A 144,179-nucleotide genomic window follows, 5' to 3' on the forward strand; every position below is an offset into this window, starting at 1 on the left:
TTTTTAACCCCACATAGTGTGATGGGATGGTCGGAGATGGTGTGTAGAGGTTGGGGGTAGGACTCACTGTTTCTGTTCTGTTTATTTGCTAACTGTATCTGTGTCTGTAAAGGACTTTAGTTCGAGTTTGAAGCTGAATCTGACCGTGTATGTGATATCTGTTTGTAATGCATGTTTATTTCTGTTGGGTTACACACTGAGTTTTCAAAAAACTCACGTTTGTTTGTCTGTTTTGTTCAGGTAATCCACAGACTTAAGCAGATCGGTGCGACGGAGTTTCACGATGACCACGAGATCATAAACTGACCTTAAGTATTGGTTTTAATTAAATTAAAGATTGTTTCTGAGAGTTTTATATTTATTACACTCTTTGGACTGTTGGTTTTTAATTAGGTTTTGGATGCATTTATAATCTTTTATTGCAATGTCTGACTAAAATCTCGGTTTTATGAAAACAAATATTTTTCTGAAAATACGAGTTGGACTTCCAAAATATAATGATTTTAAGACTACAGCTGTAAATTATGATTTGGCAAGTAAATTAATTAAATAACGTTTTCAGTAAAAGTTATAATAATGATAATGGGTTACAAAGCTTCAATGAATTTGCACAGTTCTTTTTTAATCCCTTTATTGTATCATTGCCAGATTCGACCATAACGTCTAAGTCGGATTTGAGATATTATAGACTAAGTGGTGCCGCTTATCACTTTGGCACCACTACTAAAATATTATTATTATTATTATTATTATTTTAACTGAATTTTGTCAAGAATCCTATGATGGTGCCACCTATGCACCACCCTTCATCTTCTTAAATGTACCATTTTGGTACATAATTTTTAAAACATGCCATTTTAATATTTTTTTTTAATTTTATATTATATAAGTAGAAAACCCGAGAAACCTCATATCTTTACGTCGTTTGCATCCAAATGGACCAAATGTAAAAGACATTGAAAGTTCAAAGAAATTGGAAAATAATTAGTAGAATTATCTTCCCACAAATCTATAGTTACATATAATGAGCTCGTTTATATATATACGTTTTTTTTCTGTGCGATGTAGGAATTTATTATGTGTATTATTTTATTTAAATAAATAGTAATATTTTAAAGTTTTCTGCTAATGTTGTTATAAAAACTTAAAAATATATTTTATGTGATCATATTTAATTATAAAATCGAAATTTAGAACATAACAATAATAAATTTATTTTTCTTTGATAATTATAAAAAGAAGATAGTGTCTAATTTTGATAATTTATATGTTGTTCAAAAGGTGATTTTTCAAAACAAATAAAAATTGATAAGGTCTAATTTTGTAATTTTAATAAAGAAAATTCTTAATTTTTGAAATGTTGGAAACACACAATGTGGACTTAAATTGTGATAATCAGCGCCTTTAAATAATTTAACAAAACATGGATGTGTTTAAAATTATAATGTATTATAATTTTAAAATAACAAACAAATGGATGTAATCAACACAATTGCCTCATATCAATAAATTAAACCTCAATGTAACATGAGATCTAAGACTTTGTAATATATAATACTAGTTTTTTTATCAAATGATGCATGAATTTGTTTGTACCTATCAATTAAAATATATTTAAATTATTTTATAATTTTGCATAAGTTTAATTTTATTATTGAGATTATAAATAAATTTAAATAATTTTATGATTTCATTTATATATTTTGTAATTCTATATTCTATTTGATAAAAGTAATGTATTAAATTATTACATGTCTATGATGTATATAATTTCCTAGATTAAAGTTTAAACATAGATGAAAAATTATTTATGGAATCAATTAATTTCTTATTTATGAAATCTATTTATAATAAATGTCTTAAATATTTCTAATTTTTAGAAACTCATTCCAATTATAATAAAATTCAATTAGCATAAAATTTTTAACATAATAATAAAGAGACTAAATTCTAAATATCGACAAGTATATAAATTTGAAGCTTATTTTAATATTGTTTTAAATATATATACTATTATCAAAGTTGATGGTTTTTTTTGATAAAAACCTCAAGGTTTTAAATTATATTTATATTATTTTTAAATTTTAAATAACTTTTTATTAGATTGAAATTGTATTATATTAACAAAATTTTTAAATTCTTAGTTTTTATGTTTTTCTTAAAAAATTGTTTTAATATGTTTTAAGTCTTTAAAATTATTTCAATACATTTTTTGGGTTCCATTTTATAGTAAGTTAAGTTAGTGATTTTTGAAGGAAATTTAATATTCATTAAAGCAATAAGTGGTTATATGAGGTTAAAATATGTTCTAAGTTTTTGTATTTTTATAAAATTGGAATTTAATCCCTACATTATTTAAATTTTAAATTTCAGATTTAATTGTTAACACTACCTCAAATTTATTTTATAAATTTCACTAGTGTGACATTTTAAAATTAAAAAAAAACACTCACTTGGTAGGCATATAACAAAAAATAAAGTATTAATGAATTTGAATTTAATAAAAAAATTAATAGTGTTAATAATTGAACTTTTATTTTAAATCTAATGTATATGGATTAAATTCATTGAAATAAAAGTAGGAAGAAACCTACTCATTAATTTTATATATTTATGAGGTTTCTATAACAATTTTAATTTATTTTAAACATTTCAAATAATATTTTTTATTTTTGAAAATTTACTTTCTTTTTAAATAAACTCACAAAACATTTTTGAGTTGCACCAAATAAATAAAATATAGATAAAAAAGAGACTTATATATTGAAAAAGCCCTTAAGAAAATGCAAAATTAAAATAAATTAAGTCCTCAGATTAAAGTTAGACCCAATTGAGCCCTTGTCATTAATTAAAATAATCAACTAAGCCCTTCCCTTCCGTTAAAGGTTTTCAACATTGACCACGTTGAGCGTTCAAATAAATTGATAAACCAATCGATGGTGACACGTGATAGCTTCTAGTTTAATATAATATTTTCTCCATACAAATATTTAAAAAAAATATAAAAATATGGAAAAAAGGTTACAAAAATAAGAAATATTAAATATTACAAAAATTGATACAAAATTATTTAAATTAGAAAATTTATAAAATCTTATAAATATTATAAAAATTCTAATAAATTATAAAAATATAAAATTAATAAAACTTATTTAAATTATTTAAAATTAGGAAAAACATTTTGGAATTATTAAAATAATAAAAATATTTAAAATATTAAAATTCATATAAACTTACAAAATTTTAAAAAATCATAAAAATTTGAATTGAACCGATTAGCCTAAAATCAGAAAGGGTACTGGTTCTACTAAAACCATTAGACCAGTTGACCAAGGAACTGGTTGATCGAATCAATTTTTTATTTTTTAATATTGTTATCAAACCAAAATTTCTTTATCCAATTATTAGCATATGTCAGAATCAAATATTCTAAACAAGATTTTCAAAACTATCAAATATTCTAAACAAGATTTTCAAAACCAGATTAAAATTTTTAATTTTATTTAAGATTGAAATAGAAAATGAAAATTTAAGAATTTTCTATTTATAATTGTTCCCGAAGTCAAAAACGTTCCGTTTGTTACTAAATAGTGTCTTCTAAAAGGGTTTTTGCTTCCTCAGTGAATATCTTGGTAGAAGATATGATTTCTTAGAACTGAGGTTTATTCATTTTTAAGTAAGTACGTAACTCAATGAGAAGTTTCCTTACTTGTCCAATTTCTACTAAATCAAGATAACCATTCGTTTCAGTATAAAATAGTACTTATTTGTTCTTCGACCATGAGAGGAGCTGATTGGGATTGTTTAAGCAACTCACATAATCGTTTACTTCATGCCAATTGATTTTGAGTAGCTTTATTGAGATCAGAAGCAAATTGCGCAAAGGCTTCTAATTCGGCGAATTGGGCCAATTCTAATTTTGATTTAATAGCGACTTGTTTCATAGCTTTAATTTGACCCACGGATCCTACTTTAGAGATGGAAATCCCCACATGTCACATCCCAAAAATAGGCTTAGAAGAAATAGAAAAAAAATGTAGACTTTTATTTATTTTCTAAAGCAAAGGGTAAGTTAGAATATCTTAAAAATTATTTGTGTTAAAAGTTTGAGCTTGCTGGTTCATTAGTAAGGCCTTAACCTACCCATAGGTTCCAAATTTGAACCCTTTAAGTGCCAAATTTTCAAAATAGCCTAGCCAAAAATCATTTTTTTCAATTTAGTCCTTATTTTCAAATAATCCTAATTCTACATGAATTCTTAAAATCTATTTCAATTAGGGAAAAAGATATTTTAAAATAGCCAAATTTTGATCAAACTCGAGAATTTTATCTAAAGGATTTTTCAAGAGAAACACCCTCAATTTCTTCCCTTCTCAAATCAATTTTCAAGAAAAAGAATCCAAGGTTTCAAAATCGTTCTTCTCCCCTTAAGTAGATCGTTAATCTCCTTATCCAATTAAGGTTTTTATGTTTTCAAAATCAAGCGTGGTATCTAAACTTAAAACATTATGTATGATTAATTATAGTGTTAGGAAATAGGAAGGCTATTATGTGAACCCCCAGGTTATGCGACCCCTCATATAATGCGAGCGCCTTGCATGCAAAACCCCTTACATATGTGAACCCTAGGTAATATGCGAACCCTGTATTATGTGTCAACCCATGTGTGAACCACCTGTATGTGCAAGCCCGTGTACAAACCTTCTATATGTGCGAGCCTATGCACAAACACCCTTGTAGGTGAGCTCTTAGTGTGAGCCCCTATGTGCGAACACCTTAGTGCGAATGCTAGGTACTATGTGAGCTATGTTTATCATGCGAGCCTTAAGTAAACGTGCGAACCCTTATATGTGTTATCATGTGAGCTCTAGTGAATATATACAAACCCCACATGATGTTACATGCTAACCTAATTTTTTATGGCCTGCGAACCCTAGGTGCAAACCCTATTTTGCGAACCCTATTTGTATGTAGGTGTTAGCCTTACTAGCATTATAAATCACATGAAGATATTGTAAAAATGAAATTGTTTTAGCTCACTTAAATTAAATACTTATGTGAAATTGATATGAGTAAATGCATGAATACATGCCATTAAAATTTAGTATGAGATATTGAATGTGCTTAACAAGTATAGCATCGATTGATGATAAAAAGCATAATTTGCTAAGCATATGTGCATAATTACATGAAATCAGGTGTAGAGGATGGAGGAGTTCTACAACAGCCTGATTTAGGGCCTAGTCGGAGTAGTGGTCTCGGGACCACAAATCTGGAGTCAAATAAATTATTCCATTATTATTTTGATGTTATAGCATATTTATATTAGTATATGAAAATTTTGGTGAGTTAATTTTGATGTTAGTGAGCCTAATTGCGAAAGCGGACTAAATCTCATAAAATGCAAAAGTCCTAAATTGATAGCTAAGAGAGTCAAATAGCTAGAGAACCTAAATTAGGGGTCTTTAAAGGGCAATTAGACCCTTTAGAGAGGCATTGCTGGCCATAGGAGACAAAGGTGGTCAAATTTTCAAAATTTGGTAGGTTAGGTGGCTTATTTTGACTAAAATGGGAGTAATTAAAGGGAAGATGATATCATCCCTTTTTCATCTTCTTTCTTCACCAAAAATCAGCCATTGAAGAGGGTTTGAAAGCTTAAAAATTTCAGCTACTTAGTTGACTCAAAAGTAAGTGATTTTCCTACCCTTTGTTGATATTTTTGTACTTTTGAGACCTTCGAAGCATGAGATTTCAAATGAGAGTACTATTTTGAAAAATGATCAAGAGTGTAGGGTTTTTTCATGAAAGGGTTTGTAATTTTTTCTGACTTTTTATGGAAGAAAATAAGTCTTGGGGGGTGTTATGAACAACTTTTGTGAAAGGTGTTAACCTGAAAACACCTAAAAGGACTATATTGTATAAGTTGTGAAATAGATGTTAAGTATGTTAAATAGTGGATATTTGGAGTTGCTATAAGAGTAAAAAGGGTTCAACTAGGCTTAAGATATGAAGAAATTCAATAAAAATTGATTTTCGGGCCTAAGGGTAAAATGGTCATTTTGTCAAAGTCTAGGGGAAAAATGGTCATTTTACCAAAGATATGAATTTTCAATTTCTTAATTTTATTTAGTGACTAAATAAGTGCATTTTATGATTATAAATCAAGAATCACCAAATCCGAATTTAAACCGGAAGAAAGCCAAGCAAATCGACTAAATCGACTAGTCGCCACATTTTTGTAATCTGAGGTAAATTGTATGTAAATAGTACAACTACAATGTTAATGTATATGTTGAATTGTACTTGAATTTAATATAGCATGAATTGCTTAATTGTGGAATTGAGAAAGTAAGATGATAATAGAGATAGTAGAGTTCCCGTTTGAACCTAGGAAATAAATCAAATATTCATGCCATAACATATGAGCTACTGTGAGTTAGTGTAAGACATGTCTGGGACATGCATCGGCCACATTATGAGCACCAGTGTAAGACCACGTCTGGGACATGGCATCAACATTGAGACGAGTGCTAGTGTAAGACATGTCTAGGACATGCATCGGCCTCGAGACGTAAGTCACTATAAGACATGTCCGCTACATGCATCGACTATGAGATGTGTCAGTGTAAGATCATGTCTAGGACATGGCAACGACACAGATATGCTAGAGCTTGTGTAAGACCATGTCTGGGACATGGCATCGACATCTTACCCCATGTTTGAGGCTTAATAAATATTTGATAGTGTTCTAAATGGTTCAAGGGTAAAAATGACGATTTCAAGTTAACGAAGAAAGTATAATTGTGTTATTAGTGGTACAGGTATCCTGTTTGGTATATGTAGAATATGAGCTCAAATTTTATGATATACGATGGGTACTAAATATTGATGAGTAAGTTTTGCTTATGCCCAATTGTATGTTTTGAGCTTGTTGATGAATGGTAAAGTTATGTTGTATATTTATTTATCTGTAACTTACTAAGCTTTATGATTACTCCCTCTCCCTTTCCATTTTCTTATAGTGCTGCCTATCTGGTTCAGGGATCAACGGAAGTTAGAGATATCGATCACATTATCAATCGAAGCATTCGGTATAGTTTGATTTATATTTTTGAATATGGCAGGTATAGGTAACTAGACTTGTGTTTTGTGTCATTATCAATTTGGCCAAATGAGTTGGTCTAGGATAAATCTCTCATTTGTATTAAGCCTTGAATGATGGCTAATATTCATTTTGATTTATATACAAAGACGTTATCTTCATAGATGAGTAAATGCACTCATGGAATGTTGTTTATTATGGCTGATGTGGTTGCATGAGATAACCTTGTATTGACTTTAGTTGATTAATGTGTAGATTGTGTAAGTAAGGGTGGCAAAGAGGCTTGGTAAATAGCCTTGTATTGTCCACATGAATAGACATACGGGCATGTGTCTAGGCCGTGTGTGACACACGGTCTACCCTATGGGCTTGTGGTCCTACCATGTGTACCTAAAAGTAAAAATTTCAAGTTAGTATGCATGGTAGTAAACACACGGGTAGAGACATAGCCGTGTGTCTCAACTGTATAAGGGACACGGTCTAGCACACGGGCGTGTGCCTTGGCCGTGTGACATTATGGAGATGTTGACGTCAGAAACAAAATATCCATATTTTTGCACACAGGTTAGGACACGGGCGTGTCATGGCCGTGTGAAGGACACGAGCCAGGCACATGGGCGTGTGCTAGGTAGAGTGAAAACCACTGTAGGTGTGCATTTAAAATTATTTCCATATGAGAGGAGGACATGGGCGTGTCCCTGTATTGTTTAGGCCGTGTGAGCCATACAGGCCATCACATGACCATGTCAAAATGGCCACACGGGCGTGTTGCCCTTCCACACGGGCGTGTGCCTTGTTTCAAAATCAAATTTTCTATAGATGGTTTAAGGACCCAGGTTGATCCTGAACAGTTTTTAGTGGTCGATTTGAGGCTTGTAGACTCATAACATGAAGTTTAAAGTAGAAATTGGAAAAAGTTTTAAATTGGACCGAGTATTGGTGACTTGTGATCATTTGGGTGCATGAGATCGAGTTAGGTAATGCCTCGCATTCCACTCGGCGTGGGCTACGGGTATGGGGTGTTACATTTAGTGGTATTAGAGCTATGATTTAGTTGGTTTTAGGACTAACCTAGCGAAAGTATGGGTCTAGCTATACATGCCATAACTGTATATTGATAGTGTGACAACTTTTAACGATTATAAGCTGTATTTTTATATAGTAAATGGATCCTGATAAAGCCACGGTGGATGACGTGGAAAGTAACGCGCCGGCTCCCGCTGAAGGGACTGCGCTTGTGATGTCCCTAATTTGACCCTAGTCGGGAAGTGGTGTCGGGACCGTTAAACCGAGTCTTATAAGTAATTAGAAGTTATATTCTATGTTTATGATGTTAGCAAATGCATGTGTGAAAGTTGCATGCATTAATTTGATCATTTCCATGTGAATTTATTTAGATGGACTTATATGAAACATTGTTGAAAGGTGATAGGCCAATCTTCAAAGGTCTAATAGTACATGCATGCAAAAGAATGGTTTTGCATGTCAATTTACCCAAAGAGAGGAAGTGGCGGCCATGGTGATGAATATATAAAAAGAAAACATGTCTTAAACATGTTTTGCTAGTGGTGGATGTTAGAAATAATAAAATAAGAGTATGGAAAAAAAAATTAATGTTAGTAGGATGAGAAACAAAAAAAAAAAAAGTGTTCATCTTTCTCCATAGCCCTTGGCCGAATATCCTAAAGAAAGAAAAGAAAAAATTTGTTCATCTATTTTCACTTCTTGGCTGAAAATACTAAGGAAAAAGGGGAGGATTTTGCTTCATGCTTGGGTTGGAAGAGATCTAGAAGGAGATTTGGCTAAGTTTGCATCAAGATTAAGGTATGTATGAGGTTGTGTTAGGAGTTTCATGCATGTTTTGGTTGCTAACTTGATGTGCATGTTAGCCATGGCTCAAATCTTTGTTATGCCATGGAAATGGTATTTGGCCAAAGTTGTTATGGTGATAAAGCCATTGCATGCTAAATGTAAAGCTTGATGATGATGCATGCAATGATGGATTGTCTACTCTTGAGTAAGATTTTGAGTTTTCTTTTGTTTAATCATGATTGAAGTTGAAAAGGAGCATGATTGTCATATTCGCCATGATGCATTCATAAGCATGGTTCATGCTTCTTGCATGTTAGTTAAAATTTGTGTTTTGGATGGCTATGGACACCTTGAAATTCGGCCATGCTCATATATGTATATATATGTTTGCACATGATGTTTGGTTATGAACTAAGTGATGAATATGTTTGTTTAAAGAAGAAGATGTTGAAGAATGAATGTGAAATTGCAAGCACATTCGGCCTAGCATACATATGAGTGCTTGATGCTATATTATAAGTTTTGAGCAATAGTATGCAAAGCATTAACTAGTAAAATGCATGCTGTTTTTGTGAGGTATTAAGTGCATAATTGGCCTCAACATGTACATGAATATTCGGCCTTGGGTAGCCTATTGAAGGCCTTAGCTTTTCCTTGATGCTCGAATAAATTGTATTGAATTGCTTGATGTAGTATAAAATGTGCATGACCATTGTGTATTCAAGCTAAAGAGTGGCCATATGACCATTTAAACTCCTTGTCATATTCGCCATAAGCTAGCACAATGAGGTTTTAATAGATTGAATTTGTTTGAATTAGCTCAAGAGCTAAGAGGGCCACAATTGGACAAGGGAAGGAAAAAGTGATCGAATAGCCGTAAAAGCCGTTCGACAACATCCGAGGTAAGTCCTCAAGAAGTGACCTTAATTGAATTATGTGGAATGAAATATGGATGTATTGATTATTGATTTATGTGTGTATGAGTATTCGAATTCTACCCGGCTAAGTCCCAAGGCGATTATGCTAATGATTATAATTGTGTTTGAGCCTTAGTAACGAAAATGAAATATGTATGTCCAATGATTATTGATGTATGTGTGCATGAGAAATTGAATGATATCCGGCTAAGCCCCAAGACAATTATGCTGAAATTATATCCGGTTAAGACCAAGGCAATTGTGCTAGTGGCTATATCCGGCTAAGACCAAGGCATTCGTATGAAGTCATTCTATCCGGCTAAGACCAAGGCATTTGTGCACATGCTTATATCCGGTTATATTCAAGAATCTTGGGCTGGAGGTGAGTGTTGGTTGCTGTAATAAATTCAATTAGTACACTCGAGAAGCCCAAAGAATAAGGTACGTTTATATGTGCATTGAAAGTCGACATGATTGAGCAACATTCGCTCAATCGACTAATGAATTTCAGTTATTGAATTGATTTATACTTTGTGAAAGTATATAATGATTAAGTGTGAAGTAAGAATGTGTATTAATGAAATGATGCATTTGGCTATGTGAATGTATTGCTGTAATTAGAGTTGATTATATTCCTTGAGACTTACTAAGCATAAAAATGCTTACCCTGTTACTTTGGCTCTCTGTTTTATAGATTTCGCCGATAGCAATCGGATTCGGGATCAATAAAGTCAAGTCATCCACACTATCAACGCCTCTATTTTGGTATAAATTTTGTTTGAACTTTGAAATGGCATGTATAGGACTACCCTTGTTGGTTTAAAAATGTGGTGATGTATATGTATACGGCCATGCGAAAATGGCTCGTAAAAGGAAGCACGAACTTGGACTATTTTTGGTTTGTATGTATATATATGGTGTCATGATGTGATTATGGATTGGAAATGGAAGTGTTGGTCACATGATCAGCCATTGGTATGGTTAAAATGATCATATATGAACCTATGTATGGCAAGACTAGTTGGTTCATGGAGACTACAAAATAGGTAAGACCTACCTTAAAAACAGATGCTGCCAGCTGCAGTGACGTGAATGTGAAAAATCACCAAAATTTGTAGGAATGGTATTAAATAGTGAATAAGCTATGTAAATGAACCTTGATGAGTCTATTTTCATATGGAAGAAACGAAATGGTCATAGGAGTTACATGTTAAGAGATATTAAAGCTATTGTGAGACAGGGCCAGAACGGTTTCTGGGTCCCCTGTCGCAACTTTAAAAATTTACTATAAATTATCCAGAAATAATTAGGAGTCATGCCTTATATGTACAGATTCCATTTTGAGTCTAGTTTCATTAGAAACAAACGGCACCAGTATTAAATCCCTGTACAGATAGATATTCAAGTTATAACGCGCGAAGGTCAGAGCAGTCTATCCCTGTAACATGGGTGACTTTAACTAATAAACTGTACCAATTGGCCCGACCAAATATTCTAGAAATAAATCCATGGATGGATATATGAGTCTAAATTCAGGGAAAATTTACGAAACCAGTTTCCGAGTTTTGAAACTCGAGATATGATTTTTAAGGTGTCCAGCCTGACTGGAAATGTCAAATTGGTGGGCAAAACATGTGAACTTGGCTTGTTAACCCCTCGTGTCCGACACCGGCGATAGTCTCGGGTTCGGGGTGTTACAATTTTATTGGTATCAGAGCCAGGTTTAGTCGATTCTAGGGCTACAGTGATGTGTTTGGGGTCTAGCTATACATGCCATTAAATGATGACTCGATAGTGTGGTGATTTCTGACAATTTGACTTTGTGTTTGTTTATAGCAATGGATCCCGATCCCAACCGAGCAATAGCTGATGATGTGAAGAGTGTGGCACCTGCTCCTGCGCAAGGGACAACGCCGGCGGACTCTCAACCTATGGCCAGCAATCCGAATGACGAGGCTAGGCAAGCCTTTTATAGTGTGATGAACGAATGGTTTAATCAATACATTCGAACTAACACTACTGTTCCACAACATCCATTCCCGACAAATGCAACCCCGACCTACAATACCTCCGTGATGACCAAATAAGGTCAAGTAAGCCCCAATCGATAGGATTCGAAAACATGGGGCCATTGAATTTAAGGCTACGGATGATGATGATGCCAAGCGAGCTGAATTTTGGTTGGATAACACTATCCGGTGCTCGATGAGCTATCCTGTACACCGATGAGTGCTTAAAGTGTACCATCTCCTTGCTACGTGAGTCCGCCTACTATTGGTGGAGTACTCGACTGTGGTACCTAGAGAGCGAGTGACTTGGGAATTCTTTCAAACCGAAGTTCAAAAAGTATATCATCGAGATTCATCGACCAAAAGCGAAGGAATTCCTTGACCTTAAGCAAGGTTCTATGTCGCCATCGACTACGAACGAAAATTTGTGAGGCTTAGCCAGACGCGAGAATGCATTTCGTCCAAGCCATTATGTAAAACGCCGAGGATGGGCTGAATGATGATATAAGGATGTTCGTTGGCATTCTCGAGATACGAGAGTTCGTAGTACTTGTTGAGCGAGCTTGTAAAGCCAAAGAGCTTAGAAAGGAGAAACAAAAAGCTGATGTGGGAACTGGAGAATTCCGAAAGAGGTCCTCGGGAAAGTCTCTTTAACAATCATCGAAGAGATTTCGAGATGATGCGAGCCGGTCTAGAGGCGTTTCGGGCTTTTCTAGACGAGGACGCGATCGACCCCCTGTGACCACACAAGTCACTTCGATCGCCAGTGGTGGAAATGATCGCCGAGAGAGGGCGGAGTGTCCACATTGTGGCAAATGGCATTCGGGGAGCTGTTGGTTTCGTGATCGCTATAAGTGTGGGTCGGCCGACCACTTTATGAAGGATTGCCCGAGGATGCATGAATGAATGTAAGTCGAGTGGAAACCCGGGTGCTACCATCGCCGAGGTAGGCCACCTAGAAATATGGGCAATGTCGATGGCGGTCGAGAGGATCTAGAGATGCTACCATCGATCCGAGGCTCGTGCTCTGCAAGGACTTATGCCATACGCCGCACGTGAGGATGCCGCCTCTCCGGATGTCATTACCGGTACTTTCACTCTTTTCAATACAAATGTGATTGCTTTGATTGACCTGGTTCTACTCATTCATATATATGTGAAACCTTAGCATCCAAGAAGACTTTGCCTATTGAGTCTCATCGAGTTTGTAATTCGGTGTCAAACCCTTGGGTCATTACGTGCTTGTCAACAAAGTGTGCAAGAAAAGTCCCCTAGTGTTCCGAGGTTCTTGTTTTCCGGCGGACTTGATGCTTTTGCCGCTCGATGAGTTCGACGTTATTCTTGGTTTGGATTGGTTGACCATGCACGATGCGGTTGTAAATTGCAAGAGCAAGACTATCGATTTGAGGTGCGCGAATAATGAAATAATTCGGGTTGAGTCTACGGACTTAAAGGGTTGCCACCGTAATATCGCCGATGTTGGCCCGTAAATATGTAAGAAAAGGGCGCGGCGTACCTTGCGACGTGCTCGATGACAAGGAATCGAAAAGAAACCCGAATCTGCGCCGTGGTTTGTGAATACCCGGATGTTTTCCCAAGAATTGCCGGTTTACCACTGCTCGAGAAATAGAATTTGGCATCGAATTGGTACCGGTACCACTCCAATTTTGATAGCTCCGTATCGTATGGCACCAACGGAATTAAAGGAGTTGAAAGCTCAGTTGCAAGAATTGGTGGATAGAGGTTTTGCTCGCCCGAGTTTTTCGCCTTGGGGTGCGCCAGTGTTGTTCGTGAAGAAGAAGGATGGAACCATGCGGTGCGCATCGACTATCGTCGCCAATAAAGTGATGATAAAGAACAAGTATCCGTTGCCACGTATTGATGACTTGTTCGATCAACTGAAGGGAGCCTCGGTGTTCTCAAAAATAGATTTGAGATCGGGCTATTATCAATTGCGAATCCGAGATTCGGACGTACCCAAGACTGCCTTCAGAACGAGATATGGTCACTATGAGTTCCTAGTGATGCCGTTTGGGCTCACTAATGCCCTCAGCGGTATTTATGGATTTAATGAATCGGATCTTCGACCATATTTGGATCGATTCGTAGTCATGTTCATTGATGACATCTTGGTCTATTCAAGAAATGAGACCGAACATCTTGAACACTGCGGTTAGTGTTTGTAAATCTTACGGGATAAGCAATTATATGCTAAGTTCAAGCAAGTGTGAGTTCGTTAAGAGAGGTTAGCTTCTTGGGTCATGTGGTATCAGATCGGGTATTCGAGTCGAATTCAATAAAATTTCAGCCATACGTAATTGGAAGCCTCAGAAATATTACCGAGGTTCGAGCTTTTTGGGCTTGCTTGCTATTACCGACGATTTGTAAAGGCTTCTCAACGATAGCCACGCCGATGACGGCTACTCCAAACGGATGTTAAGTTCGAATGGACGGAGAAATGCCAAAAAATTTTCGATCAACTGAAAACTTATTTGACTGAAGCCCCAATTCTAGTGCAACCCGAGTCCGGCAAAGAGTTTGTCATCTATAGCGACGCCTCCCTACTTGGGTTAGGTTGTGTATTGATGCAAGAAGGTCGAGTTGTGGCCTATGCGTCGAGGCAATTAAAGCCACACGAGAAAAATTATCCGACCTATGGTCTCGAATTGGCCGCCATCGTATTCGCTTTAAAGATTTGGCGGCATTACTTATTTGGTGAAAGGTACCATGTGTACTCGGATCACAAAAGTCTCAAATATTTGATGACCCAAAGAGACTTAAATCTGCGACAAAGACGTTGGCTCGAGCTGTTAAAGGATTATGAGCTGGTCATTGACTATCACCCGGGAAAGGCGAATGTGGTTGCAGATGCCTTGAGTCGTAAATCATTATTCGCTTTACGAGTGATGAACGTGCACTTGTCTGTTCGATCCGATAGTGTGTTAGTAGCTGAATTGAAAGCCAAACCACTATTGATACATCAAATTCGAGAAGCTCGTAAAGTCGACGACGAGTTGGTCGCAAAACGGGCCGAGTGTGTTCAACAAGGACTCGAATTTCAAATCGACGATGACGATTGTTTGAGGTTCAAAAGTCATCTGTGTTCCAAAGAATTGAACTCATTTCGATAATTCAATGAAGCCCATTGTAGCCGAATGGCAATCCACCCGGGAGTACGAAGATGTACAATGATTTGAAACGCCGGTTTTGGTGGCATGGTATGAAGCGAGACATCTCCGACTTTGTTTCGAGATGTTTAATATGTCAACAAGTGAAAGCGGAACATCGGTGCCTTCGTGGATTACTTCACCAATCACGATACCCGAGTGGAAATGGGATCGAGTCACAATGGACTTTGTATCCGGACCGCCATTGTCGAAGTAAGAAGGATGCGGTTTGGGTCGTGGTAGATAGATTGACTAAGTCGGCCCACTTTGTCCCCGTCGTCACGGATTTTTCAATGGACAAATTAGCCGAATTGTACGCTTCTCGATTGTGAGATTACACGGGTGCCTATTTCCATCGTGTCGGATAGAGATCCGAGATTTACCTCGCGATTTTGGAAAAAGTTGCAAGAAGCTTTGGGTACCAAGTTGCATTTCAAAGACCGCCTTTCACCCCCAAACCGATGGTCAATCCGAGCGGATAATTCGGATACTTGAGGATATGTTAAGATGTTGCGTCCTCGAGTTTAGTGGTTCATGGGAACGGTATTTGCCGTTGATTGAATTCGCTACAACAACAACTTTCAATCAAGTATTAAGATGGCACCCTACGAGGCCTTGTACGGTCGTAAATGCCGTACACCATTGTTTTGACCGAGCTCGGTGAAAGCAAGATTTTCGGTGGATTTGATTAGAGATGCTGAATGTAAAGTGAAAGTAATCCATGAAAGTCTCAAGATAGCCTCCGATCGTCGAAGTCGACGCGGATCCGGCGTAAGGATATCGAGTATCGTGGGTGATAAAGTGTTTCTCAAGGTATCGCTTGGAAAAAGATACTCGATTCTACCGTAAGGGCAAGCCGAGCCCGAGGTTCATTGGGCCATATGAGATATCCGAAGCGAGTCGGTCCAAAGGGCATATCGCTTGATTTTGCCCCGAACTCAAAAAGGTTCACGATGTCTTTCATGTTTCGATGCTTCGACGCTATAGATCCGATCCATCGCACGTGATTAGTCCATCAGAAATTGAAATTCAAGCTAATATGAGTTATGAGGAAGAACCGATCCGTATCCTATCACGGGAAGTGAAAAAATTGCGAAACAAATGGGTTTCGCTAGTGAAAGTGTTATGGCTCAAGCACGGGATAGAAGAAGCTACTTGGGAGACCGAGAACTCTATGAAAGAGCGATATCCAAACCTATTTACCGGTAAGATTTTCGGGGACGAAAATTTCTTAAGTGGGGGAGAGTTGTGATGTCCCTAATTTGACCCTAGTCGGGAAGTGGTGTCGGGACCGTTAAACCGAGTCTTATAAGTAATTAGAAGTTATATTCTATGTTTATGATGTTAGCAAATGCATGTGTGAAAGTTGCATGCATTAATTTGATCATTTCCATGTGAATTTATTTAGATGGACTTATATGAAACATTGTTGAAAGGTGATAGGCCAATCTTCAAAGGTCTAATAGTACATGCATGCAAAAGAATGGTTTTGCATGTCAATTTACCCAAAGAGAGGGAAGTGGCGGCCATGGTGATGAATATATAAAAGAAAACATGTCTTAAACATGTTTTGCTAGTGGTGGATGTTAGAAATAATAAAATAAGAGTATGGAAAAAAAATTAATGTTAGTAGGATGAGAAACAAAAAAAAAAAAGTGTTCATCTTTCTCCATAGCCCTTGGCCGAATATCCTAAAGAAAGAAAAGAAAAAAAATTTGTTCATCTATTTTCACTTCTTGGCCGAAAATACTAAGGAAAAAGGGGGAGGATTTTTGCTTCATGCTTGGGTTGGAAGAGATCTAGAAGGAGATTTGGCTAAGTTTGCATCAAGATTAAGGTATGTATGAGGTTGTGTTAGGAGTTTCATGCATGTTTTGGTTGCTAACTTGATGTGCATGTTAGCCATGGCTCAAATCTTTGTTATGCCATGGAAATGGTATTTGGCCAAAGTTGTTATGGTGATAAAGCCATTGCATGCTAAGTGTAAAGCTTGATGATGATGCATGCAATGATGGATTGTCTACTCTTGAGTAAGATTTTGAGTTTTCTTTTGTTTAATCATGATTGAAGTTGAAAAGGAGCATGATTGTCATATTCGCCATGATGCATTCATAAGCATGGTTCATGCTTCTTGCATGTTAGTTAAAATTTGTGTTTTGGATGGCTATGGACACCTTGAAATTCGCCATGCTCATATATGTATATATATGTTTGCACATGATGTTTGGTTATGAACTAAGTGATGAATATGTTTGTTTAAAGAAGAAGATGTTGAAGAATGAATGTGAAATTGCAAGCACATTCTGCCTAGCACACATATGAGTGCTTGATGCTATATTATAAGTTTTGAGCAACAATATGCAAAGCATTAACTAGTAAAATGCATGTTGTTTTTGTGAGGTATTAAGTGCATAATTGGCCTCAACATGTACATGAATATTCGCCTTGGGTAGCCTATTGAAGGCCTTAGCTTTTCCTTGATGCTCGAATAAATTGTATTGAATTGCTTGATGTAGTATAAAATGTGCATGACCATTGTGTATTCAAGCTAAAGAGTGGCCATATGACCATTTAAACTCCTTGTCATATTCGCCATAAGCTAGCACAATGAGGTTTTAATAGATTGAATTTGTTTGAATTAGCTCAAGAGCTAAGAGGGCCACAATTGGACAAGGGAAGGAAAAAGTGATCGAATAGCCGTAAAAGCCGTTCGACAACATCCGAGGTAAGTCCTCAAGAAGTGACCTTAATTGAATTATGTGGAATGAAATATGGATGTATTGATTATTGATTTATGTGTGTATGAGTATTCAATTCTACCCGGCTAAGTCCCGGGCGATTATGCTAATGATTATAATTGTGTTTGAGCCTTAGTAACGAAAATGAAATATGTATGTCCAATGATTATTGATGTATGTGTGCATGAGAAATTGAATGATATCCGGCTAAGCCCGAAGACAATTATGCTGGAAATTATATCCGGTTAAGACCAAGGCAATTGTGCTAGTGGCTATATCCGGCTAAGACCAAGGCATTCGTATGAAGTCATTCTATCCGGCTAAGACCAAGGCATTTGTGCACATGCTTATATCCGGTTATATTCAAGAATCTTGGGCTGGAGGTGAGTGTTGGTTGCTGTAATAAATTCAATTAGTACACTCGAGAAGCCCAAAGAATAAGGTACGCTTATATGTGCATTGAAAGTCGACATGATTGAGCAACATTCGCTCAATCGACTAATGAATTTCAGTTATTGAATTGATTGATACTTTGTGAAAGTATATAATGATGAAGTGTGAAGTAAGAATGTGTATTAATGAAATGATGCATTTGGCTATGTGAATGTATTGCTGTAATTAGAGTTGATTATATTCCTTGAGACTTACTAAGCATAAAATGCTTACCCTGCTACTTTGGCTCTCTGTTTTATAGATTTCGCCGATAGCAATCGGATTCGGGATCAATAAAGTCAAGTCATCCACACTATCAACACCTCTATTTTGGTATAAATTTTGTTTGAACTTTGAAATGGCATGTATAGGACTACCCCTTGTTGGTTTAAAATGTGGTGATGTATATGTATACGGCCATGCGAAAATGGCTCGTAAAAGGAAGCATGAACTTGGACTATTTTTGGTTTGTATGTATATATATGGTGTCATGATGTGATTATGGATTGAAATGGGAGTGTTGGTCACATGATCAGCCATTGGTATGGTTAAAATGATCATATATGAACCTATGTATGGCAAGACTAGTTGGTTCATGGAGACTACAAAATAGGTAAGACCTACCCTAAAACAGATGCTGCCAGCTGCAGTGACGTGAATGTAAAAATCACCAAAATTTGTAGGAATGGTATTAAATAGTGAATAAACTATGTAAATGAACCTTGATGAGTCTATTTTCATATGGAAGAAACGAAATGGTCATAGGAGTTACATGTTAAGAGATATTAAAGCTATTGTGAGACAGGGCCAGAACGGTTTCTGGGTCCCCTGTCGCAACTTTAAAAATTTACTATAAATTATCCAGAAAGAATTAGGAGTCATGCCTTATATTTACAGATTCCATTTTGAGTCTAGTTTCATTAGAAACAAACGGCACCAGTATTAAAGCCCTGTACAGAGAGATATTCAAGTTATAACGCGCGAAGGTCAGAGCAGTCGATCCCTGTAACATGGGTGACTTTAACTAATAAACTGTACCAATTGGCCTGACCAAAAATTCTAGAAATAAATCCATGGATGGATATATGAGTCTAAATTCGGGGAAAATTTACGAAACCAGTTTCCGAGTTTTGAAACTCGAGATATGATTTTTAAGGCGACGGTGACGCAGTTTTCCAGCCTGACTGGAAATGTCAAATTGGTGGGCAAAACATGTGAACTTGGCTTGTTAACCCCTCGTGTCCGACACCGGCGATAGTCTCGGGTTCGGGGTGTTACAGCGCTAGTTGAGAGCGAGCCCGTGACTTAGGGCCAGGACGAAGGGGCTAGAGAAACATACCTCCAAATGTTGGATGCTTGGTACATGAAGTTTGTTCGTGGGAATCCGAACACTCCACCTCCCCCGCCTCCTCCGATCCCTCAGTATCCTCGGTAGCTCCGCAAGGTGCGGACATGATCAGGAGGGAGAAGCCTCCGGTAGACAAGATTAGGAAGTAAGGGGTTGAGGAATTCTAGGCTAACTTAGATGACGACCTGGAGAAAGTAGAGTTTTGGTTAGAGAATACCATCAGTGTAATTGATGAACTGTCGTGCATGCCTAAGGAGTGCGTGAAATGTGGCGTATCGCTCTTACGAGATTTGACCTACGAGTGGTGGAACACTCTTGTGTCTGTGGTACCGAGAGAGAGTAATTTGGGAATTCTTCCAAGAAGAGTTCCGAAAGAAGTATATTAGCCAGAGGTTTATAGAGCAAAAGAGGAAGGAATATCTAGAGTTAAAGCAAGGCAGTAGGAGAGTGATGGAGTATGAACGATAGTTTATGTAACTTAACAGATACGCGCGGGAGTGAGTGTCCTCAGAAGCCACTATGTGTAAAAGGTTCGAGGATGGTCTTAATGAAGATATCCGAGTATTTGTTGGCATCCTAGAACTAAGAGAATTTGTAGTGCTCATTGAGAGAGCATGCAAGGCAGATGAGCTGGTAAAAGAGAGGAGGAAAGTGGCTTTTGAGTCACGAGACTCAAAGAAGAGACAGATGGGGAAGTCACATCAGTCCTCATCTAAGAGATCGAAGGAATTCACTACTCGATCGAATGCTTCAGTGGGGTTTTCGAATAGAAATAAGAACTGGCAGAACACAATTTCTAGAGCCCAGACAACTTCTATCGTGAGCGTCGACAGTGCTCGGCCAAATAGGCCAGAATGTTCGCAATGTGGTAGGCGTCACTTCGGCGAGTGCCGGGGGAATGAAAGGGGCTGTTTTAAGTGTGGATCATTAGAACACTTCATCCAAGATTGTCCTGAAATGGAATAGAGAGAAAAAGTAAGAAGCGAAGGCAAGTAGTGTTCCATTGTGGGGTAGACCATAAAAGAACCCTAGAAGCGGGGCTTCTAGCAGAGGTGCGTCAAAAGATACTGCAGTAAAGTCTGAGGGTAGAGTGCCTGCAAGGACTTACGCTATTCATGCCCGTGAAGAGGCAGAATCTTTCGACATGATCACGGGTACCTTTTCTATTCATGAAATATCTGTTGTTGCTTTAATTGACTCGGGTCTACCCTCTCTTATATTTGTATGGAATTGATACCTCGTATGAACATGATAGTAGAGTCCACTGAGTTTGTGATAAAAGTGTCCAACCCTTTAGGCAGACATGTACTAGTGGACCAAGTGTGTAGAAATTGTCCTTTGACAATTAAGGGTCATTGTTTTTCGGCCAACCTGATGTTGTTACCGTTTAATGAATTTGATGTAATCCTCGAGATGGATTGGCTGACTTTTCATAGTGTTGTAGTAGACTGTGGGAGAAAAGTTATTGAGTTGAAATGTGGAGACGGAAATGTAATTCAAGTTGGGCTAGATAAATCGGATAATTTGCCTGTTATAGTATTATCTTTCACTGCTGAGAAATATTTGAGAAAAGGATATGAGGCTTACCTAGCTTTTGTGCTGAATGCTCAAGTGTCTGAGTTGAAGATTGAATCGGCACAAGTGATTTGTGAGTTTATAGATGTATTTCTAGAGGAATTACCCGGATTACCTCCAGTGAGAGAAGTTGAGTTTGGAATCGAGTTGGTCCCCGGTACGGCACCCATCTCTATTGCTCCGTATAGGATGGCTCCTACAGAGTTAAAGGAGTTGAAAGTTCAACAACAAGAGTTAACTGATAAGGGCTTTGTGAGACCGAGCTTTTTCCCATGGGGTGCTCCGGTGTTCTTTGTGAAAAAGAAAGATGGGTCAATGAGGTTATGTATCAACTATAGACAGCTCAATAAAGTAATAGTGAATTACAAGTATCCTTTGCCAAGAATAGATAACCTGTTTGATCAGTTAAAGGGAGCCACTATATTTTCTAAGATTGACTTGAGGTCAGGATACTACCAGCTAAGGATGAAAGACCAAGATGTACCGAAGACCGTGTTTCGGACAAGATATGGGTATTATGAGTTCCTCGTCATGCCCTTTGGCTTGACTAATGCCCTGGTGGTGTTTATGGATTTGATAACCCGCATTTTTTGACCGTATTTAGATAAGTTCGTGGTTGTCTTTATCGATGACATATCGATTTACTCGCGTGACGAGAGTGAGCACGCGAAGTATTTGAGGACTGTATTACAGACCCTGAGAGACAAACAATTGTGTGCCAAGTTTAGTAAGAGTAAATTCTAGCTTAAGGGGGTTGGATTTCTAGGACACATTGTGTCGGGTGACGGGATTAGAGTTGACCTAAGCAAAATCTCAGCTATTGTTGAATGGAAACCGCCGAAGAATGTGACTGAGGTCCGAAGTTTTTTGGGATTGGCCGGATATTATAGGCGGTTTATAAACGGATTATCTATTATAGCTACCCCGATGACAAGACTACTGTAACAAGATGTAAAGTTCGAATGGATAGAAAAGTGCCAACAGAGTTTCGAGCAATTAAAGGCTTTGTTGACCGAAGCCCAGTGTTAGTGCAATCGGAGTCGGGTAAAGAATTTGTGATATACAACGACATCTCTTGAATGGTTTAGGGTGCGTACTTAAGCCAGAAGGTAAGGTCATAGTGATGAACTATAATTTTTACATATTTTTATCCCATGCTTAGCGCATTTATAGATGGTTTCTCCTTAGAGTTGGTGAATACGATGCTCCTAATCCTTTAATTTCATGTTTTATACTTAGGTGAGCATAGGAGAGTAAAAAGGGCGAGAAACAGGCAAAAAACGGAGAAAATGGACCCACGTGGGAAATCAACACGGCCTGGACTTCTTCACACGGGCGTGTCACACGGCCGTGTCCTTTTGGTAAGATCAAAACACGACTTACACGGGTAGATCACATGCCCGTGCCCATTTAACAGCCTTGACCACGGCCTTAAGTAATCGCACATGGGCGTGTCCCTGCCAAGCCCAAGTTTAGTCCAATTCGGAAAAGGCCAATTTTGGAGGCTCTTAGGCATTCGAAAGCCTATTTAAACACCTGAGGAGGCACTTAGAAGGAGGACGCAGAGTAGGAAGCAAATAGTTACTCAAGGAAAGCCGATTGATCCATCTAAGAAGCCGAATTCATCATCAAGACTGAAGATCTCCCTTCAAGTTCCTTTAGGAGTTTTGGGTTTTCTTATATTTTGTTATCTTTATGCTTTTGAGATGTTTTCTTCCATAAGTATGAACTAAACCCCCTAAATACCTAAGGGGAATGAAACCTAAGACGGATCTTGTTATTATTGTCTGAATTGTATGATAAATATTTGACTTGCTCTTAATTATGTGTTCTTAATTCTTGTTTTGATATTCCAGGATATTGATTCAAGTTAAGCTCTTATTCAGAGGAGGAATAAACTCTGTCTAAGAGTAAATTTTTCATAATTAAGCAGAGTTTATTGCACTCCTAGAGATAGGGTGGTGAGATTTTTTCGGATTAGGGTGAAACCTAATAAGGGAATCCATAGATCAAGTTAATGCAAATCTAGGGTGTTAATTAGAAATAGATTTCAATTATTCAACCTAGGGTTAGACGTTATTAGTCTCGAGAGAGATAATAATATAACTTAGGGATTTCTATGGATCAAGTCAAATGAATAAATCGTCTGATTCAGAGTCAAATAACAAGTGAAGTCGAGGTGGATTTTTCCTTAGGTATTGTCTTAATCAATCGAATTTTCCCAAATTTTCTTTCTGTGCATTCTTAGTTAGTAATTAGTTTAGATAACCAAACCTCTTAATTTTTATGCTAGATAATAAAAAGGAAGTAAATACTAGTACTCATAGTTCCTTTGGGTTCGACAATCTGGTCTTGCTGAACTATACTACTGTTCAATAGGTACACTTGCCTTAATCGTGATAATAAGTTAGTCTCAAGAACGATCCTTTCATAAATCTTTAAAACCTGTCACGAATATCATGTATCACATAGCTTACGCTTTGAGGCAGCTAAAGCCATATGAGAAAAATTACACGACGCACGATCTAGAGTTGGCCACCATCGTGTTCACGCTGAAAATTTGGAGACATCATTTGTTTGGAGAGAAATGCCGAGTATTCACCGATCACAAGAGTCTTAAGTACTTTATGACTCAAAAGGAGTTAAATTTACGACAATGAAGGTGGCTAGAGCTAATAAAGGATTATGAGTTGATTATCGACTACCATCCGGGAAAGGCGAATGTAGTCGCTGATGCTTTGAGTCGAAAGTCATTGTTTGCCTTGAGAGCCATGAATACTTAGTTGTCTATGTCTAGCGATGGTTCGGTCCTAGCAGAGTTGAGAGTTAGACCGACATTTCTACGAGAGATCTGTGAAGCTCAGAAAAGTGATAAAGAGTTGCAAGCTAAGATTGCTCAGTGTGAGACAGAAAATAAATTCGAGTTTCGTGTTGGTGTCGATGGGTGTTTGATGTTTAAAGATAGAGTTTGTGTACCCAAGAACAACGAATTGATTCGAAAGATTTTAGATGAGGCACATAGCAGGTGTTTGTCCATCCACCCGGGTAGTGTAAAAATGTATAACGACCTGAAGAAAATGTATTGGTGGTTAAGGATGAAAAGAGACATTTTAGGATTCATTTCCAAGTGTCTTGTGTGTCAGCAAGTGAAGGCCGAACACCAAGTACCTTCGGGTTTACTTCAGCCTATCACGGTCCCCAAGTGGAAGTGGGATCGAATTACTATAGATTTTGTGACGGGTTTGCCGATAACCCTGAAGAAAAAGGATACTGTTTGGGTTATTGTTGATAGGCTAACAAAGTTGGCACATTTTATACCAGTGCGTACCGATTACTCTCTCGAGAAACTGGATGACTTGTACATTTCTGAGATTGTGAGGCTGCATAGAGTGCCCTTGTCAATTGTTTCAGATAGGGACTCGAGATTTACCTCGAGGTTTTGGAAAAGGTTACAAGAGGAATTAGGAACAAAGTTGAGTTTTAGCACGGCATTTTACCAGCAAACTGACTGCCGATCGGAAAGGGTGATTCAGATTTTAGAAGATATGTTGCGGTATTGTGTTCTCGAGTTTCAAGGTAATTAGAAAAGGTATTTTCCATTGGTTGAATTCACCTACAACAACAGTTATCAGACAAGTTTGAAAATGGCGCCTTATGAGGCTTTGTATGGGCGAAAGTGTCGAACGCCCTTATATTGGACTGAGCTCAGAGAGAGTCAGATTCACGGGGTCGATTTAATCAAAGAAACTGAAGAGAAAGTTAAAGTGATTCGTGACTGCTTGAAGGCTGCTTCGGATAGACAAAAATCCCACGCAGATTTGAAATGGAAGGAAATTGAGTTTCAAGTCGGCGATAAGGTATTTTTGAATGTATCCCCATGGAGGAAAGTCTTCAGATTTGGTAGAAGAGGCAAGTTGAGTCCTCGTTTCATAGGACCTTATGAGGTTATCAAAAGAGTAGGACCGGTTTCCTATCAATTGGCTTTACCACCAGAGTTGGAAAAGGTTCACGATGTGTTTCATGTATCCATGCTATGTTGATATAGATCAGACCCTTTGCACGTCATTGCGCCGACAGAGGTTGAGATTCATACTAACATGACTTATGGCGAATAGCCGGTTAAGATTTTATCTCGGGAATTCAAATAGTTGAGGAATAAGAGTATAGCACTCATGAAAGTTTTGTGGCATAGGCGTGGAGTTGAGGAAGCCACATGGGAACCCGAGAAGACTATGAGAGATCAGTACCCAAACTTATTCGCCAGTAAGATTTTCGAGGACGAAAATCCCTAAGGGGGAGAAATGTAATAGCCCAATTTAGGGCCTAGTCGGAGTAGTGGTCTCGGGACCACAAATCCAAATTCAAATAAATTATTCCATTATTATTTTGATGTTATAACATGTTTATATTAGTGTATGAAAAATTTGGTGAGTTAACTTTAATGTTAGTGAGCCCAATTGCGAAAGAGGACTAAATCGCATAAAATGAAAAAGTCCTAAATTGATAGTTAAAAGTGTCAAATAGCTAGAGAACCTAAATTGGGGGTCTTTAAAGGGTAATTAGACCTTTTAGGGAGGCATGGCTGGCCATAGGAGACAAAGGTGGTCAAATTTTCAAAATTTGGTAGGTTAGGTGGCTTATTTTGACTAAAATGGGAGTAATTAAAGGGAAGATAATATCATCCCTTTTTCATCTTCTTTCTCCATTGAAGATCAGCCATTGAAGGGGGTTTGAAAGCTTAAAAATTTCAGCTACTTAGTTGGCTCACAAGTAAGTGATTTTCCTGCCCTTTGTTGATATTTTTGTACTTTTGAGACCCTTGAAGCATTAGTTTTCAAATGAGGGTACTATTTTGCAAAATGATCAAGAGTGTAGGGTTTTGTCTTGAAAGGGTTTGTAATGTTTGCTGAGTTTTTATGGAAGAAATAAGTCTTGGGGGGTGTTATAAACAACTTTTGTGAAAGGTGTTAGCATGAAAACACCTAAAAGGACTATATTGTATAAGTTGTAAAATAGATGTTAAGTATGTGAAATAGTTGAATTACTATATGAAGAAATTCGATAAAAATTAATTTTTGGGCCTAGGGGTAAAATGGTCATTTTATCAAAGTTTAAGGGCAAAATGGTCATTTTACCAAAGATATGAATTTTTGATTTTTTAATTTTATTTAGTGACTAAATAAGTGCATTTTACGATTATAGATCAAGAATCACCAAATCCGAACTTAAATTGGGGGAAAACCAAGCAAATCGACTAAATCGACTAATCGCCACATTTTGTAATCCGAGGTAAGTTGTATGTAAATAGTACAACTACAATGTTAATGTATGTGTTGAATTGTACTTTAATTTAATATAGCATGAATTGCTTGATTGTGGAATTAAGAAAGCAAGATGATAATAGAGATAGTAGAGCTCCCGTTTGAACCTAGGAAATAAATCGGATATTCATGTCATAACATATGGGCTATTGTGAGCTACTGTAAGACATGTCTGAGACATGCATGGGCCACATTATGAGAGCCAGTGTAAGACCATGTTTGGGACATGGCATCGGCATTGAGACGACTGCTAGTGTAAGACATGTCTGGGACATGCATCGGCCTCGAGACGTAAGTCATTGTAAGACATGTCCAGAACATGCATCGACTACGAGATGTGTCAGTGTAAGACCATGTCTGAGACATGGCATCAGCACAGATATGCTAGAGCTTGTGTAAGACCATGTCTGGGGTATGGCATCCGCACTTTACCCCATGTTTGAGGCTTAATGAATATCTGATAGTGTTTCAAATGGTTCAACGGTGAAAGTGACGATTTCAAGTTAACGAAGAAAGTATAACTGTGTTGTGAGTGGTACAGGTATCCTGTCTAGTATATATAGAATATGAGCTCAAATTTTATGATATACGATGGGTACTGAATATTGATGAGTAAGTTTTGCTCATGCCCAATTGTATGTTTTGAGCTTGTTGATGAATGGTAAAATTATGTTGTATATTTATTTATGTGCAACTTACTAAGCTTTATGCTTACTCCCTCTCCCTTTCCATTTTCTTATAGTGATGCCTATCTAGCTCAAGGATCAACGTGTGACAGCCCTAAAGTGACCCTAGTCGAAAAGCGGTTTCGGGACCGCTAAACCGAGTCACCAAATTATTTGAATGTGATATTTATTGTCTAAAATATGTGATTATGAATGTGTGGAAGTTTTAGGCTTCGATTTAGTAAATTGCATGTGAATTTAGTCAAAAGGACTTATGGGTGACATTTTTGAAATGTGATAGGCTAATCTACAAGGACCTAATAGTGCATGTAATCAAAAGGGGGGACTTGCATGTCAATTTTCCCCCCCTAATATGTAGTGGCCGGCCAAGAGCATGGGTGGACAAGATGTTATGGCTAAAAACATGTCATAAACATGTTGGGGTAGTGCATTATGTAAGGATTAATAAAATAAAGAGCATGGCAATAAAATATTAGTGTTAGTAGGATGAGAAACAAAAAAAAAAAGGGAAAGGATGTGTGTGATTGTCCCCCCATTGCCGTGAGTTGAAGGGAAGAAAAACAAAAAAAAAAAAGTGTTCATCCTTTGGTTCATCCTTGGCCGAAAATTTTAAGGAGGAAGGAAGAAGAAAGGTTGAAGAGGTTCTACCATGCATGTAACTAGGCTAAGGTATGTTTGATGATGTTCCATGAGATGCATGCATGTTTTAGTTATTAGCTTGAGTTCTACCTAGCCCATGGTCTAAATCTTGCTATATGATGGAAATGACACTCGCCATGGATGCATCATTCTTGCTTGGTGTTGATGTTGTGTTGGTGAGATATCAAGTTATTTTTGTGACCAAGTTGAGATTTGAATTTTGGAATGAGTAAGGTTTTCGCTATGGTAAATATAAGGGTGATGGATGTTGTGTCATGCTAAATCTAGATGAACAATGTTTGTGCTTATATCTCGATATTCATGAGTTTTTTTCTTGGTTTTACCTCAAACCCATGAAGTATTTTAATTGGTGATGTTAGAGATTTCGGTCATGGGGTTATAAGCTTGTTAGTTTTGATGGTGAAATTTATGCCTTGCAAGGGTAAATGGTGTCTTGATGCATTCGGCCATGGTAGAAAGTAGATGTGAAATGGTAGTAAGATGAAATGCAAAAATGTTGTATTTGATTACTAGTGTATAAATGCGTATTAGCCGAGTTTTGAATTTGAAACGAAACGAGATATAATCAATACAAGTAACCATACTTGTAGGAAGTATTAAGCATATAATTGGCCTCAACATATACATGCATACTCGGCCACATAAGAAGATTAGTGTTGCATGCATTCGGTTAGAGGCAAGCATATTGATGCCTTTATCTTGGTTAGGACAATCGGCTAAAAGGGAGTGTGGGTTAATATGTTTCGTATGTGCACTACAGGAAAACAGACTTTTAGCGGCGTTTTTTTTACCTTTAGCGGCGTTTTTAAGCGCCGCTAATACTTTTAGCGTCGCTTTCCCAAGCGCCGCAAAAAACGTCGCTATATGCAACGCCGCAAAAATTAGTGGCGTTTTTTGAAAAGAACGCCGCTAAAGACCAGGACTTTTAGCGGCGTTTTTTCGCAAACGCCGCTAAAGACCATGACCTTTAGCGGCGCTTTTTTCGCAATCGCCGCTAAAGACCATGACCTTTAGCGTCGCTTTTTTCGCAAACGCCGCTAAAGACCATGACCTTTAGCGGCGCTTTTTTCGCAAACGCCGCTAAATATCATGACCTTTAGCGGCGCTTTTCTCACAAACGCCGCTAAAAATAATGATATTAAAAAATTTATTTTATTTTAATTAAATAATATTTATTTCTATGTTAAATATTATATTATGTTTAATTTTTGAAATTTGAACTTTAAACTATATACATTTAAGGATAAATAAAATATATTAATTAAACTAAATTTTCCATTAAAATTTAAACTTCAAAACTAAATATAAAAATTAATGAACTTAAATTTAATACATAAACATTGATTCAATATGTAATTTAATACATAATTCATCCCGTGAGAAAATAATGCCAAATCATCACCACATCTCATTAATCAAAGGAAAAAGATCGAAAAGAAGAAGAAACAATATACAACAGAGGGTCGGTTCAAGCTTTAGATGACGCCAAAGTATTGCAATGCTCGCATATATAACTTAGTGAAACTAACAACAAAAAACACAAAATAGACAAACAATCACGCAAAGAAAACGAGAGCAAATACAAGAATTTAAAAATAAAAAAAAGATGATAAATGGCAAAAAGCTAAAAACAAGTAGCAAAGTCAAACTACGCAGCGATAAGAAGAAAATAACTAAAATTTTAAAATTTAAAATAGTACAGGCCTAAAATTAACTAATTCAAAAGTATTGGTCAAATTAAAATATAAGAACTAAATGCATAACTTTCGCAAAGTATAGGAACTAATAATAGAATTAACTCGATATCTTTCTCGTTGATTTGAAGTTTCTATCGACCTTTACCAATTCTCCAAGCACATACAAGATGGAGATGTCTAGATTTAATTTAGTCTTTTACTCGCTTGGCTTTAAGATGGGAAAACAAAGGAGTTGGAACATGGGCATCCATTTATTTTAATGGGAGTTGAACCAATGGACGTAATTCATGCATACTTTGTAGTCTCAATTCTAATCCAAATTACTTGATTTGGAAAGACTCTACCAATGGGGATATAAACTATCGTTGATAGCATACTCAATTAAGGCACCTATGGTTTGCCGATGCAACTAGGGACAACAAGCAAAGTTTGCATTTCAATCACTCTTCAATGCTTAAATTAATAGTTTTTGTTTAAGAAAATGAATAAAGATAGAAGAAATTTATATTACAGAGACCCAAAGTAGCAAAAGATTACGAAAATAAAAAAGGGTAAAAGAGAAGCTTAACATACCGAAATAGAAGAAGAAAACTGTGAAAAATCGTTTTAGTGCTTATTGACTACCTGTTGAGTTTGAGACAGAAAGATTTTTAGAAGACCAAACTTTATACAAAAAGAAATTGTAAAAATTATATAAAAGCTAATAAAATTTTAGCTAAAATAAAAACTTCAAGATTTTAATATTTTAGATTTAAGTATATAGTTTCTTTTTCTAAATTTATTCAAAGTTGTGTTTTTTAATTTTTAAATTTAAAGGTAACATAAAAATATGAAAATAAAAATATCAATTACAAATTATATTTAATTTACATCACCGGAAGATCATATGAAGTTATAAATTGAAAAGATTTAACCAAAAATATATACATGTCACATATAAAGACTGTAGTTCTACGAGTTGCACAACGGCATTATCTAGTTATGCCAAGAAAGAGCTTTCCTTGTTTCACCTTTTGTATATTTCTTCTAGTTACTGAAACCAAATACCCCAAGAAGAGAGGTGGAAGCGTGAAAGGACAGATTTTCTAAACCGATTTGAGGACAACTAAAATAACTAAACCAAATGTTTAGTCTCATTAATTATATTATAGTAGCAAAAATAATCAATGTGTGACCGAAATATGATAGATGATATGATATTTTTTTATTTTATAGTTTTATTTATTTATTTATTTATTTTATTATTTGAAAATAATGAATTTCTTTTAATTTTGAGTTTAAAAAATATTTTTTTCTTATTTAATATTAATCCATTAAGCATAGCTCAATAGTATTTTTTTTAACATGAATTCCTCTAATATTAGCAATATTTTTGTAGCATAACAAAAAAAAATAGCCTTTGACAAAATGACCCCGTATAATGGCTAGCAGCTAGAAGGGACAACTATCCTAGATAAGAAATCGTGATGATTGGGGAAGAGTACCTCAAAGATTTGCATCAAGAAGGTCTTAATGGACTTGCTCTTGTCGATCACAGTCTCACTACCAACTTCAAGACGGCCGATTTGTTTGGGGTCAATCTTATATTTTGCTAGGAGTGAAGTAACAGCTGTTAAACTGCAGATCAAACATAACCACATTAGTAAAATCGAAGAAAGTGTTCATTTCAACCATCCATACAATGCAAATCTTAGTCATTATTATACATACTGTAAAACAGTATTACGTGATGCTAATAACATATAAGAAGAGTAGATATAAAATGTAGAATTTGTAACCTCATAGAGATAACATCTTCCACTTCTGTACAAAAGGCCATGCAATCTTGTTGTCCAAGTCCAATGGTGTATTTCCCCTTACTAGCACCATCATGAGCCTCCAATGCTTCCTGTTTTGTAGGAAAAAGAAATGAATATCATAAAATTAATCTCATATTACATTAATCTATGAATAAATAACATATCAAATAAAAAGCCATCATTCTACTATAAACTAAAACAAGTACTCATAACCATATGATCATGCAAAACTAGAATTTTTTTTTTCTAGGGAAAATTGTAATTAACACCCATTGATCCAGTAAGGAATCAAACATAACACTTTAACAGTAGTTAGACTTCACCAAATTATAAAGTTCAAATGAGATGAACTTTTCAGATATACAATTAAAAATTCAAACAAGAAAAAACCCCAAGAAAATTAAATTTGGAGGCAATCGGTTTATTCACCATAAATAACCAAAAAAATTCCACCTTTGACCCATTTTCTCCCTTGAATCAGCTACCCAACCAAAACCCGAACTCAAAAACTCAAGAAATTAACAGAAAAAAAAAGGAAGAGATGAAATCACCGTTGAACACAAGTAGGAGGGAAGTAGATTTCCATAGCAAGAATTCCACATTCTTATCCATTGCGAAATGGATATTAACAAAAATATCCTCAACTGCTGTAAAGCCCTAATTTCTATTAGCAAACTATGTTTATATGCAAATGCAAATGTCATAATTTAAAACCAAATTCCATTCGTAAGTAATAATTTAAAACTCCCCGATTTTGCTTCACTTTAAGATTACAAATTGCAAGTGAATTTGAAGTATGAAATCAAATGATTCAACAAAATAGCCTTAAAGGATAATGCCAAGTCACAAAGAAGTTTTTGAGCTATGAAAAGCAAGGGAGTGAAAAAGGTACCTCGGTTTCAACTTCGACAAAGAAGAAGACGGAGCATTTGAGAATTGCGAGTAGCGGAAGTTGGAGTGTCATCGTCTTCAAAGTCTTTGACTGACTTAACAATCGGTAGCTTTTTGTGTATGTCCAATGGGCGTGGCCTAAACGATAGCCTACTCCTTTTTTGTTCTTCCTTTTTCTTTCACCTCACAGCGCACTCTCAATCGATTCAGTTATTCCACATCGAAACCAACAAACTAATTAAAAAGATAACAAAGCGAAAATCCACTTAACAATTCAAATTCAAAAGAAGAAAAGGAGGAAATTTAGCACTTGCATTTTCATGCACTGGTTCATACTGAAAGCAAACGGAATGTAAGGCGAGCAATCATTGGTAACAACGGAATTGAGCAACAGGAGATTGAAAAATGGAGAGGCTTACATTGACAAGGGAGAGGTGAAACGGGAGATTCCTAGGGTTTCGTTGCTGCTGCTTCTGGGGTAGGGATTCTAACATCTCTTAGATTGCTGCCCCCAGAATGTCTTCTTTTCGCCCATTTAGTCTTCCCCCGGTTCTAGGAGCAGCGATTGACTATCTTGATGCGGAGGGATCGCTTCTTCATGAACCAAAAGTTATATCCTAAACCAATGATCCTCTTTCTCACAAAGATTTTTGGAGCGAGCTCGGTGCTTTCTTGAAAGCCTAGAATTAAAAGATAACCTAATGATCGAGAGTAGGGACTAACGAGCGGGTAATAAAAATTTGGGGATTTTAATTCTTCAGGGAATGAATCTAATTCTTCAGGGAATGTTAAGAGACAACGAACCAACATCAGTACTGTTCTTCAACACAGGTCTCTTTAACTTATTACAAAAGGGCCTTGGTCGACTACTTCATTTTTGTGTGCGTGTGTGTTTTAGTTTATGTGTTTCTACAAGTAGAACAAAATAGATGATGATGAAGATGATAATCCATGGTCATCGTTTGTGTGCTTAAAAGAATGGGTTCAATTAAAGAAGAAATAAATCCGTAAACCGGTTGGCTCTTGGTTTGGTGTGGTGATGCTAAGTGATGAGAAAGGGAAGGGAGAGAGCGACGCTTGAAATAAACCCTAATGTGACCGCCATTTTGCGGTCATCCTTTAACAATAGATAGTATAAGGTCAAATTCGGTTTTGTCCTTCGCTATGTTGAAATTGAATTTAGTTCTTGCTCTTTAAATTTAGCATAATTTACTCCTCTAATTTTACAACTTTATGATCGTTAATCTAATATTTACCTATTTTTCAAAATAAAATAAATTTTCCAACAAAAGAAATAGTCTATGTTAACATAATAAGGGTTATTATTATTATTATTATTATTATTATTATTATTATTATCGAAATGTTAGTATAATGAGTTGGAATTGTTGGTTTTAAGGAAAAGAAATATATATTAACATTTTTTTTTGTTACTTATGACGAAAAATATGATTACTTGAAATTTAATCTAAATTCTTATGTCCACGATATATAATTCTTGTCACTTAACTAAAAAGTTGTTGGTAATTTATACTACTATTTTACCTATAACTATTTAGATTAACCAATAATATGATAAAAGTGGAGAATAAAATTATGTAAAATTAAAATATAGAGATTAAAATTAAATTTTAAATATAATAGTGGAAATAAAATTACAATTTGACCATAGTATTAATTTTTTTTCTTTACAAATAAACAAAAAGTTTAATAATCATTAGAGATTGTGTCTGAATTTCACTAAAACGCCATTATAATATTAATTTTAAATTTTTTTAACATATTTTTTATTTTTTCTTTTGGAATTTTTTTAATTTTGAATACTGAACTTTTAATTGAAATATGGACTAAAATATTAAATATTAAATTTTTAAGTTTTTTATTTTTTATTTTTAAATTTTAAATTTTAAATTTTGAGTTTATTTTTATTTCGGTTTAATGTGTAATTGTAGACGTGAAATTCTAATTGTGGTTTAAATGTATAGTTGAAACTTTAATTTTGATTTAATCATACACATTTAAAAAATACATCAATATATTTTTATATTGAATAAATATAAATATTTATGTATCCATGCAATATATAAATATAAAATGATGTTATATCAATAATTGTGTAAAAGAAAATGAAAAACGTGGAGACAATATATATTTTAAAAAGAAAATGAGTTACAATTAAAAACGTGGAGACACAAATGAGTGCAGAGAATTTTCGTTCAGATAAATAAATATATATTTTGATTAATCAGTATAGATAAATATTAAAATAGTATAAACAAAATTATTAATAAAATTTAAAGGTAAACTTATCATTTAAAACATTTTCCACAAATTATCCCTTCAATCCATTAAACAATATAACACCTTATTAATATATAAAAATATTTTTTATCAAAATCAAGATATCTATTATCGATAACAATAGTTAATTATAGGGTTTAAGATTTAATTATTGAATATGATTCACTTGAGATTAACATAATATATACCCATGGCCATTAAACCTTAAACCATAAAACCCTAAACCATAGACCTTAAACCTTAAATATTAAACCGTAAACCAAAAAATAAATTTAATCAATATTAAGTATTGCTTCCATAATTTATTATGAACATAAGCTTTTACATTAATATATATATGTATATACACATCAACATCCATGTGACATTTTTTGGGGTTTAGGGTTTTAGAAGTTATGGTTTAGTGTTTAAGGGTTTAGTATTTTAGGAGTTATAGATTAGTGTTCATGATTTTTTTGGGGTTTAGAGTTTTAGGGGTTATATGACTTTTAGCGGCGTTTTACCAAAAGCGCCGCTAATGCCCCGACTTTTAGCGGCGTTTTACCAAAAGCGCCGCTATTGCTCTATGTTTTACAATTTTTGCGGCGTTTTATCATAAAACGCCGCTAAAAACGCCGTTAAAACCCTATTTTCCTGTAGTGGTGCTTTGAATTAGTTGAGCCCTTACAAATAAGTATTCGCTCAGTTGATAAATGAGCTACCGGCCTTTGGCTAAGTTGATCTTTGTGTATGAATATAAGGGTTGGTAATGTGAAGTAAGTATGATATTGAGAATTTGTGCATATGAAATTATCTGTTTAGCTACATGAATGCTATACTTTGGTTGTGTTTAAATTCATGGCTCAAACTTACTAAGCATTAAATGCTTACTCCGTTTTCTTTGATTTTCTGTTTTATAGATTTTGGTTCTTCAGCTATTGGACTCGGGATTTTGAAGTCGAAGTCGCCCACACTATCAAAGCTCCTTTCGGTATATTTTTGGTTGGACTTTGAAATGGCATGTATAGGACTACCCTTTTGTTGTAGGTCATGTACCTTTCGGTTTTGTGTAAATTTGGATAGCCATGCGAAAATGGCTTAAGTATACTTTGGGCATGGTATTATAATCATTGTATGTTGTTCATTAAGAGGTATGGAAATGTTTGGAAACGATTAGCCATTGGGATGGTTAATCATGATCATATTTTGCGCTATTTATGTTAAAGGGCTAGTTGAATCATGGAAACTATGAAATAGGTAAAGCCTACCTTAAAGACAGATGCTGACAGCTGCAGTGACGTGGATGTGAAGAATCACTAAAAATAGTAGGAATGGAATTAAATAGTGAATAAATTATGTAAACGAACCTTGACGAGTCTATTTTCATAGGAAAGTAACGAAACGATCATATGAATAGTATGTTAAGAGATATTTAAGTTTTCGTGAGACAGGGCCAGAACGGCTTCTGGAGTCCCTATTCCGACTTTGGAAATTCATTATAAATTGACCAGAGATAATTAGAAGTCATGCCATATATGTACAGATTCCTTTTTGAGTCTAGTTTCTGTAGAAACAAACGGCATCAGTATTGAAGCCCTGTACAGGGAGATATCTAAGTCGTAATGCGTAAAGGTTAGTGTAGTCAATCCCTGTAACATGGGGGACTTTAACTAATAAACTGTACTAATTGGCCAGACCAAAAATTCTAGAAAAAAATTTGTAGATGCATATATGAGTCTAGTTTCAGGGAAAAAATCACAAAACTGATTTTCGAGTTGTGGACCTCAAGATATGATTTTTAAGGTGACAAGGACACGCTTAGCCTACCGTCTGGAAATTTTAAAATGAACTGCAAGTAAGTGGATTAAGCCCGTTAACCCCTCGTGTCCGACTCCGGCGACGGTCTCGGGTACGGGGTGTTACACAACGGAAGTTAGAGATATCGATCACACTATCAATCGAAGCATTCGGTATAGTTTGATTTATATTTTTGAATATGGCATGTATAGGTAAGTAGACTTGTGTTTTGTGTCATTATCAATTTGGCCAAATGTGTTGGTTTGGAAGAAATCTCTCATTTTTATTAAGCCTTGAAAGATGGGTAATATTCATTTTGATTTATATACAAAGATGTTATCTTCATAGATGGGTAAAATGCACTCATGGAATGTTGTTTATTGTGGCTGATGTGGTTGCATGAGATAGCCTTGTATTGGCTCTAGTTGATTAATGTGTAGATTGTGTAAGTAAGGGTGGCAATGAGGCTTGGTAAATAGCCTTGTATTGTCCACACGGGTAGACACACAGATGTGTGTGACACACGGTCTACCTTATGGGCGTATGGTCCGGCCGTGTGTCCTCTGCACGTAAAAATTTCAAGTCAGTATGCATGATAGTAAACACACGGGTAGAGATACGACCGTGTGTCTCAGCCGTGTGAGGGACACGGTCTAGCAAATGGGCGTGTGCCTTGGCCGTGTGACATTATGGAGATGCTGACGTCAAAAACAAAATGTCCATATTTTTGCACACGGGCTAGGACATGGGCTAGGCACACGGGCGTGTGCCAGGCCGAGTGAAAACCCTTGTAGGTGTGCATTTAAAATTATTTCCACACGAGAGGAGGACATGGGCGTGTCCCTATATTGCTTAGGCCGTATGAGCCACATGGGCCATCACATGACCATGTCGAAATGGCCACACGGGCGTGTGCCTTGTTTCAAAATCAAATTTTCTATAGATGGTTTAAGGACCCGAGTTGATCCCGAACAGTTTTCAATGGTCTATTTGGGGCTTGTAGGCTCATTACATGAATTTTAAAGTAGAAATTGAAAAATTTTTAAATTGGACCGAGTCTTGGTGACTTGTGATCATTTGGGTGCATGAGATCAAGTTAGTTAATGCCTCGTATTCCGGTCCGACGTGGGCTATGGGTATGAGGTGTTACAAGTTCTGTAGAAGGCAGTGGCAATTTAAGCCCACAGTGAAAGTTAGTACTGCATGAAGTAGGTGGCAATGTCATTCAAATCGTATAAGACGGGATGCTAGTTTAATAAATCACCAAATCGGGTCAATCGAGATGATAGTTATTGTAGTAAAAAGCCATCAAAATTGGGCAACCAGGATGATAAGTTATTATGGTAAAAGTCATCGTCACAGATGACAAGTGAATGTCCATCCTCACTAGAAATCAAACTTGGGATGATAAGTTTTTTATATGTGTTTTTGGTGTGACGAGCAATGCTCGAGGGTGGATAAAATGGATGGGTGGGGAATTTGCATTTGCATTGCATCATAATATATTTTGTATATACTTTGATTTATTATATGTTCATTATATTATACTTAAATTATTATTATGCTATAAATTAAATAATGTACTGTTTGACAATTATATATAATGGTTTAAAATTAGTCTCACACTGAGCCGTTGTAAGCTCATTCTCCATTTTCTTTACCTCTTAGGTAGTTCAAAAAACTAGGACTTGAAATGGCATAAAAGGACCTCTGATTAGCAGCTCGTTTTCCGTTATTGTTATTTTAAAATTTTCATTAAAAATTTCATTAATTATTTATCTTGGGATTGTAATTATTAAGTATTTTCTTTCTTTTATAACCTAGGTTTGAAATTGATTTATTTATTTTAAGCATGATGTTAGTTAAAATCTGATATTTGCATGCTTTTCGGTTTAGAAAACCATCAACTTAAATATTTTCTGTTGCTCTATAAACACTTAATGTTTTGATAAAAACTCCTTAAAACTTAATTGTTTTCTCTAAATTACACCTCAAAAATATTGTAATTGAATTGTTTAGTAAAGCCGGTTTAAATTAATGAATATTTTTCCTAAAAAAAAGATCGATTTTTATACAAATCCACTCGAGTAAAAAGAATGGCTTTACAAGATCACTTTGTGATCAATGTAACACCTTCGACTTAATCGAAACTCTTAGGCCAAGTTGGGGGTGTTACACCACATTAATAGCAGGTCTGATTCCAACATTGAATAGATTGGCAGATAAGGATATTTTTCCATCTGTAATGGAGATCACGTTAGTACAAATATACATCGAAACGTCTCCTGACTAGGTCTCAACTATTTTTAAAACAACCATACTTCCTTCACCCAATTGAGAACTTGATTTAATAGCTCTTTCTAAAATGCGTGAATGCAAATAAAAAACTTCTCTTGGATAAGCTTCACGATATGGCGATCTTCGTACTATAAGAGACATTTGGCGATAAGCCTGTGCTTACTTGGAAAGATCATCATAAATGATTAAGGTGTGCCATTCACAATACATAAAATATTTAGCTAAAGCAGTTCCTGTATAACGAGCAAGGTATTGTAATGTAGCTGGGGAATCCACTGTTCTTGCTACATCCTTAAACCAATCAGATTAGCGGTTTGCCAGTTCAATTGATCCATCCAATTTAATTAAATTAAACATTAAAAAAATAAAAAATAAACAATATTAGAAAAATAAGTTCAATCGCCCTAAGTCAACCAGTCTAATGGCTTTCTCCAGACTAATACCCTTGCCGATTTAGGTCTAATTGGTCCAACCGATTGATCAGGTCCAGTTCAAGTTTTTATGATTTTTTTTTAAATCTTATAAGTTTATATCAACTTTAATACTTTTTAATACTTTTTATGGATTTTTATAGAATTTTAATATGTTTTTATAAAATTTTAAATATGTTTTATAATTTATTAGATTTTTATATTTTATAATTTTTATGAGTCCATATCAAGTTTCATATTTTTAATATTTAATATTTAATAATTTAAATAATTTTTATATTTTATATTTTTATAAATTTTATGATTTTTGTTCATTATAATTTTTTCGATTTTAGTTTTTATGATCTTTTAATCATTTTTATGGGAAAAATATTAGATTAAACCAAAAAATGCCATGTGTCACCATCTGATTGGCAGTTAATTTTTTTAACAGTCAATGTGGCCAATGACGAAAATCGTTAACCGAGGGGAGGGGAAGGAGGGGGACTTAATTAATTATTATTTTTCATTTTCTTAAAGGTTTTTTGACGTATAATCCATAAAAAGGAAATGATTTTAAGAACACTTGTGTAATGGTTCGACTTTCAATGATATCAAAAAATGTGATTTCTGTAACACCCCTTGCCTGACCCGATCTTTAGGTCTAAGTTATAGAATGCCACATTCGTTTTTAGAGCAACAATGGACAGATTCACGATAAAATAATTATTTCCACAAGTATTCAAACATCAAACACAATCATTTTAGGTTTAACAATAAATCTCGAGTCTTAATTGAGCTTACAAAAGCTCTTTTGATAATCCTAGCATGTAATAGGACCAAATTTCAAAGTTTCAAAATTTTAGGGTCAATGTCATCACGTCATCACATCATCACTTCCACATTGTGGCGTCACCAAATAAATTGTCACATCACGAAGTCAGGCCACTTGATTTCGCGGAGTCACTTACTGTCAGCCGGTGTTACAACGAGGAAGAATGACCGTTGGTACGAGGACTCTATTTTTGGTAAAAATGAACCGTTTGGTACCTATTTCAAGCTTTCCACCAAACATGATCAATTTGAGCACAAAGTATTAACTTCACCTGATACAAAACATGCCAAAATCATACCAAACATGCTCCATTCTCATATTCAACTATTCTACAAAGTATTCAATCTTAAAACATTAATCAAACTTAAACATTTTCTCTTATTGAAACAACCAAATCATTCTAACATCAATTCTTACCTATACCAAATGATTCAAGTCCCAAACATTTTTCAAATTTGTCAACCATAATATGACATTTCAACTATGTATCAACCATTGCTAAATCATGCATTTTAAACCATACATCAATACAACATCAAAATCACATGCACCAAGTTCATTACCATATTCACATCATAAAGACTTATATACATCAAGACACCTATATACATGCCATAATTCCTAGGTTAAAAATGAACAAACATCTACCAATTCAGTGATAGGATAGTGTGAGCTTTAGGGGGGTCCAACTTCACACATTCCGCAATATGATGATCTATAAGGGAAAAGGAAAAATAAACTGGGTAAGCATTTATGATTCTTAGTAAGTTCATAGGCATTATACAAAAACTTACCTTATTATTCAATCAAATAAAATATGCTACCTTAATTTGGCATGATTAGCTAGACATGGCAAAACGCAACATTAATAAGGTGAGTTTAACATATAATCCAACCATATGATATCTCAGACATATATCAATCCAATTCTTTTTAAAAACCAATTTTTCAATACCATGATCATGTTCGTTTCAACATTTATCCATTTGAACATCAAACTCATATCATACATAGGTATATTCGGTACACCAATTGCTCGTCCGAGCTGAATATATATACATGTTAGGTTACTAGTCCATGCTAAACTTGTATCACATGTATCTTTGATACACCAATTGCTTGTTTGAGCTGAATATGTATGTAACATCCCAAACTTGGCTTAAACCTTATGACCAGATCTGGAGAAATTATGACAGTTCATTTGAAATCCAGAATCCCTTTGAGACTTGTCAAACAAATAGTGTTAAGTTTGATAAATAAAATTCCAATTAATTTAGGGAAAATTCTTCCCCTTAATTAATTCATTAAATTTCTCGACTATATGTTTATAAAATGCTTAATTTGTAGAGGAATTTCATTGTTGAATTTAGTTTTGAAAAACACAATTTGTTATTGGGAATTTAGCAATTTTGCACATAAAATTTAATATCATCTAAAAATGTTAAAACTATTTTAAACGGAAAGTAAAATCCCAAAATTTAAAAACAAACCCAAAAGTCTAAAAACAGTCCATGAGCAAAATGAATTTAATCTGAATAATTTAAAGAAACATAATATCAATAAGTAACCGAGCTCCCGTTGCACCGATCCATCCTAAGTTTATGGATTACTTGAGAGAAAACAAACAAAAAGTGAGCTTACAAGCTCAGCGTGTGAAATAACTCTATCAATAAATCAGATGCACAAATTTCACAAGAAACACATATCGGATTATGTTCGGTTACAAATTTCAGATATTCTTTATTAACAGATTAGCTATAGAATCATTTTCAGAGTCAGAAACATAATAAGATGCATACATATAAATATCCTACCCCCATCCGCTACACACCATCTCCATCCATCCCTATACACCAAATACGGTATCAAGTACCCATCAAACCCCACACACCAGTAAGTGATTGTACATCACTTTACAAAATTAACGTAGTCAAGCTGCCAGATACAATATGCGGTATGTGGCTAGGCCACCAGATAAGGCAGATAAATTAAACTACCATCACTTCCTTCGCCATATCATAACCCAACTCGAGGCAAATAATCATACGAACAGATAAATAAAATGCGAATGCATGCATGTTTTATAGAAATAGTCATGTTTTTCAATATTAGCAATACATATATCATGCATATAACTCGTATACTGATCATATCAACATATACCACCTTTCGAGTCTTAATTAAGAAAAATAGACCCTAATAAGGGTCTAATTACAAATTATAGATCAGATCAACCCTAAATGAAAATTCTTAAAAAAATAGGCCACACACCTGTGCGTCCCCCATGGTCTATTTGAATTGCCTGTGTGGTTGCACATGCTCGTGTGCACCCAACGACATAACACATGACAAGCCACATGGCCGAGTGATATACACATCTACCACACGGTCATGTGATGAATTGCAAATTTGAATTTGCTTGTATTTGTTTCCCAGATTTTCCAGATTTCTCATGGTGTTTTCGAGTTAGAAACACACACCTGGATATTTCCCAGTACAAAACCAACGTTGTATATACCCGAACCTAAAATTGACATTTAAAACATTCAATCAGTAAGAATTTTCCTGAAATTAAACTTTTATCACAACCACAAACTCCAACCATTAAACCTGAGCTCACCAATTAACTTCAAACCCAGTATAAATTACTTCCCCAAAACGAATCAGCAGCTTCCACTTCCACAGAAAGCTAACTTGCCGAAAGATTATTAGTCTCAAAATCCTCACTTAAATTCAAAACATTTCACAATTAATAAAACCCCATCACACAAAACAACAAAAAAGATCAAACAAATACCTATTTCATCCTCAAAACCTTCCATAACTTAATACAGAACACTTACGTGTATTGATCAAAAGATTATGGCATGGCGAAACTTAGAATAACAGGAGTGGAGGGGAGTAACAGGGTAAAATTAACAAGAAAAAGATATGGAAAGAAGGAAGGGAAAATTGAAGCAAAAAGAACAACAGAAAGGGAAAGAGAAAGTGAAAAAGAAAAGCTTGAGGGGCAATACAGTAGTCAAAATTTTAGGAAAAAATAGTTTATTTAAATCCAATAATAAAATTTTAAAACAAAATAATTTACCTACTAATACAACTACCCATAAAATCAGAAACACACCTTTAGTAAGCCAATCCTATCCAAACTCGTCCATGCAAACAACACAACCAAACCAAAAGCAAAAATAATATCATTTACTCACGCAGGGATTTAAACACAAGACCAAAGGGCAAGGTGAAGCTGTACCAACAAACCAACATGCTCATTTTTGACACAAGTTGAACGAAAATAAAATTTAAGTCAAATGTGTAGAGATAAGGATATGAGCAAAAATAACAAAAATTTCCAAGAGTGAGATTTGAACCCATGACCTCCAACACACATCCAAAACATTAAATCACTGAACTAATTCATTTACTTAACAAAATTTAAAACTCAAATTTTTGGGGCATTACAATATATTTGTGTCAAGTTTCTATTCTAGGCTAAACCTTTATAACAAAACATATAATTGCTTGTACAAAATGAATATATATACATTTCAAGTTACCTGTCCGGGCTAAACTTTTAAAATGACATCAGGTTACTAGTCCAAGCTAAACCTGTGTTACATGTATCTTCGAGTTCGCAGCAAATGCAGGATCTTGGTAACAACTGTCATGAATCCGTGCATGTGTTCACAAGACCCTATTGACATGTCAATAACATTCTAACCTTTATTAAGTTTACCCTAGAATATTTAACACATGTATACATTTCTTTACAATTTAGTTCAACTCTCACCTTTATATCAATTTACCACCATCAACTCACAATCAAGAATACATACACAACTCAAATACATAACAATTTAAACACATTCCATAAGAACTTACCTGGAAAAAACAACAAACAAGTTGAATCTTGAATGATTATTAGACAATTTTGGCTTTTCCTTGATTATCTCTAGTTTGATTCAATTCTTGATCTAAGCAATTATTTTAGACAATTCATCATACCAAATATTTTTATATCATTCCATGATATGCATGAACCTATAATTTTTCTGAAACCCCTAAAGTTTTACATTTTATTCAATTTAGTCTCTAAAATCAAAATAACAATAACTTTCAATTTTGAGCTTTGGTTTCAAAACTGATCTCAATTACATCCCTTAAGGACCCTATACCATCTATTATTAAAAAAATTTCACATCAAATTCACAATTTATTCACTTTAGCCCTTTTGAACAAAACTAACAATTAAATCTTACAATCTAGTCTTTTTTTACATCGAAGCAATTTAATTAAGCTTAAGTAAGGTATAGGGACTAAATTAAAGTTTTTGAAAGTTTTCATTGTTGATTTCTTAAAGAAATTAATCTTAAATCAAGCTCCCATGACCTCAAAAACATCAAAATTATAAGAAAATGACTTAATTAAACTTACCAAAGAGTTGCCAAAAGTTCAAAGCTTCCACAAGTTTCTTTCTTTCAATTTAAGTGGGGAAGAAGAAGAAGGTAACATTTTTTCTTTTTTTTCCCACTAGCTTAATATATATAGCCTAATTAAGCTTAATTAAGCGAAATCAATTAACTTAATCAAGTCTCGTTTACTTAATATAATAATTGTTTAATCTTAATGGAAAAGTGCATCATAATCCACTATCACATAACATAAACTGGTTTTATTTCCATTCCGGTCCTTTAGCTAATTTCAATTTAAGTCTTTAAGCCTTTGGCTAATTAAAAATTTATATAGCAATAAAATTTTACAATTTAGTCCATGTACCTTAATTAAGCAATTAATAGGAAAAATTGAAGGAAAAACTTTAATACTCTAACATAACAACTCAATAAATATCTAATTTAATATTTATGGGCCTAGTTTATAGAAATGAGGTTCTAAAACCACCTTTTTGGTATCACCAAAATTCGAATTGTTACAATTTTTAAACCCTATTTTCGTAAATTGAGTCCTTAAACATTAAAAAAAATATTTACGGAGGGAATAAAAGATCTAAAATATTGGTCAATTAATTTTCCCTAATTAAAAGTTAATTTCGGCTCAGGGTCTAAATTGTAAAAGTTCAATCGTTATAGAATTTTAACTGAAAAAAGGCTTGGGGACTTAAATTTCAATTAGACTAAGGTCTAAAATGGTAAATAGATCATTTTAAGTTATGGGATAGTGGGAGATGATGAAATATTCAATCAAAATATGATTAAAGATTAAATAATTTTAATTAAATCATGATTAGGTTGATTAAGCTAAATTAATTAAACATTAATCGTGCTATATAAGTTAAGTTAGTGGATTGTTGTCATCTTCTTCAACTATTTTCTTCCTATTGTGGTCCCAAAGAAGGAGAAAACCTAAAGAAATTTCCTTACCATTTGGTAATTATTTGGTAAACAAAGTTTTCTTTTGTAATTTTTATAGATTTGAGGTCATAGGAGCTTGATTTAGCTAGCCCATGTTTCAAATTGTGAAACTGTTAAAGTTTTAGAAAATTACCATTGTTGATTCCTTGAAGAATCATGCTTCAAATTGATAGATTTTAAGCTTAGATTATGAAAATGACTAGATTGTAAAGTTATTTGGGTTTTTAGTTAACTTTGCTACATTACGGGCCAAATAGAATAAATGTGAAACGTGCCATGCAATTATGTTAGTAATAGAAAATATAAAGTCCCTAATGAGATTATATAAAATTGGATTTTAATTCGAAGTTAGGAATCGAATAAAATGTAAAATGTGAGGGAAATCAAAAATTGAATTCATATAGGTTCATGCATATCATAAAATTGTATGAGAATGTTTGGTACTGATTGGTGATATTAAACAATTGTATAGATTAAGACTTGGACCAAAGTGGAGCTAATAGGGAAAAAGCTAAAATTTTGCATTAGTCCTTTAAGTATCCACTCTTTTCAAATTTTGAATAGGTAAGTTCATATGGAACTTACTATCGTACTTTATTTTATGCGTTGTTTTATGATTGATTTCATATCAATGCAAGTTTGAACATAATTGGAACATTAGTGTGTAACACCCCTAACTCGTAACCCTCGCTGGAATAAGTTAAAAGGCATTACCGGACTCGTAATTCAGATCAAAACAATCAAATATCAATTATCACATCATTTCAATAAATACATGTCATTCATATTCAATATGAACTTAAACCAAGCATATAAAGTCTAAACCATGCATTTAAGATCAAAATGATAACATATGAAAGTTTCCGGACTTAGAAAAATTCTCAACTATTCAAAGGTCACACACCTGTGTGAACAGGCCGTGTGCCTCACACGGCATTAGACACGCCCGTGTGTCTGAGTTGTGGCGAAACAGTGCATACATACTGACTTGTCCACACGGCCACGAAACACGCCCGTGTGCCAGGCCGTGCAAAAATTAGGGAGGTTACTGACTTGGTCACACGGTCAACCACACGCTCGTGTGCTAGCCCATGTGCCACACACGACCAATAGACACGCCCGTGTGTCTAGGCTGTGTCAAAACTGGAGGGTATACTGACTTTAATTCGTAGGGTACCCCAGGGGACACACGGCCGTGTAACATGACTATGTGTCATACGCGACTGAGACACACGCTTGTGTCTCTGCCCGTGTGGACAAAAATAGGCCATTTGAATAGCCAAATTTCCACCCTAATTTGGGTCAACCTACAATCACAAAACCAAGAATATTTGCATATCAATTTCAACCAATCTCAATACCAAAACTTGCCTTATTCATAACTTAACATAATCAACAAATTCCAATCTCAATTCATCAATCAATTCATACCAAAACTTAAAATAAAATCATACCTAAATATATAATCAATACATCATTCAATCAAATGCTCAAAACTTACCAAAACTTCTCAACATTGATCATTTCTTTTGGCCAACCAAAACATACTACAATTTCACATTAGCATCATATATCATATACCATTACGAAACTATAAGTTCAAACACAAACTAGCCATATCACATGGCTAAATATATACATCACAAAACATAATCCCACAACTTCTAGCCTATACATGCCATACTTTAATATATACATTTTCAAAAGTACCAAAATAAGGTTCGATAGTGTGGTGACGATCCTTGATGATCCCCGAGCTCACAGTAGCTTCGATATCTATAAAACAATGCAAATAGACACAAAGTAAGCTTTCAAAAGCTTAGTAAGCCATATACAAATAAACATATCATTCAAAGCAATTAAGTATCATCAAATCTCATATTCAAATACTTACCTTTCATTCTCAAATAGGTTATACAAAGTAAACATACCTGAATCTGATATGATTTCACAAAGTTATTCATTTTCTCAGAATGCCCGTTTGAACCATTCGGAAACATAAGGATACGTGGATAGCTTGGAAAGTGTATACAATGCCAATGTCCCGAAAGTCGTCTTACATGTAATCAAACATCGATGCCACTGTCCTAGATAGGGTCTTACACAAAATCAAATACGATGCCAACGTCCCAGACATGGTCTTACATGCAAAACAGAAGTCGATGCCAATGTCCCAGACGTGATCTTACATGATAACACATATCAGAAATCCTATGTCATGACATATGTATCCTAACTATTCCTATGGTTCGTACGGGGCTTTTTGGACTTTGGAACTTTGTCGATACTTTCTCGAATGTCTTATTTTTCTCAACTCATATGTTCATTCATCATAGTTCAATGGAAATAAGCATAAAAAAAACCATTTCTAATACATTTATTTGTATATAGACTTACCTCGTACGGATTCAGATGAATGAAATCGGTTACTCGATAACTTTCGACTTTCCCTGATCTAACTTCGCATTATTTAATTATTTATCTAAATAAATTCAAATTTAACTTATTCAATAAAAAATTCACTCAAAAAAATCCATAGATACATATTTAGGGCAATTTGCAAACTAGCCCTCACATTTTCACAATTTGACACTTTAGTCCCTAATTCACAAAATCACAAAATACACATAATTTGCATATACACATGCTTAGCCGAATTCTCCTAGCACTCATACAAGTCCATTCATTTCATTTATTTCACATTTTAGTCCCTCAAAATAACATTTTTACTCATCAAAAATCCAAAGACAAAACATATAAACCCAACATTAAACTTTCATATTTCATCATATAACAACATAAAGCTCATGAATTCATTGATGGTACATTTCAAAATCATCATCAAAATAAGAAATTGAGGCATGGGTTTGATAATTCACGAAGCAACGATTACAAAAAACATAGAAATTATCAAAAACCGAACAAAAATGAACCTTTACTCAAGCTAGATGTTGGCCAAATGCTTCAAACAAATAAACCCTGTACTTTCCTCTTCAATTTTGGAAAAGATGAAAGAAAATGACTTAATTTATGCTTTTGTTTTATTATAAAACATATTATTAACTAATTTCTAAATTTACCCTTTGTTATAAAAATTTTCATTCACCTAACACATGCCCTTTTATGTCATTTAATTCCTTCAATGGTCAAATAACCTCATAAGGACCTCATAATCATAAAGCCAAATCAATTAAGTAGTTTTAAAAAATAGCATACAACTTTTACATTTTACGCGATTAGGTCCTTTTCAAAATTAAGCACACAAACATTCAAATTTTCATACAAGACTTTTATACATGCTCATTCACATATCATAAACACAGAAAATAATATTTAAAATATTTTTTGACTCGAATATATGGGCCCAAAACCACTATTTCGACTAGGGTCATTTGACATATATGGCTAGAATGTATTGAATTGAAATGTTATGTGATATTTGACTCTAGTGAAATAGTAGGGAGTACACATGTGAAAGTCTGAATGTGTACAGAACATGTAATTGAAACATGCGATTATATACAGGATACAACATGAAATATAGATAATTCTAGGGATGATATTGAAAATGTGAAATTGATGCCTATGTGAACTTAGTAAAAGGTTAGGTAACGGTTGGCATGCCAATAAGGCCTTGTACACACTTGTATATTGAGTATAACTAATTTTAATGGGACACAAGTTTAGCTCGGGTGAGTAACCTGATACATATATATATATTTAGCTCAGACGAGCAACTTGGTGTGGTGTAGTTTACCCATGAATCCTAGTCTGTTTTACTAGGGTTCCATCAGTTTGAAATGGTATAAATGGTTTTGGAAAATTGGAAATAAGATGAAATGTACTTGATATCCAATATGAATTGTTATTGAATGGATTGAATTGCAAATGATATATCCTTAAGATTGATTATAGCTAAAGTGCTTGAATTGAATCATGTAAATTGTTGATTGAAAATATCATTGTGGTAGATTATATGATAGTAATATGAATTGGCACGCTTAAGTTACTTGTAGTATTTGAGGATTAAGGATGTGACTATATGCTAATCTTGCAATATTTTGAATGTCATATTTTAGTTAAGGGCGATAGATCGTAGAAAGCTTCAACATAGTGCCCAACCTCTTAAACAGTTCCTGCCAGTAAGAAATGATGAAGATTTTGTCTCTTTTAGAGATAATTGATTTAGGGGCTCCATGAAGCTTATAAAATTTTTTTAGATACCCTTGAGCTATATTTAAAGTTTTATAAATGTAGGAAAAAGCTACAAAATGACCATATTTGGTCAACTAATCAACTACTAACAAATAGAGCCCTTAACTTTGGAAGTAGAAAGGCCCTCCAAAAAATCTATGTTGACTTCAACCCTAGCTCGATTAGTGATAGGTAAGGGTTGCAACAAGCCCATTTTAGTAATATTATCACTTTTACATCTTTGGTAGACCACATATTCCCTCTCCCATTGTTTAACATCATTTGAAAACCCTTTACAATAAAGCAAATTGGCCAAATGCCTCCTAGTGGCATGGACCCTAGAGTGTCCCCCTAGTACAGTGGTATGAAAGTATTTAAATATTTCTTTTCTCAATTCTTCACTTGCCCCCACTACTATTTTCCCTTTCCTCCCAAGAAACCTACCATCACAAGAATACTTAAAAGCGCAAGGAAGCATTTTCGTAGACCGCAACATATACCTTATTCAATCTTGAATCATGTTTCCAAGACTCTTGGACATTGAAGAGCAAGTCAGACACCACATAAATGACACTCAACCATAATAGTTGGCTTGAATGATCCACTAGTCTTATTGAAAGAGCATTTTTCGCTACATTATAAGCCCCTTTCTATAGACAATCTCATAGTCATATCCCAACATCTTAGTTACCATTCTTTGTTAGAAAGGGAGTGATTGCTTGATTCTTAAATAAGAGTCTCAAGCTTTGATGATTAATTTTGATTTTGAAATGCCTACCAATTAGATAGGGACTCCACTTCTAGATTGCCAAAACCACAACGAGCATCTCATTGTCATAGATTGATAGAGCCTAGTCTCTTGACCCTAAAGCTTTGTTAAGGAAAGATACAGGTTTCCTTATTTGATGCAACACATCTCCAACCCCATATCTACATGCATCTGTGTCAATGAAAAAGTTAAATTGAAAATTAGGAAGGGAGAGCACATGATTAGTGCACACAGCTTCCTTTAGTTGTTGAAAGGCCAAAGTAGCATGATCACACCAATTCCATTCATTTTTCTTCAGCAAGTTAGACAATGGTGTAACAATGGATCCATAATGCTTGAAAAATGCCTATAATACCCTAACAGTCCTAAAAAACCTCTTAACTCTTTAATAGATCTTTCTATAGCTATTGTACCTTGGGAAATTATATTCCCCAAATATTCAATTTCAAAAACTACAAAGCTACAGTTACTCATCTTTTCACAGAGCATGTTCTCCTTTAACATAAGCGAAATTTTCCTTAAATGCAACAAATGAGTAGTTGATCGCGATTTTCATGACAGGTAAGTTTTAAAAATCAACTTATTATACTTGATTCTCTAATGTCTTAAAGTTTAAACAATCAATGCATAAATGCCTATGTTTTAATTCAAGATATATCAATCAAAATCATAAATCAATCAAAATTTATCCTAAATATGATATGAGAGCTTTTCAAGAGAACAAGGCAGTCATTCAGGGATTTTTCTGATAATGAAATGAATACCCCCCACACTTAAGATGTACATTGTCCTCAATGTACAAAGATAAATATTTTGACAAATGTAAGTGAAAGTTCATAAGATAGGGAGAAAAGTGAAACTTCCTAAGTTAAAAATGGATGAAATTCCTGGATTAGCGAGAGTGAGTTGTTGGAAATAAAACTAGAGGACAAACATGATTCTGAAGGACAAAAGGAGAATTGGGGGACTAATTTGATAGTAATCATAAAGATAAGCCGTGTTTAAAAATAAAAGAATCTTCAAAAATTAATAAAAGAAAAATAAAATAAGATAGATAATCTAATTTTTCAAGTGGCACGGTCGGTTCACACGCCGGTGTGGATCGTGTCTTGCCCGTGTTTGTCGCGAAGTGAGATGTTGTCACACGGCCTTCAGGCACGCTCGTGTGTCTTGGCCATGTGGCTACATGATCATGTTACACGACCGTGTGTGATGTGGCTCACTTCTCCCACGGTCGTGTAGCTCTGCGCACGCCCGTGTTATTTTGACAGTGTTGTCCACGGGTGCTAGACACGGGCATGTTGCACGCCCGTGTTCATTTGGCAGATTTGACCATAGCCAGGTCGCACGTTTGTGGCCACTTATCGTATCTCGTGTTGGGAAAGATAACTTTTACCCTGTTTTCACATGGCCGTATCGCATGGTCGTGTTTTCATCCATGGTTGTCACATGGCCTGAAGCACTGTCGTGTGATCGACCGTGTGGAGTTGGGAACCGGTGCTTCAAAGACTCTGTTAGTGACTTAGATGTTTAAAAATTGAAATTTAAATAATTTAAAACCATTAGTACTCAGGTTTCCTCCCAAGAAGCACTTGTTTATAGTCTAAGCTCGACTGTTACCTTGTTCGTTTATTCAGGACGGTTTGTGGAGTTGTAGCTCCTCTCCATTGTCTTTAAAATTCTCACCATTATAAAGTTTGAGATGATGTCCATTTACTTTGAAAGTACCATGCGATGGGTGACTTGCCTCTATTGTGCCATATGGAAGAACAAATTGAATTATGAAAGGTCCTGACCATCGTGATTTAAGTTTCCCAGGAAACAATTTGAGTCTTGAGTTGTATAGTAGGACAAAACCTCCAACTTCAAATTGTTTCCGTTGTTTTAAACGAGTGTCATGGTGCCGCTTTATTGCTTCCTTGTATAGGTGTGAGTTTTCGTATGCATTGGCTCGCCACTCATCAAGTTCATTCAGCTATATCAACTTGTTTTTTCCTGCAAGTTTGGGATCAAGGTTTAGAAATTTAATAGCCCAAAAAGCTTTATGCTCTAGTTCGAATGGTAGATGATAACTTTTTTCCATAAACAAGTCTGTAAGGTGATGTCTCTATGGGGGTCTTAAAAGTAGTTCTGTAAGCCCATAAGGTATCATCTACTTTCATTGTCCAATCTTTTCTGTTTGATTCTACTGTTTTTTCAAGGATTTGTTTGATTTCTCGGTTTGCCACTTCAACTTGTCCATTAGTTTGAGGATGGTATGGGGTGGCTGTTCTATGATGAACTCCGTATTTCTTAAGAGTTTTTTCAAATTGGGTATTACAAAAATGAGTGCCCCTGTCACTGATAATTGCTTTAGGTGTTTCGAATCTCGAGAAGAGTTTCTTAAGGAAACGTACTACCACTCTAGCATCATTAGCAGGTAGAGCTTGGTCTTCCACCCATTTGGACATATAATCAACTGCTACTAAGATGTATTTATTCCCAAATGAACTGGGGAATGGACCCATGAAATCGATACCCCAAATGTCAAATATTTCACATGAAAACATATAGTTTTGAGGCATTTCATCACGTTTAGATATGTTACCTGTCCGTTGGCATTTGTCACATGAAGTAACGTACCTGTTAGCGTCTTTGAATAATGAGGGCCAATAAAAACCTGATTCAAGTATTTTATGTGCGGTCTTAGTTCCACCATAGTGTCCTCTAGTTGGCCCTGAGTGGCAATGTTCCAATATTTTTGATGTTTCTGATCTTGTAACGCATCTTCTAATGACTGATCTGCACATCTGTGAAAAAGAAAGGGGTCGTCCCCAAAATAGTTTTTCACATCATTAAAGAATCGCTTCTTTTGCTGGTGTGTTAACCCTTTTGGGATAATGTTAGCGGCTAAAAAATTCGCGATGTCTGCAAACCAAGGTACCTCAGAGTTAGATATAGCAAAAAAGTGTTCTTCAGGCAACGAATCATTTATTTCAATTCATCTAGTTCTTTGGTATTGGAGTTCTTAAGCCTAGACAGATGATCAGTCGCGAGATTTTTAGCTCCTTTCTTATCCTGAATTTCCAAGTCAAATTCCTGCAATAGGAGAATCCATCGAATGAGTCGAGGTTTTGCATCAGTTTTAGTTAAAAGGTAGCGAAGGGTGGAATGGTCAGTGTAAATAAAACTTTAGACAATATGAGATATGATCGAAATTTACTAAATGCAAAAACCACAACTAGCAATACTTTTTTCGTAGTAGTATAATTCTCTTGTGCAGCTATCAAAGTTTTGCTAGCATAATAGATAGGTTGAAAATGCTTGTCTCTTCACTGTCCCAATACTGCATCTACTGCAAAATCACTCGCATCACACATTAATTCAAATGGTAAGTTCCAATCAGGTGTAATTATGATTGGAGTATTAATTAATTTATCCTTTAAAGTATTAAATGCTTTTAAACACTCCTGATTGAAATTAAAAGGTATATCTTTTTCTAGCAATTTAGTCAAAGGTTTAGCTATTTTAGAAAAATCCTTAATAAATCTTCTATAAAACCAGCATGTCCTAAAAAGCTTCTAATAGCCTTAACCGAACTAGGAGGGGATAATTTTTCAATTGTTTCTATTTTAGATTTGTCCATTTCAATCCCTTTACTAGAAATTTTATGCCCTAATACAATACCTTCTTGAACCATGAAGTGACATTTCTCCCAGTTAAGCACAAGGTTCGTTTCCTCACATCTTATTAGAACTCGTTTTAAATTTTTAAGCAGAGATGGAAAGAGTTATCGAATACCGAGAAATCATCCATAAATACTTCCATAATATCTTTCACGAGTTAGTCAAAGATGGCCATCATACAACACTGAAAAGTGGCAGGAGCATTACATAATCCAAAAGGCATTCTATGATAAGCGAACGTACCACATGGGTATGTGAATTTTGTCTTTTCTTAATCTTCAGGAACTATTGGGATTTGGAAATAGCCAGAGAGTCTGTCTAAAAAGCAGTAGTACATGTGCCCAAATAATCTTTCCAACATTTGGTCAATGAATGGCAAGGGGAAGTGATCTTTTCTTGTGGCATCATTCAGTTTCCTGTAGTCAATGCAAACTCTCTATCCTGTGACTGTCCTTGTTGGGATTAATTCATTCTTCTCGTTGGTTAAAACCATCATGCCTCCTTTGTTAGGGACAACCTGCACTAGACTTACCCAAGAACTATTAGAAATAGGATAAATAATTCCAGCATCTAGAAGTTTAATTACCTCAGCTTTAACAACTTCCTTCATGTTGGGGTTCAGTCGTCTTTGAGATTGCACACACGGTTTGTATTCATCTTCCATCAAAATTTTGTGGGTGCAAAAAGCATGGCTGATTCCTTTAATGTCAGAAATTTTCCAAGCTATGGCCTTTTTTATGTTTTTTAATACTTGGATTAATTCCTCTTTCTCCTTGGGTTGCAAGTTAGAAGCAATAATAACTGGTAATATAGAATTATTTCCAAGGAATATGTATTCCAAGTGGTTTGGTAATTGTTTAAATTCCATTTGGGAGGCTCTTCATAGAGGGTTTTTGTTTAAGTTCATCGTTTATCTTAATGCCCTCATATTCTACTTGTCCTGAAGAATGCACATTAGGTTCATCATCTGTCTCCTTTTCTTGAGCTAGATACAGTTCCGTCGTGTCCTTCTGTATAATTTCCCGAAAAGAATCTTGAATAGTATGATCAATAGAGTCAATAAAATAACATGAATCATCCTGTTCCCTAGAAAACCTCATAGCATCATAAATTTTAAAGATAATCTCCTCGTTACCTACTTTAAGTACCAATTTACTATCACCCACATCGATTATAGCCCTATCAGTGGCTAAAAATGGGCGCCCTAAAATTAAGGGCAATTCCACATCTTCGACCATGTCAAGCACAACAAAGTCAACAGGAAATATGAATTTATCTATTTTTACAAGTACATTTTCTATAATACCCCTACGATATTTAACAGATATATCGGCTAATTGAATACTCATCCTAGTGGGTTTAGGTTCCCTAAGACCAAGTTGTTTGAACATTTTATATGGCAACAAATTAATGCTAGTGCCTAAATCAGCTAGTGCTTTCTCAACATTCAGACTACCAATTAAGCAAGGGGTAGTAAAACTTCCTGAATCTTTCAGTTTGGTTGGCCATTTGTTTTGGAGTATGGCTGAGCACTCCTTGCTGAGTTCTACTGTAGATAAGTCCTCAACTTTCTTTTATTTTTTAGAAGCTCCTTCAAAAATTTTACGTATGTAGGCATTTGCGAGATGGCCTCAACAAAAGGTAAGTTTATATGTAATTACTTAAAAAGTTCCAGAAACTTACCAAATTGTGTATCAATGCGGTCTTTTTTCAATTTTGGTGGGTATGGAACTGGTGGTTTATATTCTTTCAGCACTGGTTTGTCACTATTTTCGGGTTTTTCTTCCCCTCTTTCGCTTATCACGGCTTCTTTTGTTATCTTCTTTTCAGATTCCGTTAACACTTCCTCACTCCTTAGTACTGCTTTTACATGCTCTTTTGATTTGGTGTTACTAGGTAAACTTCCTAGTGGTCTTTCCGAAATTAGTTTGGACAGCTGGCCTATCTGAGTTTCGAGCCCTTGGATCAACGCTTGTTGATTTTTAAGTGCTGTCTCGGTGTTCTGAAAACGGGTTTCTAACACCGAGATAAATTTAGACAGCATCTCTTTAAGGTTCGGTTTCTTTTCCTATTGATAGGGTGGTTGTTGAAAACCCGGAGGATGTTGTGGCCTTTGATTTCCTTGACCACCCCATGAGAAATTGGAATGGTTCCTCCAACCTGCATTATAAGTGTTACTATATGGGTTATTTTGGGATCTAGAGTTATTGTTACCCACATATTGGACTTGTTCCTCCTCGATGCTAGGGTTGAAGGGTTGATACTCTGTGCATGCTCCTCCTCCATTTGTCCCGCACCTCATTACTGGATGTACCTGAGTAGAACCAAGTAAACCATCAATCTTTTTATTTAGAAGTTCTACCTGGTTTGATAGCATAGTAATTGAATCAACGTTATAAACGCCTACTGTTTTAGTTGGCTTAGTCCTCATGACTTGCCACCGATAGTTATTCAGTGACATCTCTTCAATAAATTCGTAAGCCTCTTCAGGTGTTTTGTTGTTGATGGTTCCCCCGGCTGCTGCATCAATCATTTGCCTTGTCGAGGGGTTCACACCATTGTAGAATGTTTGAACTTGCAACCATAGAGGTAATCCATGGTGAGGACACCTTCGCAGTAGGTCCTTATATCTCTTCCATGCATCGTAAAGAGTTTCTAAGTCTATCTGCAGAAACGAAGAGATATCATTACGCAATTTGGCTGTTTTAGCCGGCGGGAAATATTTTGATAGAAATTTTTCGGTCATTTGTTCCCAAGAAGTAATTAACCCTCGTGGTAATAAGTTCAACCACTGTTTAGCTTTGTTCCTCAATGAAAATGGGAATAATCGAAGACGAATGGCATCGTTAGAAACACCATTAATTTTAAATGTATCGTAGAATTCCAGGAAATTTGCCAAGTGAATGTTTGGATCCTCATCCTGCAAACCATAGAACTGAACAAATTGTTGTATCATTTGAATAGTGTTACATTTTAGTTCAAAATTATTTGCAGCAATAGCAGGCCTAACTATACTTGACTCAATTTCTATTAAAGTAGGTTTAGCATAATCATACATAGTACGAAGAGCAAGATTTTGATTTGCTAGTTCAACGGGTATCGTAGGAGGTAGCAGATTGTCTTGGTTTTCAGCCATCTCCTCGGTTGGGGTTTGAATATTGTCCTCTTACTCGTTCTCTGTGTATCTTAAACTTCGCCTTATTTCTCTTTGGTTTCTGCGAGTTGTGCGATCGATTTCTTCGTCAAAAAGTAGTGGTCCTGATGGGTTTCTTCTAGTCATAAACTATAAAAACCTGCCAAGATAAAGAAAAACTAAATTAAGAAATAAAAATAAAATATAACTAACTTGCAAGAAAAATAAATCGCTAAAGTAATAAAAATTGAGTGTTCCTAATATCTTAGTTCCCTGGCAGCGACGCCAAAAACTTGATCACGATTTTCGTGACAGGTAAGTTTTATTTCTTTATAATTAATCGTTCTTGAAACTAACTATTATCACGATGTAGGCAAGTGTACCTATCGAACAGTAGTATAGTTTTAGCAAGACCGGATTGTCGAACCCAAAGAAATTAAAAGTACTAGTAATGGCTGTCTTTTTATTATCTAGCCTAAGAATAAGGGGGTTTTGTTTTAACTAACTAATTATCTAAACTAACAATTTACAGAAAATAGAATTGGGGCATTACTTTTGGAAAAACGATTGAATTAAGACAATACCTAAGGAAGAATCCACTTAGACTTCACTTGTTATTCTGACTCCGAATCGGACGATTTATTCATTTAACTTGTTCCGTAGATATCCCTAAGTTATGTTATTATCCCTATTCAAGACTAATAACATCTAATCCCTAGATTGAATAATTGAGACTTTTCTCTAATTAACACCCTAGGGTTGCATTAACTCGATCTATGGATCCCCTTATTAGGTTTCACCTTAATCCGGCAAAATCTTGTCACCCTATCTCTAGGTGCGCAATCAACTCCGCTTAATTATGACAAATGTACTCTTAAACAGGGTCTATTCCTCCTCTGAATAAGAGCTTATCTTGAATCAGTATCCTGGGATATCAAAATAAGAATTAAGAACACATAATTAAGAACAAGTTAAATATTTATCGTACAATTTAGAAAATAATAACAAGATTCGTCTTAGGTTTCATTCCTCTTAGGTATTTAGGGGATTTAGTTCATAACTAAAAAGGAAAACATCTCAGAGGAATAATGAATACAAAACATAAAGAAAACCCAAAACTCCTGAAGGGAAATTGAGGGGAGATCTTTAGTCTTGATGGTGAATCCGGCTTATGAGATGGATCAATCGGCTTCCCTTGAGCAGTTCCCTGCCTCCTTTTCTCTGCGTCCTCTTTCCTCTTCCTTTAGGGTGTATTTATAGGCTTTAGAATGCCTAAAAGCCCTCAAAATTAGCCTTTTTCTGAATTGGACTCAACTTGGGCTCGGCAGGGACACGCCCGTGTGCGATTACTTCAGGCCGTGCTCGAGCCTGTTAAAATGGCACGGGCGTGTGTTCTACCCGTATCAGTCGTGCTTCGATTCTGCCAAATTGACACGGCCGTATTGTCTGCCCGTGTGAGGAAGTCCAGGTCGTGTTGATTTCGTACATTGGCCTATTTTCTCCGTTTTTGGCCCATTTCTCATTCCTTTCACTCTCCTATGCTCACCTAAGTATAAAACATGAAATTAAGGCATTAGGAGCATCGAATTCACCAATTCTAAGGAAAAATCATCCATAAAATGTGTTAAGCATGGGGTAAAAATATGTATAAATTATAGTTTATCAGTAGTCCAAGTGGAAAAATAAACCAAGATATCATCAAAAGACACAAGTACTGACCTTTTCAACATGAGTTTGAAAATCGTATTCATAAGGGCTTGGAAGCTAGAGGGTGCATTAGTGAGGCTGAAGGGTAGGTGGTTGCCTCTCGCCTACTCTCGTGAACGGGGGAGATAAATCAATAATAAAACAACAATCAATCAAATAATAAGTACGGTGTCTGCAAGTGTGACAAATAAGTTGTAATATTTGTAGTATTGCAATGAAACATCGAAGTATTCCAAGGATCGAACCTAAGAAAGTCACCAATTTTGTGAATTGTTTTCAAAAGTGCATTCAATGAAGGAGTCTACCTAGCTACTCACTAATTGCTATAGTATGGAAATACATAATTTGAGGTTGAATTAAACTAATTAATAACCTAAAACAGAAAATGATTAAATTATAAATAAAGCAAAATATAAAACTACCAAATAAGATAATAAACAACGGTTGGTTGATTTCCATATTGTTAATTAAACCTTGAATTAGGGATCTAATTGCTAACACTTCTAAATTGATTTAATTTTACCTCTCGGTCTCAAATTTACCAAATTAGACAAATTGGCCCAATTTACCTCTCGATCTCACTGGCTAATCTGGGACAAATGAGTTGGTGCCCAATAAGATTACCTCTTGATCTCACTTCTCTTGATTTTCCCTTAGGGTTGTCAATCTTAAGTTTTTAAGTCTATTTGATTTAATCCTTCTACCAAAGACTAACTAAACATTAATTAAACCTTGAATTAGGGATCTAAATTACTAACACTCCTAAATTGATTTAATTTTACCTCTTGGTCATAACTTTACCAAATTAAACAAATTAGTCCAATTTATCTCTCGATCTCACAGCCTAACCTGGGACAAATGAATTGGTGCCCAATAAGATTACATCTCGATCTCACTTATCTTGATTTTCCCTTAAGGTTGTCAATTTTAAGTTTTTAAGTCTATTAGATTTAATCCTTCTACCAAAGACTAACTAAACATCACTTCCATTAACCAACCACCAAAGATTTAGTTGCTCCTACTCATACTTAAGCAAACAAGAACACAATAATAACATAAAAATGTATAAAGGGTAAATGTAAGAGAAATGAGAAAAGCTAGGGTTTTTCTTAAACAAACTTGAAGATAAATAAAATGGCAACAAAAGAAATGTAAAAGAACACTTAAAAATCATATTTTAATGATGAAACTAAAAGGAAACTGAGTTGCATTAATACTAATGATTAAACTAAAATTATAAGGAGTTTAAGGTACTAAACAAGTAAATAAAAACTAGCTACATTAATAACTAACTACTAGTTACCACTAAAACTTGAAAAATAAACTATGCCATAAAAGGATAAAGAAGAAAACTCTAACCCTAAACTAAAAAGATGCAAGAAAAACCTAATCTAAAGCTTTCTAACCTAAAACTAAAAGGCTCTCCCTTTTCTTCAACCAATTTTTGGCTTTTTAAAGTTGATTACAACCCAATTTTTAGTGATAAAAATGCCCTTGGGTGTCTAACTTTGATTGGAGCAGTTGGACAAGAACTATCACCAATGTGATTTTTTGTCCCCTCACGACAGTGATATCACAATACCCAGTTGGATATCGCGATATCATCAATAGTCTCAAAATGAGGGTCTTCCTTAGGATTTAGGTATCGTAATACCCAAGGAAGATATCATGATACCGCTGTAGAAGGTCTTCATTTTAGACTTGTTGGAGGTATTGCGATGCCCATACTTTGATGTCACGATACCCTTTTCCTTGGTGATTTTTTACATAATTTTGGGCCATCGTCAAGTTTCTACAACACTCAATCGATTGTTAGGGTCCAAGTCACACATCTGGCCAACTTGGGTCTCAAAATGGGTAAAAAATAATAATATTTCATTTATTAAAGCCAAAAACATAAACTAAATAAAAACATGACAAAAACATACAAATTGCTCAAAAACAAGCTCATTAAATGTAATGGGAAGCCTAAATTGACATATCAAATTACGACAAATCAATAGGATTAAAAATTCATTATGGCCCTCACGAGCCCTGAATGCAATATTGTGTATGTTAGGCTCCCACATTTTGATATCATGATAGGTTGATCTCAAGTTTAACTTAGAGAGATAAGTTATTTTCCCAAGTTCATCCAACAATTCTTCCATAATTGGGATTAGGGAACTTGAGAATTAACTGATAGAGTTGTTTGTAATCTATGTAGAGTCTCCAAGAGCCATCTTTTTTTTTAATCATCACGAGAGGGGAAAGAAATAAATTGTTAGTCCCTAATAATGCCAAATTGTAACCTGTAGGGTCTGACTTTCACTACTTGGCTTTCATCTTTCAAAGGTATCTTATGGTCTTCCAATCTGGAAGGAGGAAATCTAATTGGTTCTTGGAACACATCTGCAAATTCCTCAAGCAATTTCTTTGTATCAGGTTGAAACTGAGAATCTCAAACAGACAACTTAGTTTGCTTCTTGGTTTTCATCACCAAAGCATAGGGACCCAGAGATTTACCACAATTGAATAGCTCTAAGAGAAATCCCTTGAAGAGCATAAGTGGTTCCTTGATGTTGGAACTACATAGTCAAGGTAGAAATTTCCAAATAATTGGTTCCAAAGCTAGTAGCCATTGGATCCCTAAAACAACATCACATTCTTTCAAGGGAAAAACCATGAAATGTGTTAGGAATTAAGTGACTTGAGTTTCCTAATAGACGTCTTTGCACATACAACTGGGTAAAGACACATCCTCAATTTGCTACAGTTACCTTGAATATGTATTTTTTCCAAATTTAGAGGTCTAAAATTCTAACCAATTAACCATTAATGAAGTTATGAGTGCTTTCTGAATCCACTAAAACCATTGCCAACTTGTTTCCAAACTTTGATGCAAGCCTTATTGTATCATTCCCTTGAGAACCTTGCATAGCATGCAAAGAATGAACATGTGAATCTGCTAGCATAGGGTCATCGTAAACCTCCTCCAAATGTTCATTACAATCTTGAAATTCTTCATTATCCCCTTCAAATGTTGTGTCATGTAGAATTTGATATAGTTCAGACTTGGTACATTTATGGCCAAGAGTAAACTTAGCCCTAACCAAAAACATAATCCCTTCTTCCTTCTCTCCTCAATGTTAGTAGAAGAGGATAGTTCAGCAGTTGCCTTGGCACTACTCATATTAGATCAAGGAACAATCTAATTTTGACTAACTTTGGAAAGCATATAAGACTTTAAAGTAGCTATAGGATTTGGAAATAAAGTAGAAGTCCTATTAGAAAGAATAAACCTGATCGCCTCCGAACGTACTTATGTTTAGACTATATATGGGTCAGGCTGTAATATAGTTTTTTACAACAAAGTATGTGAGTACTTTGAGGATCACACCCAAGGGACGTGAGTACTAAATTAATAGTAACCTAAACGTTGATATATCTAATTAATAATTTAATCAAATTATAGTACGATAAAATAATAAGTAAAAAAAATTATAAGAAAATAAATAAATTGCATAAAATAATAACGGAGCACTAATATGTTGACTCAATCAAATCTAAGCATTGGAGACTAACTCACTTCGATGGTCATAACTAATTCCTATATCAGGGTTTATTCGATCAACTAGTCGTTAACCTAGTAGGATCTCTCGATCATCTATTAAACTAGTGATTCAGCAAGAATTACTTATCTCTCAACCTCACAGTCTAGACCAAATTGAGGTAAGGGGTTCGTGGATACCAATTTTAGGTTAATTCCCACCAAGATGAATTCTTAGGGTTGTTAGGCCTAGGGTTTAAGTTCTTTCTATCCCAAACAGGTAATCTGCTAAAAAACCTTACATAGAAATTAATTAATCACATATCCACTCACTAATCCCCAAAAGGAGATTAGTTCCTCATAGATCTCGTAAACAATATAAACTTGATACAGAAAGTAAACATGAAGAACAAATCAAAAGTAAAAGTTTAAGAGAAATCTTGATTGTGTTAAATGATCGAAGCGCAGGAATTCACAAATTGTTGACTGAATCCACAGAGTGTTGGTTGAATCCACAAATTAGATTCCCTGAATAACACGGATGAAAACAAACTGAAAATAAATCTTAAGTCTAAAAGAAACTAAAAACTAAAAGGAAAATTCTAAATTACAGAAAAGATAGTTTCTTAGGTGTTTAATAAGCCTACTTATAATGCTACGGTCGATTGTCGTCCTTAGCACTAGTTTGGCTGATGGTTCTCTGTTAATTTGCATTGTGTGCACCAAAACACCCTCAAATTGTTAATGTTTCATATATAGGGTCAATGTCGTGATATTCATTGTCTGTGTCACAACATGGAAAAAAAATTTCTTGGCTCAAGCTCCACTTCAGGGGTGTGTCGCTTCACCCACTAACTCTGTTGCAACATCAAAGGCAGTATGGTTGATGGTCCTTCTGGTTACTATGTTGCAACGTTGACCTTTCATGTTGCAACATGACAACTAGTATCGAGTTCTTATGCCTTTAAATGGTGTCCTGCACACTCGTTAAACATGTTAGCCCTCCCTTAAGCCTCCTTCGGCCCCTAAGGTCATAAAATCAGCTCAATTTACACTTTTTATTAAATTAAAACTAAAATAGAAAAAAACTAACTAAAAAATAATAGAATTTCTCATATTCAAGCTCCTTAAGTATGAAAACTAGTTTAATCTACTACAACGAATTATGGCAGATCAAAACCTAGGTGCAAAACTTCGCCTATGAGTACTAGCTAATACTTTCTACCTGTCTAGCTATCAAAAAGCCTTCAACCAATGTCTTTGGCTGAAATAAAATACTAACTAATTTCAAGCTTCAAATTACTAGAGAAAATTCTTAATACATAAGGTTTTGAAAGTTATAATTGGTTAAGAAGGCTTACAAATTCATCATAATAGTGATAAACTTAATACTATGAGGGACCCCTTCCCTTTCAAAAGTGTTGCTCCATTTTGGCTTACCAACCATGAAAACCTATCTCATCAAACTTAGGGCAATCCAATTTATAAGGATGGGTTCCTCCATTAAATGAGTACCCACTCAACCCCGAAACCACCTCCTCTAAAAAAACTACAAGGGCCTCAACAACTGGTTCTTTGAGGGGAAACACTAGGGGAACACTTTTAAGTTTCCCTTTGCCTTTTTCTTTAGCAAGGATAGTGCTAGCAGCAGGGTCAAATTGTTAGAAAAAATCCAGTTCAAAAATGGATTTCTTACACAATGGAAAAATAAAAAATTGAAAACAAAGCTAGTTTGTGATATTTATAGCAATATTTTTTTCCAAAAAAATACTTTTATTTTGCACAAGACAAATCCTAGGTTTTCTAAACTTTCAACCAGATGGCCTTCTCTGCTATTCTCATACCATGAACTGCTTTAAGAGTGGGCTCGAAAAATTTCAAATTAAACAAAAAACCAGAAACTATTTTATTTAGTTTCAGCAGGAAAGTAAATCTCTCTCATATAGAAACAGGTAAAATTTTTATTCTTGGAAAATATAATTTATACTTAGAAATAAATTCTCATTATTTTCGAGCAGAATAACAATATCTCAAAGTTTTGTAACAACCTGTGTTTAGTGATGTCGGAGCAGTTTTTCTGGGACCACAATTCTGATGAATGAATTATATTTTATTATTTATTTGATGTCTAAGGGAATATATTCAGGTCGTATTAAAATTTCATTAAGAAATTTTGATGTTTGCATAATTAATTAAGTGAAAATGACTAACTCGTAAAAGGGGAAAAGCTGAGTTCTATTAGTTAAAAGGGTCAAATGGCTATAAAACCTTAAATTAAAGGACTTGAATGGTAAATAAATCATTAATGGGTTACTATGCATGGATAGGTTTTAATGAAATTTCAATGATTTTAAAAGGTTATTTTGGTAAATGGACAAATAAGTTGAAATGTTAAGTGAATTAAAGACAAAAGATATCATCTTCTTGCTTTCTTCTTACCAAAACCAAAAATCACCATTGAAGGATAGGGTTACGTTTGGTCAAGCTTCTTTTGGTGCAAGTAAGTGATCTCGAGCCCCGTTTTTAATGATTTTTATGTTTTTGAGTCTGTTTTAGCTTATTTTAGCTAGCATGGAGGTTAATTTGTAAAACTGTTAAAGGTTGAGGGCTATGCCATGGAAGTTTTTTAATAGGTTTTGATGTTAAATGATAGATTATGAACCCTTATTGAAAATAAACAGGTTTTGTAAAGTGATTTTTTATAAAAATGGCATTTAGGGACTAATTTATTAAAGGTATAAATTTTAGGGTTTTATTATCAAATGAGGGTAAATATGAGTTGTTTCAAGGTCTCTTGCATGTTAGCTTAACATGGATTTAGATTAAAATGGTTAGATTTTAAGTTATTAGCTTAAGGACTAAATTGTAAAAAAGTTAAAATTTAAGGGCAAATTGTTAATTTTACATAAATGTGAATTATGGGTTGAATTGAATGTTTGAGGTTAATTGGAGTACTTAATTGAATATAATTATCTATTTAGATCAAGATAAACCTCAACCAAACCAACATATGGTCAATATGTGGTATGTATTTGAGTTGCCTTTGAATGACATATTAGTTAGTTGAATTAGGATCTTGAAATGACATTTTGATGTGTGTTTTGATAATGTTTAGGTAAATTTAAATTATGTATAAATTGGCTGAAAGGTCATGCATGAAATAGTTTTGAAAATGGCCTGATTTTAGGTAAATTTGGGTCGTTACGGCTTGAGACACGGGTGTGTGTTTCAGCCATATGAGGCACACAGACTGGTGACACAGCCATGTGTCATCTGATGATTTCCTTAAGGTTCAAAACAGTGAGTTACATAGCCTAACACACGGCGTAGCACACAGGCGTGTGGGGTAACTCAAAGAGTTACATGGCCTGGCACACGGGTGTGTGATACGGTCGTGTAACCCTACTCAGAGTGTTACACGACTGAGGACACAAGCTTGGACACAGTCGTGTGTCCCTAGTTCAAATGTTACATGGCCTGAGACATGGGCGTGTGACTCAGCCGTTTGTGACCCTTTTTTTTCAAATTTTGTATTTTTTTCCTAAACCTTTCAAATTGTTTCCAATTGGTCCCGATTTGTTTCTAATATATTTTTAGGGCCTCAAGGGCTTGATTTAGGGACAACATGCATGTATATGAATGATTTATGAAATATTTAGGTTATTGAATGATATTATGTTGCACGGTTTCTAGTTGATCAGTAATACTCTGTGACCCTAATCCAATGACAGATACGGGTTAGGGGTGTTACAAGTTGTGTGTAACTTATTGTGTTTTTATCCTTACCAATGCCAACTATTTATAGGGAGAGTAAGTGAAACCCTAGTTGAATTAGTAAATACATTTAATGCTTACTTAATAGAAAAACAATCCCCTAGTTGAACTAGGAGAGAGATGGGATAATAGGGTGTACTTCTCCTCATAAGTATTATGTTGGGGATTCGGTCTAATTATACAATCTTCCTAGACTTTTAACTCAGCACTTTATAATTTAATCCAACCCAATACATGTTTTTCTATATCTCAAAATGGACATTATATAACATCCCGAATTAGGGCCTAGTCAGAATAGTGATTTCGAGACCAAAAACCCGAAATAAAAATAAATATTTTATGATATTATGAGGTCTATGATATGATTGCATGTTTGTGTGAAATTTTCATGAAGAAATTTTATGCCTAAAATGCTCAATTTGACTTTAAGGTCTAAATTGAATAAGTTGTGAAACTTGTGTTCTAGAAGCTTTTAGTGTGAAATAGCTTTGGATTATTAATTAGAGGTCCTTAAATAGCAATTTGCCCAATTTCTATTTTTATGGACAAAAATGGGCATGCATGGATAAAATTTGAAAGTTCAGTAAAAAGGGTATTTTGGTCATTTGGTTAATAAAATAATAAAAAGGGAAAAATCAAGCAAAATTTGCTCATCTTCTCCATGCCATAGCCAAAATTCTCAAGCTCTCCATAGCTAGAGTTTTTCAACTTTTCAAGCTTTATTGTAAGTACTCCCTAGCCCCGTTTTTTATGTTCTTTGCATTTTTGAAGTCCTTGAAGCATGATCTATCCATTTCTAGCCATATTTTGAGCCAGGGTTTATGTTCAAAAACTTACCCATGTGTGACATGTTTTTATTTTGATGTTTAACGGAAGAATATGAAAGTTTGATGTGTGTTTAACATCTTTTACTAAGTGATTTTTTGATAGAAATGCATAGAAAGGACTTGTTTGTAAAAGGTGTAAAATTGAGTAGTAGAATATGAAATAAAGGAAAATGTGAGTTGATATGAGCATGAAATAGGTTCGGCTAGGCTTGGGTAACAAAGAAAATGAACACATTTCATTTTACGAGCCTAGTGGCTAATTTGTAAATATGTGAAAATTTAGGGGAAAATTATAATTTTTCCTAAATATAGTTTTTGGATTGATGTGAATAATTTGATGATTAAACGAGCTGAATTTGCTATTATAGATCAAGAAAAATAAAGTTCGGACCTAGACCGAGGAAAGAACAAGATTTTGGACTAAATATAATTAATTGTCCATATTTTGTACCGAAGTAAGTTCATGTGTAAATAATGCAATGATATATCATGTTTTAATATTTTATTAATGTATGAGTCACTATGATTAATTATTATGACAAATGTATGAACGATGAGCATGACATTGTGAACAAAATCGACGAATATGTGATATCAAGAAAAATCTCATTTGAATCTTAGGAATAATTTAGGATACAATGTGACATGTCACTAGGAACAATGTGATTATAAGCTCATGAGATTATGTGTATATGTGACTATGTGAATCCGGGTGCTGGTCTTGTACGTTCTACCAGTGGCTGGGTAGCCCGACATGTGTTTACGGTACCTGTCAGCTTGTGTGAGCAGCCTGTGCAGTTACGTCCTGACTGTCATCTTGTGTGAGTAGGCCCGTGATTAGCTCGAGAGTGAGCAATGTGTGATATGTGATATGAGGCACTATGTGCAAGCTTTTCGTGTATCCGATAGTATTCCAAGTGTTTAACGGGTAAATCGCTGAATTATGTGACAAGTAAGTCAATAATGAGAAAATGTGACAATGTGTTACAAGTTGGTACAGGTATGTACAAAAAACTTATATGAATGAGCTCAGTAAAAGTATGTGATGAACTTTTGGTAAGATTGAAATTGTGTAAGTTAAGCCTATGAATTTATGATAATACATAAATAAACTATGTTATGTCATTGGTATTTATATATATATATATATAATTATGTTGCTATTTATTTTCTTGTGGACGTACTAAGCTTTATGCTTACTCCCCTCTATTTTCTATTTTCTTATAGTATCGCCAAGCTAGCTCGGGGATCAACGGATGTCGGAGACTCGATTCACATTATCAATTGGACATTTGGGTATAGCTATTCTTAACATTTTGAGTATTGCATGTATAGGAACTTGGTTTTTTGTTATGTGTCATATTTATTAGCCAAGTGTGTTGGCTCATTAAGGTATTATGATTATTTTGTATATGATCATGAGAGGTGGCTCATATTGATTATTGGGTTGTAACCCTAATTATTGGTGCATGCATACAAATGTGCTTAAGCTTTAATGTCGTTATGGTTGATGATGACTATGAGTGTGTGATGGATGGCATGTATGATTGGTGTATGAATTATGAGTTAATGTGCATGAAAATAAAGGTGATGTAAGTGTGTAACTTGGAAATAGGTTGGTAAAGATGATAGACAAATATGAAATTGGTGTGGAATGCCATATGAAGGCATGATAGCTTGAATAGGTGCTATGTAGACATTATCAAGTCATAATTTAACCATGAATGTGGGTGCTTGAGTATTCTAATGTGCCATGTTGTATGCCAAGAAGTGAGTGTAAGTATGTGAGTGTTTAAGGGTGGCAAATGGCTTGGAAAATAGCCTAGAAATTGTCTACATGGTTAGATACACAGGTATGTGTGTAGGCTGTGTGTGACACACGGTTCGCCCCATGGGCGTATGATCCGGCCATGTGTCCCCTGCACCATAATTAATGCAAACAGAATGCCTAGTAGTAAACACAAGGGCAGAGACACGTTCGTGTGTCTCAGTCATGTGGAGGACACGGCCTCAAGATATTGGCGTGTGCCTAGGCCATGTGAAGTCTGCACTTAATTTTGAGAATTTAATTCGCCACACAGCCTAAGCCCACACGCGTGTGACCTTATTTTATTGATGTCATAGTCAGAGAGTTATATGGGCTGAGGACATGGGCGTGTCCCAAGCCACACGGGTGTATGTGGCCACACGGCTAACCCACACGGGCGTGTGACTCTCCAAAGTATGAAAATTTTCTAAGTGTAGTAGAAGTTTCGAGAGTTTTCAGTTTAGTCCCGAACCACCCCCAACGTATGTTTTGGGCCTCGTAAGCCTTTGTAAAGGAACAATTTGCATGTGATTGGATGAATTTGATTTGGTCCAAATTTTATGGCTCTGCATTGTATGATAGTTTACGTTTAAGCCTGGTAATGCCTCGAACCCTATCCCAGCATCGGATATGGGTAAGGGGTGTTACATTTAATGGTATCAAAGCTACAGTTTAGTCGATTCTCAGATTAATGTAGCATGTGTACGAATCTAGCTATACATGCCATACATGCATTATGATAGTGTGACGACTCCTGACGCTTTTGAAATTTGTTTTCATATAGTAAATGGATCCCGACAGAGCAGTGGCAGATGATGTTCAAAGTAAAGCGCCTGTACCCGCTCAAAAGGCAACGTCATCTGATAGTAGACCCTTTACAGTTAGTCGAAGAGAAGGAGGCAGGGAAGTCTTTCTCTACATGATGGGTGTCTGGTACATAGAGTTCGTTCGAATGAACCCAAACGCTCAACCCCCTTCACCCCCGCCTATTCCTCAACCTATCCCCGTAGCACCCTAAGGTATGGACTTCGTGAGACTGGGTAGACCTCCAGTCGATAAGATTTAGAAACAAGGAGCTGAAGAGTTCCGAGCTAGTAAAGATGATGACCCTAAGAGGGCTGAGTTCTAGCTCGAGAATACTATCAAAGTGTTTGATGAGTTATCATGCACAACTGAGGAATGCATGAAGTGTGTTGTGTCCCTCTTAAGAGACTAGGCTTATCAGTGGTGGAACACCCTTGTGTCGATGGTACCAAGGGAAAGAGTTAATTGCGAATTCTTCCAAGAAGAATTCCGTAAGAAGTAAATTAGCCAGAGATTTATTGATCAGAAAAAGAAAGAATTCCTCGAGTTAAAATAGGGCCAAATGACGGTACCGAAATATGAGCGTGAATTCGTGAGACTGAGCAAATACACTCAAGAATGTGTATCGACTGAGTCCATCATGTGCAAAATATTTGAAGATGGATTAAATAAAGGCATTCGATTGTTGGTGGGTGTCCTTGAACTGAGGGAATCTGTTGTGCTTGTAGAGAGAGCTTGTAAAGCCGAGGAATTGGCTAAAGAGAAGAGAAAAGCTGAGTTAGAGTCTCGAGATTCGAAGAAGAAATAGATGGGTAAATCATTTCAGTCCTTAACTAAGAAACAGAGAGAGTTTAATACTCGATCGAGTGTTTCAATTGGGTTTTCAAACAGGAACCATGGGAAACAGTATTTGGGTCATAAGGCTCAAACTACTTCGATAGCGAGTGTGGGTAACGCTCGACCTAATAAACCTAAATGTCAATATTATGACAGACGTCACCTCGGTGAATGCTGGATGAATAGCCGAGCATGTTTCAAGTGTGGTTCATATGCCATTTTACCAAGGATTGTCCTGAGACGGTTGAAAAGGAAAAGTTTCAGAGTGCAAGATCGACATTGCTACTTTTAAAGGGAGACCACAGAAGAATTCGGGAAATGGAGCAAGTAGTAAGAGTGCACCTAGGGATCCAACTGGGAGACCCAAGGGTAGAGCACCTGCTAGGACTTACGCCATTCGCGCTCGCAAAAAGGCTACATCCCCTGATGTGATTACGGGTACTTTTTCTCTTTATAATACTTTTGCTGTTGCTTTAATTGATCTGGGATCTACCCATTCGTATGTATGTTTGAAATTGGTATCTAGCATGAATATGCCCGTTGAGTCTACAAAATTTGTGATAAAAGTGTCAAACCCTTTAGGCAAGCATGTGATAGTTGACAAAGTATGTAAGAATTGCCTTTTAATGATTAGAGGTCATTGTTTTCCGCCTAATCTCATGCTTTTTCCGTTTGATGAATTCGATATAATACTTGGTATGGATTGGTTGACCATGCATGATGTAGTAGTGGACTGTGGAAGGAAAATCATTGAATTGAAGTGTGAAAGCGGTAATAATCTTCAAGTTGAATTAGATGAATCGGATAGCTTGCTTGTAGTGATTTCTTCTATGAATGCTTAAAGATGTCTGAGAAAGGGTTATGAAGCTTATCTTGTCTTTTTGTTGAATATGAAGGAGTCCGAGTTGAAAATTGAGTTAGTGTCGGTAGTATGCAAATATCCAAATATGTTTTTAAAAGAGTTGCTCAGATTGCCTCCAATTAGGGAAGTTGAGTTTGGCATTGAATTAGTTCTGAGTACTACACCTATTTCAATTGCTCTGTATAGGATGCCTCTAACAGAGTTAAAGGAGTTAAAAGTCTAGTTACAAGAGTTAACGGATAAAGGTTTTACGAGACCTAATTTTTCTCTGTGGGTTTGCACCAGTGCTATTTGTGAAAAAGAAAGATGGTTCAATGAGATTGTGCATTGACTACTGAAAGCTTAATAAGGCAACCATAAAGAACAAGTACCCCTTACCAAGAATCAATAACTTGTTTGACCAATTGAAAGGAGCCACAGTATTTTCCAAGATTGACTTGAGGTCTGGTTACTACCAGCTAAGAGTTAAAGACTCAGACGTACCGAAAACTGCATTTCACACGAGGTATGGTCACTACTAATTTTTGGTTATGCCTTTTGGTTTAACGAATGCTCCCGTGGTATTTATGGATCTAATGAACCGTATTTTCTGACCATACTTAGATAAATTTATGGTTGTTTTTATTGACAATATACTAATTTATTCTCGTAATGAGGCTAAGCACGCCGAGCACTTGAGAACAGTTTTGCAAACCTTAAGAGACAAGCAATTGTATGCTAAGTTTAGCAAAAGTGAATTTTGGCTTAGAGAAGTCAGATTCTTGGGGCATATTGTTTTGGGTATGGCATTCGAGTAGATCCGAGTAAGATTTCAACTATTGTTGAATGGAAACTACCAAGGAATATGTTAAAAGTTCGAAGCTTCCTAGGCTTAGTCAGTTATTATCGACGGTTTATTAAAGGATTTTCCATGATTGCTACTCCGATGACGAGATTGTTATAGAAAAAATGTTAAGTGAATGGACGGAAAAGTGCCAACAAAGTTTTGAGAAACTGAAGGCATTGTTGACTGAGGCTCCAATTTTAGTACAACCTGAACTGGGGAAAGAATTCGTGGTTTATAGTGATGCATCCTTGAATGGATTGGGTTGTGTACTTATACAAGAAGGCAAGGTGATAGCTTATGCCTCGAGACAACTAAAGTAAATTTTTATATAAAGTAAATTTTTGGGTTGGTTGCGAATAAAAGGGAGACTGGTTCTGATCTGATCTAGCAGTTCTACTGCAATTTATTCGTACAACGGTTTACTGCATTGTACCACATATACTTCAGCCTTGCTGCTTATTATTACCTGATCTGGCAATTTAAACTGTAACATGTTTGTACAGCAGACTACCGCAATGCACTGTACTACATATACACCAGCCATGCTGCGTATTATTATCTAAGTGCCTTAGTCTACATTCATGATGTGTAGGGCTGGATGGGCCTTTCAAGGTCCTATTTGGTGTGATTGGTTGGATGAGCTTTAACAGCTCTTTTAGGGTGTGATCGGGGAAAAGAGAGGTGTGTTGGCTAGATGGGTGGGTTTTAGTACTTGACTGCATTCAGACGCATTTGTTTGAGTATTCTGTGTGTACTTTGTGTGTTCTGACTGTTACATGTCTTGGGGTGTTGGTTCCGTGTTTGGTATCTGTTTTTGCATATATCTGTAAGTGTGTTTTGCTATTGAACTGTCATATGGGGTTCTCTTTTACAATCTGTTGTTAATCATTTTGAACTCACACTGAGCTCGTGTAGCACACCCCTTTAGTGTTTCCCCTTGCAAGTACGTTTCTGAAACTCTAACGCTAGACTCGGTAAGTAGAGGTCTTGGATAGTCTCGGCTAAAATAATATATCAATTATCTTTTTAGTTTTCATTTTGATTTACCATTGATCGGTAGGGTTTTATAAAAACTACGTTTCAAGTTCTATTTCTAGAATTTTTCTTGTAATCTAATTTTGTTCATAAATTAAACTTAACTTCGATATTCTGATTTGAAGTCTAAAAGATTAAACATTCTTGGTCTGTAAAGAGATAAAAATGTTTGTGATGGAATTTCAGATAATTTGTTTTGTAAAATTTTCTTACGGTCACTTCGGTGAGCAATGTAACCTCCAAGATTCGGTATAAACTCCTAGACCGGGTTTTAAGGCATTACATTTAGTGGGATCAGAGCCAGGTTTGCAAAAACTCAGCCTGTGTTTCTACGTAACTGTATGCACACGTGATTGTTTTAAAAAAAATTTTGAGAAACTTTACCATAGTAAGTTGAAAGGATGTGTGTTTTGGAAATGTTTTATGAAAACGAAATGTCTAAGACTCCGATGCTAGTCTAGGTGGTTATTCAAAACTGTGATACTAGAAATGTGGATTTTTGCATTTATTTTGTGTTCATTTCTGAAAATATAGATATCCTAAGTTAGGCACAAGACATATATGGATTCTAAAGGTAAGAAGGTTCACGATGAATTGTCTGCTTCTCCGGGACGTCTATCTGTTCAAGATTCAGAGGTCAGTGCGGTTCTGCCAACTTTAGATAGTGATAACTCAGAGCTTGGTCTGAGGCATTAACTCGGGTAGTGAGAAAAGTGCTTGAGAAAGTGTTTGAGGCTAGGTTAGAGAGGACTGAAGAAATGCTTCAAGCTAGGTGTGTAGATTGTGGGAAGAAAAGTGATCGTAGTCCTTCAAGGTTGGAGCCTTATTCTGCGAAGTGTGCTAGAACGCACTAGAGTGGTAATAGCGGTTTTGGAAAAGGTTTCGATAATGGTGCGAGTGCTCCATGTTGTGAGCACTATAAGAAGCATCATCGGAGTAATTGCTAGAAAAAGGCAGGAGCATGTTTTCGATGCAGGTCCACAGAGCATCGGATCAGGGAGTGTCCTCAATGACTTTGAGACAATATGGTTGTAAATGTTTCGACACTTAAATTAGAGCATAGTGATTTTGTGTGATAGGATAAATATGTATCTGCTTCATTGGTTAAGTGTTCGGAGTGTGTGTTTGAGATCTTAAGTTTGGTATGGTATTGTTCAGGCTAGACTGCACAACGGAAGCGTGGTTGTATAGCTTGTGTTAGATCACTATCCTGTTAGTTGAAAATTTCGAGGAAGAAATTTCTTTAAGAAGGGGTGAGTTGTAACACCTTAAATTTTGGGCTAGAAGTTTTAAGGTTTGTAAGTATGGTCAATAAGTAGGTTGTGCTATTGTGCTTAGTTGTTCGTTGAAGTGGCAAAATGGGTCTGCTGGTCTGGTGGTTTTTTGTGTGTTAATTTTCCTTTGGGTTCTAGGTTTGAGTCCTTGGGTTTGCGTTTTAAGTGATATGTTTTTATTTTGTTAAATAGTAAATGATGGTCGCTAAACTGACTAAAAATTCGACTAAGGCAAGCGCACTTACGGAACAGTAGTATAGTTATGGTGAGACTGGAAATATCATATTTACAAGGACTAAAAGTACTAGTAATTACTATCTTTTTATTATCCAGTCTAAAAATTAAAGGGATGTTTTTAAACTAAAATTAACTATTTAATTAACTAAGAACACGACAGAAATAAAAGTTAGAAAATACTTTTGGAAAACAGATGGAGAAGACAATACCCAAGGAAGAATCCACCTAAACTTCACTTACTACTTCTGAACTAGACGATTTATTCACTTGACTTAATCCGTAGAAATCCCTAGTTTAAATTTATTTCTCTCTCGAGACTAAAAGCAACTGACTCTAGGTTGATTAATTGAAATCTCTTTCTAATTAAAACCCCTATTGTCGTATTAACTCAGTCTATGGATTCTCTTATTAGATTTGACTCTAATCCGGCAGATTTATGTCGTCCTATCTCTAGGATTACAATCAAATCTGCTTAATTATGGAAGATCTACTCTTAAACAGGGACTTTTGCTCCACTGAATAAGCACATCAAAACCTGAATTAATATCCTAGAATATTAAAGTAAGGATTAAAACTCATAATTAAGAATAAGAACAAGTATTTATCATATAATTCAAAAGATAATAAGATTCATCTTAGGTTTCATCTTCCCTAGGTATTTAGGGAATTTAGTTCATAATGATGGAAGAAAACATCTCAAAATTGGGAAAATAACAAAACATAAAGAAACCCAAAAACTTCGGTAGAACTTAAATGGAGATCTTCAGTCTTGAAGTAAATCCTGCTTCCGAGCTGATTTCAATTGCTGTCTTCGAGTATTTTCTACCTTCTACTCTGTGCCCCCCTTAGATTCTCTCCTCGTGTGTTTAAATAGACTTTGGAATGCCCAAAATAACCCAAAATTAGCCTTTTCCGAGTAGAATTGACTTGGGCTCGACAGGGACATGGCCGTGTGCAATTCTGATATGGTTTTAAGTCGACACAGCGATGACACAAGGGCGTGTGGCTTGCCCGTGTGTCTAACAATGGCGTGTGGATTACCCGTGTGGAAGTATCTGGGCCATGTGTCGCACTAAAATAAACCTATTTTTTCCGTTTTTGGCCTTTTTCTTACACTTTTCGCTTTTCTATGCTCATCTGGTTATAAAACATGAAATTAAAGGATTAGGAGCATCAAATTCACTAAATCTTATGATAATTCATCCAAAAATATGCCAAGCACGGGATTAAAATATGTTACTATTGAGGTTTATCAATAAACTGCTTTTAAGTTTTAAATTAATAACTAGTTTTGTTATTAGGATTACTTTTATTTTTCTTTTCTTTTTTATTACAGCTTGTTTTTCACATTCTCCTCTCCCTTTCCCTTTCTCTAGTTTTTGTTTTATCTTCTTTTGTTTTTGGGAAACAGTTTTTGCTTGTGGATTTTGAAGAGTTTCTCTTCCTTGTCGTTGAGTCAGTGTAAGGACGTCATTAATCGTAAATCAGGTGTGGGTTTTGAAACTCTTTTAATTGATATGCGAATTGTTGATTCAATTTCGTGGTATTTTGTAATTTCGCATGTGATCTAAAACTCTTTCTTGTTGAATCAAATCGTCAATTTTCTTGTGTGAAATTCGACATAGTTGTATGTTTTGGAAGTTACCAATCAAAGGGTCAATTTTTGTGAAATGGTTTGAATTTGGATGTGTTTTTGGTTCGGTTTTGAATTATTAAGGGCTAGAAGGTAGTTTTGGTAACAGATGCTTGTTCTACAGCCTATTTTAGGGTGGTTTCGTGACCACACAGGTGGTCCACACAACCGTGTGCAATTAGGAATTAGGGTTTTCGAGCAAAATCTGGTGCCACACGACCATGTGACCAGGTCGTGTGGTCGCTTTAGGGATTTTTGTTTATATCCACACAATCGTGTCCCTTGGACACACGGGAGTGTGTGTTTGGGAACTAGGGATTTAGTGATTTGGTGTCACACGGTCTAGCCACACAGCCGTGTGGCTGATTTAGGGATTTAGGGATTTAGGGATCCCATATGGGCATGTGTTTTGGACACACGGGTATGTGAGACCCTCACACAACCGTGTATGCCCTGCACTCAATTTTAGCACAAACAGACAGAGAGTTACATAGCCTGTTCACACGGCCGTGTCCCTAGCTTACACGGGCGTGTGCCTCCCTCCACATGGGTGTTTTGACCCCCACAAGGTCTAGGTTTTTTAACACGACCGGAGCGCACAATCGTGTGGTCTTAAGTTATTTATCATTGGTTCTGAGTATGTAAGTGATTTAAGAATGTGTCTGTTGTCTAAACCCTTGGCTATTCTTTAGCGGGGGTAATTAGAACTCTGAATGGGGTTTTTTCTTATGTGTTATTTGTGACTATTGTATGAGATGATTGGTTCTAAACTCGGTTGGATTTGTGTACATATCTGCTTCTGTCTGATTATCTTTCGTTGTGTTCATTATTTTTATGAGATTGTATGCATACATACATTTGCATAAAGTAAATTTTTGGGTTTGTTGCAAATAGAAGGAAGACTGGTTCTGATTTGATTTGGCAGTTCTACTGCAATTTATTCGTATAGCCGTTTACCGCACTGTACCGCATGTACTTCAGCCTTGCTGCGTACTATTATCTGATCTGGCAGTTTAAACTGCAACATATTTGTACAGTGGACTACCGCATTGCACTGTACTACATATACGTTAGCCTTGCTGCGTATTATTATCTGAGTGGCTTAGTCTACATTCATGGTGTGTAGGGTTGGATGGGCCTTTTGAGGTCCTATTTGGTGTGATTGGTTGGATGAGCTTTAACAGCTCTTTTAGGGTGTGATCGGGGGACGGAGAGGTGTTTTGGCTGGGTGTGTGGGTTTTAACACTTGACTGCATTCATACACATCTGTTTGAGTATTCTGTATGTACTTGGTGTGCTCTGACTGTTACCTGTGATGGGGTGTTGGTTTCATGTTTAGTATCTGTTTCTGCATATATTTGCAAGTGTGTTTCGCTATTGAGCTGTCATCTTGGGTTCTCTTTTGTAATCTGTTGTTAATCATTTTGAACTCACATTGAGCTCGTGTAGCTCACCCCCTTAGTGTTTCCCCTTGCAGGTACGTTTCTGAAACTCTGACGCTGGACTCGGTAAGTAGAGGTCTCAGACAGTCTCAGTTAAAATAATCTATTAGTTATCTTTTCAATTTTCATTTTAATTTACCATTGATCGGTAAGGTTTTATAAAAATTGTGGTTCAAGTTTTATTTCTGGAATTTTTCTTGTAATCTAATTTTGTTCATAAATTAAACTTAACTGTGATATTTTGATTTGAAGTCTAAAAGATTAAACATTCTTGGTTTGTAAAGAGATAAAAATGTTTGTGATGGAATTTAAGATAATTTGTTTTGTAAACTTTTCTTACAGTCACTTCGGTGATCAATGTAACCTCTGAGATACAGTCTAAACTCCTAGGCCTGGTTTTGGGGCATTACATGAACCCAATATGATTTAAACTCGACTTAAAAGCTCAAAACTCGTAATTCTCATCATAATCCCATCTAGAAATTCTACTCGCGCAGACTTCACTAAAATGGTCATAACTTGAGCTCCAAAACTCAAAATCGAGTGATTCAAAATCTGTTTCGAAGCTAAGAGATAGATATTTGAACACTATTAAGACATTTCAACCCAGAAATTCCTAGATTTAGTCCAAAAAGTTTTCGCAAGTCTGCTAATTTCCTAAACTTAAAAATTGGTAGCTTTGGTGAATGGAATTTAATAAATTTCACCCCATCCGTGCATGCATCATTCCCCCTTCCTTGAAAAGATTCATCCTCAAATCTTTTCTTTGATTTGCTTGGTCTTTGACACTATTGTTGGGCCTTGAAGTAGTGTGAGCCAATCATATCCATGGGTCTAAAATTGGATCTTGAGACTCACATCAAGCTTGGTGACCTCTTGTTGCAATTGAGTAGTATATTTTCGCTTGCAAGTGGTGACTCCATCCTCAACCATGAAGTATCAAATAGCTCTAATACCTTTGTTATAGAAAGAATGATTTATAAAGGAAGAAGAAAAAGAACAAACAACATTTTTCCTCGATAAAAAAATTTCATTCATCTCATGCCTTTTCTATATATTGGCAGTAAGAGAAGGCGGTTACAACAAGGTTGTTACTAGCTATTAAAAGAAACAGTTACAATAAACCTCTCCCAATAAGAGATCCTATCTCTATGAAATGCCTCATTTCACTAAAGCATTCAACACCCTAAATGCCCCGTTCTATTAACTAATTTAACTGAAAACATTGTTTCATAACAATTAATTCTTAATTCCTTTTTTATAGAATTCTAACTTATTAATGCTAAAATTGTCCATTTTTTATCGATAATTTTTCTTAGATTCTACTTAATTAAATATGCTTAATTATTGAATGTTATTTTTACATCTAAACTTAAACTTTAATTGGTGTATAACTCTACTACTAATAAAGTGATAATTAAGATGCTTAGGGTTCAATTCAAGTAATAATTCTATTTTACAGTTTTTAAAAAGATAAAATTAACATAACCTTTTTATGTCAATTTTTAATTAATAATTACAAATTAAATTATAATTATCACAATTTTTATATTTTATGCTTAGAGTTTTATTCAAGTAATAACTCCATTTTAAATTTAACACAACTTTTTAACTAATAATTCTAAATTAAGTTACAATTATTTTTAAAGTTAATTTAATAATATGATAAAAAATATATTCTCATTAGTTAAAAAAATTTTGCACTTGTGATTTTGTTGTCTATTTTCAAGTATGCTTGGTTATTGGATTTAATTTAATAATAACTATGTAATAATATATTAGTTTGTTCAGAGTTTTAGAAGATAAATAGGAAATATCAGGAGTTGTTAATTAATACAACCATCATTGGATTTACACATATCTCCTTAAATTTACTACTGTACACTTCTGTATTAGGTATTGATTTTTTTTTTTTTTTTTTTTTTGTAAAATCTCTATCTTGTTTTGTTCATTTAGGTGATTTTCAAAATAAATTTTAGGTTTTTAGTTTCTTTTTATGTTAATGTGATATCTAGTATAATTAATGTATATCATATTTTTCCTTATTTGTATCTAATTTATTAGTACAATATTGTATCATATCATTTCTTTCTTTCTTTCTTTGTGTATTTAGTTTCTATTATAAATAGGCTATCATATCATTTCTTTCTTTCTTTGTGTATTTAGTTTCTTCTATAAATAGGCTATGTAACCCAATCTAAATTAAGACATAATGTTCACATAAATTCATTCCTCTTTTTTTTTTCCTTAAGTTTGTAACATGGTATCAAGAGCTTAGGTTCCCTTTTTTTTATTTTTTTTCTTTTCTTTTCCAAGTCGTGTTCTTCTTATCTTCTGTTTTGGCTAGCGGCGCAACAGTGTCAACCTCCAGGCCTACTATTGTCCACCTTTCTCCCTCTTACCAACCTTTTCTTTCTTTATTCTTCTAATTCACTTGGAATGTCTTCTCTCTTTTCAGTTTGCAGATCTAATTTATGGATGGTGTTTGTCGTCACTAAAACTCCAATTTTATTTTTTCCCTTTTTGGTCATGTTTCTAGCTTTGTCCTCTATTTCTTCTGCTTTAGTTGTCTATTACTCCAGGCCATATTCCTATTTCTCGGTTTAGACAACCAAACGCTTATTGTCGGTGGTTGGTCGTTGTCTTCCTTGTTCTACTTTGTTTTTTGATGTCCTCCTCTCAATTTAATAACTCTTTTTGGGGGCCTTATGTGAGCTTTCGTGGTTGTTTTATTTATTTATTATTATTTCTTCTCACAAGCAAACCTTTGTTAAGGAGGGACCAATGTGGTGTTCTGATGCCAGTGTTCCATTTTTTTGTGAGAGTTTTATTGAAACTCCCTAATGGTGGATGGGTGGCGGAGCCTAAAGCCTCCATATGTTAATTTTCTTGTTTTTCTGTTTTTTTGTAATATCCAAGACCTCCGTTGATTTAATCATTGTGTGAGCGTTGTTCTGGGTTAGATGTCATCAGTGGCTAATTTCAGTCAGTCTAAGGTGGCTCCGAGCATCTGTTCTCTTACAGTGTCTTCCAATGGTTGATCAAGGATGCTCGGCTTTGTATTGTGCTTCATTGTTTCTCTCCCTTTTTGTAAGCAAGGTTTTAAGTAGAAATGAGGTGCTCGATAATAGAGATCATATGCACTAATGTCATCATTAGTGGTTGACACCTATGTCATTGTGCAATTTAGATCGCTCATAATGATGTGTTTCATGAACGTACAAAACGCATACAGATTGACTATCATTTTGTACGACATCATGTTACTCAGGGCACTTGACACCTTGCTTCTGTCTCCTCATCAGCTCACTCAGATTGCAAACATTTTCACAAAAACCCATCTTCCAACTTGATTTCAAGACTTAGTTTCCAAACTCAAGCTACAGTCCATAGCACCACCTTGAGTTTGAGGAGGATGTTAATGTGATATCTTGCATAATTAATTCATATAATATCTTTCCTTATTTGTATCTAATTTATTAGCGCAATATCATATCACATCTTTCTTTATTTTTGTATCTAGCTTCTATTAAAAATAGGCTATGTAACCCAATGTAAATTAAAACTTAATACTTCTCTTTCACACAGAAATTCAATCCTCTTTCTTCAATTTCTCTTTCTTTTTTTAAGTTTGTAACAAGGGAGATCTTTGATTAGTTCTTTAGTTAGTTTTTGGATGGTACATTTCTTTCAATTGGTATTCTTTGATATTGTAATCGTGTTTTGGGACCTTTTATTAATAAAATTTTATTGGCTTACCAAAAAATTCTTTAATAACAAATTGAAATATATATATATATATATATATATATATATTTGAGACAACAAAAGGTAATCAACTAAAAGAAGGAAGAAAATGAATAATTCTATGAGAAGAACAAATATTTACTGATGTAAGAGCTCAAGTGCTGTTAACAAAGTGATCCTAAACCTCTCCACATCAAGGTTGACATTCTGTTTCTGCAAATATATGGACTTGAATTCATACCAACCCCGTCTCTGTATAGCATATGGATCGTTCAATACCTCATGATCTGGTGGATATTGTTGTATCAAGGTACTCTCTTCCGTTTTAATCTGATATCCTATGTACCTTAGGTTCATGTCCTTGGATGGCTCTCCGAAGTCGGTTTTGGCCAGCCATTCGAACCCTCCAATGGGAATAACTTGTATCAAAATTGCATTCTCCGGAAGAAAAATCATGTTGGTCAACCCCGCTCCATGGACTCCCATCATTACGTCACACGAATTCACCATTTCTGCAACTCTTGCTACGTGCGAATCTACCTCCGTTACCACTACTTCGTAGCCTAACCTTGTTGCCATCCCGGCAATGGCGTTGGTGTTTGTAAATGCTCGGGTACTCTTTCTTGAAAGAATGAAAAGCCTAGGCCTTTTCTTCCCACCATTATCCGTCATGTTGATGGCGTTTTCTTTTTTCAAGGAATAAGCACTCCTTAAAAACTTCCTGAAGTCTTTCATGGAATAAGGTGATTTTGAAGAATCAATCTTCAGCTCTTGTGGATAACGCTTCAGGCCAACCGTCACACTTGTGAAACAATGAACATTTACTTCCTTATCAATGTCGACCAACTCATATCTAGAAAGCTTCTGTAATATATTTCGAAACTTTTTAATCCACCATGGTTTTTTATCGGTAATGAGAAACTTCACTTCTCCATAGAACTGTCGAGAAGTTAAATATAGAGGAAGCACGATGTCGGTGTAGTCATGGAAATTGTTTCCAGCATATCCTGCCGTGGAAAAAATAATGGCTGGGACATTATGCCTTTGATCGCATTGAGTAGGTGTTTCATAGGCATCGACCCCTGATTTTATAAACCATTTTGTTACACGTTTAAATGCCTGTTCGTCTCCTCTTCGGGAATAAGGACGGATAACCCACGAGCCACTTTCTAGCATGGTATCAGCAGCCATGAAAACTGTAGAAGATTTTCCATCAACTCTTATATCCCCATACATCTCACAAAATTCTGTTCTTTCCTCTACATGGCAAAGTGTCTTCATCTCCTTTTGCTGAGTGATGTCTTTATTGTTGATCACCGGGGTCGTAGAGCTGCTAATTGCGTTGCCATTGCTTATTGTTTCGTTAGTACCGGTTGTATCACTTTCCCCCATTTCAATCTCAGAACTACTTGTTTCGTTCACAATTGTTGCCATAGAACTTCTTATATCACCGCCCCTTAGCTTCTCAAAGCTGTATGAATTCGTAATCCGTAACATCTTGAGACCAACATCCACCGGCATCCTCATATTCACTGCAAAACAAACATGCTACATTGACTAGAGAACATAAACAAGATTAAACGACTAACGTAGAAAAATCTGAACAAATGGGCTACTTACGAACTGGAAGAGAACCCAAATAAGGCTTGAAGACAATGCAGAAGCTCAATGCAATAAGCAAACAACCAAGAAATGCTCCATATCCTAACTTCTTTTGGTCATAGCGGCTAAAGCTTCTAGCAAAAATGGTATCATACTTCATTTTCTCACCCGCTTAAGTTGATGCAAAGAAAGTGTCATTTATATATATGAAAATGCAAGGGAGTTTAGGTGCAAATTAGGAACGTTACACGAATTCTAAGTAATGCCATGTGTCATCAATAAAATTTTGACAAATAAGTAAATTTAGCTATTCTTAATTGAAATTTATTAAGTGCAATAATTAGTAATAAATCTGTGGACATAATTCTTTCCTAAAAATGGATATTTATATTAATTTCCGTATATTCTTACGCTATATACATCTCCAATTTCCCTCTTTTAATATTTATATTCCTTTCTAATTTCCTTTTTAATATCCTTATTCCTTATATTACATAGGATTAAACTTATTTATTTTAATTACACTATTTCAATTTTCACCATTTAATTCCCACAATTCACTCTCTTTCAAAACTTATTAAGGTTCTATTTCGAAAGCATAGAATAATTGAATAAAATAAAATTACTAATTACAGTCTTTTATAATTACATAAAATTATAATTTTTATGTTATATTTGATAATACAAATTGTAATTATAGTGTTACATAATTTATATTTTAAAAATAATGAATACTATAAAAATATTAGCATATTAAAAAAATTAAAACCAAATTATCATGGCATTATGTTAATCCAAAAAGTAGTTGATAATACTATTACTAATAAAAAATAAGAAAAATTAACATCATATGTAATTTTATCTAATTGTTTTAGTGTTTCTTTTTGTTGAGTATTTTCTCTTTAATACTTAACATAAGCTCATTTTCATCAAATGTTGGTCCTTAATTGAGTACATCATTATCTAATTCTAAATTTGTATCATTAAGATTATCAAGGTTTCTTTCTTCCATGTACTCTTCGAAATATAGATAATCCTAAATCCACCTATGAATGAAGATATGAAGTATGCAACATGCTAGTACGATCCAAACTTATTTTTTTTATATTATACTAAGGTGATGTTGTTAATATGAAAATATTTTTTAGAACAATAAATGTCCTTTCAACCACATTTTGAAGTCTTGAATGTCTTAAATAAAAGAGTTTGCGAGTAGACCTGAACATAGGTCGAGTCGAGTCAATGCAAAATTTAAGCCTATTTTCTAGGTCCGACACAAAAAATGGGAATAAAATTTTGCCCAAGTCAGGCCTACATAAAAAATGTTAAACCTAAGCCCGGTCTAGCCAGTATTAATTTTTAGATTATTTTTATATAAAATAAATTTAAAAATGTAATACATTAAATTTACTAAAACATTAAAATAAATGTCTCCCAACAAATTGAAAATACATTAAAAAATCTTTATACTTAAATAACCCTAACATAGTTGCAACTTAGTAAGCAAATGCCTCTAAAGTAGTAGCAAAATTAACAATAAAAGAAGAGTTATACAATATCCAAACAATAACAATAAAATAGTATCAATATAATAGAGAAATGGTAGCAAAACAACAACATAACAACAGTAAGCAGTAGTAATGTAACGGCCCGATTTTCAATGGTACAAGAAAATACAGTTTCAGAATCCCATTTTTATAAAGCGAATCAGTAAATATTAATATTTACGAGGATAATATAAAAGTATATTAAAGTTTGGTCCAGTAATTTTGCCAAATTAATATTTAATTAAGGCTCAGGGACTAAATCGTAAAAGTCCAATCGCTATAGAGTTTTAATTGACCAAAGGCTTGAAGACTTAAATAGAAATTAGTTAAAGGTCCAACATGATAATTAGACTATTTATAATTAGTGTTAGTGGATGATGATGTCATTACATTAAATTAAGCTAATAAATAAATTAGTATAATTAAGTCATATTGACCTAAATTAAACTAAATTAATTAGTCCCTAATCATCATCATCATATATATATATATATATATATATATATATATATATATATAAGTTATTGGAGGAAAGATTATGTCATCTTCCTCATTTTCTCCATTGCTATCCAAGAAGAGAAGATAATCTAGAGAAAAATCCCATGGCATTTGGCCATTAAATCTAAGGTAAATTCAAGTCATTTGCTTGTATTTTTTTATGAATTTAGGGTTATGGGAGTTTTATTTTGCTAGCCTATGTACCAATTTTCAAACCTATTAAAGTTTTAGAAAGTTATCATTATTGATTTCTTAAAGAATTAGGCTTGAAATTGATAGATTTTAAGTTTAGACTATAAAAGGACTAAATTGTAAAGTCAATTTAATTTGTTTGTTAAATTTGTTACATTAGGGTCCAAATTGAATAAATGTAAAACTTGTTATGAAATTATGTTAGAAATAGAAAGTACAAGGTCTTTAATGAGAATATATGAAATTGGATTTTAATATGAAGCTAGGAATTGAAAGTTATGACTAACTCGAGTCTAGGGACTAAATTAAATAAAATGAAAAATTTTAAGGATATAAAAAATGAAGTTATATAGGTTCATGCATATCATAGCATAGTATGGACATATTTGGTATTCATTGATTATATAAAATGATTGTTTAAATCAAGAATCGGATTGAATTGGAGTTGATCGAGGAAAAGCTAAAATTACAAATTAGTCCCTAAAGTATCCACTTTTCATATTTTGAACAAGTAAATTCATATGGAACTTATCTTCCTATTTTATGTTATGTATGATTTGTGTTGGATTATATCTATTTGTTATATTTAAGTAAAAGTTAGAGAATTTGACATATGTGGCTTCAATTGGACTGAAATTGAATAGTCATGCAAATATTGGCTATTATGAATTAGTACAGGAATGCAAATATGAAAATTGATTGTTACAGAACTTGTAAATGAAATTTTTAACCCGATATAGGTATTCGTAATGATATATATAAATAATGCTCATATGAATTTATTAAAGGTGAGGATAGGACTGGCATGCCATTAGGGTTTTACACGCATTTGATCAAGGATTTTACAAGTTATAACAAGGTCTAGCATCTGTTGCAGATTCTCGAGTTATATGTATCGTAGTTTTAGTCGAGAAAGGTAACCTCGATATAATGTTAGTTTATGTAAGCAACTTTGTTAAAATGTCAACTTATGTGAGCAACCCAAATATGTTGTCAGCTTGTGTGAGCAATTTATTCTCGTGTATCCGATTCTGTTTTACTATAGTTCCATCGGGTGATATTCAATTAAATTGAAGTAAGAATTTTGAAAATGAAATGGAAATGAAGTAGCATACGCATATAGTTGACATATGACTTATGAATTCTCTAATGCTAGTACTATTACTCATGGTACTCAAATGTGACTAACATGCTTACTTGGAAATGTTGATATGTGTTTAGTTATTCCATTCTATACCAAGGATAACCATTTTGAATGCCAAAAATGATTATTAACAAAGTGTGGTTTTTCCTTTATGAACTTACTAAGTATTCTGAATGCTTACCCTAGTTGTTTATTTTCCTTGTAGATTGTCAACTTGTTGATCTTGCCATACAAAATCAGCATGAAGCACACACTATCATTGATACGGTAGTTACTGTTGGGAAATGTGTCCATATTGTAGTAAACATGTAATTGTTTTCTATTTATTTTAATGATTAATAAATAAATAAATTTAATTTCACATTTCACTATTATGTATTTTCTATTTATGTCTTTTATATTTTGCATGCATAATGAAATTGTGACAAGCAAATATTAGCTCATTGATTGTCTAAAGTTCAAATTGAAGATAAGTGGCATTATAAAGAACGTTTACATTGTGAGAAAGACAACTTACTTTAATAGATAATTTAAATGAGTTTGTAATCCCATAAAAGAATCAAAGTGAGCATTTGATTCAAATACTGAGAAGGATTGTTATGTTGTCTACAATTCCAATTGGAGAGATGGCTAGTCTTGGCTATCGGAGCAGTTGACTCCACGAGTAGAGACATAGATGTATTCATTGGTAAAATCATACATTGGACTCGACCCAAGATGAATTAATTCTGAATCCGTTTGTGAATTAATTCGCTTGTGACGTTCATGGTGTGATTTACCTAAATCCTGAGTTAGTCACCAACTATGCGTATACAACTCATGTGCTTTGATATAAGTGGAGGCTTATGCTCTAAAGATGATCGAGCCCATAGCCTACATGTTGGGTATATGACTTGTGTACGACATGGATTTACTAGCAATAGTGGAATTCATAGCTCAATTAAAGAGTTACTGATATCCTTTCATTGACATTGTGTGGATTGATAAATATATATCGTGGCCACGGTTTGCTCATTCTCTAACGAGCAATTTATCACAGTCATTTGTTAATAGTGAATCATATTAATCATTAGGAATACACAATAGTGACAATGAGATAAAATAGGATTGTATTGAGTGAACGGATTTAACTCAAAGGAATCAAGGATATCATATGAGGGTAACACACATATGACAGGGTCGTTGGACAAAACAGTTTGAATGAAATGCTTTCGTAAAGAGTATACAATAAGGAGTTTTCATTCATGGTACTTCTTGTGGACTGACTCCATGATTAAGTAATTGCGAATTATCGGAATGATGCTTCTGGGCATAATCACAATCACTAGAGCCTAATTCTATATGTTTGATTGGTCCCTCTGCTAGCTCAACAAAAGCTCGATCGAACTACATTTGAATCAAAAGAAAATTATATTACTTTGGGAATAATTTAATTGAGTAGATTTTTTTGATGTGGAATTAAATTAGGTGGTCGTGAGAATTGTTCAACTAGAGAATTTAATTAACGAATTTTCTTGAAAAATTAAATTGGAAAATCTAAGTGATCTTTGGAAAAAAATATTTTTGATCAAGTAAAATAAAACAATTAAATCAATTAAAATTAATATGATATTTTTGAAAGTTAATTTTCAAGTCAAGCAATTAGCCCAACGGGAAATTGAACTTGAAAATTGGTCTTGAGAGCCCAAAATCGAGACCAAGACCCAACAACTAGTTGAACCAAGCCCAGTATGTGAAATCGGGCCGAAGGTCCAACCGGTGGCTAGACCGAGCCGGTCGGGTCACCATTAACACATACCGAAACGGCAGCAGCCGAACCGGCTCAAGCTGCCATAAGGGTGTCGCACCTGCATCACCGGACATGACGGTGCCGGTGGCTGCAATGGCATCACCTGGTGGTCAATGGTGGTTGGTCGTCGATGGTTGAGTAGTGGAAGAGTTACACTCCTACTGGGCTACTAGAGAATTTGATTTCAGAATAATTATTTCAAAATAATATTATTTTAATAGTTTAATATTAAATTTAATTATACTTATCTTAATAGTATTTTATTAATTTAATATTAAAGTGATTAAGTTTAATCATAGTTGAACTCTCTAAACTCTCCTTATATAAAGAGAGTTTTGGGTCATTATTTACAGACACTTGAATTCAAGAGAATGTTGTAGGGAGAAAATTCTTTTAAGAGATTATTCCAAAAAACTTCTAGATATATTTTTTTAATTTACAACTTAACCCAAAAGTTTAGAAAAATTACAAAATTACCCCACTGGTAATTTTTGTGAAAAATTTTCTAATTCGAAGCGAGCCCACACTCAGTATACGTGAACTTGAAGATAGAGGAGAAGACTACTAGGTCGAAGTGCTCATCCTAGACAAATCGAAAATGTAAAATTTTGATTAAATGTTTATTGCTTTAGATATCACAACTAAGATCTTGTTTTGGAAAAAAAATTAAAACTCTGGTTTTTCCCTAAATTTATTTTCTGCTGCGTTTTCCAAACTCATTTTTCCAACAATTAGAATCATGAGCCAGATTGTGTTTTATCTATAAGTATAAATAGATAATCAAAATATTTTTTTCTTCTTCTTGAATGATTTGATTACATAGAAAGTGACATTCTTTAGATCTTATGCATGTTTTGAGTTATATATAGGAATGGATACGATATTATATATTTGTTATATAATTGTTTTTTGCATCCTATGCAATTTTTGAGTTATATATGGGAGTGGATGTGATATTATATATTTGTTATATAATTGTTTTTTACTGAGGTTGTGGTTCTTAGGAAATAGACCATGGACTATCATCTCCATGTAAGGCTATTTTTTAAAATAATTCATAAAATTCTTGTAAGTTAGAAATGGATATAGGACTGAAATGTAATTTTTCCAAAAGGAGTCCATGACGAGGAAAAGATGCAATCACAATTGAAGACCCAAGGAATGCCTTGTGGTGAAAAATTATACAATTTTATTTTTCCATTTATTTTCTAGAAATAGAACCATAGAAACCTTGGCTGACAATTTTATTTTAATTACCTATCTCATTATATATATGTTTTATAATTGTTTATAATATTGTGTAATGTTATAATTGTTATATATATATGAGATGATCCACAGTTGATCAATTAAAAATAAGAAGAGTGGTAATGAGAAAATACATGTGTTGTATTGTTTTATTCACTTCTTTAGGTTATTCGATAACTGTGAGAAGTGTGGTAATGAGAAGGCACAAGTCTAGGATTGGCTTTGGCTAGGAAAGGTTTAGTTTTTAAGTGGCCAAATTTGACTCACCTCCCTTTCTTAGGACCTTACCTGGTGCACGGTTCACATTCACTTCTTTGTTTTTTCCCTTAAAAGAAAAACTGTGGAGAATAAAAATTGTTTGTTTTAAGATTGATTGATTCTTGTGAATGGATATTATTGCCAAAGCATGCCATGCATCTATTGGAAGCATGACATTGACATTTAAATTAGGTAAGAATGCCACTAGGACTATTATATGATCATTCTTAAAATTTGGGATAAAAAACCTTGCATGTTTTTAAAATATTTAGTGGGAGAAGGTCCTTGAACAAGACATACGATCTCCATTGATGATCCCTAAGTGATAGCATGATAAAGTTTCAAGTCAGTTCCTACCCTGGTCGGACCCCAAGGTAAACTTTTTCATGTGGGTTCACTAGATGAGATTTCCTTTTAAGGACAACTAATCATGCATGATTTTCAAAGAGATTGTCCCAAGATGACTCACAAATGAAAGCATGTTCATGATAGGTGTTGAGTCAATGGTTACACGCTCAAGATCATCTCTTATTAAATAGTTTCCCAAGAAACGATATTTAAGCTAGAGATGATGGCCAAACATTAAACGATCGTTAGTTTGTGTGGAGTATTGAGAATTAAGATTCACGAACTGATTGGATGTAATCCATGTTCTTGCTAGTTAATCATAGGACCCCAAGGCGACATGGTTAATGGGTGTGAGAATGATCGTAGCAATGGAAAAATATTATTTCAAGGTTTTAATACAAGCCGTATGTATCATACTGCATTCTTGATATGTTGCTAAAATGAAAAATATTTGCTTAAAACAAATATAGTAATTAGTGAAATCTTTATTTTTTTTTCAGTTCAAATATGTCTCCTACTCCTCTTATTAGCATTCTTACTGAGAATAAATTAAATAGGGATAACTTTTAAGAATGGAAATAGAACTTGCTGATAGTTCTCAGCTGTGAGAAACACAAATTCATTCTTGACGAAATGTGCCCTCCTGAAGCTCTCCCCAAAGTGAGAAATAGCTGGAGATATTTTGACTTGATTACTCGATGTTATATGTTAGCGAGCATGAGTAGTGTGTTGCAAAAGCAACACGAGAATTTCTATACTGCCAAAGAGATCATTAAAAATTTGGAGGATTTGCTCAAAGGCCAAGTTGCATTGGCTCGACAATCCGCTATTACAAATTTGATGATTTCTCAATAGAAAATCAACACTCCAGTCAAAGAACATATGCTTGGGCTTATGAGATTCTTTGAGAAAGCGAAGGACAATAGGACTAAACTAGACGTGAACACACAAATTGAAATAGTGTTCAAATCCTTAACCAAGGAGTTTGCTGGTTTTAGGGCCGCTTACAACTTGAGGAGCAAGGTGCTTACCTTAACTTGGCTTATGAAGGAATTAAAATCCTATGAGTTGATGTTAAATGGTGGTAAGCCGGTTCAGGAGAAATGTAACACTCCTAACCCATATCTATCGCCGGACTAGGATTACGAGGCATTACCAATCAAAACACAACTCAGAACAATCTTTCAATATATAATATGCACAAAAATTATTATAACTCAGTCATTTTCTTTTTTTGTTTTTCCTTTTTAGAATACACAATAATCATAACTATAAGCTCAAACATATAAATCACATTTATATAGGTGAATCATTTATTCAACTAAAACCAAATATGCTTTACTATTTATAATACATAAACAATTCATACTTTTAAGTTTTACCATGTCAATGTTATTTATTAAACTACTTATTCGACCAACTAAAATACATCTTTTAAAATATAAATATATATATATATATATACTTAATAACCCCAAACCAAATCTCTTGACCAAATATCAAGGCATTTGAGCTCCTAAATGATTATTAAAGATGTTTCATTTATTTTACATTTTAATCCCTCAAATTATTATTTTTGCAATTTAGTCCTAATTACTCAAAATCATCAAAAACTCCAATACAAAACATGTTAATCTAAAACATATCTTTCATAATTCATCATCAAACAACAAAATTCACAAGCTCTCAACAATAGCATAACTCAAAATATTCATCAAAATCAAAAATTCAAGCATGGGTTTTGTAGTATTCGAAGCAACAATCTCAAAAACGTAGAAATTATCAAAAACCGAACAAAAATGGACCTTGATTGAGCTTGAGTATGTGCCAAGCCCTAAGTTTCTTTTCCCTTTTCTTTTGTGTTAATTTCGGCAATGGTTAAATAATATGAACATGGCTTCCTAATTTTATTATATTATAACTTATTATAATTTAAAGTTTATTTTACATATATATCCTTAATGATATAATATAAAAACCATATAATATATGCCTTATACCGTCCCACCAATGTATTAATGGGATATTTACAACATAAATACGCCAGCTTAGAAAGCCACTAACAATTCGGTCCTCACGTTTTAAACTATCAAATTTTTAATTTACGGGATTGAGTCTTTTTATTAAATCAGACACACAAACGATAAAATTAAATCATAAAAAAATTCACAGATATAAATTCACACAAAATAAACATAGAAAATAATTTTAAAATATTTTTCTGACTCGGATTCGTGGTCCCAAAACCACCGTTCCGATTAGGGCCTAAATCGGGTTGTTACAAGAAACCTAAGACAAACTTAGTTGTGGGCCCCTTATCCTCTAAGGGGAAACAAAAAACTAAGGGAAAGAAAAACCCGACTAAGTCTTCGATTCCACCTCGTGTGGATAGGAAGAAGGCTAAGAATTCAAATGATCCTAAAAAGATGAAATGTTTCTTCTACAACAAGAAAGGGCATTTCAAATCAAACTGCAATGAGTATTTGGATTACCTAGCCGAAAAGGGAAAAGGTATGGAAATCTTTATAGTTGAAGATTGCTTAGTAGAAGAATCAATTGACAACTGGGTTATTGATTCTAGAGCCACTAATCATGTGTGTGTTCCTTTATAGGGGTTCAGGCAAACAAGAAGTCTGCGTGACAGGAGCCTCTTGTTATAGACCAGAGATGGGAGCTATGTTTCAGCTAAAATAGTGGGAGAATTTATTTTACACTTTGATAATTTTAGGAAAATTATTTTTTTTTAAAAATGTGTTTTATGTACCTCATTTTAAGAGAAATTTAATTTTTGTAGCATGTTTATTTTATGACGGTTATATCGTGACATTCAGTAAAGGGATTTCTATTCATAGAAATCATTCTTTCATTTGTAATGGATGGATGGAAAGCCATTTCTACTTTATCAAACCAAATAACAACTCAATGCTTAAAAATGAAATAGTGAATAAAAAGCTTAAAACTTCTCACTCTAATAAGGGATACCTGTGGCACTTAAGACTTGGTCATATTAACCAAGAAAGAATCATAAGATTCGTGAAAGATGATCCCTTAAGTATGCTTAAGGAAGCTAATCTTTCACAATGTGAATCTTGCTTAGAAGGTAAAATAACTAAGAGGTCTTTTAATGCGAAAGGTATAAAGGCCAACCAACCTTTAGAACTTATGCATACTGATGTATGTGGTCCCATGACCACCAGTGCCCGAGGAAGTTACGATTATTATGTGACTTTTATTGACCACTATTCTCATTTATAGATATGTGTATCTAATGCACCGTAAAAGCAAAACCTTTAATAAATTTCGAGAGTTTTGTGTGAAAGTGAAAAAGCAATTTGGTTTATGAAAGAATCTTCGGTCTGACCAAGGTGGGGAATATTTGTCCGACGAGTTCTTAGGATACCTCATAAAGAATAGGATTTTATCCCAATTGACTATGTTGGGCACTCCACAGTAGAATGGCGTAGCTGAGAGAAAGAATAGAATGTTGCTTAACATGGTCCGTTCAATGTTAAGCTATTTACAACTTCTTACTTCCTTCTGAGAATATGCGATACATACAGCTTGCTATATTCAGAATGATGTGCCAACCAAGTCTTCTTGTAAAACACCTTATGAACTGTGGCATGGAAAGAAACCCGCTCTAAATCACTTTAGAATATGGGGTTGTCCAGCACACGTTCTGGATAAAGATGCAAAGAAGTTCGATGCACAGACAGAATTGTGCATGTTTGTAGGATATCCAAAAGGAACAAAAGGAGGATTATTCTACAATCCAAAAGATAATACTATTAAATTTTCTACTCATGTTAGTTTTCTAGATGAAAGCTACATGGATAACTTTAAACCCTGAAGTAAAGTGGTACTCAAGGAAATTTCAAGAGTGGTAGAACAATCACCAAGTTCAATTCTTGAGAAAGTTGTAGAAAAACTGCAAACGATCAATAGCATAGGAGAATCCATCGTATCAGGAGAGTTTCTAAGCAACCAAACTTCTTCATCTATGATGGTAGTATTTATAATACAAAATCGAATCATGAGGATGACGATCCACTCACTTACGAGAAGGCTATGCAAGACGTTGATTTCAAGCTCTGGAAACAGGCCATGGATGTCGAGATGGATTCTATGAAATCCAATACGGTGTGGGAACTTGTAGACTTTCCAATTAGGATTTAACCCATAAGGTGTAAATGGATCTACAAGAAGAAGAGAAATGCAAAAGAGAATGTGGAAACACATAAAGCTAGACTTGTAGGGAAAGACTACACACGGAAAGAAGGTATCAATTACAATGAGACCTTTTCTCCTGTAGCCGTGCTCAAGTTTATCCGCATACTCTTATCCATTGCCACTTCTCTTGATTATGAGATCTAGCTAATGGATGTCAAGAAAACATTCTTGAATGACTATCTTAATGAGACCATTTAAATGGCTCAACCCATTGGCTATGTTGTCAAAGGAAAGGAGAAGAAAGTTTACAGACTGCTAAGATCCATTTATGGACTTAAGCAAGCATCCTACTCATGGAATAATAGATTTGATCAAACAATCAAGGCTTTTGGATTCGAGCAAAGTGCTGATGAACCTTGTGTTTATAAGCGTATAAAAGGCAAAAAGATGGTTTTCCTCGTTTTGTATGTCGATGATATTTTACTCATCAGAAATGATATAGAAGAATTGACATCTGTTAAACTGTGTTTAGCTCAACAGTTTAGCATGAAGGACTTACCTGAAGGTAGTTATATTCTTGGAATTCGAATCCTTCAAGATCAAAAGAATAAAACAATAGAACTATCTCAAGCTTCATACATCAATAAGGTACTGGAAAGTTGTAACAGCCCGTTTTTCAGTGGTGTTGGAAATAGTGATTTTGGAGCCACAAATCTGACGAGTAAGTTCATAAATATTATTATTTAATATTTACGAGTAAAATATGGTTTTAAAAAGGTTTTTGATATGATAATTTATGTTATGTGAATGATTAATTAAGGCCAAGTGGTAAGACCATAAAGTCAAGTGGTTTTAAAAATTGAGTTTTCGGGACGTCGTTTCTATAAACTGAGCCGTAAATATTTATAAAAACATTTACGGAGTGTTATTAATGTTGTATTACAGTTTCATTAAGAAATTTTAATGTTTCGATAGTTAATTAAGCATAAAGGACTAAATTGTAAAAGATGTAAAATTTGATCACTATTAGATTTGAGTGATTAAATGGATTAATGAATAAAGGTAAAGGGATTTAAATGGTAATTAAACCACTTAAGGAGTTAGTGGACAAATATGGACATGGATTTGGTCTTTTATTTAATTATTAACCAAGGTTAAAATGGTAATTTGATAAATTAGTTGAAATTAAAATAAACAAAAGGCTAAATTATTATCATCTTTTTGGTTTCTTCTCCAACACAACCAAATATCCATGGGAAAATAAGCTAGGTTTCGGCCAAGATGATTTATTTATGCGATAAGTAATTCTTACCCATTTTTAGTAATTTTGATGTTTTTGAGATCATTGCAACTAGGTCCAGCTAATCCGTACCATCAATTTTGAAACTGTCAAAGATTTTGAATATTTCCATTGATGAATATTTGTGATTTTAGATGTTAAATGATGAATTTTAAGTATTATTTGTTATTTATAAGTATTTTGTTAAGTGATTTTGATGAATTTAACGATTAGGGATTAAAATGTTGAAATAGTAAAAATACAAGGATTTAATGTGAAATTTTTACAAATATGGGCTGTATTGGAAGCTATGAACATTCTGTTGACATGGGTTTTCAATAAAAATGGTTAATTTTCATGTTTTAGATTCAGAGACTAAATTGAATAAAAGTAAAATGTTGAGGGCAATTGTGTAAAATGTAAAAAAGGACTAAATTGTATAAAATGGAGTGGTTTTGCTATCTAAATTAATGAATTTAATGAAATTATTAATTTAGATCAAGAACGAGTGGAAAATCAAGGAGAAGGAAAAATTACCAAACAGCACTTGCACTTTGTCATTTCTGCAATTTAGCCAGGTAAGTTCGTATGAACTACAATCACTTAAATGTTGATTAAATTAAATTTTTAATGTGTTGTTCTAATGTAAATGAATCAATATATATATATATATATATATATATATATATATATGTTATGTGTTATTATACAATTTATCATATAAAGAAATGATGGAAATCTAACGATGTTTCGACGACTATCGAGCCCCGGTTGAACCTTAGGAATATATAGGATACAAATGATATGTCATTAGGGTTACCATGTTTCAAGTGCTGGTCCTAAATTTCTTACCGATGGCTGTGTTCCTGCATTTGTTATAAATGCTCGTCAGCTTGTTTATACGGCATCGTGTAGCTACATTCTGACCATCAGCTTGTGTGAGTAGACCCATTTACGGCTCGAGTGAGCAATGGTGTAAAGGAAAAGAAAAATGAATGGTTTCGACCATATATTTAGCATACTTTGTGTGAGATTTCTCGCATATTTGATATTATTCTAAGTGGTTCAATGGGTATGTAAAGGGGAGGAATGGTAAGTGTTCCAATCGACTATGTTATGAAATTATGGAAAGGTATGAAATGATATTGATTAAAGGGTGTATAAATAATTTTCATTGAAAGTATGGTATTTTAAGGAAAATTGATGAACTCAAATGAATTAAGTTCATGTGTAATGGCTTACCTATGTTAAATTCATGTGAATTATGTTTGAATATGCTAACATGTGTTGTGGATGGTGCTTAGGCTTGTGCTTAGGCTTGTGTCAAGCTTATGGTTGGATTATACCATGCTTAATCTTAATGATATACATTGAAATGTAAGTGTTCAAATGACAATATGTTTGTTCATGAAAAGGTAGTGTCAATCAAAAGAGGTATTCCCTAATGAAATGGTTCATCATGTGGTTGATCCCAAAAGATTTATGCATAAATGCATTAACTTGTGTATTGATGATGATGTTTAAGCTTTTTTCAAGCTTGAGGTTATGGTTGATATTTATGCTCATGTTTTGAATTATGGTAATGAAATGGTAAGTTCATATTGAGATGTAATTTGATGATATAAAAGAATTAATGAGCTAAATGACATGCTTATACGTGAGATGTAACGCCCTAAATTTTATGTTTCGGCTTTTGTGATTAATTGAAACAATTGTGTATCTGCTTCAGTGGTTAAGTTTTCTGGGTGTGTGTTTGAGGTCCTGAGTTCAAACCTTAGCTCGGGAAAAATTTTGGTTTTTATATGTGTGAAGCCTTGTCTTAGGTTATGGGGCTTATAAGTAATTGATTGGAAAAGCTTACAAGAATGGGCCTGCTGGTCTGATGGATAAGGGGAGTGTGGATGTGAGGGAGGTCTTGGGTTTGAGTCTGAATGAAGGTATTGTTTTTGCTACTAGTGCCGTGAAAGTGTTTGAGTTGGCTTGGAATACTGAGTGTTTGCAACAGCTGAGGTTTAGTGGGAGCAAAATAAGGGATTTGGGAGCAACCCAAATCATTCCACTCTCTCCCTGTCGAATTTTCCTTGCAAATTTCTCCTCTCCATATTTTCTTTATTTTTTTTCTTTCCAGCCGAAAATCTCCTGTTGCTCTCGATTTTTGCTTTATTTTAATATTAGTTTTTGGTCTTTTTTCTTTGTCGTTACTTATCCCTGCGTTTGGCACGAATTCAGTAAGTGTTGGGGTACTTTATGTCTCGTTTTTATGTTTGTTGAGTGGTTAGGAGACTTTTTTCTATTTAGGAGACAATCTAGGCGCTGTGGATTGCTAAAACGGCACTTTAGACAGCAAGGAACTACCATTGATCGTTAGAGGTATGGACATCGTTAACTTTCGGGATTTGCCCATTCTTAGAAACTTGGTTTAAGTGACTAACTAAGGGATATGTTGTTCGATATTAGGTTCTGGAGTGTTCGTGGTTGCGTTAGCTTCGAGTCGATACTAGGTGTGTACTTCGATTACATAGAAAACGAGATTCAAATCTGAAAAGCAAACTACCGACATCATACGGACGTGTGGACTGCCTGTGTGGTAAGCCATGTGGCGATACACGGTCGTGTGGTTGACGAATCAGGCCTTGTGATAACCGACGAGGTCGTATGCGAGACACGGGCTCAACCAATTGGGCCGTGTGGGCCACACGGGCGTGTGGGCCCACATGAGTGAACCACACTAGCGTGTGGGAATTTGGCCAGGCCGTGTGATCCACCCGACCAAGGCTGATTTGGGCCGTGTGGGCCACACGGGCTTGTCACATGGGCATGTAAGCCCATTTTTTCGAAATGTTCTGTAAGGTTGCACAGGTTGCCCAAGTCAACTGTGACCGGTTATAGGGTCGGTAAGTATTACTTGACCTCTAATTTTTGTAGATCTGATCTGATTATGTGATGTATGATTAATGCATGTGCTAGTTAGCATGTATATCTGTTATGTTCTGTATATGGGTATATGTCTGTTACTTTGTTTATTAGCATGCCATCTTTGTATGCTGTATTGCATTGGGATGGGTTTGATGAAGTAAAGGAAGTATCTGAAAGGCTTCATAACCTGTTGTCTGGCAACTAAGCTGCATATTTATGACATGTGCTGCATTGCAGTACCTTATGGTGTGTAGGGTTGGATGGGTCGATATTATCCCCATATTTGGTTTGCAGGGATGGGTGGGTCAATTTTATCCCCACATGGTGTGTTGGGTTGGACGGAGTTGGTGTGCAAGGTTGGTGGGCGTATTTTTCTGTATATCTAATCTGTTGCATGCTATATCTGACTTCGTGGGCTAAGGCCCAACTTTATATATTCATCTGACTCTGTTTCTGAGTGGGCTAAAGCTCACACCGATTCTGTAAAGGGCTCAGGCCCGAAGTATGACTATTTTTTGATATCTGTTTGTATGCATGTTGAACTGTGGGGATGTACATACTGAGTTGTGAAACTCACCCTTTTCTGTTTTATCTATCCAGGTAATCCCCAGCAGTAGTTGGATTGGTGCAGCGGAGGACTCGATGGTGACTCCAGCTTTCCATTTATGGGTTTTATAGTCTAAACATTTTATTTCATTCCTTCTTAATTATTTTGGGAATTTTGGATGTAATCTTGGACTTGGACTTTTGGTTTTGATTTGGGATTTGAACTGTGAATTCGGATTTTAGAACTGCAACGTTAGAGAATGGTTTTCTCGAAATAACTAAGGTTTTTCGTAAATTAAATTGGTTTTGAAAGCTTCCGCGATTTGAAATATGACTTTAGACTAAATTAAAGATAATAACTGGAATGATTTTCACGTAACGAAAAGGGTTTTCCAAAAATAGTCTCATATGACATCGCCAGATTCGGCCATAACGTCTAGGCTGGGTCTGGGGTGTTACATAAGAAATCTACTTATGCTATGGATAAATACACTAATTCATGAATTGATGATGTTATTTAAGTTTATGCTAAGTAAATGAAATGGAAAGTAAATAAATGGAATGATAAGTAAGTAAATGGAGTGGTTCATAATCTTATTAAAAGGTTAAAGACTGTGTAATATGTCTTATAAAATCCTATTATGTTAGGAACGAAAAGTGCATGTGATGTTGATGAACTTACTCATTTATGAGTTGCTGGTTATATGGTTTGATAAATCATGTGACATTGTTTTAGGTTTATATTTATCCTATAAATTTCATTATTGAAATGAAAGGTTATGTTTAAGTTTATGCGAGCTTACTAAGCATCCAGCTTATGTAGTCATCTTTCTCTTATTTTACAGATTATCGAAAGCTCGATCGGTTTGGAAGCTCATCGGAGATCTATCACACTATCCAGCGATTATATCGATAACTTTGATGTGTTGGTTAAAGTTATAATGGCATGTATAGGTGGATTTATGGTTGATGATTAGTTGAATATTAGTTGATTAGTTTGGCATGTACATGTCATTTTGGTTGATGTAACCTTGGTACTTTTGGTTCCTTATTTATGTGTGCTATTTTGACAATGTGTTAATGCATGTTTGTATGGCCAAAGTGGTATGTGATGAATAGACCTCAACATGGTCAAGATATGGTATGCTTTAGAAAGGTTTTGAATTAGATATGCATGACGGAAATATGGTATATATATGTTGGTTATTTGGTACTATTTAGAAATGGTTAGTTTGTTTCACTTATGTGATTTTGATGCATGTGAGTAATGGTCCAAATGGTAAGATTATATTGACATGGTATAGGTCAAGTATGTATGTTTTGAAATTGTAGCAATGTGATTAAATATGCTTATGTTTAGGTATGTTAGTTTGATTGGGAATAAGGTGCTTATATGGCATATTATTTGAATGGAATTTGGTCATTTGAATTGGTTGTTTTATGTATGTTTTGGTATGTTTTTGATGCCTTGATTATGGATGCAAATTGCTTGTAGGAACATGCTTGTAAGGGTGATGGAAATGACTTGCATTTAGCCAAATTCTTATCCATACGGCCTAAGACAGGGGCATGTGTCTTAGCCGTGTGTAACACACGGCCATGTGACACAACCATGTGTCCCCCGTAGGTTTTTAAGGTTGCTTTTCGAAATTTACATGGCCTAGCACACGGGTGTGTGGCTTGGCTGTGTGACCCAAGTTAGAGAGTTACACGGGCATGGGCACGGGCACATCCTGGGACATGGCTGTGTGTCCCTATTTCATATGTTACACAGCCTAAGACACAGCTGTGTGCCTCAGCCGTGTGACCCCTGTAGTTTAAATTTTTCTAACTTTTTTCTCAATGTTTTAAATGTTTTCAATTTAGTCCCAAATTGTTTCTAAAGTGTTTTTAGGGCCTCGAAGGCTCGATTAAGGGACGATATGCATATGTATGAATGGACTTTGCTATGTTTAATGAAATTATTGCAAATGTATGTTTTTATGATACGGTTTTACGGTAATGTTCTGTAACCCTTTTCTAGTGATGAATATTGGTTAATGGTGTTACAAACATTTTTGCAATGACCGATGTAAAGCTAGGCGTTCAGCCTACTGCATCAGGTTTTCGTCTTTTTTAGATGACTATCCTAAGACAACGGAAGAAAAAGATCATATGAGTAAGGTTCCATATGCTTCGGCAGTTGGAAGCCTTATGTATGTGATGCTTTGCACATGCCCAGATATCTATTTCACAGGAGAAATGATCACTCGATATCAGGCGAATCTAAGTCTCAAGAATTGGCAAGCTGTAAAGCATATATTAAGGTATCTTAAAAGAACTAGGGATTATATGCTTGTGTATTCTAGTGAGGACCTTACTCCTGTTGGATACACAAAGTCAGACTTCTAAACTTGTAATTGCGAATTATTGGAACGATGCTTCTAGACATAATTACAATCACTAGAGTCTAATTGTATATGTGTAATTGGTCTTTCGGCTAGCTCAACAAAAGCTCGATCGGACTGCATTTGAATCAAAAGAAAAGTCTACGACTTTGGGAATAATTTAATTGAGTCAATTTATTTTATGTGGAATTAAATTAAGTGGTCGTGAGAATTGTTCAACTAGAGAATTTGATTAAAGAATTTTCTTGAAAAATTAATTTAGAAAATCTAAGTGATTTTTAAAAAATTAATTATAATTAAGTAAAACTAAATTAATCAAGTCAATTAAAATTAATATGATATTTTTGGAAGTTAATTTTCAAGTCAAACAATTGGCATAATGGGTAATTGAACTTGAAAAGTGGACCTAGGATAATAAATTGGGCCCGGAATCAAAATCGAGACCAAGACCCAAAAATTGGGTGAACCGAACCCGATATGTGAAACCGGGTAGACTGTCCAACCAGTGGCTAGACCAAACCGGTCGAGCTGTCATTGACCCGAACCAAACCTGTAGCAGTTGAACCGACTCGAGGTGCCGTAAGGGTGTCGCACCTGCATCACCGGACACAATAGTGTCGGTGGCTACAACGACAACATCCCAGTGACCGACGGTGGTTGGTCGTCAGTTATTGAACAGTGGAAGAGATACACTTTTATTGAGACTTTATCAGAGAATTTGATTTCAAATTAATTATTTCAAAAATAATATTGTTTTAATAGTTTAATATTTAATTTAATTTAATTTAATACTTATCTTAATAGTATTTTATTAATTTAATATTAAAGTGATTATCTTAATATTAAATTTAATTTAATGTTTAGATAAACATTTTATTATTTTAATAACATTTAATATTAAAGTGATTAAGTTTAATCATAGTTGAACTCTCTAAACTATTCCTATATTAAGAGAGTCTTGGGTGAATATTTACACACTTAAATTTAAGAGAAAGTTTCAGAAAGAAAATTCTCTGAAAATATTATTCTAGAAAATTTCTAGAGATACTTTTCTGATTTACAACTTGACCCAAAAATTTAGAAAAATTGCAAAATTACCCTACTGGTAATTTTTACAAAAAAAAAAATTGATTCGAAGCGAGCCCACACTCGGCAGACATGAGCTTAAGGATAGCAGAGAAGACTACTTGGTCGAAATGCTCATCCTAGATGAATCACAAAGGTACAATTTTGATTAAGTGTTTATAATATCACAACCAAGATCTTGTTTTGGAAAAAAAATTAAAACTCTAGTTTTTCCCTAATTTTATTTTTCGTTGCATTTTCAAAACCCGTTTTTCCAACAGTTACATGATCATTTTGAGTCTAGACTCTGTGGCATGTATATAAGGGTCCTTTGATGTATGAATAATCAATTTTGGAGTTGATAGTTATATAGTAATAAGGTGATGATTGATTTTAAATGCTTAACATGGTACATAACCTAATGAGGCATATTTTAGGTAAGTTGATGCTAAGAGAATGATCTTACTCATGAATGGATGGTATGCTAAGATTTGAAATTGAACCATTTCAAATAGATAGATTGGTTAATGATTTAGAAATGGTGAATTGAATGTTAAGTATGTTACATGGCTTGGTGATTAATTTGATTAGTTCATATTAAGCTTAGTAAATTGCTTACTGCTTAAATTGCATATTGAGAATATGAGTTAGTGATGGAAGTGATTTGAACATGGATAATTTATTTGAAAATTGAATACGTTTAAATGTTGAATGACTAGATTGTATCATCGTGAATGGTTGATTTAGATAGTTATGTGCTTGAATTGGTTGTCATTGGTATGGCTTAATGGCTTTATTCTTATATAATGTTTTGAAATTCTTAGAAAATGGATTGGAATTCATCGAATTAGGTACCAAATGTGTATTTTGCCAAAAATAGGGGCACTTGATGTCCCAACATCGTCATCTCAAAGACTGTCATCGCGGTGTGACATACTAAGATGGAGAAATTGTGATGAGAAAATGACAAAGTCGCGACATCAATTTAGGAATTTTTAATAATTTTACAATTTGGTCCTAATTCGACTGTAGACTAGTATAAGAGTATTCTTTAGCCCATGTAAGTCTCTGAATTGATTATATATTATATCATATGTTTGTCTTGTTTGCATTTAAATGTATATTGACATGAATTGGATATTTATTTAATTGTGGTTGCTTTAGTAACTAGTTTAACATTCTATAGCTTAGACCCATGATTAGGTCAAGTAAGGGGTGTTACAAGTAAACAGCAGTAGAAAAAAATTAGTCAAATTCAGGCAAAGCCAAGCTTAGGCTAAAATAATCTTGCTCGAGACCCAACTTGTTTAGAAAACAGGCTTTATTTTTTTGTCCATTTGATTGTCTAAAGTTCAAACTGAAGATAAGTGGCAATCTAAAAAATGTTTACATTGTGAGAAAGACAACTTACTTCAGTAGATAATATAAATGAGTCTATAATCCCGTAAAAGAATCAAAGTAAGCATTTGATTCAAATACTGAGAAGGATTATTATGCCGTCTACCATTCCAATTAAAGAAGTGACTAGTCTTGGCTATCGGAGTAGTTGACTCTACAAGTAGAGACATAAATGTAATCATTGGTAAAATGGTATATTGGACTGGACCCAAGATGAATTAATTCTGAATCCGTTTGTGAATTAATTCACTTGTGATGTTCATGGTGTGATTTACCTAAATTCTGAGTTAGCCACTGACCATGCATGTACAACTCATGTGCTTTGATATAAGTGGAGGATTATGCCCTAAAAATAATTGACCCATAGCTAGTATGTTGGGTATATGACTTGTGTATGGCATGGTTTTACTGGAAACAGTGGAATTCATTGCTCAATTAAAGAGTTAATGATATCCTCTCATTAGCATTGTGTGGATTGATAAATATGGAACTTCTCATTGGCATTGTGTGGATTGATAAATATGGAACGTGGCCACAGGTTACTTGTTCTCAAATGAGCAATTTATCACAGTCATTTGTTAACAGTGATCATATTAATCATTAAGAAGACACAATGGTGATAATGAGATAAAATAGGATTGTATTGAGTGAACACATTTAACTTAAAGGAATCAAGGATATCATATGAGGGTAACACACACATGATGAGATCATTGGATAAAGCATTTGGATGAATAGCTTTTGTAAAGAGTATACAATAAGGAATTTTCAATCATGGTACTTCTTGTAGACTGACTCCATAATTAAGTAATTGTGAATTATCAGAACGATGCTTCTGGACATAATTGCAATCACTAGAGCCTAATTGTATATGTCCGATTGGTCCCTCCACTAGCTAAACGAAACTCGACCGGACTGCATTTGAATCAGAAGAAAATTCTAAAACTTTGGGAATAATTTAATTGAGTCGATTTATTTGATGTGAAATTAAATTAGGTGGTCGTGAGAATTGTTCAATTAGAGAATTTGATTAAAGAATTTTCTTGACAAATTAATTTGGAAAATCAAAGTGATTTTTGGAAAAATTAATATTGATCAAGTAAAATTAAATTAATCAAATCAATTAAAATTATTATGATATTTTTGGAAGTTAATTTTCAAGTCAGACAATTGGCCCAATGGGTAATTGAACTTGAAAAGTGGACCTGAGATCGTAAATTAGGCCCAAGAGCCCAAAATCGAGACCAATATCCAAAAACTTGGTGAATCGGACCTAATATGTGAATCCGGGTAGACGATCCAACCAGTGGCTAAAGCAAACCGGTCGAGTTGTCATTGACCCGGACCGAACCAGAAGCAGCCGAACCGACTCATGGTGTTGTAACGGTGTCGCACCTGCGCCACCAGACATGACAATGCCGGTGGCTGCGACGGCAGCATCCTGATGGCCAGCAGCCGTTGGTCGTCGATGGTTAAGCAGTGGAAGAGCTACACTCCTATTAGGACTCTATCAGAGAATTTGATTTCAAATTAATTATTCCAAAAATAATATTATTTTAATAGTTTAATATTAAATTTAATTTAATACTTATCTTAATAGTATTTTATTAATTTAATATTAAAGCGATTATCTTAATATTATATTTAATTTAATGTTTATATTGTAGATAAATATTTTATTATTTTAATAAGATTTAATATTAAATTAATATAATATTTAATATTAAAGTGATTAAGTTTAATCATAGTTGAACTCTTTAAGCTCTCCCTATATAAAGAGAGCCTTGGGTCATTATTTACCGACACTTAAATTTAAGATAAAATTTTAGAAAGAAAATTCTCTAAAGAGATTATTCTAGAAAAATTACTGACACTCTAGAAAATTTCTAGAGATACTTTTCTGATTTAAAACTTGACCCAAAAGTTTAGAGAAATTGCAAAATTACTCTATTGGTAATTTTGGCGAAAAATTTTCTGATTCGAAGCGAGCCCACACTCTTAAGGATAGCGGAGAAGACTACTCGGTCAAAACGCTCATCCTAGACGAATTGCAAATGTACAATTTTGATTAATTGTTTATTACTTTAGATATCACAACCAAGATCTTGGTTTGGAAAAAACATTAAAACTCTAGTTTTTCCCTAAATTTATTTTCCGTCGCATTTTCTAATAGTTACATGATCATTTTGAATCTAGACTTTGTGGCATGTATATAAGAGTCCTCTGAGGTATGAATAATCAATTTGGAGTTGATAGTTATATGGTAATAAGGTGATGATTGATTTTAAATGCTTAACATGGTACATAACCTAATGAGGCATATTTTAGTTAAATTGATGCTAAGAAAATGATCTTACTCATGAGTGGATGGTATGCTAAGATTTGAAATTGAACCATTTGAAATAGATAGATTGGTTAATGATTTAGAAATGGTGAATTGGATGTTAAGTATGTTACATGGCTTGGTGATTAATTTGATTAGTTTATATTAAGCTTAGTAAATTACTTAGTGCTTAAATTGCATATTGAGAATACGAGTTAGTGATCGAAGTGTTTTAAACAGGGATAATTGATTTGAAAATTGAATATGTTTAAATTTTGAATGATTGGATTGTATCATAGTGAATGGTTGATTTAGATAGTTATGTGCTTGAATTTGTTGTCATTAGTGTGGTTTAATGGCTTTATTCTTATATAATGTTTTCAAATACTTGGAAAATGGGTTGGAATTCATAGAATTTGGTATCAAATGTGTATTTTGCCAAAAATAGGGGCAACATTGCAACTTTAGGCTTTTGATGTCGCAACATTGTCATCTCAAAGACTCTCGTCTCAGCGTGTCATATTGAGATGGACAAATCGTGTCGAGGAAATGACGAAGTCGCAATATCAGTTTAGGAAATTTGAAAAACTTTATAATTTAGTCCTAATTCGAGTGTGGACTAGTATAGGAGTATTCTTAATCCCATATAAGTCCCCGAATTGATTGTATATTATATCATATATGTATCTTGTTTGCATTTAAATGTATATTGACATGAATTGGATATTTATTTAATTGTGGTTGCTTCAGTAACTAGTGTAGCATTCTGTAGCTCAGACCCGGTGATTGGGGTGGATAATGAATGTTACAATTAAACAGTAGTAGAAAAAAATTTTAGTTAAATTCGAGCTGAGTCAAGCCTAGGCTAAAATAATCTTGCCCGAGGCCCGACTCGTTTAGAAAATAGGCCTTATTTTTTTGTCCAAGCCCATTTTTCGAGCCTATATTTTTGCCCAAACCCTCCCACTTTTCGGGCAAGCCTTCGGGCTTAGACGAGTGGCCCAACCCATGAACAGGTCTATTCATGAGCCATCTCTAGTATTTGTGTCTAGCTCTATTCTCTTAAATGATATTATACCCTACGATACGATGCAAAAAACTTTTTCTATTTGCATAATTAACATCTACAATTTAATATTTTGGTTCATGGCACAAATAGTTTGTAGTTTTAATAATAAAACTTATATAAACTTAATTTGGAGAAAGAAGTATGCTAGGTTATAACTCTTTTTATAATATGTAAATTAAGTAAAATAAATATAAAATTTATAATATATAACCTTTACAAAAAATTATAAAATGTCGAATAACTTTCATAACACTTTTTATAAACAATATAATTTTTGTCATAATTTTAGAAAGCTATTTCTTTTTACAAATAAGTTATGATTAAAAATCTATAACACTTTTTTTTTATGAATAAACATATTGTTTTTATAATATATAGCATTAACACGTAAATAAGTTATGCTTATATTTATTGGCCATAAATTTTATAAATAAATATATTATAACATTTTGTAATATATAAATTTTATTTTATAGTAAACTTTTGGTCCAAACTTTTTAAAAATTAGGACTCAAATAATATATATTTTATTATAACTTTATAAAATACATATAATTTTTTGAAGAACATAAATTATTCTTATAATATAATTTTTAGGATTTATATATAATAAATAATTGGTTATAACATTCTAAAACACTCATTCGCATACTTATAATATAAAAGTTTATAACTTAAAAGGCTTATATGTCGAAAAGCCTTTAAGAAAATGTAAAAAATCAATTAAGCCTCTATCATTAACTAAAATAAACAATTAAGCCCTTCCTGTTAATGGTTTTTGTCATTAACTACGTTGACCATTAAATAAATTGATGGACCAATTAGATAGTGACACATGGCTATTTCTAGTTTAATTTAATATTTATCCATAAAATGATTAAAAACCATAAAAATATAAAAATAATCAAAAATATGAATGTTATTAAATATTAAAAGATATGAAAATTTATATGAACTTATAAATACTATGAAATGTTATAAATATTATAAAAATATAACAAAATCTAATAAATTATAAAAAAACTATAAATTTAATATTTAAAATTTTATTAAAAATGTATTAAATTTTATAAAAACACATAAAAAGTATAAAAATTATTAAAATTGATATAAACTTATAAAAATTATAAAACAATCATAAAAACTTGAGCTAGATCGGATCGATTAGTCACACCAATTAGACGAAATCAACAAGTGTATCAGTTCGCAGAAAGCCATTAAACTGATAGACTTGGGATGGTTGAACCCTTTTTTTTTATGTTTTATTTAATTGAAGTGGATGGATTAGTAAAACTGGCAAACCGGTGGTCTGAGTGATTCGACCACTGATTCGGTTCTAAAAAACTTGGTTAGAATATTTCATTGTAATAAATGTTAATAGTTGGATAACGAAATTTTGGTTTGATAAGAATATTAAAAAAATAAAAAATAAGTTCAACCGCCAAGTTCCTAGGTAAATCAGGCTAATAGCTTTCTTAGATAGGGACTCTTGTCAATTTTGGGCTAATCAATCCATTTTAATTTTTATGATTTTTATAATTTTATAAGTTTATATCAATTTTAATATTTTAATTTTTTATAATATTTAAAAATTTTAATACATTTTTAAAATTTGAAATAAGTTTTATTAATTTTATAAGCTTTTAAATTTTTTATAATAATTTTTATAATTTTAACAAGTTTATATGAATTTTAATATTTTTAATATTTTTAATATTTAGTTTTTTTATTTGGCAAAATTTCTTTTTATGATTTTTAATCATTTTATGGAAAAATATTAGATTGAACCAGAAGCTACCATGTGTTATCATCTGATTGGTCCGTCAATTTATTTTAACAGTCAACATGGTCAATGATGGAAACAGTTAACGGAGAGGCTTAAATGATTATTTTAGTTAACAGTAGGGGCTTTATTGGGTTCGATTTTAATACAAAGGCTTAATTGATTTGGTTTTTTTTTTTTTTGTATTTTCTTAAAAGCTTTTTTGACAAATAAGCACCTTAAACTTGTATAGATAATAATTTTTTAAAATTGAATTTGGGTCTAATTACCAGCGTAATTACTTTAATTCTCACATCTCCTAAGAATTGGTAAGTATAATTGAGATACTCCAATTACATCTAATTCAGCAAGACCCACCAATTACAATAGTTATCCAAACATATTACCCCTAAGTAATTACAAATAATTACACCCAAATCCAATTATTAAGGGCTTACCAAACACTACCTTCAGGGGCATAGTTAGGGGGGACTGGCAAAGACCCCGATCCCCCCTAAAATAGATAATTTTCTATTTAGTCATTTTAATATTTTTAAAAATTTAAATTAGTAAAGGTAAAATTGTACTTTGGCCCTCTTAAAAATGGTAAAAATTTGATTTAATCTTTTAAAAATAATAAAGATATAGACTATTAAAATGATAAATTTATATTTTACTATCATAAAAATTATAATTTAATTTCGTAGCCCTAACAAAATTTTTATGATTTTGCTACTAAGTACCTTAGGTTAATTTATAAATATATATAATCCTTTTCTCCTATTCTTTTAAAAGAAAAGAAAGATAACTTTGTGAATTATCTATATTCTAAAATTTATTGATTTTGTTTTAATTATTTCACTAAATAATATATGGATTCGAAATATTTGATGGGGAAAAACAAAAGTAAAAGCAATTTGTTCAGAAAAGTGGATGACTTTTTAGAAATGCATTGTGATTAGCTTTAAATAATAATAATAAATCATATTTGACTTTAACCATATTGTTTAATTTAAGTTTTTAGTAATTTTATTGACTATGTTAATGCTTTTTAACTTATAACATTAATTTAATTAAATACATTTTCAACTGAATCATAAGTAAATTGATTTTAAAATATTGAATTAACATTAATTTAATTAACTACCCAGTACCCCCTTATCAAGACAAAAATAATCAAATATTTAAATATTAATATGTTTACGTGAGAATTAAATGTTTTAATATTGTTCCAAAAATATTAATATTGATGTTTATATGTTGAATTGAGTAGCATATGATAAGTGTGGGAATTTATAGTATTTCTTGCATAAATTCATTCAAAGGAAACGAAGTTAGGAGAGACAGGGTGCTTCTTGTGTAGAGTAAGACATGTCAACAATCTTATTCTCCTTAGTCATCGTCAGATGCATGCTGTCTGCTTTTGAAGACTCATACGTGTGTTCCATTTAATCAGGAGCTGTTAAGGGATTGTTTTTACAATAATTAATACAACCACCCTTGGATTTACACATATCTCCATAATTCCAACACATATTCTTCATTTTTTTTTTTTTTGATCCTATCATCATTTTTCTCTTTTCACTTCGTCTCCTACCATTATATTATATCATTTTATAAAGTAACTGTGAGGGTAGTTTTTAAACTTCATGAATAGATTAAAGTTGTGATAAGTATTTATTTTTATATAACTATTTTTAAAAAATTTTATTACACTTTATAATACACTTGTTAAATTTTTAATTTATACGTAAAATTTTAAAAATTTGATTAACAGTGTATGAATTAATTTTCCTAAAATATTTATTTATTTATTTATTTATTTATTTATAGTAGTCGCTAAATTTTGAAACCTCGTGAGGAATCATTTAGACATGAAGTAGCCGACTAAAATTTTCATGAAGAAATTACATTTAAGGTCATTAAATTATTAATAAATTTACGTTTTGGATACTCAATATTAAAATTACAAATAGTCGTTAAATTATTCAAAAATTTTCATTTAAGTTTTTGAACTATTTGAAAATTTTTTATTTAAATCACTAGATGATTAAAGTTTTTTTTAAAAAAAAATAGTTCAGCTAGCGAGCTCCAAGAGAAGATTCGACAATTGGTACAGTGGATCAATACCAATGACGAGTAAAATAATATACGTTAGATTCAAGTCGATCTGACTGTTACTGTTGGAGATCGAGAAAAAAAGCTATTTGAATTTTAGTTTACATATATGTGACATTTAAAATTGTTTCATGAAAAAAAATTAAATTGTAGAAGAGAAAAAGAATGAGAGCTTTTAATTGGTGCAAGCAATGCGAATAGAGAAGGCTATGCAACAACAATCTTAACAGCCTAGGGACTTAAATAAAAACTTCATAATAGTTTAATGACTAAAATGTGGAACTTATGACCTTAGCTGTAATTTACCCAGTTCCACCAAATAACTTCCGGTTTGTTTAAAAGGAAAGGTTGAAAGAAATGATGTGTCATTCACAACAAAATTAAGTAAACTTGATTTGAAATTAGGGTTAAGGGTGGTAGTAGTTGTACTTATAATATGGACGATAATTCAGTTTTAGCATTATTCAAATAGTAAGGTTTTTTTTTTCTCCACGCTATAACTAAAAACAACAAAAAAATTATCTACCACCTATAAATGTGAAAATATATGTTTTTTTAACATAAAAATATATTAATAATGATTAAAGTTGTTAATTAAGTCTTAATTCATATAGGATGAGTATTTGATCGAGACGAATTGAATCGAGAAAATTTTTTTTGAGTTAATCGAGTTAACGAATCCTATTTTACTAACCATACTCAATTTAAAAAATTTTCAAATCGAATCGAATCGAGTCAAAAAATTTTGAGTCAAATTGAGTTGAGTTAGTGAATCCTATTATTTATACTCAATGTTGCATTTACATGAACCGATTATTTAACTAATAGACGAAGTACAAGATTACTTAACTATATAAACAATATAGTGATTTTGCCTTTTAACTTAATAGGTAAATATTTATTAAAACGACGTGGTTTTGACTTTTCTTATTCGAATTTTCGGATAACTCAAATTGTGTAATTCATATTCAAGTTAAACAAAAAAATTAATTTTTTATTTGAGTTGATCCGAATAATTAAAATAACTCGAACTATCTAATTCAAAATTTAAATTTTTTTATCAAATTTATCAAACCGAATCAAATTTTGCTCATCCCTACATAGTTATTATTGCAATAATCAAAAGAATATAAATTTAAATGTAACTAAATATTTTGATTTTATGGATTTGATTATATATAACGCTAAAGGTTTTGATCAGCGTTGGTTAGCAAATGCAAAATTGTAAGGTAGTTGCCGACACTTGGAATCTCAATTTTGATTTTTTTAATTATAATTACTTTGCGTTAGTATTTAAGGTAATTTATAAAAAATAGTCATTTTTATTTGCCTCAGTTACATTTTAGTCATTTATGTTTGAAATGTTACGTTTTAGTCACTTTTGTTATTATTTTGTTACGAAGTGATCACTCTACCGTTAAGTTCCGTTATCTCTTTAACGGTAATTCTACGTAGCAGTCCAACTAAATTTTAAGTGTCAAATTAGATTTCCAAATGGTTAGAAAATAGATTTTTAATTAAATAAATTTAATTAATTAAAAAATTTAAACCTTAAACCTTAACTAAAAAACTATTCCTTTCCTCTCTCTTTTTTTTTTCTTCCGTCTCTTCTGTTTTTAGTTTTTTTTTTCATTTTATTGGAAAAACTATTATCAAGATCAAAATTGACTGCTTCATAAAGATGAATTCAATGGAGGGTCCAGATATGTATTCTTTGCGTTCTTCTTTGGGATGTCTACCAACGCAAAATAAAATACATGTTCACAAACAATTTCAAAAAGTCGAAGAAAATATCAAGAATTTTAATTTAGAGTTTTCATTAAACAATAAAAAATTCAATCTTTTGTTTTTCCGTATTGAATAAAAGAGATAGAGGAATGCAAAGAAGACATATCTAGACCCTTCATTGAATCTATCTTTATGAAACAGTCAATTTGATTTCAACTATTTTGATCTCGATAATAATTTTTCCAGTAAACTAAAAAAAAAAGCTAAAAACAGAAGAGACGAAAGAAAAATTAAAAAGAGAGAGGAGATGAATAGTTTTTTAGTTAAAGTTTAGGGTTTAAAAATTTTAATTAATTAAATTTATTTAATTAAAAATCTATTTTCATTCCATTTAGAAATCCAAGTTGGAACTTAAAATCTAGTTTGATTGCCATATAGGATTACCGTTAGGGAGATAACGGAACTTAATGGTAGGGTGACCACTTCGTAACAAAATAATAACATAGGTGACTAAAAAATAATATTTCAAGCATAAGTGACTAAAATGTAACATGAGACAAACAAAAGTGACTATTTTTATAGATTACTCTAGTATTTAATATTTTGATAATATTTCTTTATTTCACAAATAATATTTAAAAAATAATTTATCTTTTTTTAAAATATATATTTTTAATATTTTACTATTACTTATCAATCCTTAATAATATACAAAATATTTTGTTGATAAAATATTATAAAAGTTGGCTGCACATCCATTGTCCTTAGCCTATTGAGCAGCCTGGCAAAAGTTTTAGGAAATTGTCATTCGCACCAACATTTCCGCTACAGACACTCCTTCGCCCAAGACCTTATTATGCGATTGATTAATCACGTTAGCATTCGAAGGGTTTTACTCGATTTTTAAAATTCAAAATTCGAGTTAAGTAAATGTATTTATTTTTAAAAATAATTTTAAGTAAATATTTTAATTTTTCGAGTTTGAGTTGAGTTAAATTTTACAATTTAAATAATTTAAATAACAAATTGATATAAATATCTCTTGAGTTACTGATAATTTTAAAAATATACAAATTGATCACTCTAAAAAAATTTAAAAATAAAATAATCTTCTAAAATAAAAAATATATAAAATATTTTTCCAAATTTTTATAAAATATATATAATTAAAATAAAAATTATAAAAATCTTTAAAATATATAAAAATACTAAGTTATAATATTTTTAAAAATTGATAAATTTTCCTCTTTAAATAAGTAAGTTATCAAATTAAATTATCATACTATCTTGTTTTTTTCTTTTATTTTGTTTGAATTTGTTTTAAAAGAGTTTTCAAATATTGTCAACAAGAGTTTAATAAGATAATTTTATTTTTCTTTTAAATTTAATTTGAACAAATATATTTGAATGAATTTAGAAAAATTTTAAAATAAAATATATTAACTCAAAAAAATTTAACTTCATTCGATTTAATTGGATTGTATCACTCATCTTAAATTCAGATGAGTATTTTCTTATGGCATAAAATTAAGGGGATTTTAATCACAAACGGTCGCAATCTCATTTTATGGAAGAATGCAATCCAAATGATGATTTGAGCCCAGTTCAGGCGATTTGGGTTATAGTAGACCGAGCTTACTAAACAATTTGAGTCCACATATTAACTGTAATGGGCCAGATAAGGAGACAGATAATCAACAAATTCATTATGCTGTTCTACTCAGCTCTGTTTATGAAGGAGCCCAGTTTGAGATGTTATGAAACTAATATTAACAACCCCACAATAACGTGTTTCAATGTTTTTTTTTTCCTTTTTTAGAATTATTTCGTACACTGTCTTTATACATTTTACAAGGGAATTTAGAGAGTGACAAATGCTTTAAATTTATATCATGTTATATAATCTATATAAAATTAATTTTAAATTAAATTTTATTAAGTTATAATTACTTAGTATGTTGCACAGTCAACTGCTAAAGCTGAGTATGTTGAAGTCACAATTGTTGTAAATCAAGTTATCTGGTTAAGGAAACTACTGAATGATTTGAATTTAAAACAAGAAGAAGCAACAAAGATTAAGTGCGATAATCAATCTGCTATTGCAATTGTAAAAAATCCAATGTTCTATAGAAAAACAAAACACTTCAAAATCAAGTATCACTTTATGAGAGAAGTGGAAAAAGCCAAGGAAGTAACTTTGGTTCTGCAGCTTGCAAGATCAGTTGGCTAACATTCTAACAAAATCTCTTGGGAAGATGAAGTTTGAAAAGCTGCATTATGATATTGGGGTTCACAATATAGAGGCCAATGAGGAGTGTTGCGAAGTGACCATCCATGCATTGAATAACCCTGATCGTAAGACTCTGAGCACAACAAATGTGCAAGCTCTACTAGACTGTAGGCTTGCCAAGTGTGCTAGCTCCTCACATCTGCGAGCTCACCAAACTTACGAGCTCATCAAAGCTATGAAGTCTCCAAAAGTGCAAGCTATGTTAGGTGAGCTTATACATGCGAGCTACTCTACAAGTTACCGTTGCATTAAAACAATGATACTTTTTTATAAGATGTTTGTGGTTGCTGATTAGACTTATCAGCCAATGAAGAAGCAAGTTGAATTAATCAAGTTCCAAGATTAGCCAATTTGTAATTATTTTATTATTTTTCTTAGCTTATTAAAGCTTACTTGTTCATATAAACTTTGTATTAGTTTTTTTAAGTAATGAACCAGTTAATCACAAGTTGATTTTCTCTATTTTTTTTTTATTTTTTTGCTTCTATTTCACTTCTTTTTTCATCAAATATCCAACAATTGGTATCTAGAGCCACTTATCTTTAAGGACCTGTTTCCATAAAAATGTCTTCATCAATCTCCACCTTCACCTCCATTTTTACATGTGAAAACTACCATATTTGGGTAGTAAAAATGAAAACTTATCTTCAATCCTTTGACCTTTGGGAAATAGTGAATAATGAAATAAAACCATTAGTTTTGAAACAAAATCCTAAACTTCCTCAAATGAGACAACATAGTGAGGAATGTGCAAAAAAGCACAAGGCAATGTCTTACTTGCAAAATGGCGTTTCATATGCAATCTTCACAAGAACTATGGTTTGTGAAACTCCTAAACAAGCTCAGGATATGCTCAAGGAAGAGTTCCAAGGTTCACAGAAGACGAGGTAGCAGTAGTTGATAAATCTCAGATGAGATTTTGAAAACCTTAAAATGAAGGAAGTTGGGAATATAAAGTAACATTCAGATCAAATCATAGAAGCAGTAAACCAGATTAGATTGCTAAGGGACCAGTTTTCATACAATGGAGTAGTTGAAAAGATGATTACCTCACTCCCTCTGAGACATGAATCAAAGATATATTCACTGGAGGATTCGTGAGACCTATCAACCATCTCACTCTTTGAACTAATCAATACTTTGTATGCTCAAGAACAAATAAGCGCGAGCAAAGAAAAAGGGCACGTTGAGGAAGCTTTTCAAGCCAAGAACAAAGAAGCTTCGAGCTTCTCAAATCAAAAAAGGAAAAATAGAACTGGTCAGGTAAGAAGGAAAGGTCAAAGAAAAATGGTGGAAAGAAAAAATATGAATCGTGCTCGTAATGCAAGAAGTTGGGTCACCTTGAGAAATTTTGTTGGTTCAAGCCTAATGCCCAATGCAGAAATTGCAAACAGTTTGGCCATGAAGAAAAAGTGTGCAAGAATAAAGGGCACGCACAACAACAAAACACTCCAGCACAAACTGCTGAAGCAAGTTAAGAAGAATTTATGTTCGTAGCCTCCTACGGAGCCCAGTTTGTGAAATTTTATGAACCCTCATGCGAAGCCCAGTTCGCAGCACCATGAGAACTCTCTAACAAAGAAAGTGAGAACTGGCTTGTTGACAGTAGTTGTACAAGTCACATGACTGCATGTGTGAGCATCTTCAAGAGCATTGACAAAAGGTTCCACTCTAAAGTGAAAGTTGGAAATGGCTAGTACATCGAAATAGTAGGAAAGGGAGATGTTTTGATTAAAACCTCATCAGGTACTAAACTTGTCACATATGTTCTTTTAGTTCTTGACATAGATCAAAATCTACTAAGTGTAGGTCAGTTGCTTGAGAAAAAAATATTTTATGGTCTTTAAGGACAACAAATGCTTAATCCTTGATCCAAGTCGATGTGAGCTCATATCACTAAAGATGGCAGATAAAAGTTTTTCTATCAACTGGAACTTGGAAACCTCTATAACATATACCAGCTTGCTGGATGAAACCAAATTATGACACAGAAGAATAGGACATGTTGATTACAGATCTTTAAGCCAAATTTCCAAGAACAACTTGGTTGAAAATTTATCGAGTATGATTGATCATGAAGATGCATCTGAAGTGTGCTAGCTTGGGAAACATGCAAGGCTTCCATTTTCTGCTAACAGAGCATGGTGAGCCCATGAAAAGTTGCACTTAGTACATACTGACATTTTTTAACCCATGAAACTAGTTCACCAAATGAAAGTAGGTATTTTGTATTGTTTAATGATGACTGTACAAGATTTTGTTAGGTGTACTTCATGAAGAAGAAGTTCGAGGTGGTTGAAGTCTTCTTCAAGTTTAAATCCATGGTTGGAAATCAAAATGGTTTCAAGCTCAAAATGATAAGGTCTAATAATGGGGCAGAATACACTTTAGAAAATTTTCAAAGATTCTACGAAGAGGCTGGTGTTCATCATCAGTTAAGCAATGTGTATACTCCACAACAAAATGGAGTAGTTAAAGAAAAGATAGAATAGTGATGAATATGGCTCGCTACATGTTTGAAAGTGAACTACCAAATGACTTTTGGGTAGAAATAGTAAACATAGTTGTTTACTTGCTAAATAGATCGTCAACCAAAGGTATTGAAGGGAAAACACCATTCAAAGCCTGGTATGGTTTTAAACCCTTTGTCTCACAATTAAGAGTGTTTGGTTGTATTTATTTTGTTCATGTTCTAAGAGAAAAAAAAAACAACCTGGACAAAAAATTGCAGCCATGAATTTTTGTTGGATATTCTAATGTTAAGAAATGTTATAAAATTTATAACCCTTTCTTCAAGAAGATGATTATAAATAGATGTGTGAAATTTGATGAAGGGAGAAACTGGAAGTGGAATGCAACAGAGGAGGAGATGTGCGAAGAAGGGGGACTAAAATTAATCAACAACACATTGGAGATCAAACTAAAGATTATGCAGTTGATGACCATCCAGTACGAGGGACCAAATTGATCACCAATGTCTATCAAAGGTGTAATTTGGTGAATCTGGAACCAGTTACCTTTGAAGAAGTTTCCCAAGAAGTTGAACTGCGATGTGCCATGAAAGATAAAACCACTATGTTAAACAAAAATGAAATATGAGAGTTGGTAGATAGACCAACTTGCAAGAAAGTGATCAGAGTTAAATGGGTGTTTAAAACCAATATGAACCCTAATGGATCAGTTAACAGATATAAAGCTAGGTTGGTTGCGAAGGGGTTTAGTCAACAATATAGAGTGGATTTCACTGAAACCTTTGCCCCTGTTGCGAGGTTAGACACCGTAAGGCTGCTACTAGCTCTTGCAATTCAAAAGGGTTAAAGGATACATCAAATGAATGTAAATTTAGCCTTTCTAAATGGCTTTCTAAAGGAAGAAATTTATGTCGAGCAACCTCAAGGGCTCGCAATACCTGGGTACGAAGCCAATGTGTATAAACCGAACAAAGTACTGCATGGCTTAAAGCAAGCACCAAGGGTGTGGTATGAAAGAATCGACAATCATCTAACAGAGATAGGTTTTGAAAAGAAGCATTAGCGAACCCATTTTATATGTGAAGAAAACTGGTAATGAAATAATTCTCATTAGTTCATTATATGTTGATGATTTACTTGTGATTGGCATCAACAGCAAACTGGTGATTGAATTCAAGGAACGGATGCAACAGAAGTTTGAAATGTCAGACTTAGGTGAAATGACATACTTCCTCTGTCTAGAGGTGAATCAAGCTCGCGATACAATTTTCATAAACCAAAAGGGGTTCACGATGAAAATCCTAAGAAGATATAGCATGGAGAATTGTAAAACAATGAGCACCCCTATCGCACAAGGTGAGAAGTTCACTAACAATGAAGATGTTGAAAGGGTTGATGAAACAAGCTATAGAAGCTTGGTTGGATGCCTGCTTTACTTGATTGCATCCAGACTTGACATAATGTTCATTGTAAGCCTATTGTCAAGGTACATGCATTGCTGCAATGCGAACCATTACAGAACAACAAAAAAGGGTTCTGCGATACATAAGAGGAACTCTAAGCCATGGAGTGAAGTTTGTGAATATTGAAAAGGTCAAACTACTTGGGCATTCAGACAGTGATTGGACTGGGTCTACTGCGGATATGATGAGTACCTCAAGTTATTTCTTCACTCTAGGATGGAGTGTGTTCTGTTAGAGCTCAAAGAAGCAAGAAACAATGGCACAGTCAACTACTAAAGCTGAGTATGTTGCAGCCATAACTATTGTAAATCAAGCTATCTGGTTAAGGAAACTACTGAATGATTTGAATTTAAAACAAGAAGAAGCAATAGAGATTAAGTGCAATAATCAATCTGTTGTTGCAATTGCAAAAAATCCAGTGTTCCATGAAAGAACGAAAGACTTCAAAATCAAGTATCACTTTAGTTCACTCCAGTTCGCAAGATCAGTTGGCTGACATTTTAACAAAACCTCTTGGGAAGATGAAGTTTGAAAGTTGCGTTATGATATTGGGTTTCACAACATGGAGGCCAAGGAGGAGTGTTGCGAAGTGACCATCCATGCACTGGCAAACCCTGATCATAAGACTGCGAGCATAACAAATGTGCAAGCTCTACAAAACTACGAGCTCACTCAAGACTGTGAGCTCGTCAAGTGTGCGAGCTCCCCACATCTGTGAGCTCACCAAATCGCGGGCTCATCAAAACTACGAAGTCTCCAAAAGTGCGAGCTATGTTAGTCGAGCTTATACATGCAAGCCTTTATTTTGCAAGTTGCCAACTTGCACTAAAACAATGATAATTCTTTATAAGATGTTTGTGATTGCTAATTAGACTGATATTAGCCAATGAAGAAGCAAGTTGAATTAATCAAGTTCCAAGATTAGTCAAGTTGTAATTATTTTATTATTTTTCTTAAGCTTATTAAAGCTCACTTGTTCATATAAACTTTGTATCAGTTTTTTTAAGTAATAAACCAGTTGATCACAAGCTGATTTTCTCGTCTTTTTTTTTTCCTTTTGTTTCACTTCTTTGTTCATCAAATATCCAACAATTATTAGCCTATTCGCAAAAAGTTCTGTATGATATTAAATTCTCATGAATCTTATAAAATCCCTCTCATCTTCGCTTTGAATTACTTCTAATTATATGTTGATTATAATTTAGTTTTTATTGAATATTAATTTAGTTGACATCGATACTATTATTAAAGCTAAAAATCACAATTAAGTTTTTTTTCTAAGACTTAAAAATGAAATATAACTAGACGTAGGTATCGTATGTATAAAAAAATTATAAGCTTAATCAATAAAATTTTGATTGCACAAGTAGAACACATACTCTTTCATAAAAAAAAAAAAAAAACTAAAATAAATTTAAAAGACTAATTTAGTTTTCTTAAAGGTACAACTAGACTCCCCACTCCCAATAATAACATCTTCTAATCATTTGGCCTATTCAGTTAGAGAACTATTAGCACATGAAATAACATCGAGAATACAAATATGGTCTACTGATGAAGCAACTGAAGTGCTTTCAACAATGTTGGTCTAAACCTCTTGACATCAAGCTTCACATTCTGTTTATCCAAATATATTGACCTTACTGCATCCCACCCCTGTTTATGAACTGATAAAGGGTCTTTAATGATCAAATGATCCGCCTTATATTTACTTATAAGTGAGCTCTCCTTTGCCTTTATTTTATACTCCAAGTACCTTAACTCCATATCCATGGCAGGTTGTTCAAAGTCTTGTTTAGCCAGCTCATCAATAGATCCTAAAGGAACTATTTGGATTACAATGGCATTATCAGGAAGGAACACCATGTTCGTTAGCCCAGCTCCATGGATTCCCATCAATACATCACAAGAATTCACTGTTTCAGCTACACTCCCTAAGCTGGTTGAAATATTAGGCTCCATTGTAACTACATTATACCCCAAGCTACTTGCCATTCTCGTTATTTTGTCGATATTTGTGAACGATCGAGATTTTCTTCGAGTTATGATCAACAGTCGAGGCCTTTTACGGGCATCATCTCCTATCTTGATTGCTTTTGCCCTCTTCAATGAGTAGGTTCTTCTCAAGAATTGCCTGAAATCTTTCATTGATAGTTGGGACTTTGATTGATCAATACCAAGTTCATGGTGATATTTAAGGCCAACAATCATACTTGGGTAGCAATGTGTTTTCCTTTCTTGATCGATTTCGACAATGTCGTATCGAGATAAGTTTCCGAGTATTCCTCGGAACTTACTGATCCACCAATGCCTGTTATCTGTCACAACAAATTGTACTTCTCCATTGAACTGCCTAGACGTTATGTATAGTGGAATGACCAAGTCACTGAAATCATGGAAATGGTTCCCTGAAAATCCTCCAAGGGAGAAAAGGATGGCTGGAACAGTTTGAATAAGGTCACAGTGAAGGAACTCCATTGAAGTTACGGCCCAGCTTTTAACAAGATCCATGGCTGCTGCATTTTCTTTTCGTACATAAGGCTTAACCGTCCAAGAAATCTCCCCTGCAGGAATGCCTGTTCGTAATGAAACCATAGATATAGTGGAGGAATTCCCCTGAACTGCAACGTCCCCGTTGATTTCGCAGTAATTCGATATTGGTTCGCAATCGCATGCATTGAATATTGACTTGGCAGATGTGCTCTCTTCAACTTCAAAATCGAAGTTCAAATGAAAAAAAAAAGTCATACATGCCCTGAAGTTAGTAATAGAGTTTCGGGCGTACCTAGTTCCTGCAAAAGGCCGGCATCCTTAAACATCATAAATTGATTTTCAGCAGCATCCATGGATGATTGTGATTGTATATGCACTGCATCATGCAAGGAAAAAGTAAGCAATACAATAGCTACAAAACTATTGAGGGGGGAATCCGCTCCCTAGGAGAAGTTTTTGAAGTGTTCTTTTCTTGAGACCTTGACCCGAATCTCGAGAAGTAGAGGTATTCTTCTCGAAATGTCTATACTTGATTTTATCTTTAGGTTTTGTCTTTTTGCTCCGGGGAAAGCCCAAAAATTTTACAAAATTTAGGTGGGAGGGCCTAGATGCACCAATGAAATGTTTAATCATTTTGGCCTTGTTGGGGTTCGAATCCACTAAGACCCTTTAAAATGATAAACATTTCTTTAGTGGACTTAGACTTTTTTGCCTAAATTTCATGAACCTTTTTAGATTTTCCTTGACAGTAGAAAGATAAACTTGGGGCTAAAATGGAGCGTAAACACCCTAAAAACAATATTTCTATTGTTTAAAGTTTGGATCAATGTCTCAAAGGACGATACTTCAATAACTTCACCCAGTAAAGGAGCAGATTTCCCTCAAACCAAACAATGAACATGAGTTTGATGTTAATTGATTGAAAAGGCCTAGTGTTTGGTAAAATATAAAGAAAAGTTGAACTTACAGACAGATAGTTGAGTGCAGAAATAAGACTTGAAAACTATTGAAATAGTGAAAGCCGCAAGCAAGCATCCAACTATTACACCATGTGTTAACCTCTTCTCTTTAAAGCTGCTACAAAATAGGCTGCACTTATGCATTTTTGCTCACAACTCACTTCATTTCATTTCAATACTGATTTTATAGCAATGCTAAACCAAAAGCACTGTGATCATTTGGTAATTAAAGAAACTGATTTGGGTTTATTGGCACAGTTAGGGAAATGGTGAAGTAGAGATGATTGTGTAGATTGTGGACAATCATCATTTTTTGCTTCATTGACTACTTTGCTTTTCATCAAAGTTAAGTGCTCAGCCATTAGCATTTTCAATATTGATAGCAACAAGCCAACTAAAGTTGTTAACTAACGATTTTAATCGGTACAATTAATGTGGTTGCTAATATTACTATATAAAAACAGAGATTACTGTGAATTTAGGTCCATCAATGTTTCTTTACTACTCTTATTTTGGATAATTCAACATGTATACTATCAACACTACACCTAGGTCCGATTACTTGGCAATATTTCAATAGTCAAAATAAATTACTTATTTTAAAGGCATAATAATTTATTTCTTTTTTTAATCCTTAAACTTTTATTTTTTTATTAAATTATCTCAAATAAATGAAGTTAATTTTTTTAACTTTGCTGATATGGCATACATATAGATGACACACAATCATTTAATTAATATTTTAAAATTTTAAAAATTATTTTTAAAATTTAAAAATTATTAAAATTATTTAAAAATATAAAAGTTATTAAAAAATTTTAAAAATTTTAAAATTAATTAAATATTAACATGTCATCTACGTGACAATTCACGTGCATATCACGTTAACAAAGTTAATAAAATTAATTTATCCTATATTAACTTAATATAAAAATATATGTTAACTTATTTTTTCCTATATTTTATGCTTAGAGTTATATTCAAGTAATAATTTTATTTTAAAATTAGCACAACCTTTTTAACTAATATTTATAATTTTAATTTTAATTATTTTTAAATATATAATTATCACAACTTCTTTTAAATTAGAATTATTTTTAAAAATATTTATTTCATAATTTTTAACTAATAATTCTAAATGATAAAAATTTTAAATTAAATATTATAATTATTTTTAGATGTGAATTTAGTAATCGTTAGTTAAAAAAATTAAACTTTTATATATATATATATATATATATATATATATAAAAGCCTCATTGAGTAAATCCCTTACTTTTATAATATATATATATATATATATATATATATATATATGCAAGAGTGTACACTTGATTGGATTACAACCAAAATATTACAATTTTGAATGTTTTAACTAAACTTCACCCTTCATCAAAGTCTCCTTTTATTTGGGTTTTAATTTCGTAAATATATTTCGTACATAGTTTTTATTTTCTAATCATAATTTATTCTTTCTTTTTTTTTTTGAAAAACATAATTTATTCTTTCACTTATTAGATTAGGGTCAGCGTTTAATTAAATTAAGTAAAAAAATTTTAAGTTAATCGAGTTAATGAGTTATATTTTATCGTCTTAATTTAATCTGTATATTTTTTCAAATGTCGAGTAGAATTGAATTGAATAAATTTATTTGATTTAAATTAAAAAATAAATCGATCATATTGAAAATTTGTTGACAATATGACTAAATTCGAGTTAAAGGACATAAATACAATATATATTTGAAAAATTTTAAAATAAAATACAAGAAAAACAAGAAAATTAGTATGATAAACTTGGTTTTGATAATTTACTAGTTTAACACCTTGAATTTATTATCTTGATTTTTTAAAATTATTATTTAGCTTTTATATATATTTTAATATTTTTAAATAATTTATATTTTTTGTATTTATATATATTTTATAAAATTTTGGAAAAATATTTTATAAACATTTTGAATTTTAAAAGGTTATTTTAAATTTTTTCAATATTTTTAGAGGGATTAATTTGTAATTTTTAAAATTATTAGGAACTCAAAGGATATTTACATTAATTTATTATTTTAAGTTATTTAAATTATTCAAATTATTCAAATTTAATTTAGTTTGACTAATTTAATTTATTCGAAAATTTAAATAACTTAATTCGATTTAAGTAAAAGTTTCAAAAAAAATTTAATATCAAATCAAGAGAAACCTATTTAGAAAATGTTGGAGTGAAGCTATCGGGAATGGATAATGCTTTCCATATTCAGACCAGGATAATTATAAAATTCTATTCATATTTTTGAAGAAAATCATATTTAAACAATTTTATCACGAATTGCAGTTGCTAATTGATTCATGAATCTATACACCCTGTGGATCTTGATTTCATCTCTGCTCATAGAAACCATTGCACAGTCAGAACATGATCATCAATATAATTAATAACAAAGCCTGAATTCCATCCCTTCTCGCGGTCATTTTATCTACTTGATATCCACAAAATATTGTTCACTGAGTATTTTTGTAGCATCTTAAACTAAATGAAATACTAATCCCAACTGTGTTTGCCAACAATCCAAACATGTCGGGACAAACTCTCTTGCATCTGTCGATTAAACATGGTAACAGTGGCACACAGGTATATGTTGACATCCAAATTGAGTATCAAGAAGCAAGTGTTTAATGCCTGCTCCTCTGCTGTATTGAAGAGAAGAAAGTTACCAGACATCTTGAGAAACAAGCATACCTTAATAAAGATATATAGCATATCAAAACACAGCAATATATGTAATGGAATGTTGTTTATTCGACATGTTTTACCCCTCTGGCCTGGGACATGTGGCAGCATAGCTAACGTGGCAGCACAGCAAGCCTCCTGGTCCCTACTGACCGCCAAACACAAAAGGAACAATAACCAGGAAAGTCTGACTCCATTCAATCTCCCATCTTCTCCAAAATTATCGACCAAACTCCCACCCTCTCCTATCAGAAGGTTATCGTACACCAGATAGCCACCCATTCTCAACGAAAGGTTCCCACCAACGAGACAACCACTCTTCTGCTGAAAGCATAATTCTTAGTCTATCAATTCTGTACCACAACTCAAAAGAAACAATAGAATGTATTCCGTTACATTCCTCCTTCCCATGCATCCTATCAGCATGTACACTATCAAGACTACACCTAAGTCCGATTACCTGGAACATTTCAATGCTAAAAATAAATTATTTATTTTATAGGCATAATAACTTTTCTCATTTTTTAAAACCTTAAACTTGGCCTTTTTTATCAAATAATCTTAAAATAAATGAAAAAACTAACATTTTTTAACTTTGTTGACATAACATACACGTGAATTGTCACATGAATGATACGTCATCATTTAATTAATTTTTAAAATTTTAAAAATTCAAAAAATAAAACTTATTTTTAAAATTTAAAAATTATTAAAATTATTTAAAAGTATAAAAATTATTTAAATTATTTTTAAAAATTAATTAAATGTTAGACATGTCATTCACGTGACAATCCATACGCGTATCACCTTAACAAAGTTAACAAACATTAATTTATCTTATATTAGCTTACAGTAAAAATATATATTAATTTATTTTTTTCCTTATATTTTATGCTTAGAGTTCCACTCAAGTAATAACTTTATTTTAAAATTAGCATAACTTCTTTTAATTAATACTTATAATTTAAATTCTAATTATTTTTAAATATGTAATTATCACAAACTTTTTAAAATTAGAATTATTTTTAAAAATATTTTATTTCATTTTTAACCTATAATTCTAAATTAAATATTATAATCATTTTTAAATGTGAATTTAATAATATGATGAGGAAAAAAATTATTCTTGTTAGTTCAATTAAATATTTGAATTATGGACATTAGAGTGGCATGTACTTGAGTGTTCAATTGGTATGAAAGTGAAAGTTAATTAGTGTTTTGGTTCATAGAAGAGTTGAGTTCTAAGTGGAAATGTTTCAAGGACATTGTAGTCATAAATTAGTGAAAATGAACATGTTATATCTTGGATGATATTTTAGTAATTGAGAGAAGAGTTGAATAAGTGAAAATGTAACATCCCTTATCTGAGTCTAAACTTAAACTCAAGCATAGAATGCTACGTTTCATATCAAACTCTTCTTTCAAGTACCAAAATATCATCCAAGATATAACATGTTCATTTTCTTACTCAAGATTTAGGTAAGTTACACTATGAATATCATAAGTGAATAAATCAATAAACAGATCTATGATAAATTCAACTTGGGTATTATCTAATGTATTGTTAGTCCAAACAATCACATTTATGTCTCTATTTCTAAAAGTCAATTAGCTCCAAAAGTTAAAAGACAAGTTATCTCTCCAATTAGACTTATAGATGACATAATAGTCATAACATGTATCTTTTACTCAATTCGGCCTCATGGACTATGAAAATTTATATTACCTACAAATATAAGTTATCTTCTTACATTATAATCTAACCATATAATGTAACTTATTATTAGTTAAATTTAGGTAATCAATAAGTTGATATTTGCTTATTCATTTTGCTTTACTTGCAAAAATAAATAAGAACAATCATAAAAAGAATATTAAATGAACATGTGGTAATTTTATTTATTTAATCAATTCAAAAAAAATTTACAAGCATTAATAACAAAATTGTCACTAAGGGCACAAATCGTAACATCAATACATTGAAAAAATAGGCCTCGCTGCTTTTAACTCGTCTAGCCCCAATTTAGCCAATAGTGACTTCACCTATAGACAACACCTTGCCAACCCTGGTTTTCATACCCTGGTTCTCATGGATGTACCCACACTTGGCACGTGGTATATCTTTAACCAACCTCGTCAAGAACAAGTGTTAAGTTTCTTTTTGTATGGAACCCACGTGAGGTCTCACCTGGTTCATGTCAATTCAATTGCTGCTTAAATAGAAGCCTATTATACTTTCTAAGGGACCAATCGAAACAAAACAAGACTATCGCAGGCCACACGTTAAGACCTAGGGCCAAAGGATGATAACCTTCACTTATAAATACCCATCATTTGGCTTAAGAGAGGTTCTTCTTCAACCTTCCATCTTCATGCTATATATCACTTTCTTCTTCTCTCCCAATAGCTCTCAGCACCTCACCTCCGCATGAATTGTTGTCCATGTCTCTACCCCTTTCAGTCTTCAACAAACACTCATGACAGAATTCAAAGAGATATGTTAAGCTTACAAATTTTCAACAAAAGAAAGAAACAATATAATTTAAAGTTATAAATGAAATTAAAAATGAAAGCCAAATATATATTTGTGTCAATTTTCAATTTTTAAATCAAATGAAAAAATGAAATGTCTATAAAAATAAAAATGTTAAGGTTAATTATGTTTTAACCTGTAGAAAACAAAAATAGAGTAATTCATGTTACAATTTCAATGACTAAATACATTGATAGAATAAGTTTTATCTTTAGTCCATCAATTTGAATCATAAGTGTTATTTTTAATACAATGTTTGAAACTATTCAATACATTTTTTAATTCTTAAATAAGACAATAAAACGCGCTTGAGTGCTCTCAAATCCATGTCCTTTTATACTGATAATAATATTGATATCAATCAAATTATACTCAATTAGCAATTATAAATATTATGTAACACTCCCTTTTATATCAAATGTAAAAAATGTGGGCTGATTTGGTTATAAAAATTATTCCAACATTTGTTACATCAAGTCATATGACCACCCTTCTAGGAAAAAAAGTCACTATTCTCATGTACAAGAATTGTCTTTTTTTGTCAATAATTTCTTAACCTAATGACATAATGACAAGAGTAGTATGTTGCGGGAATGAGAGTTTGAATTCAATCCTAAATTATTTCATTTTTCTCTTAATTATAAAAAATCCTTTTTTAATTTTTATGTTTCAAACGTGTCTTCAAAATAAAATATTTTTTAATTCAAACTTTCATTTTTTTTCAAATTCTTGTAAAATTACATACCAAATATTTTTGAGCTTTATTTATAAAATATTTTATTATGCAATTGAAATAATTTTATTTAATAAGGATATAAAAGAATTTTAAAAAGATTAGCATGTAATTTTTAAAATATACATTTGGTAAATATCGTTTTGGAAAGAAAAAAACTAAAAGTAGAACTAGATTTATAAATTAAATTTACAAAATACTTTAAAATATTTTATAAAGTCATGAAAAAAAGTTAATAGATTTTTTTCTTTTCTTAAAGACAAAAGTGACACTTTATAAAGCAATATATTAATTTTTTTTCAATATTATTATCTACTAATTAGTGAATTATTACAGCTATTTTAGTAGAGATGTTCGGAGTAAGTTTTTGATTATGTTATTAAACTAATTAACCAAAACAAGATGTAAATAATAATCGAATGAAGAGTAATTTATTACCAGCGTTAAAACCAACCAAATGGTAAAAAAGTCATCGGCCAAACGCCACTTATTGTAAAATAGATTCAATATCCCTTTCTAGTTTTCCTTGGATCTTAAGACATACAAGTTATTGTGTTTGATTTGTGGTTTACCTTGCACACTTTTTTAAGTGTCATAGAATTTCTTACATGATGCTGTAAAAGGTATTCTTGATGAATTTATTTATTTATTTATGTTTGCATGATTTTTATTATATACTATTCACATCAATGCCTACTTCATTTTCTCTTTAAACGGATATTTAAGTATTTATATTTTTAGAGTTTACAAATATAAATAAATACATGTTCAAATAACTACAAAGTAAGATCAAATCAGTAATAAATACAATCTATACATGTAAACAACATATGATGATAATTAAATATGATAATTACTTATGATGAAACTCAAATATTAAAAGAAGAACCCAAAGCCTCATCAACTAATATACAATACTATTTTGATACTAATGTTGCGGTTTTCTCTCTAAAATACTCTCTTTTTTTTTCATTTTTCGTGTAATTGTTATTCAATAGTAAATAAAAACAGAAGTACCCCACATAAATTATATATATAAAAATGAATATACCTAAGAAATCTTTTTATTATAGGGATCTTATCCAATTAATTCCCTACAATTAAATAGATCGATTCATTCCTACATTATTAAAAAAAGAATTAAATAAAATCATAATGAAATAGAATTAATATTTACTGCTTAACATAATTAATATTCTTAAATTTTTTCATTTCATAAGTGAAATATTTTGTTTAAAATTAACCGCAATTAAAAATAATTTTAAGAAATATTACCTTTGTTATAATTTAAAATTATTTAATTTTTTAATAATTTAAAATAATAATCTATTTAATTTAACTCAGTCCTATAATACAAATACCTAAAGAGAACTATAAATCTCAAGATTTAATTGTCAGTCGTTGGACTTTCTCCTACCTTGTGCAGCCCAGCGACTCCAATAAAGAAATTTTAGACTCATGGACAGACCCAGAAAATGCGTCGACATGATAAACTTAAGTAAAATTTAACTGACATGAATACAAAATAAAATTCTTTCTGATTTAAGATCAAATTATTAAATTGCTAATCCATTGTAATAGTTTATTCTGATTTTAATTATTCACATATCGGATTTATTAATTATACTTTCCTTTCAAAAATAATGATGATGATAATTTTAACAATATGAATAAACAAACTACCAAATCTAAATAAATAAGCGCATCCAATGATCTAAACAATCATATGGTAAACAAATATTGTTTTTTATCAAATACAATATTGGGAAATTCTACCGCTCAAACCACAACTTCCAAGATTTACTAAAATTTCTCATACCAAATATTCAACTTCTAGAGAAATTTGATGAATTTTGGTGTGCTGTTGGAGCTCACGCTAAAACTTCCCCAATATTAAGACGGAAAAAAGATGACGCGGTTTGAACCTGTATCATCTAGAGGCCAAAGGGAAAGCTCTAACCACTTGCAAAAAGTCGAAAACATGCAGGAACGACGGAACACAACTTAAAACTAAAGCATTGACTGATGAGTGATGACTCTCATACCCTGCTGGACCATACCATTCAATCACAATAATAGCCTGACTAAATAAGAAGACTAACTAAATAAGACATCATTTATGAGTTTTGTATAAACCAGAACCATCAAGCACCAAAATATCAACAACAACAACAACAACAACAACAAAAAAAAAAAAAAAAAGAATTATTCTTTTTCTCGTCTAGTTTATGTAGACCAAGCTATGTTTTAATTTTTACCTTCTATGGGCTAATAATAATGCAAATTTCATCAAAATGTTAAAAGGAGTCACCTGTCGCTTCTTCCTTCAGAGTGAAGAAAAATCCCTCTGAAAAATAAAAAATCTTCAGCTTCTTTATGATTGTATAGGAAACCAAGTTGCGGATATAGAAAACCCACCTTGGTTGGTTAACAAAAAACTCCAAGGAGCCACCATATAGTTCATAAATATCCACGCTGCATAAACACGATACCGGCAAAGATACAATTTTGTAGACTTTTATTTTTCTTATTCATTGTGCTGGAAATCAAGATCAAGTTTCCTCTTCAGATGAGATCTATCAGCACTGCATAAGAAAGGTTAAAGAAACAACTCACTTACCTCACATATTTTAACATACGATAAACATTATATTTATATATAAATGATTTGACCAATCAGAAATTCAAGCTACAAACTTATCAATCAATATTCTCCTCGGACACATCAATCTAGATAAACTAAAATCATTTTAAAACAAAATCAAATTCTCTAGATTCAATAGATTATCCAATCAAATTTCACCTGGAAGTCATCTTATTATACATATACACATACATAAGCATGCAGAGACGTGCAAAAGCGCAAAATCATATTGCACCTTAGTGCACTCAAGAGAATGATTTGCCTTTTTTTTTTTTTTTTTTGGGTGCCTTGCGCCTGAGACAATATAGCATTCTAGCACCTAGCCTGGGCATGAAAATACAGATTCCCTCAAAAAAGGCAAAATGGTTTTACTACATCCCTTTCCAAGCTCACAAAGCCATTTCTACACAGACCCACCATCCTGAAAGAGACACCCAGCATTGCATAATATCAATTTTTTTCTGAAGAAACCCTACAGGAATTTGAACCAATTGCGCTCCATCCACAATCTACTTGGAAGTTCTCTTGTAAAGGTTATTGATGGTGAAATTCTTTTCAAGATGCTTCCCATATAAAGATGAATACCTTCATAAGGACTTTTCTCTTCTAACAATTTTGTAGCAGTACTTTCAAACCCTTCCATTGAGCTGATCTTGACATCCAGTGTAGTCAAGGTGTGTGCCTAGGCGCACCTGCGCTTTAGCACCAGATAACAAAAGCGCCTCAAACCTTTCAGACAAGGTGCATTTAATCAGGTGCACGTCTTGTGCACCTAGGCATGCCTTTTTATACCGCAGTAGGCATAGAACCAACCTAACTGAAGTTCTTTCTAATTTCTTTTATTTTTCACTCTTTTCATTAGACATACCTTCACAGTAAAGAAGGATAGTATTCAACTCTATGCTTCTTAACATTTGAGTATTCAACTATACACACACGCGCGCACACATACACATGCAAAAACTCATATATGCATATTGCCTCAGGTGATGGAACCCTTATATTGCCCAGGCGCAAGGCACAACAAAAGTGCTAGCCACTGTGAGAATATTCACCGTCACTACCGAGCAATGGAAAGTGCTTGATACTTTATAAATTCACATGACAAGGAGCTTGAGGTGTTCTGCAACTTCATGACTTGCTTAAGAACTAGGTGAGGAATTTTGATGAAGAGGATACCCTAGATGAAGATTTAACAGTCTATGCTTGATATAATTTCTTTAACCCAAGCTTCCCAAAATTAATCCATTTAAAAGTTGTTAGAAGGTTTAAAAATCCACTCGAGTTGAACCACTAGATGTTGCACATTTGAATCACTTAAAATGCTAGGATGAAAAACCATTATCAAAAGATCACACCATAGCTCTTACCTGTTAATTGTAGGCCTACTCATAGGTTTTGAGCCAAAGATTGAAAAATCTACAGACATTGGTACCTGTTCAACCTTTCCTGCAATTTCACCAACTGCCTGTCGAACTTCACCAACACGCTCATCGATCTTCTCCTTTTGGTTGGAATTACCTTCAAACCTCTCAGGATCAGGCATTACTCTCCTTGACTTCCATGGGGGAGAAAGGACAGTGGGACCTTCCTGGGGATTAAAATCTGATGCTTGCGTTTTAGGAGCGGGCCTAGGGAGCTTAGCTGGATCTGTAGGTGGAGGTGCAGATGAAAAATACCTAAACAGGAAATAAAATGAGAAAAACGAACGAAACATTGTCCTCATATTTCTAATTGGAAGATTTCATTTACCTGTGCTCTAATGCTTGCTTCACTGAAATCCTAGCTTTTGGGACATAAGTAAACATTTTCAATAATAGATCTAAAGCATCATCACTGGCCATTGGAAACAAGGAGCGCAAAGGTGGTGCAGGAACATATTGGTATTCTACATAATCAGGAAGGTATAACATATCTGGCCATTGAGAAGATGTTGGGGTCCCAAAAGCTGCAAAGATCTTTCCTAATTGATCAATGTCACTTGTGCCCTACAAAATGTTAAATGTTGAACCAATGAAAATGAGAAAATATACTAAGAAGGATACTTTAAACAGATGACATATTGATACAGTGCTCTGTACCAAGAATTAACTCACCAAAAAAAATGCAAGTATCAAAAACACTGAAGACAGCTAGGTTCACCTGTAGAAATGGTCGTCGTAGGAGAAGTTCTGCAAATATACAGGCAGCTGCCCAAACATCCACACCAGAACCATATTGCTTGCTACCAAAAAGTAATTCAGGAGCTCTATACCATCGAGCAAAGACCTATGCATAGTTGCATGGGTTTATATGTTAAAGCCAAGAGGGTGTTAGAAAACAATCCAAAATAAATGCCATAACTATCAATTGTTCAAAAACTAGATGTTGAAATACTACAAAGAAAGTATATTTCTGAATAAAAAAAATCTAATCGCATGGAATGTGCAACCAAAAAAAAAATAGAAAGAACATAAAATTGATCGAACAGCACTTTGTTGCTTGCTGTTGTTAGTGTCTCTCCATAAACCAACTATAGTTACATGCTTGTTTTAATATGCTGCAATAACATATCAATGGCAAAAGTTAATGACACCAAATTAAGGATATATCACAGAATACAGTGAACATCTACCAGGAAAACAGCATGCTTGTTCTGTGTACAAACCAAGTGATAGCATAGCTAATAAAGCCAAAATACAGAAAACCCGAAGCTAAAATCAGAAACAACAAACATATTAAGTTTCTATACTTTTCCCATACAAAAATAGTGTTACTGAAAAACAACTGATTGTTGGATGTAATGGTCAATTCTATAAGCTTAAGGTTAGAAAGCTAGAACTGCCACTAGGTCAGCTTATTCATAGTAGAAAATACTAATTCAAGATATAAGTCGAATTTATGAAATTATGGAGAATAGGATTTTACTCAAAGGACTAACTTGACATCCATTGGCAGCAATAAGCTTACCTGGTGAGTAAACTTACGATCTGGACTCCCAAATATGCGTGCCAATCCAAAGTCAGCAAGTTTAAGCTGACCATTGGGTCCTATCAGCAAATTATTTGGCTTCATATCCCTTTAAAACACTATAATGAGTCAAGCAATTTAAGACGCAGCAACCAATAAAAGTAGACTTAGAGCAGAGAGAAATAAGACCTATGTAAAACCCATTTCCGGTGGCAAAAAGAAAGCCCTTTTAAAGTCATCTGAATGTATGATTTGATGTCAGCTGGTGAGAGAAAAATATTCCGGTCTCGAATAACAGCTTCAAGATCAGTCTCCATGAACTCAAACACAAGATGCAAGTTACCCTTGAGTGGGAATGCATCTGTTAACTCAATTATATTGGGGGCTTTAAGCTCCTTCAGAAGTTTAATTTCTCTGAGTGCGGTAAAATTAACCCCTTCCTTTTGCTTTCCAAGACGAATTTTCTTAATTGCAACAATCTGTCCTGTCTGCAATCGACCAACAAACAACTAGTCTCAGAAAAGTCGAATCAACAATTAATTTCATAACTGGATATGCTTAATGTTATTGTAGCTTTTGCTACTTTCTGGAAAGCTCATTTGGCTACCGATAACAATTAATAACATTTTAATTGTGGGCAACACAAAGGAACATTTTTGACTAATTAAAACTTATAATTGTTTCTTAGAGAACAAAATGCATTATTTTACTTTTATGCATAACAATTATGGTCGAATTAGAACTTTTTAAGGCCAAAGGCAGTCTAGCATTCTTCCTGCAGTTACTCCATTCAATTGGGCCCAAAAACACATTAAAAAGTATTAGATAGTGAAGAAACAAAATCTGATGCTACAATGTATCCGAGAAAGAAAGAAAAACAAATATAATTATGCATTTTATTCATACTATCAAAAACCAAATTAATCTATTGCTGCCTTCGATTTTATACGGTTTAAAAAAAAACATAAAGAATGAAAAAGGAGAATTCGAAAGTTAGGGTTACCTTCGTATCGATGGCTTTGTAGACAACACCGTAAGTGCCTTCACCGAGAACCTCGCGTTTCAAATACCTATCTGCCACTTTCTTCGACGGTTCCATTTCTGTCATTTTTATTTTATTTTCTTACTTGTTTTCTTTTAATAAAAAATTGCTTTTGTTTATTAGAATTTTCACAACGAATTATTCTTATTTTCTCCAAATTTCCATTTACCAATCTTCAAACGCAAAAAGGAAAATGTGAGAATCTTTTTCGATCTCTGAGCTCTGGAAGAAAAAAAGAGGAAACAAAATAGATACGATTGGAAATTATCGGAAATCAGGAAAAGCAAGAGAGAATTGAAAACGAAAAGTGGCAGGAAAATTTTAGATTTAAATAATAACCAGACATCAAATTTTGATGACAATATATACTCAAAAAAAATGAAAAATATATGTAATTCTCGGTGAAGTATAAGCTATGGCGAATGGCGAGAGAATTTGACAGAGTAGAGTGTGTTAATGGAGAATTATTAGTACACAGTTGACGCGTTTGGGGCCGGATAAAAAGGTTTTTGGGCCTAATTCTTCCTCATTAAAACTAGGTACGCCTGCTCATGGCTAGATTACTCGTCCAGGTTGAAACAACCACTCGAAAAAATAAAAAAATTCGTACAAAAATATAATATGCAAAAAATGGGTTTGAGTAAATTTTTTGGTCAATTTTTTATATGATCTGGGACTTCAATAAGATTTTTTTGCTACAATTCGGCCGGTTCAACTCAAATATATTGTGTTATAAAAATAATTATATTAATAATATATGTTATAATAATTTTATATGTATATTATATTTATATTAAACCATTAATTTAATAACAATTAAAATTATTATTCAAAATTTAAAATAAAACTTACCTAAGCAACCCAATCCAAACTATAAAATTTTAAAAATTATATTTAATACAATAATAATTTTATATGTATATATTATATTTATATTAAACCATTAATTTAATAACAATTAAACTTATTATTCAAAACTTAAAATAAAACTTACCAAAATAAGTAACCCAATCCAAACTATAAAATTCTAAAAATTATATTTAATACAATAAAACATTTATTATATTATTTATGTTTTTAATATAATAAAATATTTATGATATTTATGGTAGTGTTTTTTAATATAAATACTTTTTAATGTGTTAGGAAATTTGTATTTTAGTATTTTTTAGTGCATTTAGTATATTATATTTTTTAAAAAAGTTACTTTTAAACAAAACTAATATAAAAAATCAAATCCCAAGTTTATCTTCATTAAATTGGGTTAGGTTTGTAAAAAAAATTAAGCACATTTTTTGAGTAGGGTTTGAAAAATTGATCTAGATAACTTACACAGACTTAACTTGGCCCAACACATCAACACCTCTAAAGCTAAGTATATTCTTTTTATTATTTTTCATGTTGGCTTTAAAATTCATTTCAAGATTTATGGCTGTCCTTTTGATGTTTAATGTTTGATCGTGCATTCTTTCCTTGAGAGCACAACGTGCCCTGTCACTACATCTAATCCAACACTTGTTGATATAACTCATTATCTTTAATCATTTGATAGTTTAAATCAAAGCATCAATTCTAGCTTAAACTAGGTCATGCCTTCCCATAACTTCTCAACATATATCCACCAAATATGAAAGCAACACATTTATGAAATTCAACATATATCAATATATCATTAATAGTAATATCTTAAACTTATATTAAGTAATCGAAAGAAGCTAGCACAAACTCAAACAATCTATTCTTATCAACTTTTTCATTTCCCTTAACCGTAAAGGACTTAGCTACCTCCTTAGCTACAACAACCAATTGAAACAATGAAACAAGTTAGGAAAACCATATTCAAGCATTAAAACAATTAAACTATTAATGTGATGTAATTCAATACAACAAGATACTTTCTCGTTTTTACTTAAAACTCAAGAACTCTTCTCTAGCCCAACCAAACCTAAAATGTAACCTTAAAAACTTCATTAAAGCTTCTAATAGTCACCAACAACACCATCTAAAACTTTTCCTCTCACTAAAACCTCTTAATCACTCACAGTGACATCTTAATAAATCATTAACCGAACTTCAATCTAACTTAAGTTTCAACTATAGCACTTTATTCTAAACTTCATTCCTAACACCAATATAGCTCAAAAACATCAGGAAAAAACTTGGATCAAAGGTTTCTTTCACTAGCTTGAAAAAATGCTCAAAAATGGAGAAAGTGAAAATAAATATGGAAAATCAAGTTTCAAGGAACAAAATTCATAAATTGATGTTAGAAAACATTTTACCTTAATGTAGAAATTAAAATGAAGTAAAGAAATCAAAGAAAAGTTCAACTTTTCCACTCCTGCAAAAATCAACGTGAACTAGCAAAAAAAAAAGAGAAAAATGTTGAAATCATGATCATGAATCTTTGTTAAAATGATAAGGTTTAATGAAAATAATTTACCAATTCTGAAATATTTAGTGAAAAATCTTCTTCTTTTTTGGTTGAGAAGAGATGAGAAGAAATTGAGAGAATTTTAGAGATGCTTTGGTGAAGTTTTCGTGAAAATAGGAATGGTTAACCATTCTCTCTAACCAACTCCTTTAAAAAGGAAATATTGTTAAAATGGGATTAGGTTAATAATAGCATAAAGACCTCAAACTCTCTAGATCATATTTCATAGTATTCACACATTGATCTTTCTAATTTTGTTAACTTCACACTTTAATCCATAAGCCTTAATTACTAAACTCTTCTAGATAACCTCATAATAATTCTAATGCATGACTAATTACACATTAATGGCACCTTAATATTCCATTGTACCCATCTCTAAAAACTTATTGGTTTAGCTTGTCAAAATGACTTGGCTTAAGAAATCCAACCCAAAATCAAATTTTTCGACACCAACAAAATACGGGTTGTTACATATAGTGTCAAGGATATCCCAAGCCTCTTTTAATGTAGTAAATTTGGAAATCCTCTTGAACTCTTGGCCATCAACTCCACAAAAAATTGAATACAGTGTCTTTTAAGTTTTCATTTGTTAACTTCTCCTCCTTAGTGACCCGTGTAAGCTTTAATTTTGGTGTCTCCACTCCAAAGGTTTCAATTGCAAGGTCTTTTCGCCAGTAAGAATAACATGTCAGGCTTTCTCATCTATATACTTTATAAAGGCCTTTACCTATCTTTTCAATATGCATAGTTGGAGCCATCCAACATTAGAGGACGTAAGATAGATAAGCCTTCCATTTTTTAAACAAGAATTGACATAAGGAACACCATTTAATTTATCAAGTTTTAGGCTATAATTTAAAAAAAAACAATTTTTGCAAGAACAATCTAAGCAATTATAATTGATGAGTGTAACAATTGAAAAACAAAATACATAACAATTGGTTAAGTAGTTTGGTAACCACCTACGTCTCAGGGGCCTTGCCCAAAAAGGCAATTCATTATCTTCAATCACATACAAAGAATGGTTTAAGTCTTACCACTCACTAGTGTAGCATCCCTATACTTGTACCTAAGATCTAGATCTCTCTCCATTAAGTTTCCTCCTTAAGAACTTAGTTTGAAAAATCAAGTGACTCACTTGCTTTATGTACAAAATGCACTCTGTAAAACACATTCCTAATGAATAGATTAAATGCTAAAATTCTCAATACAAATCACCTATGCAAGTCTCTCATTTATGAATGTTTTTGGACTTTCTAACATATGGGTTAATTACCATCTTAATCCCTACCAAGTAAGCTTGAAAAACAAGTTTTAAAGTATCCTAATAAAGTTTAGGATAAATAAGAGATCTCCACAAAAAAATTGTTATCATGCATTAAAAAACTTATACTTTTAGGAAGGTATTTTTCTTCACCAATATGGTCACTACACTCCAAAATCTAGTAAAAATTAGAACTCTTAAATGAGTTTTTACAAAAAAAAAAAATTGTAATTTCATTGATAAAGTTGGAATCAAGTAAACTTGTCCCTCCAAACTAAACAAGGATTTTAGATAAGTACATGTAGATTATATTTTAAATCTCATAATTGAAAATGCTCGTTTGTTAACTTAAAGTTAAGAATTTGTTGGGAGTTCAAGTTGAGCTACTTCATAAGATTTATATTTGTTAATAGCTAAGAAGTAGGGGTGAGCATTCGGTTCAATCAAGTGAAATTTTTTTTCAAGTTGATGAGTCCTATTTTATCATCTTAATTCGATTTGAAATATTTTTAAATTAAGTCGAGTGAAATGAAATTCAAGTCAAGTCGAATCGAATCGAATCAACTAAAATTGTTCGAGTTAAATTAAAAAGTTAAACATGTCAAATTAAAATCTTGTTACCGTATAATTGATTTTATGTTGGAGCACATAAATTTGAAACCATATGTATTTGAAAAAATTTTCAAAGCAAAATGAGAAAAGAAAAGGATATTTTATTATGATAAACTTGAATCATTAATTAACTTATTTAGGTCCCAAAATTATCATTTTAAAAAAATTTAATATTCTAACTTTCCTTTAGACTTGTCCATGGGTCAGGTCAGGTCACCCGAAAAGTGGAAGGGTTTAGGCAAAAATATAATCCCGAAAAATGGGCTTAGGCAAAAAAAGGACCCTTTAGAAAATGGGCCGGGCCTTGGGTAAGGTTTTTTTGGCTTGGCTCGACCTAGATTTGCAAAAAAATGCTATTTTCCCACTATTTTGTTGTTGTTTTTCCACTGCTTTGCTTCTATTTCACCATTATATTTCTATTATTTTGTTGTTATCGTTTGAATATTGTATAACTCTTGTTTTATTGTTAATTTTGCTACTATTTTAGAGGCATTTTCTTGTTAAGTTGCACTTATCTCAGTGTTATTTAAGTATAAAGAGTGTTTTTTTTTTCAATTTGTTGGGAAGCATCTATTTTAATGTTTTTAGTGTTTTTGATGTATTCTATTTTAATTTTTTTATATAAAAATAAAATAAAATAAATTTAATACGGGAGGATTAGTCCAGGCCTGGGTTTTAGCATTTTTATCTATTTAGGGCTTGGGCAAAAAAAAATAGGCCTAGTTTTTGGGCTAAGCCCATTTGTAACACCTGATTATCTTTATTGGCTTGAAATTTAAAGAAAGCTAGGATTAAATTGAAATGATTAGCAAATTGTTGAACTCCACTAGGAAATTTAGAAATTTAAATGGTCGAATTGTGATTAGTTGGATCTCAATTCTAGTTTAGCTAGGATGGATTGACTGGTTCTATACTGGGAGACAAAATGATTAAGGATGAATGGTTGAGATGGTTAGTGAAGATCGTACTATAGGTGTATATACATATGTGTGCGTGGAGACAGAATTTTCTCAATTCTGTTTATAAATTTGTCTCTCCATAGCATCATCTTCTTTAGTATCTTTGAAGAAGAAGAGGATATAGCTAAAGGAAGCTCTGCATGTCGTAGCAATCGTGTGAATTGAAGTCTGGTAGTAGAGAAATTGACGAACTGGTAAGATTCCTTACCTCTTTGTACTTGTGGATTGAAGAAAAAAGTAGAGTAAGAACTCTTAAAAGCTTCTGAATAATTATGGATTCTAGGTGGTTAAGGGTTGAACACCTTTAGTTTAATCGATAAATAATTGTTATGCTTAGTTGTCAGGACAAAGGTTGCCCTGGTGTTTGGACAAGCTAAGTTGATGAGGATAAAAGAATCCAGGTGTGTCTTTGTACCTTACCTTCTGGATTATAGATGATGTCATGTGCCTTGCATGTGTCACATTGATTATGTATTGAGGTTACCTAAGTTTATAGTATGTGTGTGTGTGTGTGTGTGTTGAAGAAAGAGTGGGCTTTGTTTGTACACAATACTCTATGAGCTCTTGCTAGTAGTCTGTTGGTTTGTTTTATGGTAGATAGTGGATGATAGGTAAAATGGTGTGATGTATGTATAATGATAAATTGTATGATATGCTTGAGTAATGTATGCGCAGTGCGAATGGGAAATTATTGATGGGTTAGATGGAGTTAGGATTTTGGAAATAGTGTTTCTGTGTATCGGCATATGGTGTTGTTAGGCACAAATCGTGATTTGCGAAGCTCTAAGCCTTATGAAGGGGACACTGTGGTGTTTGAGCATCAAGATCAAAAATGGTGAAATGGAGGTATGGACGGATGAATAGGGAAATGGAATACTGTTAAGATTCCCACCATACGATGTTACTAGGTACAAACTGTGATGTGCAAAGCTCCAAGCCTTACAAAGGAGACAATGCAGTGTTCGAGCATCAAGTTTAAATGTTAAGCATAATGATATCAACTCGTCCTTTGACGCAATAGCGTGAAGATGGTAATTAGGTTCCATAGAATAACACCACGATGGCGGTCAGCAGGCTCTATGGGGTGACATCGAGATGATGGTAAAGTCCTTCAAGACAACACTTCAAAGAGGTTTAAGGTGTAAGACTATAGCTTGACTATGACAACCAATGGAGTCTTCTAGGACATTAAACATGGGGAATAATGTGTTAGACCATAGCTTGACCATGGTAACATAGAGAGTCTCTCAGGACAATAAACACGAAAAAGTTTACCAGAACGTAAAACATGGGGTTATTCGTGTGAAATCTGTAGAACGGTATACCAAGAGACACACCAAGGTATAAAATAGAGTTCACTGTGTGATGGGTGTGCTAAGTCACAAAAACGAATGAACTTGTTGCGTTTGGGGAACAAGACCATCAAGATAATGAGAGAATTTACCAAAGGCGATAACGGGTAGAGCCAAGAAAGTATCTGTTGGATCTGTTGCCCTAAGTGTAGTATTTTCATCTGAGAACACTTGTAATTTTTTTAAATAGATTGGTTAATAAAATTATTCATAAATTAAATTAATACTTTGTATAATTTTCGTCACATGGTTTTTACGTGCAAAACAAAATGGAAGTAAATGTTGCTCATTATGTAACACCTCCTACCCGTATTCATTGTCGGAATAGCGTACGACGCATTACTGGAGTTTACGAATTAATTTTTTTTTACTTAATATAGCCCCTTTATAGATATCTAACCTTCCCTGCAAATTTTAAACCGAGACCAATCCACATCAACCAATTCAATTCAATATATTTTCAAGATAGATTCATGCATATTTATAAGATAATCTCATCACATACCAAAACCAAGATTTGTTAGCCATACCAATGGCTAACCTTACATTCATTTCATATTAACATTTACTTTATTAGCTTATACATGCCATTGATTTCCAAAATAAAGTTTCTTTATATATCGAAATCTTGAGGTTGATAGTGTGATGTGTCTCCAATCGAATCCGACCTCCGAGCTCTTAACACTACAAAACAGGGGAAAAGGAAACAGGGTAAGTGCTTTGTGCTTAGTAAGCCCATGTAACAAGAACTATACTTACCTAATATTTTCAATACAATGCAATAAACATTCATATATCCATTCAATGCATTATTGCCCTAACATGCACAAACTCAACATTCAAGTTAGTACAATAATTTCCATATATCAATGATATATACCATGATTGATGATTTCATCAATACTATGATTTCCATTCCCTTGTTATTCTTCCATATTTATCCTGTTTAATTTCTTGGAATTTCGATGGATTTTTAGAGGTACACTTTTAGTGTACATTTCTGGGTCCGTCAATTCATATTCATGTGCGCACATTTCCATTTCAGAGAGCACACTCCAGCGAACCTCATCCTTACAGCGGGATTACCAATCCAGGCTAAATCCTCTGCAACGACAATTACTCTAAAAAGCTTGGATCTGAATTACCAGTCCAGGCTAAATTCAGACCCTAATTCGAATTACCCATTAGGGCTAAATCCATTTTACACATATTCTTCGGGAGGGCTATATCAGGATAGGATCACCCGTCCGGGCTAGATCCTTTTTACCGTCAATTCCTTTTCAGAGATCCATCAAATTTCCTTTCATTCAACTGGGATTTCTTCCCTTTTTTATCAAATATATCAATGTTTCATCAATTTTCATATAATGAACATTCAAATTATGTTCACATCAATAACATACATTTCAAGCATTTAAGAATATAATTCAAGTTACATGAACTTACCTCAATACTTGTTCGTATACAAAAATCAACTAATCCTGAACTTTTTCCTTTCCTCGATCTATCTTCGTATTTAAATCTTCTGGATATAAATAAATAAATTTAATTATCAATTTAAGACATTTCATGTTAATATGCAACATTCTCTATAATTTCATTATTATTTATAGTTCATTCAAAGCTGTTTATTTGAGTCATAGTCACTAAATTATTTTTATCTTGAGCTACAGAACTCCAAATTAGGATCTGTTAATTTTCCCTGAAACTAGACTCACATATCTTCTTACCATAAAATGTTTAGAATTTTTGGTTTAGCCAATAAGTACAGTTTATTCTTTAAAATCACCCCTATTTTGCTGTCTGACAGTTCTGACCCTTTTTCAATAAAAATTAATTATCTCTTCATACAAGATTCAGATGATGTTTCTGTTTGTTTCTATTGAAAATAGACTCATTAATAATTTTAAAAATATAAATTTAAGCCCCTAATAATTTTTATTCATTTTTTTACGATTTTTCAAATTAGAATAGGGGAACTCGAATTCATTCTGACCTTATCTCACAAAATTCATTATATCTCATGATTTACAAATCTATTGCTTACACTGTTTCTTCTACGAGAAACTAGACTCAATAAGATTTAATTTCATATTTTTTTCATCTTCTAATTCAATTTCTAAAATTTATGGTGATTTTTCAAAGTTAGTCTACTGCTGCTGTCCAAAACTGTTTTAGTGCAAGCTGTTTATTACCATTTTTCCCCTAAGCTTTTAATAAATAATAATTTCGTCCCTACTGAATTAGCCTCTCAATTGAGCTGATTTTTCTCAATTAACACTTTATTCTATCACTTTAAAATACTTTATAACCTTTAGGAATCAGAATTTCAGCAATAGACTTTAATTCCAAATTTTTTCACAATTAGGTCCTAAAAAATCAATTTCTATTGAAATTACCTAATAAAATCATCTCATAAACAAATTAAAGCTTAAATTTCATTCTATTTCATCATAAACTTACAGCACTCAACCATGGTGACTTTCAATTTCATCCATGAAATCAAAAACTAATGAATTTAATAGTAGGACCTAGTTGTAAAAGTCTTAGAAACACAAAAATTACAAGAAATAGGCAAGGATTAACTCACTTGGTGCAAAAATTATGAAATACCATCTTAGA

The 144,179-nt window shown here is 33.4% G+C and overlaps 3 protein-coding genes, 1 non-coding gene and 1 pseudogene across 11 annotated transcripts; 1 reads left to right on the forward strand and 4 right to left on the reverse strand.

Annotated features, from left to right (window-relative positions):
- Nucleotides 1-3,562: 3,562 nt before the first annotated feature.
- Nucleotides 3,563-61,780, reverse strand: LOC128280438 (ATP synthase subunit alpha, chloroplastic-like; annotated as a pseudogene).
- Nucleotides 56,360-56,466, forward strand: LOC128281287 (small nucleolar RNA R71). Its single transcript, XR_008271500.1, has one exon. It is a non-coding gene; the product is annotated as a small nucleolar RNA R71 (small nucleolar RNA).
- Nucleotides 61,781-81,359: 19,579 nt separating the features above from the next.
- On the reverse strand, nt 81,360-83,017 carry LOC108455473 (beta-1,2-xylosyltransferase XYXT1-like). The gene is made up of 2 exons (XM_017754026.2): nt 82,863-83,017; nt 81,360-82,774 (listed from the first exon to the last, which is right to left on the reverse strand). Exons 1-2 carry the CDS (start codon nt 83,002-83,004, stop codon nt 81,381-81,383), a joined length of 1,536 nt encoding a protein of 511 aa, XP_017609515.2. The 5' UTR covers nt 83,005-83,017; the 3' UTR covers nt 81,360-81,380.
- A 37,167-nt stretch (nt 83,018-120,184) lies between these two features.
- Nucleotides 120,185-122,656, reverse strand: LOC108454868 (alpha-1,3-arabinosyltransferase XAT2-like). The gene is made up of 3 exons (XM_017753471.2): nt 122,314-122,656; nt 121,639-121,722; nt 120,185-121,564 (listed from the first exon to the last, which is right to left on the reverse strand). The coding sequence occupies exons 1-3, from the start codon at nt 122,447-122,449 to the stop codon at nt 120,402-120,404; spliced, it is 1,383 nt and encodes a 460-aa protein (XP_017608960.1). The 5' UTR covers nt 122,450-122,656; the 3' UTR covers nt 120,185-120,401.
- A 7,255-nt stretch (nt 122,657-129,911) lies between these two features.
- On the reverse strand, nt 129,912-135,503 carry LOC108457440 (cyclin-dependent kinase D-3). 8 transcript variants are annotated; one of them, XR_008271008.1, is made up of 9 exons: nt 134,895-135,480; nt 134,081-134,379; nt 133,892-134,000; nt 133,085-133,210; nt 132,695-132,930; nt 132,313-132,621; nt 130,717-130,883; nt 130,610-130,645; nt 129,912-130,232 (listed from the first exon to the last, which is right to left on the reverse strand). XR_008271008.1 is itself a non-coding variant. In XM_017756507.2 (7 exons), exons 1-7 carry the CDS (start codon nt 134,997-134,999, stop codon nt 130,878-130,880), a joined length of 1,125 nt encoding a protein of 374 aa, XP_017611996.1. In that variant the 5' UTR covers nt 135,000-135,503; the 3' UTR covers nt 129,912-130,877. The 8 variants fall into 8 exon arrangements, 2 of the variants coding, with proteins under 2 accessions (XP_017611996.1, XP_017611995.1); XR_008271007.1 differs by having other exon boundaries at nt 129,912-130,344; XR_001867100.2 differs by having other exon boundaries at nt 129,912-130,645; nt 134,895-135,501.
- Nucleotides 135,504-144,179: the final 8,676 nt, after the last annotated feature.

This window comes from Gossypium arboreum, chromosome 9, assembly GCF_025698485.1.
Source record: "Gossypium arboreum isolate Shixiya-1 chromosome 9, ASM2569848v2, whole genome shotgun sequence".
Classification (NCBI taxonomy): Eukaryota; Viridiplantae; Streptophyta; class Magnoliopsida; order Malvales; family Malvaceae; genus Gossypium; species Gossypium arboreum.

Excerpts from the sequence above, each read along its gene's own strand:
- LOC108455473 (XM_017754026.2), bottom strand. The coding sequence starts at position 83,004 with ATGAAGTATGATACCATTTTTGCTAGAAGCTTTAGCCGCTATGACCAA. Across the intron at positions 82,775-82,862 it reads TTTGGGTTCTCTTCCAGTTC|TGAATATGAGGATGCCGGTG; the intron begins GTAAGTAGCCCA and ends TTTGTTTTGCAG.
- LOC108454868 (XM_017753471.2), bottom strand. The coding sequence starts at position 122,449 with ATGCATAAGTGCAGCCTATTTTGTAGCAGCTTTAAAGAGAAGAGGTTA. Across the intron at positions 121,723-122,313 it reads CTGCACTCAACTATCTGTCT|TGCATATACAATCACAATCA; the intron begins GTAAGTTCAACT and ends TGCATGATGCAG. Across the intron at positions 121,565-121,638 it reads CGGCCTTTTGCAGGAACTAG|TTGAAGAGAGCACATCTGCC; the intron begins GTACGCCCGAAA and ends TCGATTTTGAAG.
- LOC108457440 (XM_017756506.2), bottom strand. The coding sequence starts at position 134,999 with ATGACAGAAATGGAACCGTCGAAGAAAGTGGCAGATAGGTATTTGAAA. Across the intron at positions 133,211-133,891 it reads ATCGTAAGTTTACTCACCAG|GTCTTTGCTCGATGGTATAG; the intron begins GTAAGCTTATTG and ends AACTATGCATAG. Across the intron at positions 130,884-132,312 it reads AGTAGGCCTACAATTAACAG|TGCTGATAGATCTCATCTGA; the intron begins GTAAGAGCTATG and ends TTTCTTATGCAG.